This window comes from Pyrus communis, chromosome 12, assembly GCF_963583255.1.
Source record: "Pyrus communis chromosome 12, drPyrComm1.1, whole genome shotgun sequence".
NCBI classification, from domain to species: Eukaryota; Viridiplantae; Streptophyta; class Magnoliopsida; order Rosales; family Rosaceae; genus Pyrus; species Pyrus communis.
The window spans coordinates 2,234,319-2,339,947 of record NC_084814.1 but is presented as its reverse complement, the minus strand read 5'-3'; the positions used below and the strand labels follow the sequence as shown (position 1 = coordinate 2,339,947).

Sequence of the window (105,629 nt, the reverse complement as noted above, 5' to 3'; positions counted from 1 at the left end):
CTTTTGTGGACCGTAAGTGTACCAGCCTCTGAATTCCTGATCAGTAATGAAAAGACCAAAATAATTTAGCAAATTAGGTTAAGGTCTGATCTGCTAGCAAAGTCTTGGTAAGCACCGTCCATGTCTATTTCTTTGATGTGTATACTTACATGGTGCCGTTAAAATATTCGAAAGAACAAGTTGAAAGACTTTGATGGATGAACATAACAATAAATAAATAAAATATATACATATAACGTTGAATAATAGTATTATTATAATACTAGCATTTGTCTACACACTTTGTGTGTATGAACACAGTTTTATAGAAAATGAGAGGAAGAGAGAGAGAGAGAGAGAACGTGGGGAGGGGGGAGTAGAAGGTTTTGGTTTTTTCTTATTATTATTATTTTTTTAATTTTAAATATTAGAGATATTTTAATATCACCTGTAGGTGATATTTCAATAAAAAAACAGTAAAACTTGAACTTATAAAATTATATTATTGCCCATCATTTTTTTTATGTGATAGAAGACTAAATTATCTTTTCATCATCTTCTGATTGACAAAAAGAATTTTATTAATTAATAAAGATATATATAGTATATACACGTACATTTAGCATTCAATTCCAGGATATGCGTATGTTCTTGTTCATCAAATCTGGTAGGGTTTTCTGGCGTGTATTATATAATATTCTTTTTGGCCATATTCCTTTTTGTCGAATCCGTGACCCCAACTATGGGTTTTCTGGCTTTATATATAAGAGATAAGAGATATCTGGATAAGGCTAAGGTTGCTTTGTCGAACTAAGGGTTCTAGAATTTGACTTTCTTACCTCAACTGGAAAAAGAAGCAAATTACCATTCAAAGTATGTATGATTTGTGTGGACAAGATGATCTTGCAATTGCTTACTTATCGCAATTGGATGCAAGTTCTCATCTATTTCAACTTTAAATCGCTATATTCTATAGTTCAATTTGTAACTCAAGTGATTAAGACACGTGTAAAGTGAGATGTAAGAACGGAAACATATAATAATATTAACTATGCAGATAAAGATCTCAGGTTTATGCTCGGGCTTTTAAGTAAAAGAAATAATTATGCAGATGAAGAATCTTCACTCTTGGTCTCCTAAATCTATTAGTTTCACTGGGACCAGGAACTGCTTGGCTCAACTGGGCTTGGCGGCTTGGTGCAGCCGTGGGCTTAAAGCCATGGTTTAGATAGAGGTCCAGCACGAGCTTGGTGCTCAAGCATTGGGCCCTCATAGATCAGGCCCAAATCGGAAACATATATATCCATGTTTTCAGGCCCTAGTTGAGTTCTAGGGTTTCAACATCCCTTTTTTTTTTCTTTCTTTTTCTTTTCTTTATTCCCACATATTTAATTCACATAATAGCAATATTAAGATTATCATGCATATACAATTTATGTATCATCTAAAATTCATTAATCATAAAGTTGGGTCATGCATTATAGTGAAGGTTCATGCAATCAAAGCTGAAAAAATAACAAAATAAACACCACTGTTTTAGAAGAAGCTAGATTGCGTGATGAATATTGTGAACGGGTTTGTAGGTGTTGTTTCTTCAGGTTTCAGCTCTCCATCTTCAAAACTTGTATGACGTTCAACACAAGAAAAAAAAAATTGAATCAATAAAAGTATATGAATTCAATAAAATCAAAATTTAATCGATTAAGAATAATTGAAACGTAATACTCCCCTAATTGAAGATGAATAAATTCTCTTTAGCACAGCGTGAAGAGTGTACTGATAACGTGTTGTGGCCTATATTTAACTGAGGGGTGTGGCATGGAGAGAAAAAAGAGTGGAGAATAGACTTGAGAAATTATGTGTTAATTCCCAAGTCCTTGTGCCTTTATTTATAGTAATAAGAAGGAGAGAAACTTGCTCTCAAAGTAATACAAAGTCTATTAGGAAAAATCTTCTAGATCCCAAAGGATTCCTAATCTATCTCTACTTAGGATTTACACAATCACAATATGTATTAGAACATATGCCATAACATTTATATATATAGGAAGCCTTTAAACGAAGGGATCCTAATTTATTTTATAAAAATGGGGATTAGCTGTTAGGCCCACACCACATCAAACTTTTAATGATCCAAACCCTAGGCCTGTATATTATATACGATGAATGCAACTAAAATATATATGAAATTATGAAGCTTAGACAAATTGAAAATCAAAAATTAACAAGGTTTGGTAAATTATAAGATTAAATTGATACAATTGAAATTACAGGCACTAAAGTGCGACTTGAAGTAAATTACAGGGATCAAAAGTGCAATTAGCAAAAACTAAAATGATAAGAAAGAAAAGTTAAAATAATTTGCATCAGCCGGGAAAGGAATCTGGTTCTGTACCATGGCAGGGTACTATTCTACCACTAGGGCACTGATGCTCTGCTGGTGGGAGTGTCTCTTTTATTTAATATACTAAAAAAATACAGAAATACCGATGAGACACAGCATTCGCACATCGATTGCAAAGGAGTTTGTCCCTTCGTGGGCGTCTCTGCCTTTCCCCCGTCCCTCCGGGGAATCCACCGCCCCTTCGGGGACATCACCCCCACATTTTTCTAGTCTCTATATCTTCTACTCCAAAATATACGGCTCCAAATTATCCAATGTTTTGTTTTGCTTTTTCTTCGTTGAGTTGTTCACCCACACTATACAAATATTTCATGCACAATGCACCAACACAAGTTGACAATAGCCATACGTCACCTGTGTTCGCCTTTTCAAAGGCACCTCTCTCTTTTTAAAGGGTTTGTGGCATATCACGCCTTGATAAGATCTCCGTTTTGCATCAATTTCTAAAATGGTAAGCCTTTAAATTCACTTGCACTTGTACTACACTACTGTTTGCCTCTACTAATTAGGTCAGACAAGAAGCTTAGCTGCATTATTGTCAATATTAATTCTTGGATTAGACATTACGACACAAGCATAATAGATATACTCCCTATGGGTCAATAACATGATTAATCCTTGAGACCCTATGTCCCTACGGGGATTAGGAATCGGAGTAGGTATCCATCGCTTCCAAATTCCTCTTTCCTTCTCTTTCCTCTTATTTGAACGGTTACGATTAAGTCACATTAACATCTTATTTTTGTTGACTTATTTATAGAGAGAGAAAGACAATGAAGAAAGTAAGAGCGGAAAGGAGGAAAGGAGAGAGAATTTGGAGAGGAGATAATCATACTCCTTAAGAACCTAAAGACTGTCCTTTTTTTATTGGGTCGGAAAGAGATCATTCATTAATTAAGAAATGAAGTACAAACAAAAAAGGGTCAAGGCAAAAGGTAAGCAACAACCCAAAACATCTAGGGAGGCCCAACTAAGCTTAAGTCCAACAAAAGAAACAAAGTAACATAAGGAACCCTAGCAACTCGCCGCACCCAAGATGCTTGCACCAAAACCAAAATCACACACAAACCATAAGATTAATATTGAAATGCCGAACCAAATCGACCACTAAGATCTAAACCGTCGACAACAACACCTGCAAAGAGAACCAAAGAACCAAACAAAAAAAAGAAAAAAGGGAGGGTCGAAGGGAGTGTGTAAAACACCTTTATTATGACGCAAATCGTTCCACCCTTCGCCCAAATTTTCTGGCAAGCCGGTAAGGCAATGGGACACTTCAAGAGCAAGCTTATGGCTAGATGAGAAATGGGACTTGGGAAAGCATGGGGAGAAAATTGGGTTTCTTGCCCGTTTCTAGGCTTCCCGGGTTTTTCGATGTTTTCCCGTTTAGCTTGGGTTGGCATCATCCTCACCTTTCCTCCTCCTAGCCATTTCCCCTTCCTCTTGCGCCTTCGCAAGGGCTAGAGGTGCGATTACTGCTAGGGTGTTCTTTTCTCTATGTTGGTAGAGAGAAAAACGAACAAGGGGTGCACTCCTCCTAAAGAGTGTCTAAACCCCCTATCTTCTGCTGCTTAAAGTTAGGACTACAGGACCCATAATTTCCCTTATCTTACTAGAATCATTTGATTAGGTCCTAATTAGAATCATTTGCCTATATTATAGTCAACCAAGTACTTCTCTATGATTGCGTACAAAGAGGCTGCAAGTTTTCAGCTCTCACACTAATCCCACATGCTAATGAAAACTTAGACACATAATTACCATAAGATGATGTCTGTTTGGATTGTTTCTGGGATGGTTAAAAACACTTTCTGACTACGTAAGTTTTACATAAAAAGTTAGAGCTGTTTATGAAGAAGCACTTAATATTTTTTTTCATATACAAGAATACTGTTTGATTCCCCAGGATTTAATGACCAATTCGTACAACTTCATTCATTAATTATTGATTCAAAACAATTATCTATAAAATGGTTTATAATATAAACGACTCCGATTATCGAAGATTCGTAAATTGTGAGTAAGAACTCCTTTGCAAGTGTTTCTTCTAATATCATCTGCTTAAAAGCAAAAAAAAAAAAATATTAAAAAAAAAAACTGAAAACAAAACCTCCCACTTTTAACGTAACCCGCACTCGCTCGTCTATCTCTTTTCTATCCGCTCCAGCGTCCAGTTCTCCCATCTCCCAACAAGGTAAATTCTCTCTCTCTCTCTCTCTCTCTCTCCATATATATATATATATACATATATTATTATGTTTAGGTGCAGTAGATTTTGAGAATTGGGATTTTTGGTGTTGATTTGATTGGGGAAATTGGTCGACATTCTCCAGCATGTGCCATTGTAGAATTATTCAATGGATTATCCATTCCAGTTGGCCCATCACAACACCGCCATTGGTGACCTTTGAAGCTTTTTTCGCAGTAATCACCCGCGAAGCTGTCCAGTTCTGCTCGATTGAACTTCCAACTTTGAGTAAGCTCAATTTCTCTTTCTTTCAAGTTTGGTACTTTTCAAATGTAAAAAAATGGTGATTTACATATCCTCTAGTTTACCCTTGTAGCTCTTAATTTTGTGGAATGCGAATGTTCTGCTTTTTTTTCTTTTTTTTTTTTTCTGAATAAAATGACTTAGTAATACGGCTTGCAGATTCTTTGATGATAAACCACTCCTAAGTGCTAACATGTATATATGCAAGCAAATTGTGCCCACATCGAAGTGGTTGAATGTGTCACACAGTATTGCCAAGGTGAACCGAAGATGTATTTGCTCGTTTTTTTATGTCCTAGAGTAACATAAACTTCGGTTTTTCAATGGTGAAGAGATCCATGCATGTACAATCGTGATAAAGGCTTCCTCATGCTTGTTTTCATTTTCAATGCAGCATTGTGTATTACTTTCACGCATTCATTACCAAATTTCTCCTCAGAAGTTCATTCTCCGGATCAGGAGGTAGTGATTGCTTTGGGAAACAATGTGAGTGACAGACTCTGCATAATTTCAGTGAAGCCTTAAGGTTAATGAGAAAATCGGGCATACACATCACTAGACATGCTTGCCTATATGAGACAGCATCAATCTATGTGACTGATCAACCTAATTTTCTCAACTCTTCTGTTAGAGCTGTTACACAACTTGGGCCTCATGAGTTACTACGAGCACTGAAGAAAATTAAAAAGGACATGTGTCGTACTGACGGCATAAGGTATGGTCCCAGGCCAATTGACCTAGATATATTGTTCCATGTAAAGCGAAGAATTAGTTCTTAGATTCTTACGGTTCCCCATGAACGAATTTGGGAAATACCATTTGTAATGGCCCCACTAATGGATTTACTGGGGTCAACTATTGACAGCGATATAGTTTCTTCTTGGCATTCTTTCTCACTGCATTCTAGTGGGCTTTTTGATTCCTGGGAGAAATTGGGCGGTGAACCACTTGTTGGAAAGGAAGGACTGAAGAGGGTTTTACCCATCGGAAATGGCTTTTGGGACCGGTCAATGAAAATCGCGCTAATGGGTATGTTTAATCTGACCCTAGATTGTTTTAGTGATGGAGGAAAGTTTTAGTCTGTAGACGCATCAATTTCTCAGGTTTGCTCAATGATTTCAGAAGGGGCATATATGATTGATATTGGCGCACAATCTACATGGCCAATGGCTTCTAGGACTTCAGTTCAACAAGGATTGGATAGACTAACTCCTGTCCTAGAAGCGGTTCTCGGACTGCCTGAAGCAAAGGGAAAAATTGTATCTGTGGACACATTTTATTCAGAAGTTGCAGCAGAAGCAGTCAGTAAAGTTGCTCATATTGTAAATGATGTATCTGCCGGGCAGTTGGACTCTAACATGTTTAAAGTCATTGCAGACCTTAAAGCTCCCTAAATTGCAATGCACATGAGAAGGGACCCGTCTACAATGCAGAACAATGAGAACCTACAATATGATAATGCTTGTAAGTAGGTTGCCTTGGAGTTATACTTGAAAGTGAGAGAAGCTGAAATATTTGGCATCCCAGCTTGAAGGATGATAATTGACCCTGGACTTGGATTTTCAAAGAACCGTGAACACAGTTTGGAATTCTTAATGGGGTAACCAAATATTCAAGCAGAGATTGAGAGGAAAAGTTTGGCTTTGTTTCATGCGCCCATACTAATTGGACCTTCCAGAAAGAAATTTTTAGGTGAAATTTGTAATCGCACTGCTGCAACTGAGAGAGATGCTGCTACTGTTGCTTGCAGTTCTAGGCGGAGCAAATATTGTAAGAGTACATAATGTAAGAGATAATGTAGATGCTGTGAAGCTATGTGATGCAATACTGAGACAGAGGAGATCTATTCCTCCAAGTTAGAAAAAATGATGAGAACTTAACCCATGAAAAGTATAAAAAACAGAGATTGGCAAAAAACGTTTGACAGCCGGGAAAATACTCACGAAGAGAGAATGGATGGGTTAGCATCTGTTTTGAGGTGCAATGTAGGGCGGCGGCCAATGAAGTGCCTAAGGCTCTCAGTTTTACTTTGTCTTTGTTTCGGTGACCAACCACAAAGGGAGCTATTTCAATTTTCAGAGGAAAGGATAAACAATATACAAGAAAGGTCGTGCCCATGCCCAGGCCAGGTAATTGCAATTATTTTATTTTATTCTATTCGTCAATTCAGTCATTAACTGATTAAAGTGAAACTGAAACCATTGGGGTAACCTCTTTTCTTTCCTTTTTTTTTTTGTTGAAAAGAAAAACTAAAAACATTCAGGAGCCAATTTTGCTGGTCTTTGTGTGTACTAGGAAGTAGGAAGGCATTTACAACATTCTGAAATTCACTACTGAACATAAGGAGCCTGTCCAATGTACAATGATTTTCCTTTGATGCTTTTGCCTAATTACATATAAATGAAGTTATTTTCCAATCAACCGAAGGCTTGATTATTAAAAGCCAAATATTATTTGTTGTAAAAGAGTACAAGAATTAATTAAAGTTACAAGCAGTAGTAGAAGCTCAATCATGAATTCATGATAGACTTCTTTACAATTATTGATCATAGGCCAGAGCCACCAACTTGCTATTGCTCTAGTGTTATCTCTCATCCACAATGTTGGAAGAGGTCGCAAGTTTGAATTCTCCTTTCAGGAATGATAAAGCAAATAAATAAATTATAAGCAGTAACCTAAACTATGCTTTCCATAGGATATTAGGTTCAAGCCTTCTCATGGCAGAAGAAGTTGCTGGATGAATGATCTCCAATGAATTCACATCCCAACCCCCACCTGTCCAATAGGAATAGTAAACTGCTTGAATGTGAGCAACTTTGCAATGATCTTCACCACGATCAGGAAGTAGTGACTGGATCAATTCATCTGGCATATCGAAAAATTCTAGCAATTTTAAATTTTTTAAATGCTCGATGCCTGATGGGACCTTCTTCAACAAGTTGCAGCGCTGGATTATTAACTTTTCTAGACAAGGCATTGCTCCCTCATCCATGATAATATTTTCCACTTCTTCTAGTTTGTCGATACCTAGTAGCTTTAGACTTGGAAACCCTCCTTCCTTAAAATGCAAGCATTCTCCATCATAAACCTGAAGCAGTTCAAGATGTACCAGATTTGGCAAACCTTGGAGATGTACCAGAGGATCCTCCTTTAGCCGACTCCATTTCAAAAAGAGTCTCACTAGGTTATGAAGAGAAGAAATCCAGTGTGGTAAGTTTTCTAAACGCCCTGTCAAATATAGTCGCTGAAGGAACTGTGGAGGACAAGAAATTTGTGTCAGATCAATTATCATCTCCTTCTCCAAGGAAGATACAGACAACGAGCGAAGGTTGGTCAGCTTTTCAACCGATGAGCATACGGTGACCCCATCTTCTGTCCTCAACTTGAAAATGCCCAACCTCCTCAGTTGATTCATTCTGCCAAGTTCAGCCATTAAAGCACCATTGTCATGATTTGCCTCAATAAAACACAGCTTTTGGAGCGACTGCAAGCCACATATTCCTGCAGGAACCTTAACTCCAAATCTGGAATTAAAGCGTGCATAAGATTCAACTTCATACCGATACACCAGGAGATGGCGAAGGCGCTTGAGATTCAAAATTTCTGGAGGCAACTCAACAACAAGAGAATGTTTAAGATCCAGGGTCTCTAGGTTTTGAAGCTTCTTGATGGAGCTTGGGATTTGTTTCACCTTGGTATCCCTCAAACTAAGATACCTGAGAAGAAGAAGGTTGACAACCTCTCTTGGAAACATGTCTAGAGGTGCACCTTGAAAGTCTAATACAGTAAGTAGCGGAAGACTTTTAAGAAACAATTTTGGTATCGAAAACTCAGTAAGTGAATCTTCTACCCCAAAAATGAGCAGTGAGCGTAGATGAGAAAGGGTCCTCTTTGGTATTACATTCTGCAATGTGTTAAAAATTGACAGGCGTCGAACTTTGTCTGGCCACATTGTACCTTGCTCTTTCTCTATTGCTGCAAAGTTTTGCTCTCTAGACTTCAAGATGATAATCTCCTGTAAAAGATCATGGATTCGGCATGATTTGACCCTCCCGTCAGTTGCTATTTCTGCTGCTTGGATCAAACTTCTGTCCAATAGCTCCTTCAGGTAACTCTCAGCAACTTCTTCTGGTGTATTTCCTTCCTTTTCAATAACAAATCCTTCAGCCATCCATAATCGAATTAATCTCATATGGTCGATTTTATAGAGGTTGGGAAAGATACTTAGATACAAGAAACAAGACTTGAGATGGTATGGTAAGTCACTGAAACTGAGGTACAACAACTTTTTCATGTTATCAAGTTGGCCATTTTCCTCAATTTGAGCACCAATGCTTCCAGAAACGGCAGCCCATTCATCTATGTTTTTCTTGTCTTTTGTAGCTAGAACAGCACTGATTGCCACAATTGCAAGGGGTAGCCCCCCGCATTTCCTTAAGATACTTTGACAAATTCCCTCCAAGTTGGGCGGACATGAGTTTTCCGGAAATGTCTTCCTGCAGAAAAGAGTCCAAGACTCTTCTGGAGACAAGGGCTCTAAATGGTAAACCATACCGTGGTTCTCCATGCTAGAGGCAGAGGCTACAACAGTATTACGGGTAGTGATCATTACACGACTACCGTGACTGTTGTGGGGCAGTGCATGATTGATGGCATCCCACACATCGTTGTTCCAAAGGTCATCTAGAACAATCAGGTACCTGGTCTGCTGCAGTAATTTTTTGATTCTCTCTCTTAGCTGGTCGGTGTTCATACTATCAACTTCTTCAGGAACTGGTTTTCTGATAACTTGGAAGATTTTCTGAACTATGTGTCTTAGGAGCCGCTTTATCTTGAATGATTGAGAAACAGTGATCCAAGCATGTACCTTAAAACGTTTCTGAACTTTTGCATCCTCGTACACTTGCTTTACCAAGGTCGTTTTCCCCAGTCCTCCCATCCCAACCACCGAGATTGCCTGGCGTCCAAATTCACCCGCCATAAGCAACTCAATCAGCTGCCTTTTGGGCTCACTGATTGCCACGAGATCAGCCTCTTCCATCAAAAGGGCATCACCTTGACTGAACCGAGGCTTCCGAGCCTTACTTGAGCCATGGTCAACATCAAGCTTGTATTTGACACGTCCCTCGGAGAGGCTTCTGATCTTTGATTTGATGGTTTGGATTTCACCAGCAATTTGTCGCCGAGCTATTAATTTCTTGATGATGCGAGAAAGCTTACGAAGGGATGCATGGAATCCATGCCTATGAACATGTGAATGGGAGAGCCTGAATTTATCAAGCGCATCTTCAATCTCATAAGCCACATCTCTGACTTGTTTGACCCACACTTTGAGCTGAGGGTCATCATCTTCCTTTGCATCAGCAACTCTTAAAAAGGCCTTAATGCGCTCCAACTCGTCGATGATATCCTCGATCTGGGCTCGGACACCGGAGAATAGCCTCACCTCCTGTTGGATCAAGGAGGTGAGCCTGTCGAGCAAGAAGGTAACTACACTTTCTGCCATTTCTTTGGCTTTGAACTTTTGTTTTGAAACTGAGAAGATGATGTATGGTTAGTGTTTGCTGGGAAACAAAAGGGTTTTGTGTGAAAGTCTTCAAAAATATTGATGTTGTTTTATGTGAATTCCTGCCTCCTTTTTATAGGTTATATGGTGGTCCACCAAAGAAATGGTCCAATTTTATTGCTACCACAAAAATTGTCAAAGTTTTCTCTCAAACAATTTGCTTATCTCTTTACTTTGCAGCTTCCTTATTTTTTGTTTTTATCTTCCTTTGTAAGCTACCTGGAAAAACTGAATGGTGATGATCCAGTTGTATACTTATCTACTAGTAGGTGTGAGGCTATTAGGTTCTGACTCCTATGGATAGCCAGTTCGATACCAAGTTATCCACCCTGTGAAATATCGTTGCAACTAAATAAAAAGCTTTTTTATTTTTGTGTTCTATATTTGGATTTTTCTGTTTGACTTTCCAAGTTCAAATTTTCGCTCCTCAATATAACATTGATTAGGGTAGAATATCGCTTGTACAAAAGAAAAATATTGAATAAATGGTCGACATAGACAAAGTTTAGTTGCGTGGGTGATGAAAAGGCACGTTGCTGCATATAACCGGATCTGGAAAGAATTGTTTGACCAATACAAGTTTCCTAGCAATTACCCAATCATCCATCTTTGTCGAGTATTAATATTCCTTAGGCTTTTTAGCTAAAATGATTCTTGAGATTTTCATAACACATAACTTTGGTCATTGAGATTTAAAATCAATAAAATGGTTCCTAAGATTGTTCACCATCCATTATTTTGGTCATTCCATTAAAAAAACTCAGTTAAGTGGTCCCTGAGCTTTTTAGTGGAATGATGAAAATGATAGATGGTGGACAATTTTAAGGACCAAAGTTATGTGTTATGCAAATCTCAGGGACCAAAATTATGTGTTTTGCAAATTTCAGGAACTATTTTAACTAAAACGCCTATTCCTTTTTTATTTTATTTTAATTTTTTATCTTTCTTTGTAAACTACGAGGAAAAGCTGAACGGTGAAGGTCAAGTTGTATTTCTCTTTGTTCCGCGTTCAAATTATCTCCCTTCTATATAATATTGATTCATGTAAAATATTGCTTGATATATTGAATAATTGAGTGGGTGATGAAACAGCACGTTGCCACATGTAAGAGGATCTGGAAGGAATTGTCTGACCACCACAAGTATCATAGCAATTATCCAATCATCCATCTTTGTCAATTATTAATATCCCTCGTACATGAGTGAGATCCTCACCCTCCATTTAATTCAATCTTTACAACTGATGCTAACATCAGGAGCGCTCAAGCACTAATCGATTAGTAAGTTAATATAGCGTTGATCACTCATTTGGATCCATTCTATAAAATGAACTCATGATTTGACTGTTCAATTATTTAAAGGAAAACTAATGAAAATAACTTGAAAACTTTGGGTTTTAACGATAATGACAAAATAAAGAGTAAAGTAAATAGTACCAAAATTGATTTTTTAGTATAAAAATGTGATTTTTTTATTAAAGTGAACACTGAACAGTACCGGAAATTTTTCGTTAAAGTTCTCATTATTTAATTATCATTCATACATCATTCATACAAATATAAACTCAAATTGAAACTCATGTAGCGTCGCACATTTCAATAATATTCAACAAAACTGTATTCGTTTATTAATCATATTTCAAACAACAGACGTGGATTCACTGAATCTGAATGATTATTTATAATTATTTATTTATTCTCAAACAATGATTACACAAGTTGAGGGAGAATTCTAGGGGCGGAACGTTTCAACAAGACGTGTTATTTACAAATAAATCACACCATGTCAAACCAAAGCTCGAAAGCTGCCAAATAAAATGAGGGGGAAAAGATCAACATGGGCAACGATATCTTAAGAAATTACAAGTGTTTACAAAAATTAGTCAATGGGGTATATCGTGGTTCATTGAAATTGGACTGTCAAGATTGGTCAAAATAGGCAGACAACCTCTTTTAGCGACGCGGTTGGAGATGCTCTGATGAACAAACTGTTACAATTTACTTGTAGGCATGGGAGCCTTTTTGTTATGTCACGGACTCCGTAAGTGTCCACTATTAAGGCTTTCATGCATCGATATTGTCTCTATTTAACCACTTAAGCCCAATCCCCTGATGCTATCAAGCCTAACAGACCTCAGGTGTGAGATTTTATCTCAAAAGGGCATGGTGCAATTCGAAGTGGAACATCTATATTTAAACCTTAGATTATTGTCATACTTCTCCGATGAGGGACTTTCTTCACATCTATCTTGGTTTGTATCGAGCCAACCTTTTACACCAACACTTTTTGACATGCCTGACCCTGATATTCACCAAACACTAAGGTAGGCATGTGCCGGCTGACACCCAAAAGTGACCAAGCCATATTATGATGCATGAGAACTAAGAACAAAAAACCGACATAAATAAAACTTGTAAATTTAATTATAATGAATATGCATTTATGAAATGTGTTCATAGCACACAACTAATCCGAGACACTAAAAATGAATAATATAAAATTGAATGAACAAAAAGATTGCTCCTACACCGAAAGGACTCGAAGATGACGATGCAGGAGTACCTTGATGCCGGGATTGTACGCCTCGAACCTAAGTCTTGAGGAGGTGCAAAACAAAACATGAGTGGACCAAGTTGATATATAAGTAGTAATAAAACAATTGATCTTTGATGTACTAACCCCCAGGTTTAGAAAACTCGTATAGCATAATAAGTAATAGGTTTTTCCAAAGGAGGAAGTCGTTGTTCCACGAGGTTATGGGTTTGGAGGCTGGTATCTGTTGAGGATCCTCCTTCCTCCACTGAGATGGCGAGTTGGTGCATCCATGTAAGTATGTATAGGTGTGTATGTGTATGTTGTTTTCAGAGAGGGGAGGGAGAGCGCATAGAGAATAGAGAGAGAGGTCCGAAAATGGTTAACGGGGAGGAGGGGGAAGAGATAAGGAGAGAGGTGAGGGATTTGGGCCGGGGGACAAAATCAAGGGTGGGTCCTTTTGGGCACACCATTTAAAACCAAAAGGACACTTATTTCAAAATACCTAGCCCAAAGTAAAAATTTACGAAAATACCCTTCCGTTTCGAAATCCGTAGAAATAATCAGGACAGGTTGTCACACTTTTAGAGTGGTAAAATTACAAGTGGGATAAATCTTGTTTCCTAAGCAACTGGTTCATATGGATACCCACAAGTAAAACAATCATAACGTAAAACACTACAAGTATTACAAAGATCGAAAGCAAATACTCGTAGAGCATCCGTGAAATACAACTGATGAGGAAACCAAAATCAAAAGGGTATTAGGTATGAACTAATGGTTTCATAATCGCATTGTGAACTAATCTTCATCGTCAGAGTTGAAGGTGATTTTTTGAGACCTTGGAGCATCTGCAGGAATCTCTTTGAAGTGAGCCCCGTAAAGTTTGGACTCCTGTATTTCAATACCGCAACGAAAGATCATCAGAAAAAAGATCATCAAAATGCTACACTCATGCAAGCGGATTAAAAGAATGCAGAACACAAATGTGGATTATTCAGCAACCAGCAGGAAAAGCTAAATACGGGAGATGAAAGAGAAACAAATGCGTGTCTTTTTCTTAACATGAGCACCAAATTTCAACAAGGCTTCAGGCACAATTTGGCTGGCTTCTCTGAGAACATTGACCAGCTCCCCCGCAAGTCCCTGGAATAGTACTCGTAACATATGGTAGTTCAGCTTAGAATTCTTCTGAAAAAAAACAATTCTCAAAATCTTGTAGAATATAGATTTACTATATTTAGTGTTACCTTGGTCCGATGTGTGAAAAAAGTATGAGCAACACCCTTCTTTCCAGCCCATCCAGTCCGCCCAATTCGGTGGACACAATCCTCAGTAGTGAGAGGAAAATTATAGTTAATCACTACTTCAACGTCTGGAATATCCAATCCACGAGCAGCCACATCAGTAGCTATCTGGAAATATGTTTCAGATAAAATGGAATACATTTTAACACAGTTCCCAGATATAGGTGTTTCAGTTAGAAACAAGCATATGCTAACCACAAGTTCCCCGACAAAAAGTTTGTATAGATTTAATAACTAATATACCCCTAAAGGGCCTATACACAAGCATTTAAACCGGGTGGAAGAAACCATAATATAGTTGGGAGGATTGTAAAAACCTACCCTGACTTCCACGACATACATGAACATTGTTTTGGTCTTGTCCAAGATACTTGTGGGTCCGTTTTGTCATCATCATTATCTTTTAATTTTCAAGTTTGATCCAGTAAAAACTTATTCTCTCACTTTTCCTTATTCATGATTTTTGTTACTGAATTAAAATAAGTTTGGATACAAATGAAGAGTTCCCCCTAAACAGGGTAGGAAAGAAAATGGTGGCATGTGATCTTATGAGCGAAACCGTCCAATTCTTAGATAAAATGAGGGCGAAGCAAAGAAGACATATTGTCAACTTTAGTTTATTAGCATCCAGATAAAATATCACTTCTCTTGAACAACATACCATCAGGGGGCAGCCTCCTTTCTTGAATAGAGAAAGTGCCTTCGTACGCTCACTTTGTGCCTTGTCACCATGCATAGAAACAGCCTTCCAACCCCTACAAAACAGCAATCCATAGACCCTCAGTAGCTTTGCTCAAATATCTTCAGCAGCAACTCAAATATGCATCAACAAGTTTACCCTTTTTGCAGCATAATCTCAACACAAGTGGCTTCCTTTTTGTACAAGACAAAAATCAAAACTCTGTTCCTGTTCAACGGTATAACCTCGGCGTTAGCAGATTTCAAAATACACCCAAAATATTGAAGGAGCTCCATTGTGTGACATAAACATTGAGCATGTACAGTCAGTAAACCAAGTGGAATCCATCATACAAATACACAACACTAGGTCCAAAAACAATCCGCCAGGGATTGACCAAGACACAAGTTAAAATAAAATAATGGGAGATAATGAGCCAATACCTACTCTTTAGATTTGTGGTATTTTTCTAGCAATGCAACCAAGCGCCCATCACGTGAATGTTCATCCAACACCTATGAATGTGAAAGGGAAGTCAATTGCAGTAAGCATATATTGAAATAACAAAGTAAACATTTGATTGTCACGTAGGCTTCACGTGTGTTTAGAATTTGTACCTCAACTATCTGCATAACATCATGGTTGGCAGCTAAATCCTCTGACCCAACGACAACCTGAAATAATGCTTTATTAGTTTTCCAAAAGGTTAATAGAAAATATTAAAGGTCACGATAATCCAGAATTCGCACCTTAACAGGATTAGGGTCCATGAACTCCTGAGCTAACTGATGAACTGATGGAGGCCATGTAGCACTGAACATTACCATTTGGCGAGCTGCAGAGTCAAAATTAACCGAACTGATTAGAAAGATCCGAGAATACTGAAATCTCACGGTTTTATGTGGGAGAGACCCTACACCACCCAAACTTGGAGCAAACTTAAACACTTCAACCTAATTGTAGTCTAGAGTTTAATTAGCCATAAATTTTCCAATAAATTCATTTCAGAAATTCTGACTACTCATGGTGGTCCTTAGGAAAGCAGCTGGGGAAAATAGACATTACTTCTTATTTCATATTTAGGCAAGTGTCATTTTGCATTTCTATACTATCGACTACCTGGCATCTTTTGCCCCCATCATCTATGGCTTGAGAGCATCTACAAAAACAAATTAATAGGTCTCTTGTAACTGAATTACCTCCAGGCCGCTCATAATTTAACATCATTTTCAGTTATATCTCTATTAAAAACAAAAACAGTTGTCAAACAAATGTACAATTCAAAATGAATGTCCTTCCTCTCTCTATGGATAGGTATCCAACAGTGCTAAACCTGTACACGTACATCTGCGTAAATAAGTGGAGGTGAGTGGTTATTTCTAAAAATGGAAAAAAAAAACAATTAGAAGCATATACTGGAAGAGCATATAATTCCTCATATAAGTTCTCCGTACGATCATGGAATCAGCAGTACCAAAAAGAAAAAAGCTTTTAATAAGTTATTTAAATATTAAAAAAAAAATTAAAATCTTTTAGACTTAATTGAAGTCCTCCAAAACAAACTAAACCAAAGAACTCGATGTCACCGGATAGATAAAGAAAGACCTATTAATAGTATCAAGCATTCGATCTGCTTCATCAAGGACCTACAAAATTTTCTAATAAATTCACATCCAAACTAAAGTAGAAAATGAAATCTAATGAAACTTCCTCTAGGTAAAAGATAATTACCGTAAAAGATACTTCCTTCAGGCAACACACCCATTTCAATGAGATCTTTCAAACGACCAGGAGTTCCAATGATGATGTCCTAAGAGCACAGAAAAGCGTAGAAAAACCAATTATAAGAAGATGAACCGCATAACGTATGCAAACATATAACCTCTACAGAATAATTCCACCTGCACATGTACTGAACTAATTCAATCAGCCTTTTGCCCAAATCAAAAGAATAAAATTTTCAAATTTTCTGTTTAAAGTTTAAACCCAACCCATGTGGTATCACTAACAACAGTAGCAATGACTTGCTTAAACGCATTACATGCCAAATCATAAAATTCTGTCATCAAATTATTGCAGGGAATGGAAAATGGAAATATTGGCATTAGGCTCATATGACTCATCTGCAATATATGGTCTACGCAAATTAGATATGTTTCTAATGACAAATGTAAAAGAGTTCTCATCAGATACCTTAGGCTGAAGTTTTTAAGTTAAAACTACTTAGTCAGCACGATTAACCCAAATCTAGTTTGAAGCTCAGCTCAATAGAATCTGAGTTTTCTTCCTGAGCAGAAATCTCTTGGGCTGGAACTGAGTTGGGCTTCTTCTTCGTCTTTGTTTTTCTGCTTCTTCCTCCCCTCGGCTGTGGTTTCGTGGAGAGGTTGGGTCCGTAGCGGTTCTGCCTCGCCGACGGCGGCGGAGGTTTCTTTGGTTTTGCGACCCATTGTTGAAGCTCAACTCAGCTCTGCTCGCCTGATAAACTGCGGAAGGAAAATCAGCAGAGGCCGACGGACGAGGAGCTCTGGGTTTTCAGAGGGAAAGGGATTTATTCTGTAAAATGCAGCACGTGAAACAATAATTTGCACGTTGGTACTCACTCTAACTCAACTTTGAAAGTTTAACTGTTAGTGGTAGATGACAGATTACGAAGTTTATTTAAAACTAAAAAATGGTAGTTTTGGGTTCAAAATTTATTCTTGGTGTGGAAGTCTGACTTGTGACTATAGGAGGCTGAAATGTCTATGTGAATCTTCCCAGCCCCTGAAATGAATGGATAACCGTGACTTTCCATCAGTTGTTATTTTTTTTAAAAAAATGGAAAGAGAGAAAAAAAAAAAAAGGAATTGCCAGTAAGACCTTGAACATTCGTTCAATAGATGAGTTAAGTTGTGTTGAAGTATTATTAACCTAATTGAAACCGACATATTCGAATATTAACAATTTTTAAATATAAATGTATATTAGAGATAGACGTATGCATAAAATTTAATATTTTTATAGCCAGCGTTAGAGTTAGATAGTTAGTTGTAAGGAAGAGAAAAATCGGTAGGGATTGAACTCGCACCAGGACATACTTTACTTAGATAATGAAACTTAAACATTAAGTAACTAACAATAATAAGTAGTGATTCTATAACACCAAATTTACATAATTTAGTAGAGCATAATTTGGATTATTTGTCACTTACACCCACATTAAGAATAAGAAAAAAGTAATTGATTCCAACCCCTTGAACACACTCAACTCAACTCGCCAAAGAATGGTTTGGGTGGAGGTTTGGTTTGCCAATTTCTTGGTGGAAGTGAGTTTTCAAAATGCCAACCCAAGCTTATTAGGTTGGCCAACGTGTTGGTATCAAATTTGAAACTATTTTGCCACATACATATATAAGGGTGAGTTTGAAGTTTTTATCTTGTCAAATATATTCTTTAAAAGTTAAATAAGGTCACTTAGTACTACAGTCTGATAACATTCATTTTCATTCATCAATTTTAATTGGAAGAATTATTTTGAAGGGTTAGGCCAACTTCAACTACCATTCATAATCAAAACCGGTATAAAAATGAAAGTGGGCGCAGAAGGAGAGAGAAAATGCAAAGAGGGAATTCGAATCCATAAAAATTGAAAAACAGTTTAAAACTAGTGACCACTAACCGTTGGATCAAATCCAACGGCTTGGAAAAGAGTCGGCACTTCCAAATTTGCAAGTTATCCCGCGTAGGCGTGGCCACTAAGCCACTCTCTCTCCCACAGAATAAAGTGGGAATGCAGTAGCGGTGCCTCTCACACAACAGAAACTCTCTCTCTCTCTCTCTCTCTCTCTCTCTCTAGATCTTGTGCAAATTTTGGGGATCTAGCCATGAATCGCCACCACGACCCCAACCCATTTGACGAAGAAGAAGTCCAGGTCGAGGTCAATCCTTTTTCGGTAATTCTGCCTCTTTCTTTTTCTCCAATTTCGTAAATTTTCGATCTGGATCTGAAAACTTCAAATTTATTCTTTTCCTTCTTCCGTTTGGTAGTGAGGAACATGATGTGAATTTGGAAATAATGTTATGTTAACCTATCAAATTGAGTTGTAAAGTTTAATTAACATGCGGATTTGCAGTCTTAAGCACTTCCCAGTGCTCACTGTGCAAGTATACTTAGCTTAGACCCAATGTAATATGTACGAAAAAAGGGATTTTTCGGGTTAGAAAAGCTTATAAGTCTTGATCTGGGTTATGTTTTGGACTTCTGTTAATTTGTATAAAATTCAAACTTCGAAATTTTTTACCTCATTCACTTCAAATTCAGCAGTGTGGAAAAAAGACGAATTTGGGGAACATTTCTTTAATTTGTTCTTTAAGAATGAAAACAATGCGAACGAAAATCTGGTCAATTTAGAAGTGAGGTTCAATATATAGCTTAGAGGTTGGGTTTATATCTGCTCTGTACTCTTTTTTGTTTTTTTGTTTTTTTTTTTTTTGAAAATTTTCTATCGTTGAGCCCTCCTCCCCCGTTTAAACAATGGTGCTCTTTTACATTTTGTTGGCCTTCTCATTCTTTAATAGTGATATTCTTATGATTTACCACCTACCTCCTATCGTGAAGGGAACATGATAATTCTTAAAAATCACGGATTAATTTTGTTTATATATATATACAGAGTTCAACTTCTTTTGTTTTGTTTTGTTTTTTGTTTTTGTTTTTTTGTTTTCCCATATCATTGGATTTTGAACCTTATGTAAAAAATGTAAGAAACCATGCAATGCTGTGTGCTTCTTTCACATCTTTATGAAGTCGTAGTTCTTTGTACATAGGCAATAGGCATTTTAGAAATTATAGATCTCATGCCATGTCTTGTGCATATGCTATTTAATTGTAAGGCATTTTAGAAGTCACATGTTGCCACACCGTGCATTTTTCATTTCATATGATATGATACAAAAACCACTTTTGGATTTTAATCGATAAGACTGCATGGTTTGGACATGTTTTATTAAGACTGGTGCAAAGCGTAGTTTATATATATTTTCCCTATCATACTTAATATGAAGGTGTTAAAATGTGCCATAATGTGAGAATTTTGCAGAATGGTGCTGCTGCTCCTAAGTCAAAGTCGCGTGTTCCACCAGTGTCATCTGAACATCTGGGTTTTGGGCAGAAACATGATGCCACAGTCGATATACCGTTGGATACCATGAATGTAAAGTAGTTTTATTTTGTATACATTGTTTTTCTCTCTATGAGCTTGTATATGTATTGTTTGGCCATTTTCTGCAGGATTCTAAGCAAAAGGCAAAAGAGCTTGCAACTTGGGAAGCGGATCTCAAGAAGCGAGAAAAGGTTAATTGACAAATTTTTTGATTGATTGCTTGCCTACAGTTCTACCTTTATTGTGTAAGTCGCTTTATATTCTTGTGAGTTTACAAATGGATAAATTGATCACATATCTGGAATGTTGCCTGTAATAATATCACCGAGTGCACAGTGGGAATGGCTGAGGCACATGGGTGTGTCCCAAGTTGCCTCAGGTGTGAAATCCCAATGTACCTTTCTTGCAATTGGTAATGTTTCCTGTCCCCCATGATTATAGGGTTCGGTGGTGGGCCCCAGTTTGGATGCGTTATTTATTACTCTCTCTCTCTCATTTTTGCCTTTTCTTTTTCCTGGTTATAATCACTCTGTACTGCTTAATGTGTTCCTGTATTTTGTTTTCAATACAGTTTTTGTATTAATATTTAACTTTTACAGGATATTAAACGGAGAGAAGATTCTGTTGCAAAAGGTAAGCACTATATATCTGCAACCTAGATCATTAGTAATTTGGGTGGCCTTTCTTAAATCATAGTAATTAATTTTCTTCTTCTTCTTCGTGTATCAGCTGGTGTCCCTGTTGATGATAGAAATTGGCCTCCTTTTTTTCCAATTATTCACCATGATATAGCTAATGAAATACCAATACATGCTCAAAGGCTACAATATATGGCTTTTGCAAGTTGGCTAGGTAAAGCATGTTTATTATGCCAATGTGGTGCTATGTATTTTGCTTTGCTTGTATTTTTAGCCATAAATGCATTGAGGATTCCATTATAAAAGAATTATATTCAAGTAGTATGCCTTATAAATTGGATATACATACAAAAAAAAAAAAAAAATGCTTATGAAACATTTTCTCTAACAATCAAGTACTAGTAATCTATTTCATTGCCGGACTTTAAGGAATGTACATTCTTATATTGATTGAACTACTTCAGTACCTAATATTTCTCTTAGAACTGATTACTTAAATATAGATATTTGAATAAGGTACCATGGATGTTTTTAAAGAGGAACATCCTTGTTGGGGTCATCTGGAAATGTAGTTCAATGATCCAAACTTCCATTTCTTTCGGTCCTTATTTAAATATTGACCTTACGTAATGTTAGCCAAATTGAAATTGGCTAACTTTTTGGTCACTCTTCAAGGATTGTTCCTTAAAAAAGAAGCTTCCAAATAGGGAACCGTTTGGTCATGTAAACTACGCAGACAACCACAAGCGGTCCAATAAAATGAGAACAATGGTAATCAAATGGCTCAATGATTTTTGGTTCAGCTGATTCTTACTTTTTTGTGGGGATGGTCCTTTGAAGAAATGATTCTGATCATTCTGATGAATCCAAGTGGCTATGTCCTCATTTTTTATTTCTAATTAGGGAAATACTCACTTGAAGCTTCTCGGGGCTCATGCACAGAACCATACATGTATATCTATAACTCAAAGGAAATGCTCTTTTGACAGACTGTCAATATGGACAATTGGTCACTTGAGTTATAATTCTAATATGTGATGCTTGATTACGAGTCTGGCAGAATATGTGGGTCGACTCCTTGTATCATTATTCTTTTTATCATCACATATATTTCCTTATTAGACTTCAGTGGATTTATCTTTTAATGTTACTTTTGCTTTACATGCCTGTCTAACACTTAAGTAATATTGTCATTGCAGGCATAGTTCTTTGCCTATTTTTTAATGTGATTGCGATTATTGTCTGTTGGATTAGAGGCGGAGGTAAGTTTTCCTCAATGATATTTGGTTATTACTTGATTGTAGGTAAACTTAGCTCCTCTGGCTATCACGCTAATTGGATCTTCTGATGACTTTCATAAACTGCAGGTGTTAAAATATTTTTGCTTGCAACGATCTATGCTCTAATGGGATGCCCTCTTTCATATGTTCTTTGGTACAGGCCTCTCTATCGTGCAATGAGGTAATTGTTTAAAGATGGCTTTGTTTCTAGTTTCCAGGTAAATAAAAGATTTGTAGTTCCCCTGGAAATTACAGAGAAGCCGCAATGTTAGCATAAATTTTTTGGCACTTTAGAGAAAATAGCTTGACTGTAATATCATGGATCTTAGGCTAAGACAAGAAAATACTTTTGAAATGACGTTTTTGGGAACCAAATATCAAAGAGCAAGCATTGGTTGTTATCCTAAAAGTATCCTCATCTGCTAATGGATGAGACCTTTGGCATATGATGGGCACATGTTTAAATTATGGACGAATCAAGTAATACCCTATGGACTCTAACTGGCACTATAACTCTCTCGCAACTCTTTTCTACCAGAAATTTTAGTGCATCAAAGGCTTATGTAGGAAAATAGTAAGAGAAAGGAATATAATAGAGATTTGGACTCACTTTGGCCTTTGGCATAGCACTAAAGGTGTATTGGAATAACTCCGATAGAAATTAAAAGTTTCCAGCATCACACCAGCCTTCACTATCATACTGCGTTTGGAAACAGTGCTGCTTAGTCACTAGGGTGGGATTGTTATATGGTGCATGACATGGTGGTTGTGGTTGAACGTGGAAACCAAATTTTCCTGGAAATCAAGAGTTGTGTGGAATTTAATTCCTTTTTTTTTTTTTTGTTTTTTGTGTGTGTGTTTTTTTTTTTGGGGGGGGGGGGGGGGGGGTGTGGTGAATGTGCCTTATCGTATGCAGCTACCATGATTGTAACTTTTCAAAAATATACTGCTGCATTTATGCATCTTTATAGTTTATGAAGAAGTTTATGATCTATGGGACCTTGTCCCATCTCATTTGTTGTACAAATAGGTAGATAATCAGTTGTATGATGTCACTGTTATCTATGTGGATGGAAATGTAATGTGTTGTTTTTATTTGTTAAACTGAACTCGGTAAGATCATGCACTGCTGACTGTGTTGAGGTGTATTTTTTCCAACTTGCAGGACAGATAGTGCCCTGAAGTTTGGTTGGTTTTTCATGTTCTATATGGTATGTACTGATACTGTATCTGTTTGACTTATTATGCTTGACTTACCAATCTGATTTTCATCGGTTTTCGTGTGGCAGCTCCACATTGGATTTTGTATTGTTGCGGCGATAGCTCCTCCAATTGTCTTTAATGGGAAATCATTGACGTAAGTTCTTAAATTCTTTTGTTTCTTGTTTCTTGCATTTAATATTATTCACTTGTGGTGATAGCTCCTCCAATTGTCTTAGTAAGCGTTTTGATGCTGTGTAACTGAACCAATATATTTTCCTCCTATTATTTTTGACAAATGTGTCCTTTTTTTTATTTTTTCCATTTTTCTTTTTATATACAGGGGAATTCTTTCGGCAATTGATGTTTTCTCTGATCATGTGGTGGTAGGGGTAAGTTTTTTACTGTGCTGCATCTATAGACAATGCTGTTAGAATGTTATCGGAAGTGTAATGTTTGTTTTATTTTTCATTCCCATCATCTCAGTGTCTTCAATTTTAATGTAAGTTGAAGGAACAAAATAGATTTGTAGTTGAGATTTTTGTTCAAGATTCAAAACAGCAAACAATAAAGAATTAGGCCTACTTCATTTTAACTGAAAAAAGGAAGAAAAAGCATTGTCTAGACTCTAAACTATGAAGTAGGCCACGTCAACAAAAAACTATGCAGTAGGCCAGGAAGAAATACAAAGATGCGCTGGTTTTCTGCCAAAACTCAAGACTCAGACTTGTGTACACTATTGACATCCGAATTAATGCTGTCTTCTTCCCCTAAGCACTTGTAACAAATGAACCAGTAACCACCTTCACAATGATCTAAAGTGGGAGAAACTCTCTTCACCAAGATTCCATTGTCAAGTTCACAATGTTATGCATTTAATTGAGAATATCAGATTATTTCAAAACTTTTGTTAGCTCTGGTTGGCTGGTCAGGTCTTTAATTTGTGCTTTGCGTTGAGAATATACTGGAACAAATTTTGGTAATAGAATATCTGTTCTCTAGATTTGGCCAATAATACATCCCTTATGCTTCTTACTTGAGCATTGAAAGGTTCTCTCAACACAGAAAAATGAAGGATACACTTTATGCTATTAATATATATACCCTTTATGGTTCTTGATCGGAGTTAGTTCCTTAATGGGTGGGCACTGGTCGACCTAGATTTCTTCCGCGGTTGCTGGCTCACTTTTATCAATTAGATTTTAGGTATGAATGAGATCTTATGTACCCCTCAATATGCAATCTTGTCGGGAAAATGGATCAAAACTAAAATAAAAGTCATGAAGACTTGCTTCCCAGTTCATAGCCATATCACCCAGCTTTACAAATGAGAACAGAATGGGTGATTGGAAAAAGAATAAAGAGGTATTAGTTGGTAAGGAATATCTAGCATCATCATGGTCAGATGACCAAGGTAGCTTAGTTGTCTCTAATATTGTTTGGTGCAATCTCATTGAGTATTTGGTTATAAGAATACTAATATTATTTTTTGTTGCATCTGTGCAGATATTCTACTTAACTGGGTTTGCGTTGTTTTGCTTGGAGTCTCTTCTAAGCTTATGGGTACTTCAGGTGAGAGACAGAGGTTCCCTTTTCCTGTACATTATAATCTTTAGAAGTATAGAAAATGCCTCTGGTGGCTTACAAAGGCATGCATTTACTTGAGTGATCTGTAGGTATGGATTTTTGGAGGATCATTGTGATTGCTCCCAGTCACAGATCACCATGACTCCACCAATTTGCTTCAGAAATTTTCTGTTTTTGTTATTGGAAAAACAGAATACTTAACTGCATTTTCCCCTAAAACGAGAACCCTTTTACAAAACTTCACTTGTTTTTTCGTTTTCCCTCTTATTGATGAAACTTAATCTTTAGCGTTAACGACAACTAATGTTTGTTTCTTTATTCTCACCAAATATACCCTTTTTGGTATGTTTACAAAAGCTTGTACAACTGTATCTGGAATATGTTTACTCACATTCATCTTGTCATCTCTTAAAAGATTTGAATTTATTACTAGTCTGAATGCCTCTTTTATTGTTCGAGTCAGATTGTCAGCATAAATATTTTTCTTTTTTGGTCTTATGGTCAGATTGAAGTCATTGTTAACATGTTCTTTATCCTTACTATTTCTCTGATCGTCTTTCCCTTTTTTGTTTGTGCAGAAAGTATACATGTATTTCAGGGGGAACAAGTGAGGTTTGATCCGCGGATTGCAATCCAATTGGGATTCAGAGTTGCATTGCCTTTTCCGAGTGGTTTTAGTATATTCTTCTGCGGCCTATTATGTTTTGCCATTTCGTTTTTATAATTGCACTGCATGAGTTAGTAAAGAATGATCAGTAAGCTACTTTGGATTGGACTCGACAGAGGCTTGCTTATATATGTAGAGCAAGGGTAAAATTCTTAAGTAGAAGTGTACGAGACCGGAAATGCTCATGAGTCCGTGACCCCGACGCATTGAAGTGGCTTCGATATTCGCTGGAGCAGTTATCCTTGGATTGGACTCGACAGAGGCGCCCTTAGATGGTACTGGCTGTCTTAGTTAAGGATATCTTTGTGTTTCTCTTGTGAGCTGCATCGACGCGATGGTGACAAAGTGGCGCATGAATTAGCTAAATTTGTTGTTCGAACTCTATGGGCTGAGAATTTGATATTTCAGTTGTATTTTGCCATTACTATGCAATGAAATTCAGATGTTTCCAGTAAAAGTAAATAATGAAAAACACCTCTATTATGGTAATAACAAGTTAAAGGAAAATACTTGCATTCCCGTTGCATGATGTCTTTTTTTCCATTTTGCGAACAATGTCTTCGGTTTTGTGCCACTTCTTCCGTTAGATCCAAGTACTCTAAGTCTTTTCTTAGAGTCAAAGTCTTCCTAGGTCTTCCTCTACCCCTCTGGCCTTGAACCTCTATCCCGTAATCACATCTTCTAATCGGAGCGTCAGTAGGCTTTCATTTCACATGTTCAAATCATCGTAATCGATTTTCTCTCATCTTTCCTTCAATTTCGGTTACTCTTACTTTACCTCAGATATCCTCATTCCTAATCTTATCCTTTCTCGTGTGCCCACATATCCAACGAAGCATTCTTATCTCCGCTACACCCATTTTATGTAGGTGTTGATGCTTCACTGCCTAACATTCCATGTCATAAAGTATTGCTAGCCTTATTGCCATCCTATAAAATTTTCCCTTGAGCTTCAGTGGCATACGACGGGCACACATCTTCCACTTCATCCATCCAGCTTGTATTATATGGTTGATGTCTTTATCCAACTCTCCGTTCTTTTGCAAGATAGATCCTAGGTAGCGAAATCAGTAGCTCTTTGGCACTTCCTGATCTTCAATTCTCACCCCTAACTCATTTGAGCCTCTGTTTGCACTGAACTTGCACTCCATATAAGAGTGTCTTTGACCGATTTAGACGAAGACCTTTAGATTCCTCCACTTCTCTCCAAAGGTTAAGCTTCGCATTTACTCCTTCCTGAGTTTCATTTATCAACACTATATCCTCTGCGAAAAACATTCACTAAGGAATATCATCTTGAATATGTCTTGTTAACTCATCCATTAGCAATGCAAAAAGGTAAGGACTTAAAGATGAGCCTTGATGTAACCATAGAGTTATGGGGATGCTTTCAGTTTGTCCTTCGTGAGTTCTTACGACAGTCCTTACTCCATCATACATATCATTTATAACTTGGATATATGTTACTCTTACTCCTTTCTTCTCTAAAATCCTCCAAAGAATGTCTCTTGGGATCCTATCATACGTCTTTTCCAAATCTCTTGATCTTCGTAAAAGATAGATTGCCTCCATGGTTAAGTGCCCTAGCATGAATCCGAATTGGTTGTCTGAGACCCGTGTCTCTTGCCTTAGTCTATGCTCAATTACTCTCTCCTAGAGCTTCATTGTATGATTCATTAACTTAATAACCCAATAGTTCATGCAATTTTGTATGTCGCCCTTATTCTTGTAAATAGGCTCCAAAGTTCTCTTTCGTCATTCATTTGGCATCTTCTTCGTTTTCAAAATCCTATTGAAAAGGTCTGTGGGCCATGCTATACCCGTCTCTCCCAAAACTTTCCACACTTCAAACGGTATATCATTTGGGCCCATTGCTTTTCTATGCTTCATCTTTTTCAATGCTACAACCATTTTTTCCTTCCTAATTCAGCAGTAAAAGGAGTAGTTTCTACACTCTTCTGAGTTACTCAACTCCCCCAAAGAAGTACTCCTTTCATGGCCTTCATTGAAAAGATTATGAAATAACCTCTCCATCTGTCTTTGACAGCATTCTCTGTAACAAGAACCTTTCCATTCTCATCCTTGATGCACCTCGCTTGGTTTAGGTCCCTTGTCTTCTTTTCCCTTACTCTAGCTATTTTATAGATATCCAACTCTCCCTCTTTGGTATCTAGTCGCTTATACATATTGTCAAAAGCTGCTAGCTTAGCTTCTCTCACAGCTTTCTTCGCCTCCTTCTTCGCTATTCTATACCTTTCACCATTTTCATCAGTCCTATCCTTGTATAAGGCTTTACAACATTCCTTCTTAGCCTTAACCTTTGTCTGTACCTCCTCCTTCCACCACCAAGATTCCTTTTGGTGTGGAGCAACTACTTTTCGGATACAACTAGCCGTGGAAATCCCACATTTGGCTAGCTTCCCCCTCTCTCTATCCCAAACGAATTGGGTGATTACTTTCTCTTTAAAAGTGGCTTGTTTTTTTCTCCTTTTAGATTCCACCATCTAGTCCTTGGGCACTACAAGGTCTTGTTCTTTGTTCTCTCTCTTTTGATATGTACATCCATCACCAACAAACGATGTTGATTAGCCAAGTTCTCTCCCGGTATAAGTACTAAATATAAGTACCAAGTAATATATTTATAATGAACTGTCCATTTAATTAATATGTTTAGATGATTAAACGATTTTCAATTCGAATAATTTTTTGTAAGATTGATCTTTAAATGAAGATTAATATACTAAATGGTGCCGATCGTTAATTTTATTCGGTCAACATGCCATTCGTAAATGTAAATGGAGAATACGTGCATCCCCAGGGATGCAAGTATTATCCCAAAAAATATACCTTGGCATCCAAGTGTAATATTTGAAAGTCCCGGGAAAAGTTTCTTACTTATATCATGTGGTGGCCACAAATATGATTGGGTGGGGGGTTGAAATCTCATCCTCCTCCTTTTACTTAAAACGTTCGCTTCGGGTCCGCACAATTTCAATGGTTTCCTTTCCCTGTTGCATCCAGACTCCAGACTCTCTCACTCCCTCACTCCCTCCCCACTTTCTTTCCATGTCGACCTTTTCGGCCAAACCCACTAATGTGATCACCTCCCTTCACAACCACCACAAATCAATATTCTCTTTTCCAACTTGCCTGCCTTCCCTTTCAAAACTTCAGAAAGCTTCACCTGTTGTTGCTTTCAATGGCGCCAGGTTACAGCACAAGCGGCGGCGGACTAATCCCCAAACCACACTTCCTACACTACCCACTTCCACCTTCTTGCAAATGGGTTCTCAGGAAACCTCCTCTGAGACACCATTTTTGGTGAAATCAACTGGCTCGGAGAGTGCTTCCACTTCCTCTGCCTCTCAAACTGTGAGTAAATCAACGTTTCTGCGTTTAATCTCCGGTGGGATAGTCTCTTTCGTGTTGTTTCAATGGAATTTTGATAAAAGTTGTTGACTTTGGTTTGATGTGCTACTATTGCAATTTGCAATTTACAGGTTGTTGGGGTTCTGCATCTGGTTGTTTCACTTGGTATTATTCTTGCAATGGACAATTTTTTGAAGAAGGCATTTGTGGCAGCTTCCATTAAGTTCCCAAGTGCGCTTTTCGGGATGTTTTGTATATTCTCCGTTCTTGTTATTCTTGATTCCACTGTCCCTGCTGTGGCAACAAGCTTGATGAACTTCTTTGAGCCGGCGCTTTTGTTCATCCAGAGATGGCTCCCATTGTTCTATGTTCCTTCTTTGGTTGTTTTGCCCCTTTCTGTAAAGAGTATTCCTGCGGCTTCGGGTATCAAGATTTGCTTCATTATAGGTATGCAAGTTTTCGCTACTCTTTCTAATATAGCTTTTCTCTGATGAAACTGTACATTAATTACTTATATTTTCAATTTGCCATGTTGGTTTCTGTTGTCAATGTCAGTGAATCAGTTACTTGTTTGACCAATTTCTAACAATTGTGATGAGTTTAGGCTGTTTAGCAGTGATCATAAATAGGTCATTTGTTTCTAGATCACCCAAACTATCATCCTAAAGTAGAAAGCGAAAACGCTTAGAAAAATATCTAGTTAACTTGTTCTCAATGAAACAACAAAGATAAGACCGTGTGGTTCTCGATCAAATAAATGGATGAGTGGTTTGATTGAATAGAATTGATGAAGAAAGCTTTTTCACAGTATTGTGTAAGATTTCTTTTACCTAATCTTCCACCTCCATCGATGATGAGACGTCATGTTACCTCTTCGGTTGAGCACAAAATACTCAATTTGAAATTGCATAGTCAACAAACTATCTTTCTTTAACACTAAACTTCTTTGCTGTTGCCTCTCCCCCTCTCTCTTCTGGTATCTACATGCTTTGTTTTCCCCTGCTTTTATTACAGTTACATGCTAGTAATTAATGATTTTCTGCAGTTGGAGGCTGGCTGGTCACCCTTGCTGTTGCAGGATATACGGCAATAGCTGTAAGAAGAATGGTCAAGACAGAAATGACAGATGCTGAGCCTATGGGAAAACCCTCTCCTTTTTCCAATGTTGAAGTGTGGTCTTGGAGTGGGATCTTCCTGATATCATTTGTTGGAGCATTATTATCCCCAACAGCTCTGGGGACGAGTGCTCGAACATGCCTCCCATTCCTACTCTCATCAACTGTGTTGGGCTACATTGTTGGTTCTGGGTAAAACATATTTTTCCTTAGTTTACAGCATGAACATTTTTATGAAAAGTACATAAATATATAAACCAAATAATGGTTTTGATTTTAATACAAGTTACTGAAATTTGACATCTTCTCCTCCTTAAGGTCTCATGCCTCTATTGACTTCTAATTTTCAGACTTCCATCAGACGTGAAGAAGGTTTTCCACCCCATTATCTGCTGTGCGCTGTCTGCAGATCTGGCTGCGTTCGCCTTTGGATACTTCTCCAAGTCTGGGCTTGACCCTGTTCTTGGTATACATCTGAAACAATATTCTTGGTTTTGGCTGAACATTGTGATTAAATGTAACAAATTAGAAAGCGAAATTTTAACAACTTGCACAAAATACCTGCCAGATTCCAAATTAGCTTTTTGGGTCTCTTGGTTAATCCTGATTTTTCCTATTTTATTTGTTCCTTCTTTTTGGATGTGGTATTTTCACCAGTGTGCTAATTCCTGGTTTTTGTTTCTTCCATGCAATTTTATATAACCACAGAAAGGAATACCCGACGTACTATTTAGAGGATTAAATGGACTTAATGTTATTAGATGAATATGAAGAATTACATAACATGGGTCTGGAGGGAAACATCTTATGCTTTGTATCGCGTCACAAGTTTTTTGAGGTTTCAATGATTTATAGAACACCCTTGATGTCATCGGACAAAAAAATGCTAATCTATTAGCATTAGACTTGTGGGAAACATGATGGTTCATGATACCCCGAGTGCTTTAAGTATGAAGATCGTCATTCTTCTTGATATTCACAGGATCTTACCTTACTAAGGTTTCATCTAATCCTGGAGCTGGTGATGTTCTGATGGGATTCTTGGGGTCTGTTATCCTCTCATTTGCCTTCTCAATGTTCAAACAGAGGAAGGTAAATAACATTTGAAGAGGCTGGGTTTCCCATAATTATTTGTTATACTTGTTTATTTTGGTTCATTGTTGTGTAGAAAAACAGATTTTTTGGGGTTTTCCTGCAGCAGTACTCTTATAATTTTAACCTCATTCAAATTTGTGCATTAGACCAATTGCCGTCTTCACTTCCCACCAATATCTAGTTGATATGAAACCATATTTGAACATTATTTCTGCTCCCTACATATTTTCAGCTCGTCAAGAGGCACGCAGCTGAGATTTTCACATCTGTCATCCTGTCAACCATATTCTCATTGTATTCAACCGCTCTTGTTGGACGTCTTGTTGGGTTGGAACCTGGTTTGACTGTCTCAATTCTACCACGATGTATAACTGTGGCATTAGCTCTCAGCATTGTGTCATTGTTTGAAGGTACTAGTTCATACTTTTGTAGTTGTAGACATGAAAACTCTGACCTCATAAACATGTTCTGAGTTTGACATGAATTTCTAAAATGTTACTAACGAAATGATACAACTTTATAATACAACTTTATAATGCTTACAAAACAAAATTGTGTATGGTACATATCTGAAACTTGTATCCTTGAAATTGTAGGTACCAATCCATCTCTCACAGCAGCCGTGGTTGTAGTAACTGGTCTGGTAGGAGCTAATTTTGTGCAAGCAACACTTGATAAGCTACAATTTCGTGATCCTATTGCTCGAGGGATAGCTACTGCATCAAGGTATGCATCTCCCCTGAACCTTGTTCTGCGTATGAAACGATCAAACTATAACTGTATAAGTATAAACAAGTGGACCAAACTGTAAACATTTAGAAAGAATTGTTTAAACCATCCGAATATGGTAGGACAGTTTGTTGAGACTTCTTAGGTATATTGAATATTGAAGATTGAAGATTTTTACCTCCGGGCTAAAAGACATGAGCGTTATTAACTAGAACTCATCAGAGTGAGTTTAAGAAATCATAATTCGATTACTGTCTGTTATGCACTTACGGTGTTTTATTGTTTTGTTGCTCTAGTGCTCATGGATTGGGAACCGCAGCATTGTCAGCCAAGGAACCGGAGGCTCTCCCATTTTGCGCCATTGCTTACGCTCTGAATGGTATATTTGGCTCTTTGCTTTGTTCAATTCCAGCAGTCAGGCAAAGTTTGCTTGCCGTAGTTGGATGACACTATCAGCTCCTTAGTTTGTTCTCACAATTAGCTACTGCTTCGAAATCATTGTTTTTATTAACGGTATATAGATATATACGACATTTTTCCATTAGTACCGGAATTCACGTTGGAAAACCGTACTACAAAGAACGTCAATTGTAAACCTGAGCAAACACTCATATTCGGTTATCTTATTGGATTTATGAACACTATCAGTTACTGCTGCACCAGAAAACTTAGTTGGTAGGAAGCCAGCCTGAACAGTTCGTTATAACTGAATGAGCATACCTTAACGCCATTGCGAACGTGTAAGCTGCAACTAAAAGAGAAGAACTTGATGTCACGAGGAATCGAAGAAATTAACTTAAAACGAGTTTAGGAGGTTTTAAACAGAGGACCAAGTGAAGAACAAGGGTTTTTTATGCCATTTTAATTAAGTTACAATTGCTCCCTAAAACTTTTCTGTGTTAAGCAAGCGTGATTATCATGAGATGCTACTTAGGGCCCGGTGTCGTCGCTACAATACCCCGTGGCTTCAAGTGCACGGGGACGGGGAGATTAATGGGTAGGTAAAAGTCATAAAGGTAAAAGATCTATTTCTTTAAATCTTACATGTTTATTTAACGTTGCACTGAATATAACGTGATATTGTAAATTTTATTATTAGTCTAATAAGATTAGAAGCTATGAGAAAGAACCATCTTTGGTCGTGCAGGCAATGCCACCACATAGAGCCCCGATTTTACGAGGCCCCCAAGCATTGACACTGAAGATGAACTAAAGATAGGTAAAATTGAACATGAAGGATTGTCAAATCAGGTTACGTGTATGCCAATATATTGAACATCATGCTAAGCTCATTCCCTAGTCCCCATGAAAGAAGAAGCAAATACGTAATAAAGGAAATAAAGGGGCCCACCTTATCCATAGGGTTGGTTTGGTTATATAGAATTGAGATCCTCTTTGAATTTGTCCTAAACTAGAGCACTTAGAGATTCGGATCACTCATTTTAAATCGTACGGTTCTTATTAGTATATTCTACTAACCCATCTCATACAAACTAAAAGTCCAAATCTCGCTCTCTCTCTTCAATGGTCCAAATATCTAGATCCTTAGACTTCGGTCACAGAGATCCAGAGAGAATCACAAGGTTATATGAGAGTGATGCAACCAAGTATTGGGAAACTGAAATGCTGAATAGATAAGATATATAGGTGAACCTCATAACTCAAATTTTCCATATATTTTGTTTAATTTTAATCTGTATAATACAAATATTCATCCATAGAATTACAACGTAAAGAAAGAGATGAGAGTGGAAAATAGGCATGCATGCAGTCTCTTACTTGAATTAAGTAGGTACAATCAATAGAGATAAGGCATGACAATGTAATTAGGCAAAGAGATTAATTTGATGAAATATTTCTAAGCTTTGGTTGCTTCTACTGGAGTTTTGGCCCTGGCTGCAATAAGCTGCTCGTAGAGGTCCCGGATCTTCAATCCGACGATGGTTTGGAAGAGGCCAGTTCCGTTGTTGCTGCCGGGGAAATCAGAGTGCTTCAACATTTGTTGGGTGACTTCTCCATAGAACTTGGTGGAGATGTTGCTTAGATGACTCTCCACATAGATCAGCTCATCTAATCTGTCAAATTGCCCATCCATCTCCAACAATGACACCTATTATATACATATGACACCACCATAACCAAAAACAAAATGGTTAGTTGAAAACACTTTTGTGTAACACCGTTGTAGGATGCATATTGACGCGTCATTTGGTGAACAAATTTAGCAACAAGTATTAAATGCGTACCTCGTTGCTGAAGTAAGTGTCAGGGCCATAGTTGAATTTGATTCCAGGGTAAGAGCAGGTGAGCTTCCTTCCACAGGGAATCCATGAGATGGTGGAACCCTCATCAAACAAGTAGACTGGGTTGAAATATTTCACACCTTCCTTCATAATCAACCTCACTCTCAACACCTTCCCCTCATTGTCACCTGGAATCAATTGGGTTGGCAACACTTCTATCACTGCATCTGCGTACTGCTTTTGTGGATCTGCGTGCAAATCACAATTAACAAAAGATTATTAATAAAGAGCGCAATACAACAAACTGGGAGTGCGAAAATCATTTTTCGTACGTAAATCATGCAAAGTAAAGGTGTGTGTGTGTAGGGGTATGTTATTCACACATCCCTTTTTACTTCTCCCACACCTCTAGTTAATTTCTGTCCGTTGATCTTCTTCAATTCATCCGATCAGACACTCAAAAATTAAAAATGTGTGAGAGAAGTAAAAAGAGTTGTGTGGATATCACACCCCTATATATATTAGTGTGTTACGTACCAATATAAGCATCGAAATCAGGCTTTCGGGCTTCAATACTGGCTTTGATGCTCTCGAGACTGTGTCCACGCTCCGCCATGTCCCTCTAAACAATCCAAGTTTTAGCTTAATTAACACGGTTAATTTAACAAATTAGGTTTAATTACCCAAGGGTTAATTTAATTACCTGAATTTTCCATGCAAACTTAACCTCATTGCTGATGTCCAAGTAGATGCTGAAGTCCAACAGATCCCTAACTCGCTGATCGTACCTACACATACATATATTAATTGATTAATATTATATATATATATATATTTTTTTTTTTGAGAAAGTGATTAATATATTTCTGAATGCATAATTAACTAACAGTTAGGTTCGTTACGAAGTGTATTTCTCTTTTCAAGTTTGACTTGTTCCCTCCAACAAAGCTTATAATAAGGTGGTTGTCCATGTTGGTGGAATTAATTAATTTATCATTGAGTAATTAAAGTACCAATAAAATAATCACTTAGGACTACGATCTATCTTAAGTTCGAACATCAATAATGATAAATCTAAAATCAATTCATATATTCCTCATCTCTTTGTATAAATATATCGTTATATAAAAAAATTACTTCTAAAATAGAAAGGAATGCCGCTTGGAACTTATAAAGGCCACAATTACATGGATTTCAAACAAAAACATGACATATATTGATATACAAATCCTTGATTGGCCAACTACATATGATACCAGCGCCCGCCATAGTCTTTTGATTGACGCAAGTGGATGTATAGTATTATTTTTCTTTGCTTAAATAAATACATATGTTTGTCAAAGATATGTAAAGTAGGGATAATGGTTGTATACTTGTATATGCCAACTTTTACCAGCCTTGATTTCTTTTTCTCTTTTCTATTTACTGATGTTGACTTGGAAATATATTTTAAGAAAGGATATAGAGTATTTGAAGTTAATGCAAGATTTGATGCAAAACAGAGCACAACAATAATTTTAAAATTTATACAGTCGACTTCACTTAGTGCAATACAAAACAGAGCACAATAACAATTTTAAAATTCATACAGTCGACTTCACTTAGTGCAATAAGGTTTGGTTATTGTTGTTGTTTTCTTTCTACTGATGTTAGTTGGATTATTTAGGTCAGTGAGTAAATTTGAAATTGTGAGCTACTCCAACATTTATTTATATATTTATTTGAAAAGAAGAGTTCCTTAAATTCCCTCCCGTCTATTTGTATATACATGGTAAAATATTGTCTTGTCAAATATTGACTTGATACTAAAGAAAATATCGACTTGATACTATTGGTCATGATAATGTTTGTAAAAATTATGTGGTCCAAAAAAAAAAATAATAATAATAGCACTTTTACGAAATCAGTTTAGATGGATTTTAATGTAAAAATATCCGCTTATGTCAAAGAAGAAGTTGAAATAAATTACAAGGAAGTTTCTAATTAAGAACAAGTCCATGATTTCATGAATGTGTACTGATGAAAAATGATAAAGTAGTAATTAATTAGTTAATGAAAGTGATTAAGATGAGCAATTAAGTAGGCATACACTTACATTGGATGTAAACCTTCAATGACAAGAATCTTGGGGGGCTTGATGAGCTCGGGAGGATCCAAGAGACCAGAAACATGGTTGTAAATAGGCTTCTCAACAGCCTTCCCTTCCTTGATGGCCTTCACCTGCTCATACATAAGATCGAAGTCGTTAGCTCTTGGGTCGAGCGCGGTCACTCCTTTCTCCTTCCTCCCTGTCCTGTCCAGGGAATGGTAATCATCCAAGCATATCACCGTCGTGGTGTCGCTGATGAGCGTGTTGGAGTCAGGGTTTCCTCCTTTAGGCGGCTCCGCTGCTCCTCCAAACACGCTCGTCAGCCTCCTCATGAATGTGCTCTTCCCACACCCTGAGTCCGCTGCTAAACCGATAACAATCGTCTCTTGCTCGCATCTTATCACACTCACTCCAACTGATCTCCTGCTGCTGCTGCTTCTCTGCTTGTAGAATACCGCCACCTGCTGCTGCTTTTGGCCGCTGAACCCCAACGAGGAGGAAAACGAACACGTCGGGTTCAGCTGGCCACTTGTGTGCACTGCACAAATCGCCATTTTCCCACTACTACTACTCTCTCTCTCTCTCTCTCTCTATCTCTCTCTCTAGCTCTCTGTGTTCTTGGTTACTTGGTTTAATTTGGGAAAGAAAGAAGAGTTGGGAGCAGAAATAAGAAGCTGGAAGAGGTGATGGCAGGCAGTTTTTTGGGATGGAAGGGAAAAGAAAATGTTGGCTGATACTGCTGCTGCTGACGTGTCTTGTTGTTTTTTTCTGGGGTTTCTGGGACTACCCCTGGTTTTTTGATAAATTTTTCAAAGTCTTAGGAGGTAATGCTTAAGGTTTTAGGGTGGACTTCAATGGGCTTAAGTCAGTGGGCGATGGGCGACGTAGTCATTTCACACTTTTCTTTTTCCACTGCATAGTAAAATAATTAAGTGGAAGCGTACTTGTGTTTTTTATTATATTTGAGGAGAAAAGATGGGATTTTTATTTTTTAGTTTTATATATTTTAATATATTTTATATTTCGATGAGGTGGATGGGATGTACGTGATAAACGCAGGCATGGAGGGAGAGCAAGAAGAAGAAGCGTGGTGGTTATTTGATGTGGTTTGGATATTTCATGTGCCACGTGGCAGTGGAGTGGTGGCTGGTTGAAGATTAGGGGTGAAGGGTGAGGAATGGAAAGGGATATAGAGAATTAGAGATGGAGTACGCGCCATCCACTTTTTGATTTGTGCTGCTCTCTCTGCTGGCTTGTCCGTTTGTGGGGATTTCTAGAGTGAGATACATCAGTGTTTTAACAGTTAGATTTTTATTTAAAATTGTAAATATTAAGATTTAACAGTTAAAATATTTAGAATATTCTGTATTTTAGATAACTTAATCCGTGTCATCTGTTAATAACATTTTTTTGCTTGATGAAACTTAAAACTCGTTTCAAGTAGTTAGTGCTGAACATTAAGCAACAATCAACGAGAGCAAAATATCCCGTTATTATCTTCGATATATTATATAAAAATGTTTGTCTTTTCGGGATTCATGCTTTTAACAGGTTAAAACAAGTACATGTGAGTGACAGTAAACTAACACGTTAGTGTACAAGTTGCTAGCAGGTTCATTCATTTCAATCGGAACCTATTAAGGCCTGACTCTAACACTTCATCGCATTGTGCCGTGTTAACTAGTCATCTACGACAACCTCATATGATAAATCAAAGACACTTAAGCTTTGCTTACAGTTAATTGGCCTCTGAACAGAAGAGAAGCAGGTGGTCGTCAGGCAAAAACAGAGGTGAGATTCTGGAACCAGATTATTTCTCGATTCCACAGATCATATGGTGCCGTTCTATACTTCTCTTAATTAATTAGCACAAAAGCTATTCTATCAGACAGCAAGCTCCCCATTTAAGCAGACGAATCGGAAGCTCTCACGCAGTGCATGCATATAATACATGCAATCAACTTTAATAATTACAGAAGCTCTCTCCGTACACACAAGTAATATATTAAGATACAAACAAATTAAGTTACATTCAACAAGTGCCAACCGAAATGAAGAGAATAAAGGTACACTATCCCTAACTCCTAAGTTGGCTGGTTAATAAATCAAGGGTTCCAAGAGGTGCAGGGACCTGTTTGGTTGCCCCGTTCAAGTAGAGAAAACAACAAGACAGGTTTGGAATTTGTTTTGAACCAGTGAAGTCCAATTTCATCGCCCTCTTTCAACTGTCTCCTCTTGACGAATGCCGGGTGCCAAACCAAAACGCAACTGTTGTCGCTCTGCTTGAAAACGTACAGATGATGCGTTGTGTGTGTATCGCCGTCATGAAACGTAATTTGTGCACCCTGTCCGTTCTCAAGGGCCTTTGTAAACTTGTCGTCCATGTGAGGGAGGATATGTTTGTTCATCAAGCTTGCTGGCATGTAGAAGTGTCTGAGATCTCTAGCTGTCAATTTCTTCTTGATTCCCCACGAATCCTTAAAATTTAGATTGGCAATAACAAGTTCATCTCTTTTCTTCCTCTTCATCTGCTCCTCCTTTGTTGCAGTATTTTTATTATTGTTCGTCATGTTATTCTCATGGACACGATCGCGAAAGCAATCACCAGTGGGAAAGTGTGAAAGCGTCGACACTAATTTTTGACGTTTTGATGAACTATTAGTCGTCTGATCACGATCACGAGGGGTAGTACTAGCAGGAGAGGGTTGGTCGGGTACTTGGCCTGCTTTTCGCTTCGTGTTGTTATCATTATTTGTACTAAAACTTGTAGGCCAAGTCGGATCCCACAAAGCTAACACTGTCGAAACTTCGTCATGTGATGATCGTTGTGGTTTTGGGCGTGGGTTTGAACGGGCAAGGGTTAGTCTTGTTGACAGCGTCGTCCCTTCCATATTCTAATTTGAATCTTCAAACTGTACAAAATTGAAACTTGAATGCGAGCCTGAGAGCGAGAGCGAGACAGTTAGAAGAACAGCAAGAATTAATTGACGTGTGTAGGTGTATTTATAATACGTAGCTGATGTTGAGAGTATGAATTTCACATCGGGAAACAAGAGTTTTGCATGTATTTATAGGTAAGTTAGGTTACTTCCTATATTCCCAAATGGTGAGCCTCGAGTTTCTTCTTGGTGTAACTGTCGACATTCAAGTTCTGAACAACTGAGGATTCCCGGTTGCCTTTTTTCCCTTTAAATTCCTGCTTCAGTTCGGTATAATTTGCCTACCTGGGACCTGACTGGCGGCTTACCTTATTTGTTTTCTCTTAAGGTATAGGCTTCCTTGTTTCTGTGGGTTAGGCTTTGTTTTGATTCATTATTTAAGTCTTAGGTTTCCTCATCCTTGTAGGCTAAGGTTTGTTTTGACGTACTCGTATAGATACCTCCTTGTAGAGAAGAATGAAGTATGTTGTCTGAGGGAAGGGAAGAAGATGTCGGTAGCATCACGTTCAATAACATACTCCCTTGATGGAGGTTTCCCAGATTCATGGCGCTCATTTCATCGACAAAAGATTGAGAAGTAATTACTAATGATTTACTTAAGAATGGTAGGCCTGCGCTAGAACAAATCATTGGAGGAGGAGAGTACTGAAGCAGTACTTGTTGAAGAAGCAAGTAATAAACAAGAAGATGCTCCTCCAAAGAAGTGAGGTCCTAATAAGTCTACTAAAAGATGTTTGAAGTACCAGAGACTGTACAGCAACCAAGGTTTTCCAGCAGCGGCAGATCCCTCAGAAGCTATGAGATTTTCAATTCTGACAGATAACTTCTAGTAGGAGCACCGGGGACAACCGCAAGCATGATGCTTTGGAACAGTTGAACAGTTAGCGTGCTACCTTTGAGGAATCCGTTCGCTGTCTGAAGCACAAGGCTTGCGTTGAGAATGTGAGAGCACGTCGACTGGATGATGATGGAGCTGCTGCACTTGTCTTAAGAGAAATGCTTAAGTCAACTAGAACTGCAGGGAAGGTACAAACAGAAAATTCAGTTCCGTTATCTATTAGTACCATCTACGAAGAGGCGATAAACAGCGAAGCTGGTCATAGTTTGACATGGGATCGTGTCAAAGCTGCCCTCAGCTGCCTGTGCGATGGAGAAAGAGATGTGGACGATGAGGATGATGAGTCGGATAGTACGTGTCAGCTTGAAGAAAATTCTTGAGCAAACTCAGAACAATGAGGTCAAGTCGACTGTTTTGAAAAGATAAACAGGAGAGATGCTTATAAAAAAATTTACGTTACCAGATTTCAGTGCTCGTTGAAAAGAAGGAAACTCCGGCGATTCTCTATGAGCACGTGCTTATGGAAGGATTAGTTTTCTTGGCGTGGAAGGTAGATAAGCCCATTGTTTGGAAACATGTTTTGGAAGAGATGTTACACGCCGCATTCCTGACCCCCGAAGGAATCAAAGCAAAACGGGCATGCAATTCAATGGACGCTAGTCTGTCTACGAAAAGGATACCATATACATGTTAGAATGTTAGCATTCATTAACCCATTGGCAATAGGAATGAGAAGCTCCTGATTATTAAATTATTAGGCAAAGCTTCCCTTCTACAATGTGAATTTATCGTCTTAACATGCCTCCTCACGTACTGCAGTAGCTTCCCGAAAAGAAAGAACATTCCAGCAACAAAAAAAAAAAAAAAGTAGATAAGGAAAGATGGCGTGAAGTTAAAAGAGGAAAGGTACGATAAGGGAGAGGTTCTAAACCCAAAACGAGTGGGTTGGGTGAAGAAGAATGCCCTAACCATAAGCAATCCACCACTTGCAATGAAACATGGAATTAATTAGTCCAAACTCCCACCTGTAACCAGGAGGATGGCATTCGCCCCTTCCCTGTCAGGTTAGGATTGGACATCAAGCACTGTATAAACAAAGGTGGTTTAATTTTTAAACATAATTAAGGGCCTTAAACAGACCTCTACTCATGTATTTATCCTAGTTCATGCCTTACTAGTATCGGAATCGGTTTACGGTTAGACAAATTGTCACCAATCCATGCATCATTAGGAATTACCAAGGCAAAATCAATTCGAGCTAGTTATAATTCTTTCGGGTATAACCATCTCCCGTTGCAAGCGTCCTGTCCTGATTTAAACTTGGGACTGCTTCTCCGAAATTTTCTCAGATTTTCAGCTAAAAATCACCCTAACAAAAAGTTTTCAGAACCCAATTACGCTAGAAAAATAATGAAACTATAACTACAATTACAATGCACAGGAACTCAACCCAACAGCAGAAAGCAACTAGAAAGAAAAAGCTAAGATAACCTGGTTAGAAGTTCTAGTAAGCATACTTGCTGCAAGTTACTGTTCAATGATCTTCGTTGAGGTAGGCATAGTGTGGCGGGGAGGTTGAATGGTACACATATCTGGGTGGGGAGTTTGAATTGTAGACGTATTGAGGTGGAGATGACTGATAATAGGAATACTGGGGAGGGGATTCAGTATGATGGACATAAGGGGGCGGAGAGGGGGAACTGAGTTCGCTTGTTATGGGTGTGGCAATTCGAGTTTGCTGTTTGTCTACTCTAACTTCAACCAACTCCTGCTCCTCCTCAAATGGTGGCTCCTCCTCAAATGATCGGAAAATAGGGTGCAAGTATGCATCAGCCAAGTACGATTTCATATTTAGGTCAGGTTCCGCAGTCCGTTCCATTGTGTCTTTAGCCATTGCTTCCTGAAAAAGTCACAGAGAAAATAATTGCCACCAGAAATTTGACTTTTATATACGCTTACACATGCTCCTGTGTAAGCGTATATAAAAGTCAAATGCACCTCAATAAATTAATTAAAAGTTCTGAGCTTACCTCAAGCGGGTACTTTCTAAATGCAGGTTCAAATCGATACTTGCAGAACTTGTGGAACGATAATGTTAATATTGGTAGAACAACAAGTAATGGAGTAGAATTAGCAGCCTTTTTTGTGCTTAGCAAACCCATCAGAAGTAGTTGAGATATCAGTAAGCTTGCTACTATGCGGCTATGAACTTGCGGCCAAAATGCGGCAGCACTTTCATATTGTTGATTGTACACATTGATTATCTGCAACGAGAAATAGAGAACAAATTACATGGATAAACAATGAAACGTGATGCAGAAACTAGCCTATCAAAACTAAAAAGATGAATGAACTGACCTGATGACGGTAGACTAAGTATGCAAAGGCAAAGAAAACTAGTATGAAAGGCAGCAGGATCGGGGTGATCACAGCATACACGATACCAAGAAGGAAGTAAAGTTGAAGAGTTGGGAGGGTTTCTGGAAAATCCACACTCCCAGGGTCCGTTGCCTTTATTCTGTCTCTCTCGGTTTTTACCAAAAACATGTTCTTGAGATGAAATATAACCAGTCGTTTCAAACGGAGGATTTCGGCAGCAATTCCAGCCCATCCATCAACCATTATATACGTAATAAAGAAAGTAGCCTTCGTTGGTATAGACACTCCAATGGTTCTTGGAATCCTATAAACAAGGTTCATTAAAGAAGAGTCATATCAAACAGGTGAAAAGATAGGTATTAATGAAGTTGTATATCGATAAAAGCACCCAAGTTAAGTTTCTGGTATGATAATATCACTTAATATCTTTTTACTAATATTAATGATTTGAATTGATCTCTATGTCATGATTTGAATTTGTTTGATACAGGTCTGTCATTAGAATAATGGACTTTCGAAACACAGGTTTAAGTTACCAAATCAAACTGAATCCAGACCAAATTCTAATCCTTTGTATCAACCCTATAAAGTGTAATCACTCAATACTCAACACCCCTCCTCCCCCGCCCCCCCAACCCAGAGACAGTCAATCTCTCAAATAAGCGTCTAATCCTAATTTCTAAGTATTATATTAGCATCGAACAGTATGCCACTGCCCCACACCCGCACACCCTTACCAACCCACCCACCCACCCACGCACGCACAGTTAGTCTCCAAATTGGGCGTCCGGTTTAAGAAAAAGTGGACGTCCATCCTAGCAGCAGAACAATTAAACTGATTGATTTTCTGGTCTAACAAAAATAAAGGACATTCAAGTTATTTCTTCTCACTCTTATAGATTTGAAGCCTCAACGCGCATCAACCATCACTAGCACACCAGCCAACCACAAACACCAGTGGAGTATAATTAACAAGCCCCATATCTCATACCAAACTATCTCCACTGGCTCAGTTCCACACACAAAACCCACAGAACTCAATCAAAGCGCGCTCTGCAATCTGCTTTTTTAGAGCCATTAAGGAGCTCTGCTTATACACACAAGTATACATTTGCAAGTAAAGTGAATCTATAATGTATACAGCTACCTCTATAGCCTATATTTCTAGGACAAAACTATTACTAGAGAGACTATATAATTCTTTAACTGCCCTTTCCTGAGTTCATTGTCCTAAATAATCCATCAATTCCTCTCCTTCCACAAAGTCCACAATACTGCGTGTGGGGTAGATTTCCATATCAATATCACAATTAATAAAACTAGCAAGTTAACAAAAAATCTTCCTGTACAAACTTAGAAATGAGAAAATTTCCAGGGATAGAATATTACTCCGTAGGTGATTGGTGAAGGAAAGAATGCAGTTGCTGAAACGCCGTTCCAGTCACTATGCTTCCCAAAAATACGTTGACTAACATAAAGTAATAGTATTTTGCTGAGGTCTTCCGTTCTAGCGTTGATAATGCTATATGCCCCTCAATTTTTGACATGATCATCAACACAGCTGGGAGAATGTACAAAAATATCTTGAGGGCCAGTCCAGGAAGAAAACCCTGTAGAAATGACTTGATGAATTTCCTGCAAAAGAGTATTTGAAAACCTTACGACATAGAAATAAAATTCAAGAAAGAAGGAATAAGCTTCTAGAAGACATAAAAAGGCCAAAAGCCATGTATTCTATAAGAGCAATGGACAGGCCATCCACTCAGAAACTATTCTATAAAATGCAACGGACAAGACATCCACTCAGAAACAGTACAATGACAAAAGTAGCAATAGATTAGGATATCGACAGAAACAAAAACAAGTGGGTTCATACTCTCAACTGGTTATTCCCTGTGAAAAAAAAAATACTAATCATGGAACATTTCATTATTATGAATACCAGAATATGAAATATATTTTGCAGACCCTCTAAATTAAAAGCAAATGAATGACATACTAAGGTCAATGTTATTTAACAATAACTATGATTTCCAAAAAAGCATATGGTATGGTAGGCTTACTTACAATTCTACAACTGGCCTGAGAAAAGGAGCAACTCTTTCCAGACCCTCTAAATTTGCAAGTGATTGCACAAAGGCTATGGGTATCATGTAGAAGAACACCAAAGCAAACACCGAAAGCGAGATTACAAGTTTTCGGATGCTTAAAGAAACAAATGGTATAGCCAAGTTACGCCAATAGACATCCCGGGGTTCTGGGGCCCAATTTGTCAACCATAGTGTAGGATTCCTGCTCTGTTGTGTCTGTGCACAAACAGCCGCAGCCCAACGCGAATCAAATGATACAAAAGCAACTGGCAGAATAGACTTAGTGTCCTTGAGAATCTTCTGTCGTTCCAGCGCCATCTAAAACACAATACAGGAATGAAATATAATGCATATAAATACAAATCCAACCTAAAATATAAACCATACTGCAGTACACAGAAAACACTAACCCTAAAGCGTACAAAGAAAGCTGAAAATGATAGCTTATAGAATAAAACGTACAACATTAGCAATGTTACTACAACTTACACTTTTCTCAAACTCCTGTATCTGTTTTTTGTAGTACTCAATGGAATCAACTTTTGTACCCCAAAGCCCCAAAAATCCATTCTGAAAATGAAAAGCACTTTAAATTATCAGCGTCCAAGACAAAAAAAATTGCAGACGAACTGTTAAATAAGTACATACACATACATTGATTGTCTAACAATATCACTAGTGATATGCATACAAATATGAATCGTTTGTTTCAAGTAAGCGCATATGGAAACAGTACCTTCATTGTTGGTTTTTTGTCCGGGTGCCTTTCAAACTTAAGCAGGTTATAGTCTAGCCAATTTTGGAGCCTATCTCGCTTTCTCACAAGTTTGGCAAATTTGTTTGCATTGTACACTGCCTGAACGAATAAAGAAAACCGATATAAATCAAAACCAAAAAGTGTGCTGTGGAAAAAGTACACAGCTGTTGTATATATCGCCCATCCATCAAACTCCTTACTAGTGAGCTAAACAGATTTTAGTGATAACATTTCAATACCTGGTGGCAAAGATAATGATCCGGGTGGTTCGTTTTGAAGAAGTGATCCACACTATCTGATATTGAGCGACTCGAGACATGTGGTATATTCCTGACCACTACCTGAAAGAAATAAAGGAAAAAAACTGTAAATTATAATATTAGCCTTGGAGTTCAAAGATATTTTCCAAACAGAGAGTAAAGAGTAAAATTACTTTACCTGATCAATCTCTCAAGTAAGAAAAAGTAAAAAATGAAACATTAGCTCAATGAATAGAATTTTTATTTTAGTCATATGAATTTATCAGATTGTGAATCATGTGAGAAAAAGAACTTTGACCACACTTTTCAAAGTAGAAACAGTACTTTGGAAACATTTTCATTTTCTTGAGATTGACACATGTAGGCAAAGCAGGGAAGAATATATTAGTTAAAACAAAAACAGAAATAGAAACACAGTCATGCAGGTTGCGCTTGGTAAGTTTATGACTCAAGATCGCAAGGATTTATACAAGCATCATTTGCCCCCAGAAACAGAACGACACTCTAAGGTGACATATCGTAGCAGCTCAACCAGAATATAAGTTGAAATAGAAGCATAGCAAAATTAAATCAGGTGCTAATTTCTCCTCAATTAATGCATACTAGTTTTCTACAATTGTACGGTAATTGATGACTTTCTCACCGTGAACTGTTCTGCACGCCTGTGCTGGGAAGTTAAGAATTGTAACCTCATTGATGCTACATAGTCATACTCCTTGTATAACATGTAACATGTCCAGAATGTGAACAAATATTCCAATCCTATGTGGACAAAAAACCTGAAATGGTATAGATTTTAAAACATAAGTAAAGCTTCTTACATGATAAAATACAATACATTCACTGAAAACAAAAATAAAAACAAAACAGAAGGAAACAAATGTAGCCGCAGATATTATATATTCAATACAATCATCAACAACAACAACAAAGCCTTTTCCCACTAAATGGGGTCGGCTATATTCAATACAATCATCCAAGTAAAGTACGTGTAACTATGATTTTGTTTTGACCTTCATTTACTCACAATATCATGAAGTTCATTTCATTGATGCATAATTTGGTCAAAGAAAAGTCAACTCTACACCTTATACGGTAATCAGTTATTATCAAGTCTTAATATTTGCAAAAGTGTATAAGAGACACAGGGTTACCTTATGGATTTAGGTCTCACATTCGATATAGAGAGCTTATCAATGTCACTCAAAACCAATTCTTTCCTTAGGAAATATAATGTTCCACTTGACACATTAACTGGAATGAGAATAAGAAGTGCTAGGACAGCCATTGGAACAAAAATCTTCAAGCTGCGAATAAATAGAAGAAAAAAAATAGTTATTATAATGCGCAAGATATTAAGCAGCAATTTCTAAAAGCTTGCTACCTAAGTATCGATGATAAATATGTACTCCTTTACACAAGTATAGACATTCACATAAATGCATGTAATAAGATAGATGGACTTGCTATTGCTATTGCTATTGCTGACTTATGAAGCACGTTCTCTTCTAATCCATTAAGTCATCATTAGTTGCGTGTTAGTCCATAAATAAGAGGCTAATGTGCTTGTAAGACAAGATGTATACACCAAAACCGAACTCTTAATAAGAGAGTTACCAACATATATGATATGAAGCTCATGCAAGTTGGGTGGTGTTGTGAGTGGTAAGTACGCAATTCAAGGTGTTGGGAAAAGACACGAAAGCCATAACTGTTTGGGGTTGCAGGGTGATGGTGGTTTTTTGGGTCAAATGGATGAAGCAAAGTAGAATGATATTTTAGGATTATTCAATGTGGGTGCGGATGAACTTCTAAATTAAGTTACTTTTGCTCTGCTCTTTCGGCTTCTACACTGCAGAGTTCAGGGAGTCTTCCGTGTCAACATTATTGACAAACTCGAAAGCTGCAGAAACTTTGGCAAACAATTCTGATAAGCTCATACTAGCCCAAACAACTTGCACTCTGAACAAATAGGTTGACCGTGACTTAAACCTTAAAAGGTCTCATCTTTACTAAGATGCAATCGAAATTACTCAAACGAGCTTACTAGAGTAGCGACAACACGTCCGCCTTGACCTTTTATTGTGGCTTGTGAACACCTCTAGTTTAACATTCAAACTCTAGGCAAGCTATCAATGGACAAATACCAGCCAGAAAGTCTTTCAAAAATGCAGTTCTATTAACACATCTCAATTCCGTCACTACACAATTAACACAAATTTTATTTTGGAGAACAAAATATAAACACAACCCCTAACCACAAAATAATGGGGAATTCAATTCCTAATAAATTATTTTAATCCAAAAGAAACAAACTTTAACCAATAGAACCAAAAAGTTATATAGCCACTTTCCCTCCCAATGATATTTTCACTAGAAACAACCCAGAGAGTCAAAATCAAGCAACACCAAGTCTCCAACTTATACACAAAACAGAAGATACCAAATTTTCTGGTCCAAGTCAAACTTAGTACTGAAGGAAAACAACCTCCAAGTCTCCAAATCAAAATTCCCAAAATTTTCTCATTAAAAAAAATATAAATTAAATAAGTAAACCCAAGAAGCAGAAAAATGGTTGAAAAAGCAAACTGAAGGGTGAGAATAAAAGTTACCCAAGAATATAAATTCTGAGGAAAACAGCGGAGTCGAGGCCGGCATGGCTGATAATCTCAGACTCGGACATTCTCATGGCCTGAGGCATCCAGTTGAGGAAAGTGAGGTAAGTCTTAACGTTGAGATTGACGAACTTGCCGACGAAGTTGGCGGAGCGCCGGGGGCTGCTCCTGCCGCCACTTATGTACCATTTCGGAAAATACACTCGGTCGTTCACCGGTTGGATTCTGAGGAAGGCAAAGGCCAGAAGGAAAGCAAAGGCACTCAGTATGTTGATGAAAGCTGACACCCCAATGTCACCCAGAGTCGCCATTTATCAACACCAACAACAAAACCCAGAATTTAGAGATTATGAAATTTGAGAGAGAGAGAGAGAGAGAGAGAGAGAGAGAGAGAGTTGTGTATGGAGTTTATAGAGAGGAGGAAAGGTGAAGCTGCTCTGCTGCTCTGGATTGGAAGATAAAGGAAGAAATAAGGGAAAGAACATTGAACTTTTTGTGCAATATTTACAGCTCTGGATTGGAAGATAAAGGAAGAAAGAAGGAAAAGAATATTGAGCTTTTTGTGTAATATTTTTTTCTATTTGGTACAATTTGCACAAAAGTGGGTTTCCCGTGATATGTTCTGTTTGTTAAGTAAGTTACCGTTTGGTACGTGGGACGGGACGGAACAGAGTGGGACAAAGCGTTCCGTCCCACGTTTGGTGCGCCTTAAACGGGTGGAACGAGCTGTTCCACGAGATGAGATTTGGGTAACTCGTTCCACATTCGTGGAACACAAAATTATAACCTCTCTGTCTCCTTCTTCTTCCTTCTTGTTTCCATCCGAGGGCATCTTTGCTCCCGCTCCGTTCCGTTCCGTCCTGTCCCGTCCCGTCCCGTCCCATCCGGTCCCGTCTGCATACCAAACGATACCTAAACTCCAAGTCCAAGGGCTGTTTGTGTCTTTTTATTTATCTAACAAATGACATTATTTACATTAATATTGTCGGAGAGCAGTTAAATTTCACAATAAATCAATAATAATTTTGTTTAAATTATCTTTTAATGAGAATCGAACATCAAACTTTTACTAACAAGCGAAAAATAATATTACTAAAGAATAGTACTAAGTGATAAAAAGTTTTGTGTCTTAAACTTATCATTTTTCTTGTGTATTTTATTCTTCCTTCATTGTGTGTGCTTGGGACATCAGGTCATGGGTTTTCTTATTATTTTAGTTGCAAGTGCAAGCGTGATTAGCTGATGTAGTTGACTACTTGTGGTCATTGTATCCATAAAGTCATCGTGGTATCTTGTGGACAACGCTTTATTACAGTGATAAAAATTAATTGTATTTATGCATTTTGATATTGTTTTTATCCTACCGATTTATTTTAATTCTAACAACGAACTATTTAACCTATTAAACTATCATTCTATAGAACATAATACTACAGTACTTATAAATTGTGTTTTTGTTACTGTACTGTTCGTGTTATATAAGATTCGATAAAAAAAAAATCCATGTTTATATAAGTTGTTATCAGTATTAATCGAGGAGGAGAAAAAAGGGTGGGGCCTGGTTGTTGCTTTTGTATAGCATCAAATCGAATTTATTCAGCTAATTGATTGGCATTGCTTCTTGTCAATGTATTGCATTAATACAGAAATTAAAATAAAATAAAAGGACATCCCACTAGAAGATGGATCCCATTCGGATTCAAGTTGTGAAGATCTTAGAAATCTTCGCATCTTAACTGTTTATTATATATTGTACGGTTAAAAATTATTTTAAATTTATTTATTTAAAATTAAATACAAATAATACTTAACAAAAATTAATTTCATGATATATGATAAACGATCATGATGTAAGAATCTCAAACATCCCCACAAAAAGTATTAGGAGAGAATCCTCATCTATGCCACTCGATTTCTTTGTCTCCCTTTACTTTCCACGTGTTCTGTGCGGCGGGAAAGCTGCATGTCATAATTGGAATTTGCTAGAGTTACGCCATATAGTCAGCTATCTAATTTTATATACTTTCCATTTTTGTATGACAACATCTCTAATAATTGTACAGGATTATATATTATTTTTAAGATAAACAATAACGTTAAAAGACTAAATTATTACATGTTATAAAGAAAGATCGGTGGTGATCGGATCCGCATCAGGTATATAAGCATTATATTTTTGGCCATTGCGTTGAATCGTAAATCTGTCAATTTATATTTTTTCTTAATTACAAACTGTAGTGAACTTGCCGAACGGCCGTGAAGGAAATACTGCAGATGGAGTTTTGTTTACTTTCCTCCCTTCGCTTGAGTTTTTGGTCATATGGTCTAGCGCCCTCTATTTCCTTTGTTTTAGATGATGATAGTTATAAACTGTACAGAAATAATATGCCTCCTTTTTGAATCTTCATAACAACATCAAAATGACAATTATATTTGTCATGATACATGAAAAGTGGACAGTTTATTGTGATGCATGACAACTAATTATTATCTTTTATAGCATATGACGTTTTACTGTGACGATAAAAAAATAATCATGTCTATATCGTTAATTTAAGATGTTCATATAATTAATGTCACATCTTGCCCCAGGCTCCCACCACATCCTAAGCTCGACTCCACAGTAACACGATATTGTTCGTTTTGGACCCCAACTACACTCTCACGGTTTTGTTTTTGAAAACTCACATGAGAACTTCACAGTGGGTCACACATCATGAGATTTCTCTCGCGCGAACTCGCTTAACTTCGGAGTTCCGATGGAACTCGAAGCCAGTGAGTTCTCAAAATACCTCGTGTTAGGTAAAAATGGGAATATAAATTTAAGACTACAGGATTCACTCCCCTAGATGATGTGGGATGTTACAATTAAAACACACTATACTACTATCGTGGATCGCTGAGTTCCAAGAACATCTTCTTCTTGTTGAATCCCTCAACACATGCTAGTAAGAATTCTTGTATTGGTTTCTACACAGTAAATTACAATACTGAATTGGGAGTATTATATGTAACGCACGTAGCACCAACATCGATCCTTACTTATATAGAGTACATAACCCTAATATGATACGCCCATCATATGCCCATTGTAAATCCTTATGTATCTATACTTCCTTAAATTCACTAAGCCCATTTTGCCCATATTACTCAAATTCACCAAACCTTAGTGGGCACATGATATTCTAACGTAATATCACAAAATCCCAATTGGATTTCCAAGCAATCCATAAGTGAATAGGAGAAATATAATGTTTTGGATACTGAAAAGTTCCAATCGAGCTTGCGTCAGAGTACTTGAGCATTGGTATGTATCAAGTACTTGTACACCATCAAAGTTGCTCATTCCGTGAAGGAATATCTTACGGACAGTATCACAATCCAACTTCTCCTTTCAATCAGCAATTTTGAACCCAAACGTTCAATCAATTCATTGACAACTCTCATATTTTGAAATTTGCTAATACCACAGTAAACCTCAAATTTTTACCAAAAAAGTTAATAACAATTTGATAACAATTCTAAAGATTTCAAATAAAACAAAACCAATTGTACACATACTGGCATGGTGACTTGTAAATATGACTAGCATAAAGGCATTAGAATTTAAGATTATAGCACTTGGTGAAATTAGAGGGCGAGCATTGGAGCAACGAAAATGTTACTCTTTTGTGATAAAAAAATCATTGTTCGAAGTCATGGAAATAATTTCTTTGTAAAGTACATGTAAAACTACCTACAATAGACGTCCTCCCTCTCTTTAACCCTCACAAAACGAAACACATTTTTGAGTTGGGGTCGCCCCTTAGCACTTGGTGAAATTCCATGGTTAGAAATAGCCTTGGCTAAATCAAACGCTATAATAACCAAAAGAGAGAAAAGGGTCAAAAGAATCTATAAAATCACAAGTCAGCAGACTTCTTAAATGGATTGTTAAGGTCAAGTCATATTTTTTAGAAGAGCATGCAGTGTTGCCTCAAGGAATTACCACTGGCCCTCGGGGTCTGTGGGTTCAATGCGCGAACTTCTTTAAGGAAATGATCCCATACGAACTTTGGAATGGTGAAAAATCTAATTTGGATAATTTGCGTTTATGGGGTTGTTCTGGTTTTGTTCATATCCATCACATAAGTTTGGAAAGTTAGATCCTAGAGCGAATAAATATATCTTTATAAGATATTGTGAAAACTCAAAGGGTTATGTGATGTATGGTGAACATCTAGATTGAAGAAAAATCGAGATCGAGTCATGTGATGTGGAATTCATAGAGAATGACTTCCTAAAACTTGGTGATATGGTCAAGAAACTTGTTCCCCATAAATTGGAGAAAGATAAACTCACAACATCTTCAAGCGAATGAAGGGAGTTAATTTCTAATCCGATGGTCGCTAAAGATGATGTAGGAGGACTTCATCCTAGTGGGAGTGTACCATTAGACACTTAAGAGAATACGCCCACCTATGGGAGTGTGCCCTCTAAAACTCAAGGTCATAGAGGGAAGCCTACATTTTCATACTTTTAGAGTAAGATGAACCTTCTTCTTACAAAGAAGTTCTGTCTAGGGATGGTCCTGCTTTATGTAAAAGTTGTGCTTATCTTCTCATTTTTAAGGAGTCTTTCTGTATTCTCTTCTCCATGTTACTTTTTAATGGAATTCCAATTGACCAAAAAGAAAAGTGTTGCTTTCAATTGCCAAAGATAAATGGATATATACAATAAAGGAAGGGATGAGCACCAGGGATAAGAATATTGTTTGGGAGTTAGTTGACCTTCCGCCTGGGCATAAAGCCATTGGAAATAAGTGGGTTTTAAAAATCAAACGCAAGGAGACTGATGTCCTTATAAACTCGTCGGGTGCATGGATCTCTAGTTTTTATGCTAACCTTGGTCAAAGTGACATTCTATGTGCTAAAGTTTGGGAATGCTTTTATTGGGATGCAATTTGTGTGGAACAATAGAATTAAAAAAATTATGATGGCATAAGATTCTATGCTTACTATACAAATGATTTAAAATGCAAAAGTGCATCTTCAAGAAGTTTGGTAATCAATACTATGCTCTTATGCATCAAAATTGAACTTATAAAATTCGTTATATTTACCGTGAAAAGAATTCGGTTGCTATTATAGATATAACTGAAGTCCTATGAGCTATGACCTCGTGATGCTTTATTGTGACACAGAAATTTCTACGGTAGGTGCATGTATGCCATACATTATTCATTCAACGGTCAGATGTGAAGAGAGAATAATATCTGACCGTTGGATGGGGAAGCCAGTCTCCCGTGACTGAATTACCGAACAGAGCCGCTCGCATTTTTGCATTCCCAAATCGAAAGAGAAGCTCTAAAACCCAATAGCTGCTGGCTGGGTAAGGCTCTGTAAACCCCTTTTGCTCTCGAGGACGAAACCATGGCGATGCAGAGATTATTCTCCAAGCTTCGTTCTTTCTCTGTGCACTCAGCCCAAACTCTCCCATCATCTCTCTCTTCTCCTTCATTGCTTCGGTCTTGCCCTCCGCTGCATCACCAGTCTCTCCCTTTCGCATCAATTGATAACAGATGGATAGTCAGGTCCCTTTTCAGTGCCCATTCACCGACCCAACCTTCACTGGCTGTCACTGCTCTTCGCTCCTCGCCATTCCCTTTCTCGGTAAGTTGGGTTTTTTTCAGTGGGTGGTCTTGCCTGTTTGGTTACTGAGAAGATGCCTGAGAAAGATATATTCGTGTTCTTGAATCATTAGGAAATGAAGAAAATTTTGCAGCAAATACCGGACTTAGTTGGGGGTTTTATTTGATTTTGGTCTGTTTTGTAATCGATCAAGGGGCAATGTGAATTGGGGGTTTAGATATGGTATTGTTATGTGCATTGATGTGCAATTATATCCTAGTGTTTTGAAGAGAAGTAGTGTGGTGTTTGTGTATGTTAAGATGGTTCAAGTGCGGCATGTTTCGTCAAGGGAGCGTAAGAAGAGGAGAAAGCCGATGACTCCAGTCACATCCAAGTTAAAGAAAACCAAAATGAAGTCTTACTCGTAGGTTTATGTTTTCTCCAACATCATATTATGTAATTTGTTTTCTCATTTTGGAAATGTAATTACAGTTTTGGGTAATAAGTGGGTTTGAAATTTCATGATCAGGTCGTACAAGTCCAGGTTTAGGACAATGAATGATGGGACTATTCGGCGGTGGAGGGCGGGCAAGCGGCACAATGCCCATTCGAAGGTGTGCTTTGCATTTTGATTATTCAAAGCTTGGGTTTCGTATGTACTGTTGGTCAATTCTCATCTAGCAAGTAGTAAATTTCAGTGATGTTTCAAAGTCTAATGAATGAATGCTTTACTACATGCGGGATGGTGAATTTTGGTACACATACAGTACACACAACTACACAAGAAAATTTCATTGGTGATATTTTCTTTTTGGGGCCAAACTTCTTGGCTAATTTAGATTAACTTTTAATTCTCTGGAAATAGTTTGGTGATGCATGTATTGGTGAAACTTGTACGGGCTCTGCCTGAACTCCATGAAGCCAATCCAAACTTTCTGCCCATATGGACAAGTTAAAAAAAAAGCTCAGGTTGAGTTTGAGTTGAGAAAATACGAACCTGATAAATTTTGAGTTGAACACAAAATTAACCACCCAACTTCTAACCTTGAATTCCAATTGCTGTGTTAACACGAATTACTGATAAACTATACATAGCCTTTTGAACAGTATCTTAGCTAATGAAGGGCTGTATTGTTGTCGTTCCTTCAATTTAAATAGTAACAAAAACACCTTCATTTGCGAGGAGGGAGATTGGAATGGATAGTGAATCAGTGATAAACTTTTTGTGAGAAGGGATGACGGAAGGAAAGAAGGATCACTTAATAATGGAATGAGTTGGCTTGAGTTTAGGAAAAAGGAGCTTTAAGGGTATGAAACATTGTAAGGAAGTGAAGTTTTTCTTGGGATGTGGTTGTGGAAGTTCCAGACATAGTCAAATTCCCTTTGGGGGATGGGCTGCACGAGAATGTCTGGAATCCCAAGATCGCAGCTAGTGGGTCAAGTCGATGCTTGTGAACTAATATTTCTAAATTGATTGTTGGTTGTCATTTTGAGGTGAGGAATGGGGATAGGGTAAGATTTTTGGAAGAGAGTCGGGTATGGGTATCAGATTTACGTGCCCCATATCATTGTCTTTATAGATTGACCCGCTATCTTATTATCCCATTGCTATAAGTCTTCTTTATCTCTTTGTCTGCATTTTTGGCTTCCATGTAATTTCAGTGAGAAGGAAGTGAAAGATTTCCTGTCTTTGCTGTCAGATCTAGAATCTGTCTTGCTTGTCTCAAGTGGAGCCAATTCGCAAACCTAGCACCAGTTTCTCTCCATCATTCGGGGTCCTTGTGTCCTTTTCATCTAAACCACCCAAATCACAGCCAGTACCAAACAGCCCCACATAACTTTGAGCTTCTTATTCATCCACACCATTTTATGCTCGTAGAGAAAGGAAAAAGTGAACACTTGCGATGACGTAACTTATTCATCTCCCTGAACAGCTAATTTTGTGTAACCATAGGTAGATTTACTCATATCCGATTTACTATGAATAAATTGATACTAGCAACCTGCATGGCCTAGATTTTTATTCATTTTTTTAAATGGCATACATATTAGAAATTGTGGCCCAGTGTCATGGCACCTTTTGCACATGGTTAGAGCATTCCAGAGACTAATTCTTGGGCTTCAATAGAGGATAATTTTATTATAGTGAGGTTACGTCTGCTATATTAGTGAGTAATGAGTATGTAATTTCATATCTTGGTTTTACAGCTATTTGTATCTTTCTTCTCATTGGCATGTAATTTCAATCATTTAATGCTCCATTGCCCTCTTGTGTGTCTTTTATGGACAAGGCTGTTTAGGGAGACCATTTTGAATTGGGCAATATTTGAATCTTGTGTTGAATTACTTTGTGAGAAGCCCAAGTCTTGGAGGAAAGAAAAGGGGCATGATTTTGGATATGTGGTGTTCTGAAAATATTTTGAGTTGTTTGGATGTAGAGAATTCGGAGATTGTTCGAGGTGCTAACAGGGAGGATGAGTTTATTTTTGCTCATCCTTTCAGTTCTTAGGGTGCTTTTGTTAATTAGTTTTGTTTGCATTGGGGTGCTGATGTTAATTAATTTTGTCTACATTTCAGTTGCTTACTAATTGGGCTAGTGATTAGATCACGTTCTGGATAGTGTGTGCCTTGATTTTATGCACTTATTGAACCTGGTGAGGTAGTATTTTCTTCATGTTAGGTAATCCTTTGTTGAAACTTGGATAAGATAACCGTGTCTTGTTAGTGCTTCGGCTGTTATTCTTTCTTTGAGGCTAATGCACTATTGAAAGGACTGGTTTAGCTTTTTCATCATGTCAAATAATAGTCTGCTGCAAATTTTAAGTATAAAGGTTTTACCTGTCTCCTGCCTGTCCACTTTAGGTTGTCTTCTTATAATACGCTAGATATCTTGCCAAATATCTTTAATTGTTAATTTTATCTGCAATTACAATCATAGACATTTACAATTATAAGCTCCTTTTTAAAGTTTTAGGTATTAAACTTGCGTATTATGCTGATAGAATGTAAAAAATACAAAATAGGGTTATTTATCGCAATGCCTCTCGAAATATCACTCGTGTCTCACTTTGCCCCTCAAAGTTTAATTGCGTGTGAAGTTACCTCAATCTTTCTTTACTTTTCCATCTCCATTGCTGACGTGGCAGTATGGCACCATGTGACAATAATGGTGATTTCCTCCTTATAAACGTTTTGCTTTTGTTGAGACCACATAGTGATGTAGGGCAGACTAGTGAGTATCTGTAATCAGAAAATAAACAAAGAAGAACCAATTGCCGTCTCTCCCCTTATTGGTCTATTATGTGTAAGATGAATGAAGAGAATGTTGATCATCTATTTGTTTGCTGGCCAGTAGCTCTAATTTGTGACATTCATTATTCAAGGAGGCAGGGGTGAGTTGTGTAATCCCAGAAGGGTGCGACAAGTTTCTTAGTGAAAGATTACTGGGTTCGGCAAAGGAAAAAAGGCTAGGCTTTTGTAGAATGGTTCTTATATGGATGTCTGGATGGAGAGGAATAGGAGGATATTTAACGGTAAATAAGTGGGTGGGGTAGAAGAGCTTTGGGAAAGGGTGAGGTTTTGGTCTTCGCTTTAGGCTTTGGTATTCACTTTCGTCACTCTTACTTTCATAGCTTTTATTTATGTGGCTGTTGTAGGTCTTGTTAATTTCCGTATGCTATGTTAAGACAAGGGACTTGCAATGTCCCGAAGAACTTCAGGCTTTATTCTTAAAGATGCACTACAAGAAGTGAAATACTCTACACTACAAATGCACTACAAAGACTCTAAACAAATGATTTCAAAATGACACCTCTTCTTAAATGTATTGCATCTAGTCATTTTCAAATTCCTTCCACATAATTTTTTTAGCACATTCCTAGCTACTTTAGCCTAGGTTCCATGGAACTTCAAAGTCCCTCATCCAAACACACCCTTACTGTATCTGGATTCGATGGATTTCTTGTTCACTGGTTGCAATTTTTGTTTTTAATAATTATTATTTTCCAAAGGAAGAAAAAAAAAAGTTGTATAGAAGATGACGGCATTAGAGTCAAGGAAAATAGCATGAAAAGAGCAATCACTAAACTCAGGAAACTGAAGCAAACTCTTGTGAAAGTTCCACCAATAAAAATCCTTCTATTGCTTTCCAGCCAAACCACCACAACAATTTGTGAAACAGCATGCCACTAGCACCAAACCCCTTTCCTCCCTCCGAAAAACTTTTAACTTTTCACATAAGTGGCTGGAATTGACAAACTTGCTTTTTTCTAGTGAACATTATCCACGAAATATACAACTGGACAATGAAACATTAAAATGGTTCAAAATTCTGCGTTACTTCTACACTAGGTTAATACCTGTAAGTTGGAGATGCAATAACGCAAGCGAATACCTTTACCTTAGCTTGCACTTTAGCCTCCCGAATTGCTGGAGAGGGACCAAAGGGACAAGGACAAGAATCATCCAATAATCGCCTTGAGAAGGATTTGGAAAATGTTCGCTTGTCTCAATCAAGAGCGGATGATAGAAGGTGGAAACTGGAATTATCAGGATGGTTCACTTGCAAATCCTATCGCTCTTTCTTGAGCAACAATGGGATTGTGCAACATTTTCCACCCTCTTCTCAGATTTGGAAATCAAAAGTTCCTCCAAAGGTCAAAGTTCTTGTGTGGCTAGTGGCTATTGGGAAGCTCAACACTTTGTGATCAAATTCAAAGGAGAAGTCCTTTTATTTGCTTCTCTCCCCATTGGTGCAGTTTGTGTAAAGCTAAGGAGGAGAGTGTTAACCACATTTTTCTTCATTGTTCTTACACGATTCAACTGTGGTGGAAATTGTTTCAGGAGGTTAGAGTTAGTTGGGTCATTCCAAAGGGTTGTTTCGAGCTTCTAAGCACTAATTTTGAGGCTCTAGGAATTGGGAGGAAAGCTAAAGCTTTGTGGGGTTGTCTGGTGTCGGCAGTTTTTTGGAACATTTGGTTGGAGCGTAACAAAAGAATTTTTGAGAATTATACTGGTGTGGGGGTAGCAGATCTATGGGGAAGAGTAAGATATTGGGCAGCCTTCTGGGCTTCAGTTTCAAATGATTTTAAGAATTACTCTCTTTCTCACATACTGTGGGATATGTTAGCAGTTGTAAAGTGATTTTGGTTGAGGTTTTCCTACTTGTAATCAGATCCTCTGAAGGATTTGGAATAAAAAACTCGTGATGGCTTCAACTTGCAATATGGGTGGTCAATCATCTTGGTTTCTCATTTCATATGTCCATATAGATACATGCACTATTTGAGCACATGTGTGTTTTTATGTGTTGGGTGTGTCCCAAAACATTAGATAGGTGTTGTCATATTGCTTATTCACAGTTCGGGTTCCTGCAAAGTTTTCGACAGATAATGAAAAGAGAGTTGTTTGAATGACTGCTTCAGTTACATTATATACTCTACTGAAACCTAAGTCATGACATCACATGCGGAACAAGTGAATTCTTTTTTCACTATTTTTGTTCCTTAGAGTGGTACTCAGCAAGTTTGAAGTTCAATTACCTACTGAAAATTCCCTTTCAACCAGTTTTCATTTGCCGACCAGCACCCTTAGTTTATATCTATCTATAAGTATCCCGCATATGACCTTTACAAGCCCTTAAAAATGAAACCTTTTCTCTCCCCAGCCGTTTCCGGTTAAGAAGATGTGAAAGTGCCTCTCTCTATATAAGATCGTACAGCAACACTATTTGCACAGCTTTGTACAGCAAAAGGACACTCTTATCCTGAGTTGTGATTTCTAAATGAAATTGATAAAAAGTTGTTACATTAGCTGGTATCTTGTAGCCTGCGATGTTTCTAAAATGACGGATTTTTGAGCACTGAAGGGTACAAGATTTTTAAAGATTCGAGTAAAATAATGTCTTGTAAGCAAAAGATTGGCCCCCATTAGTTTGAGAAAGTATAGAAAAAGGAGTTATCTTGGTGTGTCGATTGTTGATTATATACTAGTTATTTCTTTAATTTTGTGGGGCATTCTTCTTCGTATATGTTTGTTTCTGGTGAAACAAATCCAGATGAATTGGCATTGGCGTCATTAGGATCACAGTTCTCTTTCTTTTCCCCCTGTCTTATTTGTGGATTATGTTTATTTTGGTCATCAATATGTTGATTAGCTCCTCTGTCTGGGAAGCAACATGAACATGTATGCATGCTTGTCCATTGCCCTATTAGTGCAGCTAAATATCTCATTGGTGCCTTAACCTGCTCGACCAGACTTCAAATCCTTTTATTGCAAATGTACCTTTTTTTCTCTCATTATAATGGTGCATTCATGATTTTTTATAATTTTTTTGGTCTGAGGTGCATTCATGATTTACGAATGGTTTTTAGTAGACTAGAAGTCTAGATGTACCAATTTGTTCCTGAAATTAATGAAATTTTATATCTTATGCAGTCGAAGATATCTAAGCGTAGACTCAGAGTGCCTGCCCTTGTCCATCCTGCTTATGCTACAGTGATGAAGAAGCTCAATTTTTGCGGTTAAAAGTTTGAGTCCTCTGGTAGGTGCTGCCAGTCTCTTTCTATAGTTTCCGTTTCCGATTCCTTTGAACAAGCAGTGCTCAGTAGCTAGATGGTTATTTGAGGCTATACCTGTTAGCTGATGAGAACAATCTGCTATAATTGTCTTTTTAAACTTGTATTCCGTGGACAACTGCTTGGTGAGGAATTTTTTACGAGCGTTTTTGCAATACTGGAATGTATCAGACAGAAATAACAACTTTTTCGAGACTCAATCTTCAAGTATTGATATAGATTATCCGTTTTGAAGCATTTGGACAATAATTTTCCTTTCATTTGTTATCTCTTGCAACACTTGTACTAGAAAATTGCAGCATTTGTGTTTTGTGACCTTGTGCAGCACTTTGTACTCGACGCTGTTCCCAGACTTAAATTTATCATTGAAATGGAGTTGATCGGTCGCAAACAGAATGCTGAAAGTACGACATTGAAAGAAAATGAATTCCGCACACTTTTTTATTTACTGCACGCTCATTTTGTTTTCTAGAGCCCCACTTAAATGGCACGCAAAAGTTGAAAATGGTGTAGAAAAACAATATATGACGAGGTAGTTCATTATTTTCTTGTAACTACGTCTGGTGCTACCAATTTAGTGTACAGCTGCCGGTCCGCTAACAGGCGAGCCTCCTCGCTCGCTGTCGTGCCTCACATGGCCGGCAGCTTTGGCTCCTCCAGAATCGCTGATATTCCCGGCAGCTTTAAAGGATGAGAAGATGGCGTAGCATAATGAGTCGGCCACGGTGGCATGGTAGAGCGAGAGCCAAGAGAGACTCCTCTTCAGGCTCGGAATGTTGTATTTTTGGATTGCCAGTGAAGCAGCAGATCATTAGGCCGAGGTGGCGGGTGTGGCAGGCGGTGGCAATGAGGTTGGCACAAACTATGGCGGCAATGTATGGTAGGAAGAACCATATGTTTCTGAAAAAACTGGCTGGAAGGCAGAAGATGGAACCGATGGCGGTGGCGGCTGTGGCGATGAGGGGTTGCTTGTAGCCATGGTCAAGGATGATTGAGGTACTTATTGGTCTCTCTTTCTATGTTCATCTACCCATCTAAAGATCTAAAGGGTGTGGTGAAATTCGCACATTGTCTACGATAGTTAAACGGGTCAAGTATGGTAGCAGCCATACCGTTTACGGCTCTAATTAATATTAAATATTAAAAATACAAAGATTTTTTGCTCAAGTACCACCCGACCTTGTAAGCATGTACAATATTGCCACTAAATTTTAAATTTTAAATTTTTCCAACTAGACTGTCTTAAGTTAGAATCTATCATTTACGTTTCTTTTCATCCATTTTACCATTAAAACATGTCATATGTAGGGATTTTTTCATCAATTCACTTAATGGGGCTGACTAGAATCAAATTGGCTGCAAAGTAATACTGCCTCAGTCAATATAGCTCCAGATTTGGGGTTTGTACAGCCCCAATCCGGCAATTCCCTACATAAGAGTATGCAAACTTAATATTTGAATAATACCTTAACCACACACCCACTTGCTGACTTACAAAAAAAAAAAAAAATTTAGAAAATTTATTGAAACGAAAGACTAGATTTTTGCATAATTTTCACTTCAATTCTTCAACAACCCCTGCCAAAATCTAATTTGAAATCAACTTTTCCCCTGCTCTTCATGACCTTCCTCTAACGCTGCTAAAAATTCCTTTTACCTTCACATAAATTGATTCTAAGGAGCCCTAGAAAGTGAACTGACAAAAATATCCCTCCATGCAAGTCACATGTATGTCTAAAGTAATAGATTCCAACCGCTAACAAAGTTGAGAGTCTCCAAATTACAAATAATTTATTTTGTAAAATATGAGTGGGTATACCACTATGTGTTGTTTGTGCGCCTCCATTGCCTCGTGAAATGTGTCATGCGAGAAAGAGGACATATATTTTTGCCGTGCCCCTCTTCTTTGGAGTCATCGGAAGAACGACATTCCTTCCCACCGTTTCCTTCTTTACGTTTCAATAATTTCCACTTATTTCACCATTTGCCCAAAAATTCCCCAGAAAAAAAAAAAAAAATGTGGGCGCCCCCAAAACCCAACTCCGATTCCAAATCGGAATCGAAATCCAGAAACTCGAAATCCGAATCGGAATCGATGGCATTGTCGGTGTTCGTGGAAAATGTGGCTTGTGAGGAGGAAGCAGTGTCACTGAACTCGCACGACCACGACGACCCACGATTACCGCGCAAGATTCAGCAGCGGCGGCCCGAGTACGTGAGAAGGTCACCGAGACTGTCGCCGTTGCCACCGGCGCAGAAGGAGGAGGTCGTCAAGGATACTTCGGCAAATGCAGCTTCCAGGAAGATCGACTACGCTAAGCGTGCGAGTGTGAGAAGGTCTCCCAGATTTACGTCATCCGTCCTGGAAGAAGCTGAGAGTAGCAAGATTAAGACTCCGTCAGTTCAGGTGCTTGCGTCATTACTCACCGTTTACTATCTTTAATTTTCTTTTAATTCTGAATTATTTAAATTTTTTTTTAATCCTTAAATTCTATATTTTTTTGCATATTTGAGTTTTTCTCGTTAAAATTAAATTCTGCATGTTTCTTTTTCTTTTTTCTTGAGAAATTGTGTATTAATCAGATGCTTCTCAGCCGTCGGATCATTGAACCTTAAGAATCCTGCGGGTGGTGAGTTTTGACTTTTGTCCAAAAGGGATTAGATGCTTGTTTCATCTTTCATTTATTACACCCGCACGCTTATTGGCGCCACGGACTTTCAACCATTCAGGACCCACTTTAGTTGAACTGGCATTTGTACCCTTTAAAGCTTTTAAAAGTAATTAGAATCAATTTCTTCATGAACGTATTCCACAGATTTTATTTTTATTTTTAGAAAATCCCTATTAGAAACATTAATTTACATCTAAAATAATACTTTGATTCTTTGAATGTTAAACGAAAATCAAATATTTTTTATTTAAAAAAAAGGAATATTTTTTTTGACAAATTACAAAAGTGTTAAAACAATCAAACAGAAATATTAAATCAAATCCAGAACAAAAATTTAAAAATATTACAAATAAAAAGAATATTTTTTTTAGTTCAGATGTTTTATGTATCTATTCTTTTTTTTTTTTTTTTGGAAACTTTTTATGTATCTATTCTTTGTTTTGGATTTCAGTCAGTAGTTTTTATTTGACTTTTAAGGTAAATAGAAATAGATGGTTTTTTTTGTGTCCAATATCTTAGTGGATAAGGGGTTTGGTTTTTTACGTGTGTGTCTCGAGTTCAAAACTCGTCCCTTAAACTATTGTAATAGTTTCGAACTCTTGCCGGTAATTAGTAAAGAAAAAAGAAGTTTTTTTTTGTTTTTTTTGTTTTTGGAAATGAGTAGAATTAAAAAAAAAAAAAAAATTGTCACTTTTAGTGATTGACGGCCATGAGTTCCGTTTTTATGAAACATGAGGGTCTGATTGGAGAAAGGCCATGCTAAAGAATCAGAGAATTTGGGAACTATGGAAAGGTAATCATATCAACTAGCTCCCGAAAGGTAATCATATCAACTAGCTCCCCCCTTAGTTTATATGATCCCTGACTTTTAGGTATTTGATTATGAATTTCAAGGTGAAACTCACGCTTTTTTAATTTCATGTGTTAGTAAACGCCCGGGAAAGTTAAGAAGTCCAATGATTCCAATACACATTTAAATATTGCGTGATCCTTGAACCGTCAAGGAAATACAATTAGTTGTATTTGGCCTGTTAATGCTAACATAAGTACAACATTGTGGCATTATACTCCAGAATCAAAACGGTCAAATTCATTAAGCATCAACCTTGTTTGAAGTTAGGTCTCCTTGCTATGTTAGCAACCATAGATTTGGCAAGAGTTGTAACATTTTCATGATGCTCCCTTTCCACATCTTACACAATCTTGATATATGATTTAATACATTGCAAACCTTTTTGAGCACTCCCAAACGCTTATTGTTCAAAATTTTAGTTCAGAAAGAAAAATAGAATAATTTTATGAGCAAGCTAATAATATTTCATGGTAGGCAATTTTGAGGCCTCCCCTTCCCTATGAGAATGTTGTGTTCTGATTGCCATCTCTCTGAAATCTTGACACTTACGTTTTCCTCATGATAGTTTAACATTTCCCATGAAGCTCTTGTTTGTTTGTTTCATTTTTTGGTGATGGTTCCCAATATGTCATAATTGTATTTGGTATATCAGTTGTCTTATGTCTCGTTAACCATTTACATCAGTTTACACATTCTAATTTCAAGAATGGATTATTGGCTTATGCAGCATAAAACGTACAAGGGTGGAAGCATGGGATCAGAGTGAGTCATAAGTTTTCAAACATGTTAGCTGCGGGGCATTCACATTCATCATATGATTCATATGTCAATTTTGTTGACTTCTGCATGTTCGCTTGTTGCAGGGATGATGAACAGAGAGATACAGTGTCAAATGTAGTGAACTTAGCGGAGAAGTCTATCAGGAGATCTCCAAGGTTGATGAATCAGTCTGCAGTGGAAAGCTGCTGTCTGAAAGTTTCTTCACAAGAGAGATCTCTAAGAAAATTTGAATCCCCTGAAAAAGGCTGCCTCAAGGCTCTGTCATTAAATACTTCTAATGTTGAAACATCATCAAGACACACAGAAGTTGAGCATCCATCTCTTTCATGGCATGGAGATAGTGATAAGAGACCTACACCCTTGAGGAGGTCTTCAAGGTTAATGTCATCTCCTGAAAACAATTTTGATGGTGAAAAGTTGGATGAAAAGCACATAAGAAGATCTCCTAGGTTTTCCCCTTGTTTGGACGCGGGTAAGGAAACTTCCAATCTAAATTCTAGTTTCATTGGATTGTCTGATTCAAAAGATGGGTTTTCTTCCAAGAAGATATTGATCTCAATCGGAAAATCTTATTCAAAATTTTTTGACGAGACACACTTGAGTCAATCCCGAAGAAGAACCAGATCGATGTTTGAGGCTAAAAGAAGAGAATCAGAATGTGCTTTGATTGAATTGCCCGAGACCTATGTGAAACAACCACCAAAGAAAAGGAAAACCTTAGATTCATCAAAGAACAAGCAAAACAAACAAGAGAGCATCAAAAGTGCTTCGTTCATTGGAGATCCAATACCTGATGTTGAAGCTCAAGAAAGATGGGGTTGGCGGTATCGAATGAAGGTAATAAATCAACTTAACGATTTATTCATTTGCATGTCGTTTTTCTCCTTTAAGTTCTGACTCTTACTCGAACTTCAATATGCAATCAGAGTCACATTATACATATCAAAGCTTGAAATTGTTGAGGCATAAGGGGAAGTGTTGGAAGTACTGCGATGTGTGGCGTAAGCCTTTTAAGACTTATGAGGCATACCATAATAATTAACCATTATATTTAATCAACAACAAAAATGTCATTCATGCTTAAAACTGAACTAAAACAAATATAATTCAAGAAGAATATCATAATTAATGCTTAATAATAATAAATAGATATAACTCAAGTTCACGGACTCCACAAACTTGAATAAAAATTCACAATGGACTGGGGTGCCATTTTTTGCTCACTCAACAACAGACAGATGATCTACACTTTCCCCTTTCATCTTACTCACGATGCACTAGCTAGGAGGAAGTGACCATCAGTTCTTTCTGTAGCAGATCACATGTATTCCCCCTCTAATCTTCACCATAATCCGAACAGTTGCTTCCCAAATAGCCTCAGCTGGATCAAAGCCTGACAAGGTGTAAACTATTTGTTTTCATATTCTAACACCTTCTAAAAAAAACTCCAATTTAAAATGATTAAAGTTGACACAGCATAAAAAGTTCTCCATATGTTTTTCTCTTATTGTTGGTGGGAAACTAAAGCAGTAAAAGATGTTTTTTTTTTTTTTTTTGAGAAGAAATAATGACAATTTATTAATATAAAAACAATAATTACAAAATAGTGGATAAGAAATCCACCATGTAGCAAAGCTAACTAAGGCCTCTCAAATAGATCTGATTAAAAGTACATAACCTCAACCAAAATCATTTTACGGCTGTTAACATATCCCAAACTATATGAAAGAGAATAATCCTTGAACTCATTCGAAACTGATGCCCAGAAGGCTGCCCAGTATCTTACTCTACCCCATAGTTCTGCTACCCCCACTCCATTATAATCCTCAAGAACTCTTCTGTTACGCTCCAACCAAATGTTCCAGAAAACTGCCAACACCAAACAGCCCCACAAAGCTTTAGCTTTCCTCCCCTTTCCTAAAGCCTCAAAATTGGTGCTTAGAAGCTCGAAACAACCCTTTGGAATGACCCAACTAACTCTAACTTCCTGAACCAATTTCCACCACAACTGTATTGAGTAAGAACAATGGAGAAAAATATGATTTACACAAACTGCACCAATGGGCAGAATTACAAATAAAAGGCCTTCGCCTTTGAACTTGATCACACAAGAACTTTGAACTTTGGAGGAGCTTTTGACTTTCAAATCTGAGAAAAGGGTGGAAAATGTTGCACAGTTCCATTGTTGCTCAAGAAAGAGCTATAGGATTTGCAAGTGAACAATCCTGATAAGTCTAGTTTCCACCTTCTGTTATCTGCTCTTGATTGAATCAAACTAACATTTTTCCACCTTCTGTATTAACCTAGCTGCCTCTTCTATCTCAACTCATTCAAATTTCTTCTGAAATCAAAATTCCAGCTTAAAGAATGAAGAGAAAAATCCACAAAACTTGAAATGCTCTGGTTGTGCATTCTCGATAACAAGAATAATCTAGGATATTGCTCTTTCAATGGTCCACCTTGCAACCAACCATCCTCCCTAAACCTCACCCTCTCCCAGTTGCCCACCTCAAACTTGCAGCACTCTAGGAACGATTGAAGACCAGACGAAATATCTTTCCAAGGGCTACGACTTGAAACACGCAGCAAAGGATTTGCATCCCACCCATTATCCTGCAACCCGTACTTGCTTCTTATCACCTTGTGCCAGAGAGAATTTGATTCCTTTGGGAATCTCCACAAAGATGCATATTTAGCCACTCAACCTCTCATAGTGAAGGCCTCATCTGCACTTATATTCAGATTTTATAAGCATGTAAATAAATACATGATATCCATGATAAATATGTATATAAATAAGTGCACTTTATATGTATGTAAATGAGTGCACGTGTATTAATGTCTATCCATGCAATTTTTATTTCATTTTATATTGGTAGAATAATTTTTCGCTCTTGACTATTAAACTTGTATTTGTGAAACCATCTGGTGATTTGAATAGATTACACTCTGTTGTAGGGTTTCTTTAGTTTTTAGTTAAAAACCACCACAGTTTCGTGTTTAATATGATTTAGTTCTGGTTGTGCCTGTGTTGGAGTTTTGCAGAGTCAAAGATCTAAAAGACAAAGCTTGAAGCTAAAGTGAGTAATATATAGTTCATAAATTATCTCTTTGAGGGTTTGGTTATAGTTTTCTTCAGAGCTTCATGTACAGAGCACATTGTCTTGACTGGTGAGGTGGTAGAAACATGTAGTGGCATATGTTCCATATAACCTTGTTACCAAACATTGTTTTTCTTAAAAGTAGAAAATGTCTTTTGTCATAGACTTACTCCCACCGTTCTCTTTTGTCTTGCCAACTACATGTTGCATCTCTTAGATCAACGCATCTGCTTCTCTGGTGACCACATAATTTTTATTGTTAATCTTATCCCATATGTTCTCAAAGCACTAGATTCACCCACGACCTGGATGGAAATGAATGTGGAGTGAAAGATGCATCTTCTTTTGAATTGGAAAATAGATTCACCCACGACATGTTTGCTCACAGTTTTACACAAAACATGTTGTTGGACCCCCTCACTAGTTAAGAACTTCGGCATTGTGCTCCCGAGTAACGAGACGCTGATCCTTTTTCATCTATTGTGGTTATGCTTTTTATATTCACATGTATACATGGTTGTAGTGAAGATGAAGAAGATGAGATAATTTTGGATGTTGAATGTCACTTTTCTCAAGCTAAAATTGGCGATTGCATCTTCGATCTTGGAGATTGTGCTTACATAGAGGTAATTTCTCTTTTTTCCCTACTGATCATGGGGTTTTTTTTAAAGTAATTACAGATTGCTTCCACATGCTCTACTTGTGTAGATGCCTTCTTAATCTGGACTCTGGAGTTATAGGTGTATTGAATATTGATACATAGTCTTATTTTGGAAGGTTTGTTGGATGTATGATGTATGGAAAACATCAAATAGGACCTTAACTCTTCAGAGTAGTGTTAGTTACAGACTTATAGTTTGTTTGGACCTATCCTGGAGAGCTCATGCATGGTATTATGTAGTTTTAGTTGCATTCCGACGAGCATTTGAAATAAATGTTAAGTTAATTTTTACAGGGTGATGAAGGACAAAAGCATGTGGGAAGGATCATAGAATTTTTCAAGACAGCTGATGGAGAAAAATATTTCAGAGTCCAGTGGTTTTATAAAGTTGAAGATACGGTGAGTTTCTGAAATTGTTGAGTACGGACCCATGGTAAGGTATATCCCACTAACCATTCTTTGGTTTTTCTATTTGTTTCTCAGGTTATCAAAGAAGCAGGGACTTCTCATGACAAGAGGCGTTTATTCTATTCTACTGTAATGAACGATAATTTGATAGATTGCATTATTTCAAAAGTCAATGTTACACATATATCCCCTAAGGTATTATTAAATCTTGAATTCTACTGTTTAAAAATTGACTTCTGTTAATGATTTTTTGTATCTTGCCATTTTGCCAAACACATGCTGTATATTATATTAGTGAAGTACTAATCTTTTGACTTTTTCAGGTTGGGTTAAAAGTGAACTCCATTTCGCCGTCTGACTTCTACTACGACATGGAATACTGTGTGGACTATTCCACATTTCGCTCCTTCATCTCTGGTTAGTGGATCATACTGTGCCAATGATAGGTTTATGTATTTGGTCCTATTTTTTTTTGCGCATGATTTAATTAGATTGGCTTTGCTCAATAGTTCGAATAGACTTGATATGATACTTTCAATACGATGCCATGTTTGGTGTGGTGTACCATAAGATTGGATTATACTACTTATCCAGCCCAAAAAAACGAGGGAGGGGGTAGGGCAACTACTAATTAGAAAGTTTTAGAAACATGTACATGCTTTGTTTAGTGCAATGAATGTGCATTGTCATGCTTTAAACCTATTGATCAGATTTGGAAGGAAAAAGTCTCCTAAGATACAAATTCTTTTATATTTATTGGGTAAAGGGAAAGTTAACCCTCAGTGCTGCATTCTTTCTGAGGCTGGTGAAGAAAGTGCAGATCGCATTTCTTTTCATTCTCCCTTTACGTTACAGCTCATGCAAGTTGGGTGATTCCCTAAATTTTTTTGCCAGTAGCTATGTTTGTGGAAGAACTCCTTGGGCTTCAGGGTGCTGGAAGTTTTTTGGTCATACGGTTGGTGCCAATCAAAAAGAATTTTGGGGATTGTTCACCTCTATTGTAATATTTGGACGTATGTATTAAAAATTTAAAATTCATTCATCATTTATTATAAAATTTAATAAATAATCTTGAATGACTTATTAAAGAAACTATATCTAATGGGTTACGGAAATAGTCTGGTAGTCCTTGTATTTCCTATGTAGAAAACGTTTTGTTTGTATTTCTACTAAGTGGCCCTCCAAGATCTACCCAAAGGGACAATGTAGACAAAAAAAATTAAACTTTATACTGAAACGTCAATTCCCAAGATTTGACAGTTCATCGTTGTCTATTTTTACTTCAGATAATTCTGTGAAGAGCCACAACATGCCATCATGCAATTCAATCGAAGCAGTTGGTACACTGTCAACTTCAAACTTACTGGAGAATATGCCCAGCTCTGAAACTTACAAAGCAGAATTGGCCCTCTTAGATCTTTTTAGTGGATGTGGTGGAATGTCAACTGGATTGAGCTTTGGTGCTAAACTTTCCTCTGTTAATCTTGTCACGGTATTCAACTATATAAATATTTTTATATAGTCCCTTAAACATGTTGTCATGAATAGCTAATCTTACTTTTTAATTTTTTTTTTTTTTTTTTTTTTTTTGTAGAAATGGGCCCTTGACAGTGATAAATCTGCCTGTGAAAGCTTGAAGTTAAATCATCCAGAAACGCATGTGAGATATCTTATCTGTTTCTAGGTAATAGCCAATTTACCCTACAATGACATTACAGAATAATTCTATGCTTTTTTTTTTGTAGGTCAGGAATGAAACTGCTGAGGATTTTCTACAACTGTTGAAGGAATGGGAAAAGTTATGCAGAAGGCATAAGGCCAACGATGTCGAAAGAACTCATCCATTAAGATCAAAGACCTCAACTATACCAAAGAATGGTAATGAGGTTGGTACCGGTGAATATGAAGTTTCGAGGATTGTTGATGTCTGCTTTGGTGATCCTAATAAGACAGGCAAGCATGGAGTGAACTTTAAGGTAAAACAAAAATGCTTCTAAGATGTCTGATGACAATATCTGCAATGTCATTGAGGGATGCAAAAGATTTTGTGCACTCATAGCATATCATCATATCCTCTGGTTATTATTGAAATTCCTGAAGCATAAAACAAAGTGGTTTAGCACTGTTTTGTTACTGCTACTTACAAAACTTGTGTGTTACCATGTAAGGCAATCTATGTGTGAGTTGGGTCGGAAAACCTTACATGATTTCTTACATTAGGTACAGAGGATTGTAGGGTTAAATCCGCTTTTAGTTTAGGAGTTCCTGCTTTTTCATAGTTGTTACTGTTATTTTTGCTCCATGCAATTCGACTGTGAATTCCTCATTCACTCTTAATATTATCTCATTTCTCTACAAAATTATTTATCATAATAAATATTTAATCGTATTGTTTTTCTAGGTGCATTGGAAAGGTTATGGTAGCAGTGAAGATACATGGGAACCAATTGAAGGCTTAAGGTATACCACTTCTTATGATATGATTATGAATATGTATTTCCAAATCAGCACTAATTTTTTTTGTATCTTCTCAGTAACTGCCAAGAAAGTATACAGGATTTTGTAAGAAATGGGAGGAAAGTGAAAATTTTGCCACTTCCAGTAAGTAGTAACTGATTGAACAAGCTAAAGTAGGACCATATATATTGATCTTGTGTTGCGCTATCCGAATCCTAAATAGATATGTACAATTTCAGGGAGATGTTGATGTAATATGCGGGGGCCCTCCTTGCCAAGGAATTAGTGGCTATAATCGCTATAGAAACGTTGATTCTCCATTGGATGATGAGAGGAATCATCAAATTGTAGTCTTCATGGATATTGTGAACTTCTTGAAGCCAAAGTTTGTGCTGATGGAAAATGTTGTTGACATTTTGAGATTTGACAAAGCTTCTCTGGGAAGATATGCACTTAGTCGTTTGGTGCATATGAAGTACCAAGCGAGGCTGGGAATACTTGCTGCTGGTTGTTATGGCCTTCCTCAATTTCGGTTGCGTGTTTTCTTGTGGGGTGCTCATGCTTGTGAGGTGATCTCTTTTTGTTTCATTGTTTTAATAAATGATCGAGAGTAACACGAAAAATACAATGGGCATTCCATGAATCTGACCTGAAATTTCTTTTATGAAATAGCTAGATACTCGTTGGTTAATATTCAGTTTAGGTTTCCCAAAATAAAAATATGGTTATTGTGTTTCTTTTCAATACGTAAAGGGGCCATATAACTGTTTTCATCATCAAACATTAGAAAAAGAACAAGAAACAGAAAATATATCTTTAGTATATCTGAGTCACACACATATACATGCACAGACAAAGCTAAAAGGCATGCCCAATGCATAAAATCCATAACCAGATTTATGAAACATAAGTCAAGCTCACTCAAATTCTCACGTTACCGTTTAATAATTCATTCATTCATTTTGGAAGGCCAAAAGAGCCTGACGTATTTTCCCCTCTTTTTTTTATCTTCGCAGAATCTGCCACAGTTTCCTCTTCCAACACATGATGTCATAATGAGATACTGGCCTCCACCAGAGTTCGAGGTACTTCGAAGCAGACCTTAAACTTTCAGTTCTATTTTTCTTTACCAATTAAATTGTTTGCTTTCATGTGCAGCGGAACACTGTTGCTTACGATGAAGAACAACCTCGTGAATTATTAGAAAAAGCTCTTGTTCTTCGTGATGCCATCTCGGATCTTCCTTCTGTAAGTTCATTGTATTTGAAGCTTCTCTTACAATTCAACAAAATTCTAATTGTGTTTAAATTTATAGGTCTCAAACGATGAAAAAAGAGAAGAAATGCCATTCCAAAAGCCTCCTGAAACAGATTTCCAAAGATATATAAGGTCAACACATCATGGTAATATCACTATTTTCAGAACTTCTTGTATGCAGTTAATGTTTAACATCATCAGCATATCCGAATTTGTTCTTGGCCCTTCGAGCCCCCATTACTATGCTTTTGGTAAACTTCTAAGGTTGATGTGGCTTAGCTCCTCTGTCATGATATGTGTTAAATTCCAAGTATTTCAAAATGAAAAAGTGTGTTCTTATCCTTTTGCCCCTACATATCCACATTTGAAAGATAATGATGTCAAATGCTTGACATCTGTGTTTAACATATGGAAGCTTTTGCATAGTAGAATTGCAAATCTAACTGATAAATCATACTGACTAGCAACATTAAATTTTTTATTTTTTTGTTTTTGTTATTTTGGTTTGGGTGGCAGGCTATTCATATGATCTGTTCTACATCCATCTACACATATTTAAATGATTTCCATTTTAACTTTCATTTACGCTGGTTGTGTAGAGATGATGGGATCCACGTTTGATGGCACTACGAAAGCAAATGTTTCACTATATGACCATCGGACTTACCACTTATATGAAGATGATTACTTACGAGTTTGTCAGATTCCAAAAAGAAAGGTTGGACACACACACACACACACACACACACACACACACACACTTTATATAGCATGGATAAGTTTAACTTCACGTTTCTGTCATTCAAATTTTGTTAACTTTGTAACCGTCTGTTGTTTCTAACTTATAGCTATTTTCAGGGAGCAAATTTCCGGGATCTACCTGGTGTTGTTGTAGGAAGTGACAATGTGGCTCGGAGAGAGTCAACTGAAAAGCATTCTCTGTTGCCATCTGGAAGGCCATTAGTGAGTGTTGATACTCTTAAGTTTTGTTACTTAGATGTTAATAAGAAACAAAATAATATAGCTATGTACGAAAGTATAAATTATAGTGAGAATTTAGGTCCTCTTAAAGGGCTGAATGGAACTGAAAGGACACAAAACTGCTCACAGGAACCTCTGTAGGTTGAAATAAAGAGTGTTACAGAAACTGATGTATTTTTTGCAATGTTAATATGTGTTTAAGTAAAATGAAAATTGGCTAGTGTGTAACCAGTGTTTTTTCCTTCTAGGTACCAGACTATTGCTTTACTTTTGAACAAGGCAAATCGAAAAGGTTCTCTTTTTTTGTTGTTGTTAGCCTTCTAATGTGTTCTACCATTTACTGCTATTCTATTTCCTCACATTTTTCTTATTTTTTTTAAATTTAATTATATTTTTAGACCGTTTGCGAGGTTATGGTGGGATGAGACAGTGCCCACTGTGCTTACTTTCCCAAGTTGTCACAACCAGGTTTAACCATCCTCTCTATTCTAGTTCTTTATGGCATTTCATCTTTTGAATATTTTAGTAACCCTATAGCCTTCTGTAGGTAGTATTACATCCGGAGCAGGACCGAATTCTCACTGTACGTGAATCTGCAAGATTGCAAGGCTTTCCTGATTATTATAGGTTCTGTGGGACAGTTAAAGAGAGGTATGGTCCTTCAATTCTTCTTCTGAATGTGATGTTGAATATTTGACTCCTTTTGCAAGTTTATTCAATAAATGATGAATTGTTTATGATTCGTGTCTGGTTTGTTGATCCGTATTTTAATATGGAAAACACTCATCTCCACTGTAACGAATCATTTCTCTTTCCAAAGGATCACAGTTTGACACAGTTGCATAAACATTTCATTTTGTGCTTTGAATGAGTTATTTCTGCAGGATCTGACTGAGGAAGAAAATGAAAGAGAAAACTGAAATATTTCTATAAGATGAGTTATCGTTGATTGTCTTATTTCTTTGTGCAGGTATTGTCAGATTGGAAATGCAGTTCCAGTTTCGGTTGCACGAGCTTTAGGATATGCGTTGGGATTGGCAGTTCGAAAACTCAGCGGAAATGATCCACTCATGACTCTCCCCAATAAGTTTTCTCATTCAAACTTCTTCCAATTCACAAAAAAGTTGCCTCTCGAGACCGAAGAGTAATGATTCTCCCCCTCACCGGTAATCCAACTTGAAAGTCTTTGTATATAGGGTCTATATGCATATCCCTGGTGGGGATTCATAAGATTTAACCATTTTTTCAACCGGACTGTCCAATTCTTTCCCCTTTTTTGCACTTGCCCTGTCGTCTTGGACGGTCGATTCTGTCAAAATCTAATCCCAACTGGTGTTTTATTTCGCGCTCCTTGTTGTATTGACTAATTCTCAGACTTGTAACTGGTTCATTATTTTCATTCAGTGAATGTTTATCTTCAAGTGTTAGGTACGTCGCTCGTGCATTTTTTAATCCGAAAGGCATGAGTGTGTAATAATGATTTTATATGTGTTCTTATTTCATTTGCTACATGATTTCTGCGTTTACAGTTACATTTTCCAATTAATCAAATTGTGCTAGTGGAAAACTGTCTTTTGGAACTTGGCTCATCTTTCAAACATGTTTGACATTCTCATGGGATAGAGCTTCTTCGTCTTTAATGTATGATAAATTAAGAATGTATGGTTTGTTTACACGTGATTGGACTGGAATTTATAGCCTACGAAATTAAGATATGTTGAAGGAAGAAATATAAAATTACGATCGCCTAGAGGATAGAAGAGGGATTGCTCTTGAAGAAAATTCATTCAATCCAATCATGTTTAAAATGGTAGGATTAGAAGGGATGAATTTCCTTCATAGCTAACCCTTTTCTCGTCTCGTCCAAATGAAAAACCATTCCACAGTTCCACTTTAATTATGCCTTGAAATTTGAGGGTTCTCCATTTTAATCCAATCATTTGTACCAACATTCACCATTATTTCCTTTGTTGGAACAACTCGTTAATACGAAGACTCGAAAGTTGGAGAAGGATACACTACCACAATGGCGCCTCATGTCAAAGAACAAAATTATGCATATATTTTTGTTCACATATCTTTATTTTATTAACACAAAACGCTATTTATTAGTACATCCGTATTAGATAAGTTGTCCATCCAAAACCAACCTTAATTATTTATTTTTAAAACACGCAAAGCTCCGAGTTCCCCACCGGCAGGAGGCAGTGCCTTCTCAAAAATGACACAACCATATGAATGCACCATTTTTTTTCTTAAAAATAATATGTCAACCAAATCTAAGAGGAAGAAGGGGGATGGATGGACGGAGACAGCTTTTCACGGACATAAATCAATGGCCTCCAGCAGGGACCCACCCTACCGGAAGGCACTGATAATATTCTCGCAGTTCCGTCGCATGCGGAGATTTCGTAACGTGTCCTTCTCTGCACATGCAACCCTTATTAGAAACCATGACTGTAGAAATGATATGTTTTCTTATTTAAACATACTGATAAGCTAGGTTGATTTATATACATCTTACGCACACAATAAACTAATGTGGCGTGCTTGCTATCCATGCTGCAGCACATGAGAGCACCTGGGCTGTATCATGTGGTAATGTGCTGTCAGGGAATGTGCTGTTAGGGAATGTTGCAGTGCTTGCTGTCCAGGTTGTATTCCACGCGTGCTTGCTGATGGAGCAGATTGTGACTAGGTCTAACATCCCCCCGCAAGCTGAGAGGACGGGACACAACTGGAAGCTTGGAAACCAGAGTCTTGAACCTTGATGACGACAAGCCTTTGGTGAATAAATCAGCCACTTGATCTTGTGAACAAATAAAGTTGACAATAAGCTCACCACGCACCACTTTTTCACGTACGAAATGATAGTCAACCTCGAGGTGTTTCGTGCGGGAATGGAAAACAGGATTAGATGCCAAAGCTATCGATGAAATGTTATCACACCATAGTTGTGGATGAAGAAAAGGCAACTGTAAATCACGAAACAAAGAGTGTAGCCAAGAAATCTCTGCTGCTGTATAGGCCAGTTGCCTATACTCAGCCTCGGTGCTTGATCGGGAGACCGTCTTTTGTTTCTTGGAACTCCAGGAGATGAGATTCGAACCCAAATATATACCATAACCTCCCGTAGAATGGCGCGTATCAGGATCTCCTGCGTAGTCTGCATCTGAGAACGCACTGAGTTGCATGCTGCCAGGTTTGTACAACAAACCTTGTGCGTACGTAGATTTAACGTACCGTAAAATGCGTTTCACAGCCGTCCAGTGGGTTGTAGTAGGAGCATGCATGAACTGACACACTTGATTAACGGCATATGAAAGATCAGGACGTGTGATCGTAAGGTACTGTAAGGCCCCCACGACACTTCTGTAAGTGTAAGGATCAGGATGTGGATCACCCTCATGGAGACTGAGTTTCTGACCTGCACAGACGGGCGTTGAAATAGGCTTGGCATCAAGAAAATTGGTCCGCTTCAAAAGATCCAATGCATACTTTGCTTGACTAAAATGCATCAGATTATGCGAATAGGAGACTTCCACACCCAGAAAATAGTGGAGAGGCCCCAAGTCTTTCATTGAAAATAATGTGCGTAGCTGCTGGATTAAACGATGCATTTGCCGTGGATGATTGCCTGTAAGTAATATATCATCGACATAAATCAACAGAAGTAAATAAACACCTTGTTGCTTGAAGACAAACAACGAATAATCACACTTAGATTCCTGAAAACCCAAATGAAGCAGGAAATCCGAGAAACGTTGAAACCAAGCTCTCGGTGCTTGTTTCAAACCGTACAAGCTCCGTTGTAACTTGCATACATGATGTGGGTATTGGGAATCAACAAACCCAACAGGCTGCCTCATATGCACCTCCTCCGCTAGATACCCGTGTAAAAAGGCATTCTGAACGTCAAGTTGACGAACTGGCCATCGATTTGAGACTGCAAGACTAAGTACTAATCGAATGGTACTGTGCTTGACCACTGGACTGAACGTTTCGCCATAATCCACGCCGTGTTGCTGATGAAACCCATTGGCAACTAGCCGTGCCTTATATCGGTCAATGGAGCCGTTTGCATGTCGTTTAATCTTATAAACCCACTTGTTTGGGAGCAAATTCATATGAGGTTTGTAGGGAACAAGATTCCACGTCCCAGAACGCTGTAAGGCATTAAATTCTGTGACCATAGCATTTCGCCATTCCTGTTGTTTGACGGCTTGACTAAAGGACGTAGGTTCAACAGGTGTATCAGTGGTGACGACATGCAAAGCATATTTGGGATTAGGTTTCTGGATGCTAGCTTTGGAGCGTGTTTGCATGTGATGTACGGGATTAGGTGCACAACCAAGGTCCGGTTGTTGTTCAGGTTCACTGATAATTTCTTGCTCATTGGGCATTTCTAAAGGTACAATATCAGGGTTGAGAACAGGAGGAGTATTAGGGATTGCAGGCACACTAGGGTTATCTATGGAATCCACAGAAGAAATTATATTTGTTGGGGGAGGGTCATGGGAAAGAAGTTGGGCAGTGCTAGGAGAGGCGATGACTGGGGAGTGTGATGGAGATAAGGAAGGGAAAACAAATAAGAGATCAGGTGGAGGAGAACTACCTGTGGCATGGACGCTTTCCTTTCGAAGTGTGATATCCTTGAATGGAAAAGAGTCCTCATCAAAGAGGACATGGCGAGACAAGTAAACTCGTCGTGTAGATACATCCAAACATTTGTACCCCTGATGATCTAGCGAATAACCTAAGAAAACACAGGATTTGGACTTAGCCTCAAGTTTGTGTTGTGTGTAGGGTCTTAGCCACGGGAAACACCTACACCCAAAGACTTTAAAAAAAATCATATTTTGGTGTTCTTGTAAACAATTTTTCATAAGGTGACTTATTCGACAGAACACGAGTAGGCAACCTATTGATGATATAGGTGGCTGTTTGACACGCATCAGGCCAAAAGTTTGAGGGAACACCAGCATGAGACAACATGACTATGGCAGTTTCGACAATATGACGATGTTTCCTTTCTGCAAGACCATTTTGTTCTGGGTGTTTGGGACAAGAAAACCTTTGTGAGATGCCATGTTTATCTAAAAAATCTCGAAAAGCATTACTCTTATACTCTCCTCCTTCATCACATTGGAGAAGCTTGATAGAACGCTGAAACATGTTTTCAACCTTGGTTTTGAATTTAAAAAATATTTGGAACACCTCAGACTTATTTTTCATAGGAAAAATCCAAGAATATTTGGAAAAATCATCGACAAACAATAAGTAATAACGATATCCTTCATTTGAAATAACGGGTGAACACCAAACATCCGAATGTAAAAGATCTAAAGGGAATTGCGAAACAGATTCTGAAACTTGAAACGGCAATTTGGTACTCTTGCCTAATGGACACGAATGACAGAAACGTACAGCAGAGGTGCCACTAATTGGCACTTGATTATTGGAAATTAAAAATTTGATTATTTTAGACGCATAATGGCCCAAACGAGCATGCCATTTCTGTGCAGACACTCGGACTCCTAAACACGCTAGAACGGGATGATTGGATGATCCACCGCCATTAGGAAATGGGTATAACCCATTCTCACACTTCCCTCGGAAAAGCGTCCTCCGGGTCTTGAGGTCCTTAACAAGAAAGAAATGTGGAAAGATTAGTATATAACAACTATTGTCAAGTGTAAAACGATGGGCAGAAATTATACTGGTGGAGGCCGAAGGACAATGTAATATGTTGTTAAGTTTAAATGAGCAAGAGTCAGTCATGATTTGATTTGAACCAGAATGTGCAATAGAAAGACCAGTATCATTACCTACTCCACCAATGTTTTCATTACCATTATACTCCTTGGGATTGACAAGGTTCTGTAGCTCAGGAGTAATATGGGCGTTTGCCCCAGTATCAAGTAACCAGGAGCCATTTTGCTGACGATTCAGTGTGGTTGGAGATGAAGCCATAGCTGTTAGACGGTTGGTTGTAATACGACCTTCGTAGGTTGCATTCATGCGATGATAGCAATCAAGGGCGGGATGCCCTTCTCTTCCACAGATTTGACAAGTTATACGACCACCACGGGAAACAGACCATGCAGCGGATTGTTGTCTGTGGGCATTGTTGTTGCGAGAAACAAACCCTCTCTGATTTACAGAGGAACCACGGTTGGACGGTCCAGCGCCTCGTCCAGTACCTCGAAGACGTCCACCACGTCCTCTTGCAGCCACATACACATTAACTGGAGCAGTGTCTGTCACCTGAACAGTTTGCTCCGCCATCCTTCTCTCAGTGGTGAGAAGGAGAGACTCCAGAGTGGGATACGTGATAGGAGAATCACGTGCTTGTGCGGCATTCACGGTCATTTCAAAAGCAGGTCCAAGATTATTGAGAATAATCTGAACAAGCTCATCCTCTTCAACTGGTTTGCCAGCTAGGGCTAGGTTGTCAGAAATAGAATTCATCTTGTCAAGAAAATCAGCAATTGAAAGGTCACCTTTTTTGGTTTGCAACAGTTCGTTGCGAAGAAACAGAATTCGATTCTGAGAGGATGATGCATAGCGCTGCTCCAAAGCTTCCCAAGTTGCTCGAGACGTGCGCTTGCTTGCCACAGTTGATAACACAGAAGCTGTGAGCGAGCCATTGATCCAACTGAGGATCATTTGATCATGTTGCGTCCAGGTAGTGTACGAAGGATTGACTGCAGTATTTCCAGGAAGATTCATAGGAGGACAAACACAGGAGCCATCTACGTACCCCATTAGATCACGACTCCTCAAGATAGGAAGAATCTGGGCTAACCACAATGGGTAGTTAGTTCGATCGAGTTTGATGTTGACAATAATTCAAAACAAACCTAATTCCAATTAATTATTGTAAAGCAGAAAGTTGAGATGATTGGTTTTATAACATACTTAAATTAAAACGAATTTAATTAATAAAAATAAACTAATTTGCAATATTAAAGATGAAGGGAAAAGACAACTGTTTTGGATAAATCAAATTAAGAAAACACTAGGGTTTCACCATCACCTAGCAATTCTATGTATTTTTATCAATTAATTATGATCTATACATGCCACTTTGAAGGTTAGGTTTTCCTAATTTATATTCTACTTGGAACCTCCAACATAGAACGTATATCTAACATGCAACCCGTCCGGACATTCGGATCAAATCTGAACATGAGAGACTCATTATGTTTTATGAAAACCCTTTGAAAAACCATGCAACCCTTAAGACGTGGTGTTCATCTTAAGTGAAATTACAATTATTAATCACAAGAAGCCAACATCAATTTCAAGGAACCTTCCGACCAAAATTGCATCAAATTACTTTTCTAAAGATCCTAATGGTGATCAGGCATTAAGACAATTAGATAGTTTTAATCACGGTGATCAATAATTCAAAGTATGCATGCAATCAATCATAAGCAATTTAATAAAAATCACATATTCATGCTAAGGCTTACGGCTTCACCCTAGCAAAAGGAATTAGTTACGCATATTCATAATTGAAATCATAGAACATATTATTAAGAATAAAAGGAATGAAAACACCTTAAAGTAGAAAATCTCCAAGAACCCTAGTCAAGTTCTCTGTATCCCCAAAATTGCATAAAAGAAAAGCTTCCCCCTAATTTAGAACGGCTGACCCCTTTTAATATCTCCCTCCAGCCAACACAAAAACCCTAACCCTAAGGTATTTTATTCCCACTAAGAAACTAAATAATAATAAAATAAAATAGAAAATAAAGCCTAATTAAACTAGGAAAAACTGCACAGAAACTGTTCAGCCCCGTTTTAGCCTCAAATCTTCTTCAAATCCGGCCCAAGATAGCTTGTTTTAAAGATAATAACATTCTGAACACATCTCCAGAAGGCCACAAACCCATCCGAGGTCATCTTGGGCTCCAAAAATGCAATTCAAGCCCGAAACGTCACTATTCCAGCACTGCACATTGCTCCTTTATTTTATTGCCAGAAAATCATCGCTTGGTAGAAAAATCTGATATTTTGACACAATCAAGCTAAGTGACTCACGAACGTCCTCCAATTGGAATTACTCCAAAATTCGTCCATTTGACCATGTTTTGCTCCAGAGGAAGTCGAAAATCCTATATTGGAAATATAATTCAAAGTATCAAAATTCTTCCAAATTATTAACCAAAATATACTAAGAATAGGGTTAAATATATAATATAAAATATACTCATCAAAATACCCCCAAACTTAGCTTTTTGCTTGTCCTCAAGCAAAACAAAACTCGAAAACAACAATAAACACTAACAAACTAGAACTTAACTAAAATTAACTGACAAAAATTTTCACCTTCAAAGTTGCAATCCATAGAACATGTTAAAAATCACAACATCTTTTCAAAAGTTCCAACCAATCCCACCACAGAGTCTAAGCCATTTAGAATCAATTAGAAAAGAATTCACGAACTTCCTTTGGTGTAAAGTGAATCAACATAGCTAAGGAAACTCGACTAAAACCCGTACCTCTGGTCCTTCTTTATTTCACACATACTAACTTTAAATATAACTATTTTTCTTTTTCTTCTTGATCTTCTTCTTCTTCTTTTTTTTTTTTTTTTTTTTTTTTTTTTTTTTTTTCAGTAACAGTAGTGGTCGTGCAATGTCAGTTCACTTAAGCTTTCAATCCAACCCATGTAGCGAGCTTTAGGTCAATGACTCCCAAACCACTAGGGCTTTAGGGCACTAGGTGTAGAACACCCCTAAGGACTTATTAACCCGAGCTGAAAAGGCTACGAAACCAACTAACCACCCTGCCCCATGCCAAAACTCTACTGTTTGACGCGAGAATCACTGCTAATTAGGCAGGACTGGCCCGGTTACTAGGCAAAGTCTCGGGTGAGACAATTATTACTTTATAACACAAACTAACTTTACTTTATGTAGAACAAAAATTAAAAGTGAAACTTAGACTAAAAGTAAGTGTTTCAATCTCACTCCTCACAAGCCATGTTGATGTGAATGTGCAAGTTGTCAAAGTATAATTCATGAATTAGTGTCTAAGCAACGATAAGTAGAAAAAACTCTAATGTGGGATTAATCTTCACCATGTTCATTTGTTATAACGTTTAAAATAATCTGTGGATATTAACTTAAAAAGAATGAAAATTTTGACTTGACACAAAAAATTAAAAACCTAAAATGTTATTTCCCACCCCCAAACTTATTTCACACTTTGTCCTCAAGGTGTGGAAAATAAATAGAAGAGACAAGAACATAAACAAAACTACTAAATCCTAGAAAATGTAAAACAAAAATCAAAGATAAAGAAAATACCCTAAGAAAACAAAATAAGAAAGAGAAACAATAAAAGAAAATAAAATAAAACAGAAAATAGAAAATAGAAGAAAAGAAAAATAAATAAAAATAAATAAACAAAATAAAATAAAAAATTGCAAAGACACACCTGGGCTTGACAAACGTTGGGCCATGAGACACATGGCCAATTGATTACCATTCCGCAAAGCAAAGGTCCAAGGGAACATTGGATTCCCCATGAGAAGGTTTTAATGGCATGCAACTGGCATGATAATTGGAAAATGGCGTGCGCAGGTTCCCATGTCTCAACCCCGAGGACGAAAAGTCACGATCAGTCTTCAATCTCTGTCAGTCAGAGCCAACAGCTCTCTACCTCTCCATTTGAAAACCACGGAACGCACGTGATGTAGACAGATGGCACGCAGCCGTGCAATGAACTTCTTTGGATTCCCATAACACAGGCATCTCATCCGCCCATTTTCATTTCAGATTATTTTGTGAGAAATCCTAGGCCTCTCTCTCAACCCAAGAACACCTCCATATCAAAAATAGCTCTCCCATTTTTCTTTCATTTCTCACAAAAATGCAAGAGCCTTCTGTCTCTTTAGAAAATCAGCCCCCTCCTCTTTCTCAGCACGGTCACACCAGTGCTCATTATTACAACCCTTCCATCTCACAGCAGCTTCTTGATCCTCTCTATGTGCTGCATCCGTAGCTTTCCATAACCCAGCAACAAACACTCCTCCGTGAGTACCCATCCATGGTGGAGTAAGCATGAAAACCAAGATGAATGAAAGTAAATCCCTCCTCCATGTGTGTCTGTATTTTTTTTTCTTTTCAGATCTTGTGTGGTAAACTAACACATGCATGTGTTTTCATCTGTGTGAAGACCCCCAATTGTTGCAAATCCGAGACAAACAACACAAGAAAAACACCCTGAGTCGCCAGCTCTTCTCAACCAAACCGTGTGTCGCCTCAGTTCAAACCATCACAGATTCGAGTTCCATTCATGCAGATCGAGACCATTTCGCACATGCAACGGTAATCATCTCCCACTTGGTTCAATATACATGTTGCTCAGCTTGTGAAAAATCTCTGAGAAAGCTGACACTGATGTTTTTTTTTCTATATTAGATACCCGAGATTCACAAAAAGACTGAAAATACCCACTCGAATAGTCCCCCAACTCACGGATCTACAAATTTTGAGGTAAAAATCGTAACCCTTTTAATTGATCGACTGTGATCTGGTATTTTAACAATAAAACCACTAATATGACTGAAAAAATGATACTCAAATCCAGGGTTAACCTCGAGAGGAAACAACCCTTCAGCTGCCGATCCAGTGGTCCCAGAAGTGAAAAATAAACAGCAAAGGCTTCGGCCGCGGCAAATGAGAAGGTAAAGATCTCGTTCATCTGCTTTCACTCAGCTCAACATTTACGGATTCAACTTCATTTCATTTATGATGCCATATTTACCGTGTATACACTCCCAAAATGACTCTGTAAGAACTGAAAACATACATGCGCTGTGTGTAGGGACATGTGGATCCATGATAGAGCCGAGGGAAAAAGAAGTAAACAGATAAGCTCGCTGGTCAAAACAAGAAAGGCCCTCAGGACCCAGATTTGTGCAACTGGGAGGTAAAATTCGAATCCCTGCAAGTTTAGTTGTTGTAGATCTGGTAATAATAGCTGTACTCAGTTCTGTGGTGTATGGATATGTGATTCAACTGTGCTTCTCTCATCCATGCATCGCAAAACTAAGCTGCAGAAAAGTAACTGCTCAAAAATATGTTTCTGCGCTGGATCTGCAACAATCACCCCCAAACTTGCCTATGTGAATGACTTCATGCTGATTGCTTTAAATTTCCAGCATAGTGTAGATGTGGTGATGTTAATGTAGATTTGCCCTGGGTGCATGATTCCAGTATAGGATGCTTTTTATTTTCCATGCGCTGCAACCTGCAATTAACCAATATGTGTTAAAAAAAAAAATGAAATTAACTGGGTAAATAAACAAAGCAACGTATTTTTGGTTTTTTTTTTAAAAAAAAAAAATCTGTTTTCTGAATTTTTTTTTATTTTTTTATTTTTTATTTTAAAATAAAACTTAGGTATGTAAATGCATCTAGAAATTCCACTAATAAATTAAAAAAAACGAAAAGTAAAGTAAGGAAAAAGTTTAGAAAAATTGGGTTGCCTCCCAATAAGCGCTTTATTTTAAGTCTGTAGCTAGACGTCGCAGAAGCCTGGTGGTCAGATCACTGGTTCCTTCAGAGTCAAAGACTCGCTTGCACCAAATTTCCCTATGCATAGCTTTAGTAAATACTTCTTGACCTTGAGCACACAACCCCTGCCCTCTTTTTCAATGTCCACGTTACCGTTCTGAAAAACCTGCTTCACCATATAAGGGCCCTTCCACCGAGACTCTTGTCTCCCTGGAATTGACTTGAAATTTGAACTTAACAACCATACTTTGTTTCCAGGCTGTATTTTTTTATAACTTGGACTACCATGCAACTTTTTATTCTTGCTCTTGACATTTTGGTGTTTTTGGTCCATTTGGTTGCTCGGATCTGTTTTTGATTTTTGCACTTCAAGCAATTGAACTTTGTGTTGATGTGCTTTACTGTCACACTCACGAATCACAGTTTGAGTCTTTATGGGCAGATTGTCAATTGATGATCTGGTCCCAAATTTTTCACAAGGCAAACCATCTAATGCATCAACACGCATGCATTCTTGCTTATCACATGGATGTGTGGTAGCTTCAAACAACCTAAAAACAACTGTTTGATCTTCAACCCGGAATGTTAGTGTTCCGGCTTCAACATCAATAAGAGTCCGGGCTGTTGCCAGGAATGGGCGGCCCAAAATGATGGGTGTTGTCAAATCCTCATCCATGTCCAACACCATAAAATCAGCTGGTAAATATAGATTGTCAACCTTAACAATGACATCTTCAATGACTCCTCTAGGGTAGGTAATTGAACGGTCAGCCAATTGAATAATGCTGGAGGTTGGCTTCAACTCTCCTTCACCTAAACGTTTAAAAATAGAATAAGGCATTAAGTTTACACTAGCACCTAAGTCAATTAAAGCACTATTAAAATCACAATTTCCAATGGTGCAAGAGATAGTAAAACTCCCTGGATCTTTCTTCTTTGGAGGCAATTTATGTAATAAGACCGCACTGCACTGTTCTGTTAGAATCACTTTTTCGGAATCCAGAAGCTTCTTTTTCTTTGTGCAAACGTCTTTCAAAAACTTGGCATAAGATGGAATGTTCTTGATTGCATCAATTAATGGTAGATTAATCTGAACTTTAGCCAAAGTCTTCATAAAATCTGTCAACTGTTGATCTTTAGCTTTAGGCCTCAACCTTTCAGGATAAGGCATTGGAGGCACATAAACACGTTCTGCAGTTTTTGTGGTAGCTTCTGCAGTATTTTCGGATCTGTCTTGTGGCTACCCTGAATTTGCAGAATCTGCAGAATCTGCAAAAATATTAGATTTTTCAACATTTCCCGAATCTATTTGTGGTTGTGGTGCTGCCTGCGAATTTCCGGCACCATTTTCATGTATGTTGTCATAACTTTTGCCAGACCGTAAAGTCCGTATAGCGTTGCATTCTTCTCGTCCTCTTGGATTAGGTACTGTTTGACTAGGAAATGTACCCGGTGCTCTTTCTGAAACCTGCAATGCAATCTGCCCAATTTGTTGTTCCATATTTTTCATTGTTGCATGCATATTTTGGATTACTTGATTGGTCTGTTCAAATCTTGCATTTGTAGTAATTGCTAATTTTTCAATTGCAATCTCCCAAGTAGCCTTCGGTGCAGCAGGTTGTTGTACCTGTTGTTGAAATTGTGGTTTTGCATTTTGATCTCTATCCCACTTCAAATTAGGATGATCTCTCCAACCAGGGTTGTAGAAATTTGAATATGGGTCATTTCGGGGACGCTGAAAATTATTAAATGCATTAACTTGTTCCGCTGCAAACTCCGAATAAGCAGCTTTATGTGGACAGCTCAAAAAATCATGGGTTGTCATGCTGCAAATACTGCAGGCAGCTTGCAAGGGCTGCTGTACAGCAACCTGTGAACCTGGAATTCTTTGTAATAACATGTCAAATTTTGCATCAAATCTTTCAAGCTTTTTCTCCATTTTTTCAATTTGTGCTGACACATATGGAGAACCATTAGACATCTCAAAAACTGACCTAGATTGTGGCTGCTCAATTGCCCATTGCTGTGTATCTGTTGCCATTTTTTCAAATAACAAACAAGCCTCTTGCGCATTTTTATCCTTGTACGAACCTCCGCATGAAGCATTGACAAGAGTTTTTGTAGTCATATTTAGCCCTCTGAAAAATATGTGAATTTGATCTGTACTGCTAATACCCGAATGTGGACATTTTCTAATCAACTCTTTGAACCGTTCCCACGCCTCATGAAACTCTTCATTTGGTTTTTGTGCAAAAGATAAAATCTGAGTTCTCATGTCAAGAGTCTTTGAAGCTGGATAATACTTGCTTAAGAATTTTTCACTGAGTTGGTTCCAAGTGCTAATGCTTCCAGATGGAAGTGTGAGGAGCCATCTCCTTGCTTGATCTTTCAGAGTGTATGGAAATAAACGGAGCTTAATAGATTCGGCTGAAAATCCTCTCACCAAAATATTCTTGCATCCCATTAAAAATTCTGCAATGTGCATGTTAGGATCATCGGTTGATAACCCATGAAATGTAGGTAGAATATTCAACATGTGCTGCTTTATTTCGAATGCAGACCCTTCCTCCGCTTCCGGATAAATAATGCAACTTGGTATGTTAGTGGCATGAGCTGTTAATGAATCCCCTAAAGGTTGACCACCCTCTGGAATAACAAATGCCATTGTGTTTTCACTGTGCAGATCCTCAGAAAACAAAGATTGTAGAAAAGTCCCTTGCAGGGAAGGAACCCACTGCAGATTTTGTTTCCTGCGTCTCCTCCCTAAAGATTGCTCAGGTTCTGGATCAAATGGAATCAATTTTTGTGCTGCTGATCTAGTTCTGACCATGCACAGATTGTTGTAATCTGCAATACTGCTGTAATCTGTAAAAATAAAATAAAAACGAAATGTAAATTTTTTTTTTTTTTTATATGTATAGACAGCAATAACTAACTGTAAATTTGATTAGAACGAATTATTTTAAATAATCCCCGGCAACGGCGCCAGTTTCTTGATAGAGATTTTACCACACATGCAAACGGTTTAAAAACTTCTATATTACTTGCAAGAATGACAAGGTTGTTGTAGTATACGCGGTTCTTGCAAGGTCGTTCTCCACAGGGATTATTAAATAATTCAAAACAAACCTAATTCCAATTAATTATTGTAAAGCAGAAAGTTGAGATGATTGGTTTTATAACATACTTAAATTAAAACGAATTTAATTAATAAAAATAAACTAATTTGCAATATTAAAGATGAAGGGAAAAGACAACTGTTTTGGATAAATCAAATTAAGAAAACACTAGGGTTTCACCATCACCTAGCAATTCTATGTATTTTTATCAATTAATTATGATCTATACATGCCACTTTGAAGGTTAGGTTTTCCTAATTTATATTCTACTTGGAACCTCCAACATAGAACGTATATCTAACATGCAACCCGTCCGGACATTCGGATCAAATCTGAACATGAGAGACTCATTATGTTTTATGAAAACCCTTTGAAAAACCATGCAACCCTTAAGACGTGGTGTTCATCTTAAGTGAAATTACAATTATTAATCACAAGAAGCCAACATCAATTTCAAGGAACCTTCCGACCAAAATTGCATCAAATTACTTTTCTAAAGATCCTAATGGTGATCAGGCATTAAGACAATTAGATAGTTTTAATCACGGTGATCAATAATTCAAAGTATGCATGCAATCAATCATAAGCAATTTAATAAAAATCACATATTCATGCTAAGGCTTACGGCTTCACCCTAGCAAAAGGAATTAGTTACGCATATTCATAATTGAAATCATAGAACATATTATTAAGAATAAAAGGAATGAAAACACCTTAAAGTAGAAAATCTCCAAGAACCCTAGTCAAGTTCTCTGTATCCCCAAAATTGCATAAAAGAAAAGCTTCCCCCTAATTTAGAACGGCTGACCCCTTTTAATATCTCCCTCCAGCCAACACAAAAACCCTAACCCTAAGGTATTTTATTCCCACTAAGAAACTAAATAATAATAAAATAAAATAGAAAATAAAGCCTAATTAAACTAGGAAAAACTGCACAGAAACTGTTCAGCCCCGTTTTAGCCTCAAATCTTCTTCAAATCCGGCCCAAGATAGCTTGTTTTAAAGATAATAACATTCTGAACACATCTCCAGAAGGCCACAAACCCATCCGAGGTCATCTTGGGCTCCAAAAATGCAATTCAAGCCCGAAACGTCACTATTCCAGCACTGCACATTGCTCCTTTATTTTATTGCCAGAAAATCATCGCTTGGTAGAAAAATCTGATATTTTGACACAATCAAGCTAAGTGACTCACGAACGTCCTCCAATTGGAATTACTCCAACATTCGTCCATTTGACCATGTTTTGCTCCAGAGGAAGTCGAAAATCCTATATTGGAAATATAATTCAAAGTATCAAAATTCTTCCAAATTATTAACCAAAATATACTAAGAATAGGGTTAAATATATAATATAAAATATACTCATCAGGATCATTTGATCATGTTGCGTCCAGGTAGTGTACGAAGGATTGACTGCAGTATTTCCAGGAAGATTCATAGGAGGACAAACACAGGAGCCATCTACGTACCCCATTAGATCACGACTCCTCAAGATAGGAAGAATCTGGGCTAACCACAATGGGTAGTTAGTTCGATCGAGTTTGATGTTGACAATGGTGGTCATGGCGGAGGAAAACGGGATGGTTGGATTGATGGTAGTGGTGGTGGTGTTGTTGCTGCTAGTGTCAGACGACATAATGAAAGGTAGTGGGCGGAAAAAAAATTGGATCGATGTCGTTGGACTTAGAGAGCTCTGTGTACCATGTAGAAATGATATGTTTTCTTATTTAAACATACTGATAAGCTAGGTTGATTTATATACATCTTACACACACAATAAACTAATGTGGCGTGCTTGCTATCCATGCTGCAGCACATGAGAGCACATGGGCTGTATCATGTGGTAATGTGTTGTCAGGGAATGTGCTGTCGGGGAATGTTGCAGTGCTTGCTGTCCAGGTTGTATTCCACGCGTGCTTGCTGATGGAGCAGATTGTGATAGGTCTAACAATGACTTCCCGTCGAATCAGCCAGCCCGCCAGCCAAACCTTTTATTATTAAGGGAATCATTGCTGCTTCCTCCTCAGATTCGTCGCCCAACTTTTCTCTCCGATACAAATATACAATACAATTAACGGTTTGGATCACGCCGTATTACATTACTAACTAGTTAGCCATTATTATAAAAATGCACTGCCAAGACGTGATTAGTCGCGTATTAAGTAGCTACATATATACTTAGTTGGTGTTTGAGCGCTTTTATAGTTTAATCTTAACTAGAGGACAAAATCTAAACTCGACGAATGCAAAAGCGGAGTATATTGCTCTGACAAACTTAGTTAAACAAGCTATGCAGTTCTACATTAGATTACAAACATATGCTGTTTGGATAGATAAGTATAAATAAACCACTTGAAAACAACGCATTCTTGTTTTTGCTACTGTTTCTATGTTCCTTCTTTTTCTTACTGCTTCTGCTTTCTGTCTTTCTTTCCACTCCGATCAGTCTCTCTCAGGAGCTAATTTCTGCGTTTTTGAGAATCACTTGGCGGAAAAGCAAAAGCAGCTGCAACAAACCAAGGTTGAGGTGGACGCCGGATCTTCACGACAGATTTGTCGATGCTGTAACTAAACTCGGTGGCCCTGACAGTATGTGTCTTTTTTTAATTTCTTAAGGATGAATTTCTGTCTTTCAACGACTTGTTTCTTTTACTTCTTGTACTCCAATGAACTCTTTGGGATTTTTGAGCCTGGCATTTGATTGAATTTTGGGTAGGAACCATTTGAATGAACAGGGCATGTTATCATGTTTAGACGATATACACATTTGAATTTTGAGCAATACTTTATTTGGCGTACTTTTCATCTCAATTCACAATCTGAGAATACAACATGTTAGACTGCTTGACAAGACAAAATACGAGTAGCATCATAAATCGTGCATAATGTTTATGATCATGGTGAAACTTTGAATGTGCATTAGATTTTGTCACTACTTTGTTCTTTATCAGTTTAATTCATTCAAATTTTAAACACATTAAGCCGCTAATAATGTTACATGATAACTTCTAACTAGGTTGACATTATATGAATCGAATACCGGAATTGAATCGAATACCGAAATTGAATCGAAAATTATCAAAACGAAACCTAAAGTATTGAAATGGAGATTACCAAACTAAAAATTACTGAACTTTTCAGTCCAATTTTGGTAAGCAAAACTTAGAAAGGGAGACAACTGGGATAAGTTATGGTTATTCACTGCTTCCGGGCCCGAAGAGGCTATAAAGAATTTCACTAGTTGCTTTCTATTTCAAATTTTAACTTGAAATTAACTTATTTATTATGTCATTTAAATTTTGAAGTTACATAAAATTTGGTACTTGAATTCAAACACTCGAACTCACATAAAAATTACATCAAAATTTGGCACTCAAAGTCACTTAAATATGGGATTCAATTGGGAGAGCCAAAAATCCAGTCTAGTAAACAAAGCCCTATCCAATTTTTCGGTTTACCAAACCGAAACCAGCCTCACCTCTAATTCTCTAATTAATCCAGTTAGATTAATCTGTTTTCAGAAGCAACTCCAAAGTGTGTCTTGAGGGTCATGGGATTGAAGGGATTAAATTTGTACCATCTGAAAAGCCATTTGCAGGTATTTTCTTTGATTATTCTTTCCTTGTTTTATTTTGTTCACTTTAACACTTAGTTTCATTCACTTTCATTTTGCTAAACTCGTCGATTCACAGAAGTATAGGCTTGGACAGCTTGCTGGGAAACACAACTCCGTCGAAGAACAAAGCCGAGAGAGTAAAGATGAGCGGAATACGAACTACTGGAAACAAATTAGATTCCTTGCTCGAATTATTACAAGTAACTGACTTGAAAAATTCTACTAATGCCCTTGTATTTTAAAATTCTAGGGGATTCATATGTACGTTTCAGTAATCTTCATTCCGCAAGTTCTACCATCAAATCATCAGGAGTTGGGAATACCGAACAAGGGTACGTGAAACGAGCACTTATCAGTTCCGCTTTGATTACAGCTTGGTTTACCAGTACTTAACTGCTATTAAAATTGATTCCTGTTTATGTATTTCGTCTAGCCCTCCTCTAGAGGTTCTCTGAATACTGTTGTTGCCATCCATGTCTTTCGTATTACTCCTAATAATTATTTGCTTTTTTCTTTGTTCTTTTACAGTTTATTTGTTTAAAGTTCAACCATTCACAAAAGATGCTTAAGCTATTTAATGCTCACATATTTTCTGTTTAGATTGTTTCACCATTAGGACTATTTTTATTTTTGCACCTCTCTCTCAAAATGGCATTGTTTTTAAGATTATTCTACTTACTCTCCATACGAGCACCTGGATACTAATTAACAGCAATATGCTGAAAGCAGAACCATTCCATTGTCGGAGGCTCTCAAGTGTCAGATTGAAGTACAAAACAGATCGCAAGAGCAGCTTGAGGTAAGTTACTTTGCTATCCTTTACCTAAACCCGAACTAAGTGGCCAAATAATATTCTTTCACTTGTGAGGATGTGAAAGGCAAAATCCTACATCGGCGGTTTAATAAACCTTGCAATGACTTATAAGGAGGTAGCTTCTCATTTCTAATTAGTTTGAGGATAGAACCTCAACATTCATATGGCCCATCTTCTAATCATTTCCGCTGCTTTTTAAAATAGGCACAAAAGAAGATGCAAATGAGAATTGAAGCTCAAAGGAAGTACTTGCAAACCATATTGAAGGGGCAAAAGGGCCTCACCCACGACTTAAAAGGGCCCGATAATATAGAAGCAACAAGAGTCCAATTAACGCATTCAATTTGGCTTTATCAAACTTTATGGAGAATATGAGCGAACAAGATCGAGGAGGAAACACAACAGAGATGATGAATGATGCTTTTAAGAACAGTGGATCAACTTTTCAGATTTATGAACAGGGAACAAGAGAAGAGAATAAAGATACAAAGCTTAAGGTTGAGGGGGGTTCCACATATTTTGACTTAAATAGTAAAGGAAGCTATGATTATGTTGGTTCAAATGGAGGTGAATTCGAACTAAGATGCATTCGTTTACAAGATACTACAACACTTTGATGACAAGGACTTAAAGCCATCTCCAATGAAAGGTTGGTAAGAGGGTTTGTTTTATTCATCTGATCCTTCAAGATATTAATATTTTAATAAATAATACATGGTTATATTTGCCTCCATCTCCAACCGAAGGCCAAAGGTGTGACAGCCCGTTCCGGATTTTCGAACCGTAGGGGTGAAATGACGATTTTGCCCCTATTATGGTTGTTTCGTTGTGTGGTTGTTTTTGGGTGTTGCTTGGCTTGGGAGTTCAACCATACCCATTTCAGGTAAGGATACCTTCGTTTTCACGTCGAACTCGGGATACCCCGATTTGGTCACTGTTCATGCACACGTTAATTCTTGTGTTTTTGGGAATTTCAAGCTTGTAGGAAGCTTGGTGAGGTCCTTAGGAGGCTCGGGGTGGTTCGTTTGAAGGTTTTGGACATCGGGATCGTGAGTTACAAGCTTGGCCGGAGTTGGTGGTGTTTTCCTGGCGAGTTTCCGTGGGTTTTAGTGCTTGAAAGTGGTATGGATTTGTTCCTCTTGTTGTAAGCTTCATTTTGGTACCAATTTTGTGAAATTTGGTTGAAAAACGAAGAAGATAAAAGGTTTTAAAGTTTTCCTGGTTTTCCAACGCCGGCGATGGCGCCGGAGTTTGGCCGGAGAAGATGACGGAATATTCCGTCAGTGTGCCAGGCACGTGCCTGTGCGTGGGCGGCGGGTGGGGGCGCGTACGGCGTCAGAAAATTTTTCTAAAAATATGGGGATGTTCCTGAGGTTGAGTAGATCACGTTGGTGTATTCATACACCCCATTTGAGCATTGTATGAGAAGTTGTTTCGTGATGTTGGTTTTGTGCTTTAAAATTAACGTTTTTATAGTTGTTTCGCATATAGGTGAGACCTATCCCGAGGACGAGCGCGGTCACTCGAGGCAAGGGGGTTACGACCCTTCTACATACCAGTGAGTGGGCTTTTGGTTTTCCGTATATACCTATGTACTTATGCTTTTCCCAGAAAGTGAAATGAAACGTTTATACGTTTATATGCCATGCTTATTGTTTGCCATTTATTTATACATTATTAGTCGCATATGTATATATGTTTGGTGCTGCGGATGCACAGGTAAGTGCTAGGTGAGTTAGGATTTATGTTTATGTTCAATAGTGATTTGAGATGCATAGAGAGCTCATAACATGCACCTCTGGTGTTAGTGCTCCCGCCCAGAGTTGGGCACAGTCCTTCACGTGATGTTCACCTCCCGTACCACACGCTCATCTTGGGTCCAAGTTAGGTGCACAGTCCTGTCGTACAGACCACTTTAGGTGGTTCTGACTCGTAGGTGACCCGCGATTATTCACCCAGCCTTCACATGATCGTAGCACTTGAACGTACTTATCATACACCCAGTTCTGTCATACAGACCACTCTAGGTGGTTCCGACTCGTGTGCAGGTATAGTTAGTGAGATGGAGATTTGAGCTTTAGATTCAGCCGTACAGGTCACATTAGGTGACTCCGGCTGACAGATTACTTGGCATTGATTTGACATTTCCTGAGCACTTGCATTCTATTTAGAGACATTTGACATGACATATTTTCGAGCATGATTTATATATATGTATATTCTATTTTTCTGGGAAGTATACAGGTTTTGCGGCGAGGGGTTAGAATCTTGTTTATGAAATGGTTTTTGAAAAGCTTTGTTTTTGCCCACTCACACTTTTTGTTTTGCGCCCCTCCAGGTTCTAGTTGGCTAGTACTTGTGGTGGCTCCCCAGAGGATTTTCCCGGCATATATGACATATTATAACTAGTGTAGGACCACCTTTGGGTGTGTTTATGTAGTGTTGTTTCTCCCGGACTGCATTAGGTCTTTGTGCTCTGAACTTTGTTTTCACACTTACGCTTGCACATGTATGTTCTTACTTTGTGTAAAGCTGATTTTTATTTATTCGTACTTTTATTATTATTTTATTAGCTTCCGCACTGTGCACATGGTTACGTCACTTCCACGTGACGGCCAGCATGCCCTGATCTCGGTCGGGGTGTGTCAAAAGGGCTATAGGGCCAAACATAATTTATTATTTAAATTTAAAAACGACAACAACTTAAAATTTTAAAACAACAACTTATGTTTAAAAACAACAAATTAAATTTAAAAACTACAAATTAAATTCATATAAAAAAAAATTGGCCTAAAAAAAAAATTGAAACCAGCGGTAACTAACCGTTATATTTGAAATTTTGGCCTACCATTCCTGTTGGATATAACCGACCGGAATGAGTACAATGCTACCGGATATAATCAATAGGACTAATTAAGATATGTTGAAGGAAGAAATTAAGATATGTTGAAGGAAGAAATATAAAATTACGATCGCCTAGAGGATAGAAGAGGGATTACTCTTGAAGAAAATTCATTCAATCCAATCCTATTTAAAATGGTAGGATTAGAAGGGATGAATTTCCTTCATAGCTAACCCTTTTCTCGTCTCGTCCAAATGAAAAACCATTCCACAGTTCCAGTTTCATTATGCCTTGAAATTTGAGGGTCCTCCATTTTAATCCAATCATGTGTACCAACATTCACCATTATTTCCTTTGTTGGAACAACTTGTTAATACGAAGACTCGAAAGTTGGAGAAGGATACACTACCACAATGGTGCCTCATGTCAAAGAAACAAAATTATGCATATATTTTTGTTCACATTTCTTTATTTTATTAACACAAAACGCTATTTATTAGTACATCCATATCAGATAAGTTGTCCATCCAAAACCAACCTTAATTATTTATTTTTAAAACACGCAAAGCTCCGAGTTCCTTTTCCAGATTTATGTACAGGGAACAAGAGACAGTGCACTGTGCTTACTTTCCCAAGTTGTCACAACCAGGTTTAACCATCCTCTCTAGTCTAGTTCTTTATCGCATTTCATCTTTTGAATATTGTAGTAACCCTATAGCCTTCTGTAGGTAGTATTACATCTGGAGCAGGACCGAATTCTCACTGTACGTGAATCTGCAAGATTGCAAGGCTTTCCTGATTATTATAGATTCTGTGGGACAGTTAAAGAGAGGTATGGTCCTTCAATTCTTCTTCTGAATGTGATGTTGAATATTTGACTCCTTTTGCAAGTTTATTCAATAAATGATGAATTGTTTATGATTCGTGTCTGGTTTGTTGATCCGTATTTTAATATGGAAAACACTCATTTCCACTGTAACGAACCATTTCTCCTTCCAAACGATCACAGTTTGACACAGTTGCATAAACTTTTCATTTTGTGCTTTGAATGAGTTATTTCTGCAGGATCTGACTGAGGAAGAAAATGAAAGAGAAAACTGAAATATTTCTATAAGATGAGTTATCGTTGATTGTCTTATTTCTTTATGCAGGTATTGTCAGATTGGAAATGCAGTTCCAGTTTCGGTTGCACGAGCTTTAGGATATGCGTTGGGATTGGCAGTTCGAAAACTCAGCGGAAATGATCCACTCATGAGTCTCCCCAATAAATTTTCTCATTCAAACTTCTTCCAATTCACAGAAAAGTTGCCTCTCGAGACCGAAGAGTAATGATTTTCCCCCTCACCGGTAATTCAACTTGAAAGTCTTTGTATCTAGGGTCTATATGCATATCCCTGGTGGGGATTCATAAGATTTAACCATTTTTTCAACCGGACTGTCCAAGTCTTGGACGGTCGATTCCGTCAAAATCTAATCCCAACTGGTGTTTTATTTCGCGCTCCTTGTTGTATTGACTAATTCTCAGAATTGTAACTGGTTCATTATTTTCATTCAGTGAATGTTTATCTTCAAGTGTTAGGTATGTCGCTCGTGCATTTTTTAATCCGAAAGGCATGAGTGTAATAATGATTTTGTATATGTGTTCTTGTTTTATTTGCTACATGATTTTTGCGTTTACAGTTACATTTTCCAATTAATCAAATTTTGCTAGTGGAAAACTGTCTTTTGGAACTTGGCTCATCTTACAAACATGTTTGACATTCTCATGGGATAGAGCTTCATCGTCTTTAATGTAATGATAAATTAAGAATGTATGGTTTGTTTCACATGATTGGACTGGAATTTATAGCCTACGAAATTAATGTATGTTGAAGGAAGAAATATAAAATTATGATCGCCTAGAGGATAGAAAAGGGATTACTCTTGAAGAAAATTCATTCAATCCAATCCTGCTTAAAATGGTAGGATTAGAAGGGATGAATTTCCTTCATAGCTAACCCTTTTCTCACCTCCTCCAAATGAAAAACCATTCCACAGTTCCAGTTTCATTATGCCTTGAAATTTGAGGGTTCTCCATTTTAATCCAATCATGTGTACCATCATTCACCATTATTTCCTTCGTTGGAACAAGTCGTTAATATGAAGACTCGAAAGTTGTAGAAGGATACACTACCACAATGACGTCTTATGTCAAACAAACAAAATTATGCATATATTTTTGTTCATATATCTTTTTTATTAACACAAAACGCTATTTAGCAGTGCATCCATGTCAGATAAGTTGTCCATCCAAAACCAACCGTAATTATTTATTTTTAAAACACGCAAAGCTCCGAGTCCCCCACCGGCAGGAGGCAGTGCCGTCTCAAAATGATACAACCATATGAATGATGAATAAGAAGAGTATCCAAGATAACTCTAATGATCCCAAGAAGAAGAAAATAGAGCACACTCTTAAAGAAAGCTCACAAAACAAACTAATTAGCAAAGCTTTTCTTATTTAGCTCTAGGCTTTGTTTTTCCTTGGATAATATACAATGCTTGGGGACTTGGGTTGTAGACATCGAAATTTTAGTAAAACAAATGTTCACCAACGCATTAAAGTTTTGACGTGTCAAGTAGGCCTGGCAATTTCTGACACGACCCGATAACCCGACACGACACGACACGAAATTAACAGGTGTTTGGGTCGACACGATAACGAATCGGGTCTTATCGGGTAACCCAATAAGCACCTGTTAAGATAACGGGTTGGGTCGGGTATACACGTGGGTAAACACGATACACGATAAGCATAATATTATTTTTATAATTTTATAACCCTAAAAAAATACTGTAATAATTATATACATTAATTTTACAATTTTATACCCCTAAAAATTATAATAAATATATATATATATATATATATATATATATTAAATTAACTATAAAATTTATAATAATTATAATAATTATATATACTATAATAATTATACTCCCAAAATATTAAGTCTATCTATACTAATTATATATATATATATATATATATATATATATATATATTAAATTTTATAAAAACTATAATAATTATTAATTAATAATTTAATATGCATGATCATGCATTGCATATTTGCATGATTTTGCATCCATTGAAATTTGATGCATTGCATATTTGCATGATTTTGCATCCATTGAAATTTGATGCGTCAGGACTCAGATGTGATTTGTTTCCATTCTCAAATTTCAATAATCAATTTCTTGCCATTGCCATTTGCCAACTTGCCGCCCTTTTTGAAAAAAAAAATGGAGGGAAAATGAAAATGTTAAGAAAAGTTGAAAATAAAACAAAAAAGTGAGGGAATTAGGGAAAGATGTTGGAGGGAAAAGTGAAAATGATAAGAAAAAGTTGAAAAGGAAACAAAAAAGAGAGGGAAAAATGAAAATTAATAGAAGTGGTGAGAATTTTTTTTTTTTTAAGTTATTAACTTTTTATCACACACATGACTGTCATGACATATCTCACTATTTTTATAATGACACACATGACACGTGATGTATGTACTATTCCGTGTACCAGTCAATTATAATTTATACGTACAAAATAAATAGATTTAAATCTACTTAATAAATATATATACACACACACACGAAACTTGATTGATGGCATACGAATTCTCCAAAACTAATTTCAACGATCCCAACCGTCAAACTTGTTTGTATATGCTTTGAGATCACATCAACAAAAAATCATAAAAAAAAAAACATTCAGAGATCAAGTAACGGGACAAAGCTTTTCAACGGTTATAAACGAAAAATCACGATTTAACGGTTATTTTAACTCTGATTTTGATGATTTTTTTATAACTACACTCCTTGACCCTATATGAATACAATGAAAGAATTCGATCTTCAATTTAAAATATTTACACAAGTGGATACCACAAAATCTTTTGTTATACTTAATGAAAGTATAAATAAACTCTAAGTGTTAGTCAATCTATCGTTTTACGAATTCTCCAAAACTAATTTCAACGATCCAAACCGTCAAAATTGTTTGTATATGCTTGGAGATCAAATCAGCAAAAAATCACAAAAAAAAAACATTCAGAGATCAAGTAACGGGACAAAGCTTTTCAACGGTTATAAACGAAAAATCACGATTTAACGGTTATTTTAACTCCGATTTTGATGATTTTTTATAACTACACTCCTTGACCCTTTATGAATACAATGAATGAATTCGATCTTCAATTTAAAATATTTACATAAGTGGATACCACAAAATCTTATGTTATACTTAATAAAAGTATAAATAAACTCTTAGTGTTAGTCAATCTATCGTTTTACGAATTCTCCAAAACTAATTTCAACGATCCAAACCGTCAAAATTGTTTGTATATGCTTGGAGATCACATCAGAAAAAAATCACAAAAAAAAAACATTCAAAGATCAAGTAACGGGACAAAGCTTTTCAACGGTTATAAACGAAAAATCACGATTTAACGGTTATTTTAACTCCGATTTTGATGATTTTTTATAACTACACTCCTTGACCCTATATGAATACAATGAATGAATTCGATCTTCAATTTAAAATATTTACACAAGTGGATACCACAAAATCTTATGTTATACTTAATAAAAGTATAAATAAACTCTAAGTGTTAGTCAATCTATCGTTTTACGAATTCTCCAAAACTAATTTCAACGATCCCAACCGTCAAAATTGTTTGTATATGCTTGGAGATCACATCAGCAAAAAATCACAAAAAAAAAACATTCAGAGATCAAGTAACGGGACAAAGCTTTTCAACGGTTATAAACGAAAAATCACGATTTAACGGTTATTTTAACTCTGATTTTGATGATTTTTTATAACTACACTCCTTGACCCTATATGAATACAATGAAGGAATTCGATCTTCAATTTAAAATATTTACACAAGTGGATACCACAAAATCTTTTGTTATACTTAATGAAATTATAAATAAACTCTAAGTGTTAGTCAATCTATCGTTTTACGAATTCTCCAAAACTAATTTCAACGATCCAAACCGTCAAAATTGTTTATATATGCTTGGAGATCACATCAACAAAAAATCACAAAAAAAAGACATTCAGAGATCAAGTAACGGGACAAAGCTTTTCAACGGTTATAAACGAAAAATCACGATTTAACGGTTATTTTAACTCCAATTTTGATGATTTTTTATAACTACACTCCTTGACCCTATATGAATACAATGAATGAATTCGATCTTCAATTTAAAATACTTACACAAGTGGATACCACAAAATCTTATGTTATACTTAATAAAAGTATAAATAAACTCTAAGTGTTAATCAATCTATCGTTTTACGAATTCTCCAAAACTAATTTCAACGATCCAAACCGTCAAAATTGTTTGTATATGCTTGGAGATCACATCAGCAAAAAATCACAAAAAAAAAACATTCAGAGATCAAGTAACAGAACAATCTTAAAAACAAAAACTCTTTATCCTTGCACATTTAATATTTGTAATAGATTAGTAGTGTATGTATTATTTTTTTTATTAGGCTTTCATTTTCGAGTGTAGATATAGTACTTGAACGAGAAATGTTTTAATGTTTTCAAGTAATATTTATGTCGCAATGTGTGGTATGTGCAAATTTTAAAAAAATATATTTTTTTCTTAACGGGTCATAACGGGTCGGGTCACTTTACCCGTTGGGTAAAGTGACACGACCTGTTAAGGACCCGTTAAGATAACGGGTGTGACACGACACGACCCGTTAAGATAACAGGTGTTACACGAAAACGACACGAACACGACAGACACGACCCGTTTGCCAGGCCTAGTGTCAAGGCATACATGGCATACGCCACGTGTTGTACAAATTGTACACATGGCGTGTGAATCAACAAAATAGGAAGAAATACCCTTGAAGGATTAAACAAGTTTTTCTTCTCATTTTGGGCAATGACAAGGCAAGTACATTTCAATCCATTGAGGATCAAAACAAGTTTTTCTTCTCATGTTGGGCAATGACAAGGCAAGCACACTTCAATCCATTACGGATCAAAGCAAGTTTTTCTCATTTGGGCAATGACAAAGCATACACATTTCAAGTTTAAAATGGTGTTAAGTGGGAAATTAGGCCATAAGTTAGACCACTTCAAGTTTAAAATGGTATTAAGTGGGAAATTAGGCCATAAGTTACACCACTTCAATTTCAATATTGCATTAAGTGGGAAATTAGGCCATAAGTTAGACCACTTCAAGTTTAAAATGGTATTAAGTGGGAAATTAGGCCATAAGTTACACCACTTCAATTTCAATATTGCATTAAGTGGGAAAATTAGGCAATGGTGCTTGGAAAGGAAAAAAATATTTTGTGGTGGTGATTCATTCTCAAAGCCTATAAATAGGCTTCTCCATCAAGGTATCAAGCATCAAGGAATTCACAAATACATTTCTCTACTCCCAAATTGGAAGAGAATTCCCCAAATCCTTGAAGCTTTGAAACTCCAAAGCTTCCAACCATCCAAATTCCCAAGAAAAGCCAACACACACCAAAACCAATTCACAAATACATTTCTCTACACACCAAAACCTTGAAGCCTTAAAGTTCTAAAGCTCTCAAGAAAATCCCGAAGGATCAAGAAAGCACTCTTCGTTTCTTCGTCAAATCCTCCTTCAAGATCAAGCCCCAATGGCCCTTGAAGAACTTCCACCAACTCAAGATCAAGCCCCGACGGCCCTTGAAGAAAGTGTTCATCCGTTCATCAACTGTTCATCCTTAGATCAAGCCCCGACGGCCCTTTGGATCAACAACTCATCCACAAAACTACACCTTACGAAGATAGAATTAGAGGACCAAATTAGAGAGAGATCGTAACCCCAAAATCATAAACACAAAAATATTATTTTGTACACGTTATTCTGGTTTCTTGTTTCAAGGAATCTTTTGTGTTCACAAATTTGGCACGCCCAGTGGGACAATTTCTACCTCTCATCTCTGTCTCCGTTCAAGATATTCAAGCACAGTCCATGGCTTCAAACAAAGAACAAGTCATGACTATCGACACTACCTCCATTGAAAAACAGCTGGTTCAGATGAAGGAAACAGTTGCAAGGCTGATAAAGACTGCAGAGGAGAAAAACTTGTAAACCGCCGGACTCATCAACCGTCTGGAGGCACAGCATGGCGTCAAAGTGAAACCAAGCTCTCTTCCAACTAAGAAGATCGAAGAAGGCTTTGACCCAAATGCCTACGAACTCATGTCAAAGGCTAGGCATGACTTTGCTTCCTCTTCAAATCTTGGAAAGAAGGTTTCAAACACCGTCAACGACAAAGATCGTGACCTCACCGAGACTCAAAAGAAGTTGAAGGAGCATGATTACGGAGTTGACAACAACAAAGCTGGACTTGGCTTCACACCAAATGCACTCGTGAAGATTTCAAGCAAAGCGAAAAACGCTAGCGCTCAACACATCAGCGTGAGCATTGAACAAAATCAAGAGGAGCCTAAACCTCCTATTCGAGTGTTAGTCTTCGATAGGCTGAATCATTCAAAACCCAGAATTTCGGCACTTGATCGTATTGGTGGGCAAGACCAAACTTCCGTCTTCAAGAGGCTTAACGCGCCAACATCCCAAAACTCTGTTTTTGAAAGGTTGTTAAAGCCTAAGAAACAAAGCAACACAGCTATCTCTCCTCTGCGACGATCAGCTTCGGAAAGATTTGAAGATAATGAGAAGCCTTTTGGAAAGAGGAAGACAACACAAAAGGAAGAAAAGCTCGATGGGTTAGCAGAAAAAGGCGACGTTCGAAGCTTGATTCCTTCAAGGATGAAGCGCCAAGCAATCCTAGAGGTCGAAACAAAAGGACCACTGAAGGTAAAGAGGCGCATCATCGTCCACACTGGCAAATCTTCATGCCAACAAACCCAAGAGAACGGCACTGAAGATGAAATCCCTAAGAAAGATGTCACTTCTGGCTCTTTCGACTCAAAGTCTTCACCTCGACCGTTGGGGGCATGCTCCAAGTCAAGTGAAATTGGAGGATGGACTCATGTCACTCCGAAGAAACTGCACGAGAAACATACATCTTCTCCACAAGTGCACCAATCAGAAAGGGGGCAAAGCAGGTTTCGCCAACCTCCAAAGCAATGTGAAAATGTTAAAGATAAGAAAATTTCAACACAAAGATCGTTCATGCGCGATCTCTTCTTCCTCGAAGACTTATTCAATTCCTCGATCAAGGCTCCTTGCTATGAAGATTGTGAGGAATGCATTTCAAAGATCGCTTCGAAGAAATTGGACAAGCAGCAACCATCTTGTCCACAAGTTTATCAGTCGAAAAGGGGGGCAAAACAGCTCTTGTCAACCTCCAGAACAATGTGAAAATGTTGGAGATAATGAAATTTCGACACAAAGATCGTCCATCCCCATCACAATGTGCGACCTCTTCCCAGAAGACTTCTTCAATTACTCAGTCAAGGCTCCTTCCTATGAAGATTGCGAGGAACGCCTCTCCCAGATCGCTTGACAAATCAACAACAACAACCAAAAGCTCCTCGTTCGCACGAGCCTAAAAGGTGACACCAAACGCTCATTGCCTGCACGAGCTGAAACTGCAAACGGCACCAAACGCTCATTGCCTGCACGAGCTGAAACTGCAAACGGCACCAAACGCTCCTTGCATGCACGAGCTTAAACTGCAAACGGCACCAAAACGCTCCTTGCCTGCATGAGCTGAAACTGCAAACGGCACCAAACGCTCCTTGCCTGCACGAGCTGAAACTGCAAACGGCACGCACGAGCTGAAACTGCAAACGGCACCAAACGCTCCTTGCCTGCACGAGCTGAAACTGCAAACGGCACCAAAACGCTCCTTGCCTGCACGAGCTGAAACTGCAAAAGGCACCAAACACTCCTTGCCTGCACGAGCTGAAACTGCAAACGGCACCAAAAAGCTCATTGCCTGCACGAGCTGAAGCTGCAAACGGCACCAAACGCTCCTTGCCTGCACGAGCTTGATAGGAGCATATTCATGCGACTTAAATGGCTTGTTCTCGTGCATTTACGTTATGTTTCTTTAGTTATTTTAGTACTTTAAGCTATTTTCGTGTGTTTGTAGGCCAAAAGGGCTAAAGGAGCAAAAAGATGCATTTTGGAGACGTTTGGAGCACTTTTGGGCTAAGGATGGATAGCTTATGCTTGGAGCCAAAGTGTTGGACGAAATTAAAAACCTAATTGAAGACCAAAGTGTTGGAACCTTGTTCCTTTTAGTTTTAGGATATTTAAACCTTTCCTATATCCTTAGTCGTGCATAACATTCCAACATTCCACTCCTTCATTCACCACTTATCATATCATACACTTATCTTATCATCACCACATATCATATATTTATTACTTATCATATCATTCATTCATCTACATATCAATAACCACTTATCTTATCACTCAACATATCATACACTTATCACTTATCACTTCCATTCACTTATCACTTATCACTTCCATTCACTTATCACTCACCACATATCATTCATTTATCACCACATATCATTCATTTATCACTTAACATATCATTCATTTATCACTTAACATATCATACACTTATCATAATCATTCACTTATCACTTATCATAATCATTCACTTATTCTTTCATCATTCAACCACCAATTCAACACATGCATTTCAAACCTTTCAACACCCTTTAATCATCTCCCTTTAAGTTATGATTTTATTTCCTAACCCTACATGCATTATTTATTAGCATCTTCACATGCATTCACACACACTTCACACAAACAAACAACTCAAAACCGTGAGCTCCCATTCCCTTATGCCATTTTCAGATTTCCACCCACTAACCTAGTTATCAACACATGCATTCCCTTCACATTCACCCACATGCACTCCCACTCTTTAATCATATGCACTCCCATCATAATTCCACCACCAATTCAGCCACAAAACATTATCATTGCACCACATTCAACCACTCCACATCCCTCACCAAGAAATCATTCAACACACATGCATCCTGAAATTCTTTGCCATGCAATCACATGCATTTCCCTTGACATTTTCAGCCATCACACTTCATCATTACACCACCATTCACTCTTTAACCCACACACACTTCACACAAACAACATTCACATGCATTCACATGCATTTCCAACACAAAACACACTCAAAACCGTGGCCACCTTTGCATTTCAGGATTCCCATTTGCATTTTCAGATTTCCAGCTTTCCCTTTTATTTTCCAGCTTTCATTCTTCATCATTGCAGCCATTCCACATGCAATTCTCCATCATTCCTCCACACAAACACCTTAAACAAATAGCCATATACATCTCCACTCCTCCTAT

General features: G+C 37.5%; 9 protein-coding genes, 1 long non-coding RNA gene, 1 other non-coding gene and 3 pseudogenes across 12 annotated transcripts; 9 read left to right on the top strand and 5 right to left on the bottom strand.

Moving 5' to 3' along the window:
- The first annotated feature begins 4,665 nt into the window (after window positions 1-4,665).
- LOC137711438 (folate synthesis bifunctional protein, mitochondrial-like) lies at window positions 4,666-6,743 on the top strand (annotated as a pseudogene).
- Window positions 6,744-7,090: 347 nt separating this feature from the next.
- LOC137711437 (disease resistance protein RPM1-like) lies at window positions 7,091-10,594 on the bottom strand. Its single transcript, XM_068450679.1, has one exon. It carries the CDS (start codon window positions 10,378-10,380, stop codon window positions 7,555-7,557), a length of 2,826 nt encoding a protein of 941 aa, XP_068306780.1. The 5' UTR covers window positions 10,381-10,594; the 3' UTR covers window positions 7,091-7,554.
- A 3,350-nt stretch (window positions 10,595-13,944) lies between these two features.
- Window positions 13,945-16,569, bottom strand: LOC137711387 (DEAD-box ATP-dependent RNA helicase 5-like). Its single transcript, XM_068450623.1, has 7 exons — window positions 15,708-16,569; window positions 15,576-15,632; window positions 15,406-15,473; window positions 15,118-15,186; window positions 14,941-15,034; window positions 14,223-14,387; window positions 13,945-14,118 (listed from the first exon to the last, which is right to left on the bottom strand). The coding sequence occupies exons 1-7, from the start codon at window positions 15,783-15,785 to the stop codon at window positions 13,990-13,992; spliced, it is 660 nt and encodes a 219-aa protein (XP_068306724.1). The 5' UTR covers window positions 15,786-16,569; the 3' UTR covers window positions 13,945-13,989.
- A 2,131-nt stretch (window positions 16,570-18,700) lies between these two features.
- Window positions 18,701-26,000, top strand: LOC137710368 (secretory carrier-associated membrane protein 4). The gene is made up of 12 exons (XM_068449324.1): window positions 18,701-18,890; window positions 20,037-20,150; window positions 20,228-20,290; window positions 20,699-20,732; window positions 20,829-20,951; window positions 21,937-21,999; window positions 22,105-22,198; window positions 23,183-23,228; window positions 23,307-23,374; window positions 23,561-23,609; window positions 24,724-24,789; window positions 25,383-26,000. Exons 1-12 carry the CDS (start codon window positions 18,822-18,824, stop codon window positions 25,413-25,415), a joined length of 822 nt encoding a protein of 273 aa, XP_068305425.1. The 5' UTR covers window positions 18,701-18,821; the 3' UTR covers window positions 25,416-26,000.
- Window positions 26,001-28,433: 2,433 nt separating this feature from the next.
- On the top strand, window positions 28,434-32,420 carry LOC137710980 (plastidal glycolate/glycerate translocator 1, chloroplastic). Its single transcript, XM_068450163.1, has 8 exons — window positions 28,434-28,843; window positions 28,972-29,287; window positions 29,886-30,147; window positions 30,306-30,421; window positions 30,938-31,047; window positions 31,283-31,460; window positions 31,647-31,776; window positions 32,076-32,420. The coding sequence occupies exons 1-8, from the start codon at window positions 28,466-28,468 to the stop codon at window positions 32,224-32,226; spliced, it is 1,641 nt and encodes a 546-aa protein (XP_068306264.1). The 5' UTR covers window positions 28,434-28,465; the 3' UTR covers window positions 32,227-32,420.
- Window positions 32,421-33,427: 1,007 nt separating this feature from the next.
- Window positions 33,428-36,809, bottom strand: LOC137710461 (phosphoribulokinase, chloroplastic-like). The gene is made up of 5 exons (XM_068449483.1): window positions 36,118-36,809; window positions 34,726-34,810; window positions 34,560-34,644; window positions 34,026-34,270; window positions 33,428-33,889 (listed from the first exon to the last, which is right to left on the bottom strand). The coding sequence occupies exons 1-5, from the start codon at window positions 36,663-36,665 to the stop codon at window positions 33,638-33,640; spliced, it is 1,215 nt and encodes a 404-aa protein (XP_068305584.1). The 5' UTR covers window positions 36,666-36,809; the 3' UTR covers window positions 33,428-33,637.
- Window positions 36,810-38,216: 1,407 nt separating this feature from the next.
- Window positions 38,217-39,002, bottom strand: LOC137711292 (putative B3 domain-containing protein At1g78640). Its single transcript, XM_068450520.1, has one exon. It carries the CDS (start codon window positions 39,000-39,002, stop codon window positions 38,217-38,219), a length of 786 nt encoding a protein of 261 aa, XP_068306621.1.
- Window positions 39,003-39,594: 592 nt separating this feature from the next.
- LOC137711291 (uncharacterized) lies at window positions 39,595-40,582 on the top strand (annotated as a pseudogene).
- A 427-nt stretch (window positions 40,583-41,009) lies between these two features.
- LOC137710595 (CSC1-like protein At1g32090) lies at window positions 41,010-48,481 on the bottom strand. 2 transcript variants are annotated; one of them, XM_068449662.1, is made up of 12 exons: window positions 47,987-48,481; window positions 46,529-46,681; window positions 46,018-46,153; window positions 45,354-45,455; window positions 45,094-45,213; window positions 44,847-44,927; window positions 44,335-44,675; window positions 43,657-43,902; window positions 42,247-42,571; window positions 41,919-42,152; window positions 41,406-41,788; window positions 41,010-41,257 (listed from the first exon to the last, which is right to left on the bottom strand). In XM_068449662.1, the coding sequence occupies exons 1-11, from the start codon at window positions 48,298-48,300 to the stop codon at window positions 41,423-41,425; spliced, it is 2,418 nt and encodes an 805-aa protein (XP_068305763.1). In that variant the 5' UTR covers window positions 48,301-48,481; the 3' UTR covers window positions 41,010-41,257; window positions 41,406-41,422. The 2 variants fall into 2 exon arrangements, with proteins under 2 accessions (XP_068305763.1, XP_068305762.1); XM_068449661.1 differs by having other exon boundaries at window positions 41,010-41,788; window positions 47,987-48,480.
- Window positions 48,482-53,303: 4,822 nt separating this feature from the next.
- On the top strand, window positions 53,304-60,545 carry LOC137710949 (uncharacterized). The gene is made up of 4 exons (XM_068450118.1): window positions 53,304-53,640; window positions 53,919-54,022; window positions 54,128-54,212; window positions 60,034-60,545. Exons 1-4 carry the CDS (start codon window positions 53,401-53,403, stop codon window positions 60,121-60,123), a joined length of 519 nt encoding a protein of 172 aa, XP_068306219.1. The 5' UTR covers window positions 53,304-53,400; the 3' UTR covers window positions 60,124-60,545.
- A 1,437-nt stretch (window positions 60,546-61,982) lies between these two features.
- On the top strand, window positions 61,983-74,845 carry LOC137711061 (DNA (cytosine-5)-methyltransferase CMT2-like). Its single transcript, XM_068450264.1, has 23 exons — window positions 61,983-62,580; window positions 64,426-64,460; window positions 64,562-65,315; window positions 67,524-67,558; window positions 68,103-68,205; window positions 68,535-68,639; window positions 68,724-68,843; window positions 68,972-69,065; window positions 69,935-70,140; window positions 70,243-70,308; window positions 70,394-70,624; window positions 71,050-71,108; window positions 71,183-71,249; window positions 71,345-71,674; window positions 72,122-72,190; window positions 72,264-72,353; window positions 72,421-72,508; window positions 72,962-73,080; window positions 73,221-73,325; window positions 73,592-73,635; window positions 73,742-73,811; window positions 73,891-73,994; window positions 74,314-74,845. Exons 1-23 carry the CDS (start codon window positions 62,038-62,040, stop codon window positions 74,489-74,491), a joined length of 3,615 nt encoding a protein of 1,204 aa, XP_068306365.1. The 5' UTR covers window positions 61,983-62,037; the 3' UTR covers window positions 74,492-74,845.
- An 8,393-nt stretch (window positions 74,846-83,238) lies between these two features.
- Window positions 83,239-87,823, top strand: LOC137709716 (uncharacterized). The gene is made up of 6 exons (XR_011064920.1): window positions 83,239-83,441; window positions 83,535-83,686; window positions 83,780-83,854; window positions 83,949-84,045; window positions 84,186-84,290; window positions 87,561-87,823. It is a non-coding gene; the product is annotated as an uncharacterized lncRNA (long non-coding RNA).
- Window positions 87,051-87,155, top strand: LOC137711768 (small nucleolar RNA R71). Its single transcript, XR_011065115.1, has one exon. It is a non-coding gene; the product is annotated as a small nucleolar RNA R71 (small nucleolar RNA).
- Window positions 87,824-89,552: 1,729 nt separating the features above from the next.
- On the top strand, window positions 89,553-93,046 carry LOC137711290 (myb family transcription factor PHL11-like; annotated as a pseudogene).
- Window positions 93,047-105,629: the final 12,583 nt, after the last annotated feature.

Excerpts from the sequence above, each read along its gene's own strand:
- LOC137711437 (XM_068450679.1), bottom strand. The coding sequence starts at position 10,380 with ATGGCAGAAAGTGTAGTTACCTTCTTGCTCGACAGGCTCACCTCCTTG.
- LOC137711387 (XM_068450623.1), bottom strand. The coding sequence starts at position 15,785 with ATGGTAATGTTCAGTGCTACATGGCCTCCATCAGTTCATCAGTTAGCT. Across the intron at positions 15,474-15,575 it reads ATGTTATGCAGATAGTTGAG|GTGTTGGATGAACATTCACG; the intron begins GTACAAATTCTA and ends TCACATTCATAG. Across the intron at positions 14,388-14,940 it reads AAGGAGGCTGCCCCCTGATG|ATAGCTACTGATGTGGCTGC; the intron begins GTATGTTGTTCA and ends ACATATTTCCAG.
- LOC137710368 (XM_068449324.1), top strand. The coding sequence starts at position 18,822 with ATGAATCGCCACCACGACCCCAACCCATTTGACGAAGAAGAAGTCCAG. Across the intron at positions 23,229-23,306 it reads GGTTTTTCATGTTCTATATG|CTCCACATTGGATTTTGTAT; the intron begins GTATGTACTGAT and ends TTCGTGTGGCAG. Across the intron at positions 23,610-24,723 it reads CTGATCATGTGGTGGTAGGG|ATATTCTACTTAACTGGGTT; the intron begins GTAAGTTTTTTA and ends GCATCTGTGCAG.
- LOC137710980 (XM_068450163.1), top strand. The coding sequence starts at position 28,466 with ATGGTTTCCTTTCCCTGTTGCATCCAGACTCCAGACTCTCTCACTCCC. Across the intron at positions 28,844-28,971 it reads CTTCCTCTGCCTCTCAAACT|GTTGTTGGGGTTCTGCATCT; the intron begins GTGAGTAAATCA and ends TGCAATTTACAG. Across the intron at positions 30,422-30,937 it reads TGGGCTTGACCCTGTTCTTG|GATCTTACCTTACTAAGGTT; the intron begins GTATACATCTGA and ends TGATATTCACAG.
- LOC137710461 (XM_068449483.1), bottom strand. The coding sequence starts at position 36,665 with ATGGCGATTTGTGCAGTGCACACAAGTGGCCAGCTGAACCCGACGTGT. Across the intron at positions 34,645-34,725 it reads AGTTTGCATGGAAAATTCAG|AGGGACATGGCGGAGCGTGG; the intron begins GTAATTAAATTA and ends TGGATTGTTTAG. Across the intron at positions 33,890-34,025 it reads ACACTTACTTCAGCAACGAG|GTGTCATTGTTGGAGATGGA; the intron begins GTACGCATTTAA and ends TGTATATAATAG.
- LOC137711292 (XM_068450520.1), bottom strand. The coding sequence starts at position 39,002 with ATGGAAGGGACGACGCTGTCAACAAGACTAACCCTTGCCCGTTCAAAC.
- LOC137710595 (XM_068449662.1), bottom strand. The coding sequence starts at position 48,300 with ATGGCGACTCTGGGTGACATTGGGGTGTCAGCTTTCATCAACATACTG. Across the intron at positions 45,214-45,353 it reads ATCATTATCTTTGCCACCAG|GCAGTGTACAATGCAAACAA; the intron begins GTATTGAAATGT and ends TTATTCGTTCAG. Across the intron at positions 42,572-43,656 it reads CTTCACCAATCACCTACGGA|GATTCCAAGAACCATTGGAG; the intron begins GTAATATTCTAT and ends CCTTGTTTATAG.
- LOC137710949 (XM_068450118.1), top strand. The coding sequence starts at position 53,401 with ATGGCGATGCAGAGATTATTCTCCAAGCTTCGTTCTTTCTCTGTGCAC. Across the intron at positions 53,641-53,918 it reads CCTCGCCATTCCCTTTCTCG|ATGGTTCAAGTGCGGCATGT; the intron begins GTAAGTTGGGTT and ends GTGTATGTTAAG. Across the intron at positions 54,213-60,033 it reads GGCACAATGCCCATTCGAAG|TCGAAGATATCTAAGCGTAG; the intron begins GTGTGCTTTGCA and ends TATCTTATGCAG.
- LOC137711061 (XM_068450264.1), top strand. The coding sequence starts at position 62,038 with ATGCGAGAAAGAGGACATATATTTTTGCCGTGCCCCTCTTCTTTGGAG. Across the intron at positions 72,191-72,263 it reads GGCCTCCACCAGAGTTCGAG|CGGAACACTGTTGCTTACGA; the intron begins GTACTTCGAAGC and ends TTTCATGTGCAG. Across the intron at positions 72,354-72,420 it reads CCATCTCGGATCTTCCTTCT|GTCTCAAACGATGAAAAAAG; the intron begins GTAAGTTCATTG and ends TTAAATTTATAG.